The sequence below is a fragment of the Lampris incognitus genome, chromosome 4 (genome assembly GCF_029633865.1).
Source record: "Lampris incognitus isolate fLamInc1 chromosome 4, fLamInc1.hap2, whole genome shotgun sequence".
In the NCBI taxonomy this organism is placed as follows: Eukaryota; Metazoa; Chordata; class Actinopteri; order Lampriformes; family Lampridae; genus Lampris; species Lampris incognitus.
In genome coordinates, this window is record NC_079214.1 from 33,760,062 (window position 1) to 33,904,240 (window position 144,179).

At 42.8% G+C, this 144,179-nt stretch overlaps 2 protein-coding genes across 2 annotated transcripts; both read left to right on the forward strand.

Moving 5' to 3' along the window:
• Positions 1-252: 252 nt before the first annotated feature.
• LOC130111684 (guanylyl cyclase-activating protein 2-like) lies at positions 253-2,143 on the forward strand. The gene is made up of 4 exons (XM_056278944.1): positions 253-453; positions 1,054-1,203; positions 1,746-1,845; positions 2,022-2,143. The coding sequence occupies exons 1-4, from the start codon at positions 253-255 to the stop codon at positions 2,141-2,143; spliced, it is 573 nt and encodes a 190-aa protein (XP_056134919.1).
• Positions 2,144-5,353: 3,210 nt separating this feature from the next.
• Positions 5,354-99,264, forward strand: si:ch211-220f16.2 (golgin subfamily B member 1). The gene is made up of 31 exons (XM_056278663.1): positions 5,354-5,491; positions 9,510-9,569; positions 11,271-11,423; positions 21,988-22,125; positions 24,580-24,594; positions 26,580-26,690; positions 28,143-28,316; positions 33,336-33,506; positions 34,243-34,365; positions 35,437-35,550; positions 38,260-38,563; positions 40,698-40,813; positions 50,510-50,627; positions 50,967-51,058; positions 51,452-51,603; positions 57,161-57,311; positions 57,963-58,086; positions 59,064-59,197; positions 59,746-59,793; positions 60,216-60,325; positions 60,968-61,136; positions 61,238-61,342; positions 61,556-66,427; positions 73,885-73,997; positions 80,104-80,185; positions 83,237-83,383; positions 88,817-88,891; positions 90,859-90,959; positions 91,308-91,400; positions 93,467-93,569; positions 97,222-99,264. Exons 2-31 carry the CDS (start codon positions 9,525-9,527, stop codon positions 97,378-97,380), a joined length of 8,412 nt encoding a protein of 2,803 aa, XP_056134638.1. The 5' UTR covers positions 5,354-5,491; positions 9,510-9,524; the 3' UTR covers positions 97,381-99,264.
• Positions 99,265-144,179: the final 44,915 nt, after the last annotated feature.

Genomic DNA, 144,179 nt, shown 5'->3' on the forward strand with positions numbered 1-144,179 from the left:
GGATTTGTCCAACATCTATCTGGAAATAACCAACACAGGGTTAAAAATGGAGTTAAAGTATTAGTTCACTAAGTGCACTTGTCTTGGATACTTACATAGAGTGCCACTGCCAAGTGATGTAAATAGGAGAGAGCTGAAACCAACTTCAATACCAAGATTTTATTTTGTGGTTCCATTGATTTTTTTTCTTTCTTTTTTTTATCATCAGGTTTTTTGTTTGTATGTGTGTTTTTGTGTGTGTGTGTTTTCACCATGGGTCAGTCTCAGAGTGAAACAGAAAAGGAAGTGGCTCTTCAAAACATTCAGGAGCTCTACCGAAAGTTTGCAAACGAATGTCCAAGCGGCAATCTACACTTACATGAATTTAAGAGGATTTTTGGGATTAACAGCGATTCCTCAGAAGAAGAGTCTGCATACATGGAAAATGTGTTTCGGTCCTTTGACACAAATAAGGTATTTCAACAACAGCTATCATCTTTTGGGATTCAGTTAGCCTAACGAAAGAGACCACTGAAAATGATTTTGTTCTCAAAATAATGTGTAAAAAATAGAGATTTTACTCACTTTAAGGACATTTACATAAAAATTAGCCATCTTTTTGTGCTCAAGTGTCCCTAAAGACAGCGTGGAAAGGGCTGTGAATCTGTACAAATGAAAATTAAAAAAAAAAAGTGATGGGCTTTTTTCCAATTGCCTCCATCCCATTTTGGACAGCTGCTGCATGAGTCTATATATATTATCAGTTCTTGGGAGAGTCATGAAGGGTTAACAGTGAAATTTAAAAAACAATGTCTGTCTATATCTATCTATCTATCTATCTATCTATCTATCTATCTATCTATCTATCTATCTATCTATCTATCTATCTATCTATCTATCTATCTATCTATCTATCTATCTATCTATCTATCTATCTATTGAGGTGGGGGATTCGGTGGGGATATCACAGTTGACACGAAGCTCTTGGCAAAACTCACCCCCTGTATCTGCAACCAGAGAGGGATAGTGCAATGTACTCATGTATGTTGACCATTCCCTGTGTTTTCCTCTCAGGATGACAAGATAGACTTCATGGAGTATGTAGCAGCAGTGCACCTTGTTCTCCGTGGAAAACTGGAGGACAAACTAAAATGGTCTTTCAAAGTTTATGACAGGGATGGAAATGGTCGTCTGGACAGACGAGAGGTGAAACATGTGGTCAAAGTAAGTGTCTAGTTATTGCATTTACAAATTAAAAAAAGTATTAACTGAAGTCAAATCCCAGATTCAAAATAATATGTATACATGCAACATGATTTTGCTGTCACTGTTATTATGGTGACCATTTTTCAAGAACTTCATGGTTAACTATTTCTAATTATAGATCCAATTTATCTACCAGCTCCACTGGGACTTTTGATGTGTTATACATAATCATTTATCTTTCCTGATCAACAGGTTTATTAAATGCATCAAAATCATTTGAAGTGTTTACATACATCTATTTCAGTAGCAAACCAGTAAAAGGATTGACCAAGAAAAAAAATGAAAAAAATGCTTCTGTCAATTGCCTGTGTGCACTGTAATTGGTGGATTCTCAGACCATGTTTTCCAATTAAAAAAATTACAAATTCTGATTAATCTAAATGATTTATGAAAATTCACAAATAAGAAAAATCTAGCCATAAATTTTCTTTGAGCCACATACACAGCAGTTGATGTGTTGAAAATTTTAAATCCACAAGATTTATTTTGTCTCTTTGTAGATTATCCACAAATTAAAGAAGCACAGTGATCCATCTCTCAAACAGAACATTGATGATATCTGTGAAAGAATATTTGAACTAGTGGATAAAAATAAAGATGGTAAGTATTGACACACAGCATCCATGAATGCCGTACTCAAGCTATTGTAAAAATTACAGACGTTATCCATTTGTTACTTCAGCAGATTGCAGTAGAGTTCACCACCAACATTGCCATTGTCTATAGATGCAGCAACTGTTACTATGTCCAATCTATTCCTCTTGTGACTTGTTCAGGTCAGATTTCCCTGGAAGAATTCATTGAGGGGGCTGAGAAGGACCCCTGGGTTATGGATCAATTAAGACTTGACTTTCGGCCTTGTGGTTGGTTCCTGGAACAAAAGGACAAAACCTCCTGACCGCCTCCAAGCATTTCACAAGGTCTTGGATGATAGACTCTTTTCACCTTTTGTTCATCAATGACGTCAGCGTTACATACATGTTAAGTATGGGCTTTGTCTGACAACATTTGTTGACACTCATCTGGTGATGTCTGAGAGTGTTGTGGAGTCAGAGTTATTATCCAACAATGCTAACTGCATTCTGGCAGATGACCGACACTGGACTGCAAGGAGATGCAAAGGCAAATGCAAATGTGTTGGAAGATGAAGGAATTGTTTACATGTAAGTGGAAAATAAGAAGTGAAGAGGGGAGAGTCCAAGTGTAGATTATGGTGTATGTACATTTCTTGTAAACTAAGACTTTCTCATATAATGTTTCTCTTCTAATATGTAGGTGCCTGAGCACTACAGTGCATTCCCATATTGTGCGTATAAGTGTATATGTGTGCACATACAGGAACATTTATATGAGAGGTAAAACAGAAGTTGAGGGTTGTGGTTGATTGCCCACATACAAAGATTTCAATATGTTTATAGGTATGCATGTTCAAACACTGCTTCATTTGGTTTTGCATATGAATGAATGAATGAATGAATGAATTTATTTGCAAACCAAGGAAAATGTGTTAGAACTTGTTTTGTGAGCCTGTGTGCATATGTGTGCAAGCACATGCATGCTCTGTTGTATATGCAGTCTTTTTTTAATACAGGGGCATTAAGGTGACTTCTGTGCATATCTAAGCAAATAAATGTGCTTATTTGTGTGCATGTGTAAACCATGCATAAAATCCATCCTCAGGTGCACACCAATGTAGTGGATGCACAGGATTCCATGCACATATGTATATACTACATGAGTGCCCCATTCTCTCTATGTTGCCACTTGTCATGTTTATCATTCCTTTTTGTTTGCTGCCATCTGGTAGCTCTTTTGTACTGTTTTGTTTCATATCCCCAACCCACACACTCTTTAAATGTCAAAAATATTCAATAACACAAAAGTTATTCTTCAGTTAGCATCAATAAATAAGGCCACCGAGTCTTATGTCCCCTTTCAGTGGAATCATCTATTTCATAACATGTTTAATAATTGTTTAAAAATGTCTGACTGGCACAATTAAACAGAAGGAACAACTGAACTTGTCATCTTATTATCAAAAGTTATGTATGTATGTGTGTCTGTGTATGTGGGGGGGGGGGATGAGCAACTCTACCCAGACCTTTGGGACCTGACAATTATAGCAATTATAACCACAACACACCAACCTCATGCATGTACCATCATCATACATTATTATCAAATGTCCTTTAAAGGTTGTTTGCAGAAGGAATTGGTCAAGAACAATGCAAACCATTTTGAAGTTTTTTAGGACAAATGAAAATCAAAAGGCAACTAGCCAGTGCTCGGCCATCCTGATCCAACACGCTGAGGCCAGAGGAAGACACTGTTAGCTAAAGAGCATTAAAGGATAAGTTTAGTGAAATATCTATGTGGCGAAAGACTCACTTGCTTAAAAGTTAAAGAAGTAGGCTTGTGGGTGCATCTGAGCATACAATGATAGCCACTGAAAACCAGTAAAATGTGATACAAAGCAAGACTGACTGGATTAGTTTCCAGAGTGTTTGTTGTATTTTCTCATGCCTTAAAACAGGGGAACGTGTTCCTAACAGATTCCTCCTCTGTGATTATGTAAATGCTGATTTTACAATGTTGTTGACAGTCAAGATGGCCGCAGGAGCATCTCTTTATCAATCTAGGGGTATAAAAAGCTGCGAAGCTTGATGGAGGGGGAGGGGTTAGAAGCTGTGGTCTTTCATTTACTTGATAAAGTTCCTCCACTACCTTATATATAGTCACTTAGATTTCAGATCCAAAGGGATGTTTCCTTTTAATATGGATGCAGTTCCCTATGATGTTTTTGCTCCAAGCCTGATGACAGAGAAAAGAGCAGGCAGAAATAATTTAAATATATGAGATGGTTAAATGTGATGCAAGCAGATCCCCACAAGAGAGCTGTAAGTTTCTGTGACTTTGTGGCCATCCCCACAAAGAAAATGGGGGAAAAGAACGCTGGCAAGGCCACTCAGCTACAATTTAACAAGTGATGAGAACATTGATTACAAAAACAAGTTAAAAAGCAAAAAGGAAAACAAAAGGTCCAAGCAGAAAAAAGGTGCTCCCCCAAGTGAGTCTTCTGGTACAGAGAAGATGGCAGGCGGTAGTATGATTTCCTGCACAGTTTGCAGTGAAGTATATAGGAGATAAGACTCACCCAAAGGTCAGTAAAGATTGGCTAGCCTGTGCACACTGCAGAAAATGGTTTCATGGAAGCTGTGGTGAAGAGGATGGTCTGCTGCATGATGCGTTTATCTGCAGAGTATGTCATGGCACTATAAATTCATAGCCTAGGTAGCCTAAAAATGTTCAGCCATTTAGAAATTCTGGTCTCATTATTTAGGCGTTCGCCTTTGGCGAATGAAATGCATGTTTACTCATTTTGCTGCTATTTATTTTCAATCAATCAAAAATGTCTCCAATGCTTTTAATCAGTGGAAATGTTCCCAATTTTGATTCGATGAATTTGATTCACTTTTCTGTCGCTTAAAGTCAATTCATCCCTGATGTTTTGATTGTTGAATACAATGAATCAACTAAATGGATGTATGCATGCAACGTGGGTGTATTGTTAATGAATGATTTGAATAAACAACTTTGTTGAACGTTATGTACACAATTTATATGCATAGTTTTTCTCACATGCATCATGATGAGTTTTAGTTATAAAATGCTGCCCCATTTTGTCTGCAATAGTGTCCCACTCTACTTGAGAAATCTCAACTCAGTCTGAGCTTTCATCCGCATTATACTGCAACAATACTATGGATGGATAACCAACCTCGTTGCTTTTTCCCCCCAGAACATGACATTTCCTAAAAGAAAAAAAAAAACTAAACTATGGTGTGCTTTGCGAAAATTGTCGGGAGAACGCAGTTTGTAGTAAGTAGCGGCTAGTAAATGGAATAAAATCATGGCAAAAAAACAAAAACAAAAAACAGCGGCGTGTCCGTTTGTAGGTGGTGTAATGACGAATACGGGGCACCTTTAGGAGGTCTTTCTGGAAACAGGAACTACAGTTGCAGAGTTGAGCCAGTGGAGGGCAGCTTCCACTGTAGCGTTCAATTCACACACACACACACCACCACCCCCGTCTGTCCCAGCTGTCTGTTGACAAATGGACCGATGAGTACCCACTGTGTCTTTAGCAATTACGAGGACCAGAGGAATTTAAAAAAAAATGCATTGTAAAAAGGATTCGTCGAAATAGAATGATATCGGGTGGAATCTTCATGAAGTTGTGAATCGGGTAAGCGCTGAATGTAAACATAGAGTTATTAAATTAATGCTGGCAGGACGATAAAGCTAGCTATCCTCAGCACGAACGGGCTCCGGCTCAACGCTAAGCTAATTTAGCGTGCGTCTAACATTAGCAGGCTAAAGTTAGCTAACGCTAGCTGGATGTGACTGGCTTGTGCTAACAGGTTTGCCAACACCCACCCGCACCCGGACCCGCACCCGGACCCTGAGGGCCTGTTTCCCAATGTGGGACGCGTCACTTCGTGGAGACCTCCGGTTCATATAATCTCTGTTATGGGTTAAGTCGGGCAGGCAGGAAAGTAGTGTGACGTTTTCACGGAGAGACTTAACGGCCACGATTTAGCCAGTGTCAAAATGTCCTCAAACCTAATGATATGATGGGCAATTCTTAGTGCAGGTAGATCAGGTAGTCGGCTGTCGTTAATTGGTTAGCCATTATAAGTCTATTTGGTGCCTGTGTTCTGACGATTTATGCTGCCTTGTAGAAAAATGCTACCGTTTGACAGCGGTCTAACCTTAACCTCTCCTAACCACACGAAGAACCTCTAAGTAGCACTTCTCTGCAGGTAGCACATATCGACAGAACACCGGAACTTAGTCTGCAACGCATCCAAGACACTTCTCTTCCTGTTACGGCTCTCGAAAGTTCGGACGCAATTCTCTATCTCGGATACAGCCACTCGTGACTCTCTGCTTTGCTCAATAAGTCGATCCTAACCCCCTTTCCATTTGCCCTGTTTTCCACTGGCATTAAGACGCCTATTCCTCCATTTTTCTTTCGACTCCTTTCTTTCCGAACTGCAGAACGGTGAAAACGCAATAAATCATGAAAGTGAATCGGGCCTTGGAACATATCTAGGCTGCGCGTCTAATTTATTCAAGATTTAATTTATTTAATTTGCACTTTTGAAAAACCTTTTTTTGGTGACAATTATAACAATATTGCCTAGTCGACAGTGTTTATTAAGTGTTTCTCAGTCGTATTAATGAAGAACGATGATAAATCTTGGCAGCCAGACAGACACAGTGGGGCCAGAGATTTGATAAGGTTTGCGTGAGAAAACTGGTCGATTTGGCGTCGACGTCACGCGAGATGGACTAGCCCAACATGCTGAATGAGTCTGGCTGATCTGGCACCATCTCCGCATAGTCAATAAAATGACCGACCTCAATCCTGTAAACAGAGTCTTAGTCGTTTAGATTCTCTGAACATCAGTTATGAGTATAATCCAAAATGGCTGGCTATTGCTTTTGCCGAGGAATGGCATTAGATAGGGCTACATCTTGGCAAGAATTTGTTACAATTCGATATATACTGAGATGTCTCATGACATTTCAGCATTGTGATATATGGCAGTGTTTTGCCAATATTTTCTAAAAATGTCATGAAACACTTCAATGTGCATAAAATCAAGAGCAATTAAAACCTGGTGTGGCACTGGCAATACCTGCTGTTGTGGTTCTGTGCACCCTTGTTATGATACCACACCTGTTGCTTAGTGGTCTGAGATGTAAACAGCACAATGAAGCAAGAATCAATGCAATATACCAGTATCAATATTTTCTCACACCCTTAGTACTAGATAGGTTCATGTTTAGCTACTAGCAAAGAACCTGGGCTACTTGACATGGAATATAAAGAGCATTATGAATAGGTTTTGGATGAATGAATAGGTCGCTGTTATATAACCACAACCCATGCGTCACAAGTGTCATTTTGCCTAATATACAGGATAGTTTGCTGAAAACGTGTAGTCCATAGACGAGTATCTGGTAGTCTGGAAGGCTCATAAATATTTTAGTGGGGCCTCTTATCCAAGAACACAGCAAGAGCAGGGTGAAGAAGTCTCAAGTCAAGACATCTTTCCTTACTTGCAACACGATCAGTTACTGAGATGTCTACTTAACAGTGTATTCCTACTGTAGATTCTTGCAGATTCTCCATACTTCTATGGACAGTATAGCATGATTATATGTTAGTATCAAACTGTCACTAAGTCAGGCATTTAGTGTTGATTGTGAGAATTTATACAAACAGTAATCTGTGATTTGTCAGATACAATACAGAACATATGGTTCAATAAAGTGATAGGTCAGAAACATTTCAGTCAAGTGTTTAAGAAACACATTGATGTGTGCTACAGACTAGGATGACTTATTACAAGAACTATAAATTTTTTCCCTTCTCATGGAGAAATGAGCAGATCTGCTTTATTTGTCAAATGAACTGAACTCCATTGACTAGTCAAACGAGTATTTTGCTTTACTGCATGTATTCAGTCCCCATTGTTTATTCCATATGAAAAAGTACCTGTGACGTAAGTCTTTATTCCAGCCTCTATTTCCCAGCACACAAACCAGTATATGAAAAAATTAGGCTGTTTATCTAATCAACCATTTTAGTTAAATTAAAGACTTTGAAATGAAGACAGAAGTGCTCTTAATTTCAAACACTTTATTGTCCCCCATAAGAGGAATTATGTTGTGGTATGCTAAAAGACATCAAACCACTTACATTACATGCAACATAGAAAGGAAAAAGAATAATGACAATAATTTTTAGATTAAGGTGGCACTGTTGGCAATAGATGACCACTAATTGCAGTAAATAATTATTAATGATAACAACAAAAAAAGATATCATCAATTTGAGCATTAAACAATAAGACAAGAAAGAATACATCAAATGAATTGCCATCAAATATGAACATTAGAAAACTAAGAATACATAACACTGTTATTTTGTAAGCATAGAAAAATGGCTGCTGGCATACAAGAGAACTTGCCCCTGTTACTTTTCATGCAGGATTGCAAATGTGGCTGCCTGAAGGTAGAAACTCTACTGTAAAGGGGATGCATAAGGTCAGGCAAGATCTTAGTGATTTTTGTGAGAGTACAGCTTTTGCAGATGTCCCCAAGGTAGTCTGATTCACCTCCCACAATCTTATTTGCAGTATTTATAGTTCATTATAACATACTTTTGAGTGACATTTGTGTTTCTGTACTTGCACACAAGACAATGTCAAGACGCTTTCAATGAAGGATATATAAAAGAGTTTCAGAATAGAGCAGTCAACACAAAAACAGGTTAACTTCCTCATGAAATACTGTATTGACTTTTCTTGAGAAAATGCTTTGTGTGTTGCCTGCATTTGAACTTGTTGTCCATGAGGACATCAACATATTTCTATTCCTCTACTATCTGGATGGACTGTTGTTTTATGAACATGTTTAGAGGAGGGGGAAGGATTTTTTTTCTGAAATCAGTATGCATCTCTCTGGTTGTAGAGGTGTATAAGACAAGGGCTGATCCATGACACCACCTTACGAAGTCCTCTAAGACTGACCCATAATGCCCTTCCTTGTCAGATAAAAGCCTGACCAGAGTGGTATCATTTGCAAGCTTCATCAGAAGCTTGATGATTTTTTCATTTGATACTGCCCTGGGGTTTCATTTATAACCGTTGCGTACACACAAAACGGAGCCTGAAAGAGGCATACGCCACTTCCCGCGCAACATTTGTGATCTATAAAAACAAACTTGACAGGAGAATGTGCGCACCTGTACGTAAAGGCAGATGGTGAGGTTGTGAATTGAAGCCAGATTGTATAATGATGCCTGTTACACATTTAAATCCAATTCTTTTTTTTTGGGCGCATACCATTTTTGGCTTTTGTGCGCACGTACACTTTTAGTAAGAATCTTACGTAGTGTTTTATAAATTAGATCCCTGGTCTTTGACAGAATACATAATGCTGTTGTAGCAGTGAGACCAAAATATGTAAAGCTCTACATTTATGAGATTCTTTCCACCAAATGAAAGTCTTGTTCATGGTAAAAATAAGAAAATCTGGAAGAAGGGCTTTAAAACTAGCATGAAGGAATATAATAATAATAATGATGATAATAGTAATAATAATAATGATAATACATTAATTAATATGAGTAGAGTGTGCTTTGTAGATTTAGGATTACTTTTTTGACTGTTTTGGTTTTTTTGCTTTAGGCTTAAATTGAAACCATGCTGAAGTGGTTTTCCAGTGAAGATGGAGGGCCTGGCTCTGGAGTAAGTAAGAACACACTTTTGTGTGTGTGCGTGTGTGTGTGTGTGGGGGGGGGGGTTGGGGGAGTAAGTTTAAGTATGCATCATCACTTGAACGATGATTTTAACTAGTCTAGAGTAGTAATGTAGTTCTAAACTGCCGTACCCTATTTTAAGGGCAAGGGAAACAAGTGTTTACTCTGGTCGCTATCTGAGTCCCAAAGGCATTAGATAGACTGCTGAACACAGAGATTTGACAAGAAGATTCATAGCTAGCACTTTCTGTGGGGGGACCATGGCTTCACCATCCCCCATAGTTTGCACAGTACAGAGGCATATCCTCATTAGGCTCTGCTAGGAATGCTATGCCTGATTTAGCTGCTCAATTGTTTTCCATTCTTTCAGTTCAAAGCATAAGAAGCATCAATTAATGCCTGTGACTGTGAGGAAGGTTGCCATTTTACAGATTTCTCTAATTTTTAGTACATTTCTCATGAAATTCCATGAAAATTGCCATAATAAACATTCAATCATTCGGACTTTTATTATTATTTTTTTTATTATGTGATCTGCTTTAGTCACCATGCGCCTAGTCTACAGTTTTCTGTTCTGTCTCCCCTAATTCTTCATGCATTTTTTTTCTGTTAATCTCATCCTGACTCTATTCTTGGCAACAAAAAGAAGGAGTCTGACACGAGGTTGCTCATATGAATTCCTTTCCACCATTTAGCTGCTTGTTCCCTTGGATAGCCAGTTGAAATGGAATTCAATGTCAATCACTGTTCTAAGTATATATCTTTCCTGATTGTTTGTATTGGGGTGATAAATAGGTCATACACTGTCCTGTGTGTAATCCTCATGTCTTTTTCCCCTGTCTTTTATTAGGATGTGTACTCAATACACATTCCAAGTTCCTAGTATGTGCGTCTAGTATATCTTGACAGACATTAAACTTGAACTTGAATTTAAATTCTGTGTAATTCTTCCACACACTACACTAGAGGTCTGTTTGTCCTAGCCTGGCCCAAGCCTTAGGCATTAAAACTCTAGTCCTGTCCTACCCAAGCTGGACAGTTTATACAAATTCTTAGCTCGAGTCGATTGGTGTTATAAGCCTACTCATGACATTAAAACATACCTCCCACTCCTCTTTCGCTCTTATTCACATACGCACATGCCACATTGGAGTTAGACTGTAGTCTCAAAAATGCATGCCGATGACGCAGTAAAGTCAACAATGCACACAACAAATCAATTGCCAGCCAATAATCAAACTGACTAACTTTAATTATGCTCATGGCAAAAATTTGATAAATGAAGCATACCGAAAAATGGTCAGAAACCTAATCGGATAAACCAACAACAAAGCTTCAAATCAGTTTCCTAATAAAAAGGGGCATTTCACTGTAAGATGATGAACTAATGTGCACCACTGAACTTGGCACCAGAAATAACAAAATAACTAGCCATTTTCTCTTCATCTCCTCTATACTGATGCAAATGTCTAAATACATTTGCTGCTTTTTTCTAGAAGATTTCAGAAGTGTGTGTTGGTTTAAATACCGGTGAGTTGACTCACTCTATTGACTCCTCTCTCCCCGGTCTTTTTCCCTTTTCCTGCTCTCTCTCTCTTTCCTCCTTCCTCTCACCCTTTCACCCCCTCTTCTCCCTCTTACTCTCACTCTTTCTTTTTCTGTCTTCGCCTCCCCCTCCTTCTCTCTCCAGGATCCAGGCTCTCAGGTGGGTGGTGGTGGTGGAGAGGCTACCCTGGCAGAAGTTGCAGAGCGTCTGGCTCAGACTGAACAGCTGGTGGCTCAGCTGAAGGAGATGATCAGAGAGAAAGACATAACACTGCACACGAAAGATGACCAGCTCAAGGTGAGGCGAGCATCTGTAAACATGGGTGTCCGACCTGCCAGTCAAGCTGATGTTGTGACGTATAGGTTACTACTACTACTTTCGGTTGCTCCCATTAGAGGTCCCCAAAACGGATCATTCGTTTCCATCTCTTCTTGTCCTCTGCATCTTCCTCTGTCACACCAGCTACCTGCATGTCCTCCTTCACCACATCCATAAACCTTCTCTTTGACCTTCCTTTTTTCCTCTTGCCTGGCAGCTCCATCTTCAGCATCCTTCTAATATACCCAGCATCTCTCTCCCACACATGTCCAAACCATCTCAATCTTGCCTCTCTTGCTTTGTCTCCAAACCATCCAACCTGAATTGTCCCTCTAATATACTCATTCCTAATCCTGTCCTTTGTCACTCCCAATGAAAATCTTAAATGTATAGGCAACTACTAAACTAAGGAAACACCAGGCACATAGGCATTAACCATTTTTCCATCCAAATGTTGAAGTAGCTTTAAAGCAGACTTTTTAAAAGTTGGGGAAAATAAATAAATTCTGGTTGTGATAGATTTTAAATCGTCCCCTGAATACAGGTCCGATTGTTAATCCATGTCAGGAAAAGCAACATTTTTTTTCTGAAAGTCCATTTTCCAGTTTTGTTTAGGTGTCTGCTCTGTGAATCTTAATGTAATATTGATGAAACTGCAGCATAAATTCAAAGTAATTGCCACCTAACTACATTGCCATGTCAAAGCATAGTGCTAGCATCCAGGACTTCATAAAAGGGATTTGTATCTGACAAGCAAGCTGTCATAACAAGACAATGCAAAGTAGGTGTAGTCAATGACAGTAATGCTGTGAAAGTTAGGGCTGAGTGGGATTTTTTTTTTTTTAACAACCAGTCAATAAACATCATCTTTTTAACTATTAGATTCACAAGTCAATGTTCAGGAATGTGAGATAGGCAATACTTTCAAAAAGGCCTTCGGAGCAAACCGTTGCTCTGAGAAACATCAGATGAATGCTGGTGAAACCACCTTCAGCATCGTGTACCATTCTATAGCCTACATTGTGTACATTGTCATCAATTGTGGCCTTAACAAATCAACTGAAATTTCATTTAACACTAGAACTACCGAGATTTCACTCCTACCTAAAACGACCATGGGCAGTCAAAATGACTGCCGGTTTTTAAATTCTATATCTGTCAAGATAAATACCCAATTGAGATATTAATGCATTATATATGTTAGTATGTCTGTTAGGAAACGACTGACACCAAAATTAACATTTTAACAAATGTAATACCATTTTTCAAGCAATTTAAAATCGCCACTGGCCAACGCCTGTAAATACTGCAACGCCTCGGTGGTAGTCATGGTGAGTTTGAAACAGCGTCTAACCAGACATGTTGGCAGTAATCAAAAATCAAGTTGAGACTCTGCACTGGAGAACGCTAGTGTGTTTCTAGGACAGAGCAATGAACATCGTGAAGGAAATGATGCGACCAACATGTCATAAATAGTGACATGACGTGCACAATCATGCACAAATTCGGTGCGGTCATTTTGACTGCTCATGATCGTTTTAGGTAGATTGTATCATAACTTTTTTGTGCAATTGATCTAAAACTAATTTTGATACAAATATATGCAATTTTGGGAGGATTCAGGGAGTGGCAGGTCTATCTTTATTTTTTCTTACAAAGTTATTAAACTTTGAAAATCCAAAACAGTCAAAGTGACAGGCTTGGTCATTCTAGTGTGAAGGGGGTTCATAAGGGGCTTTTAATTGTTCATCTTTGGTCTTAAATGCCATTGTATTTTTATATGTTTTTGTATAGTTGACATGGTCTATGAGAAGATTGAAACCAGCAATGATCTCTCCTACTCACCAGCAGCCGCATTGTAACCAACATCAGTTAGGGATGCCCCCCGAAACCCGGTTCTAAACGGGAACCGGTTCTAAATTAGTAAAAACCGGAGCATTTTTAAGATCCGACGTTTTCGGTTCTGCTATCGGTAGTCGGTAGGTACTCGAGAAATCATGGAGTGAGATTTATACTGTGGCAATTGTGTTTTTCGAGGAATTTAAACGTCGCGAACATAATCTTGTTTGCCGTTTTCTCCATCTCTCTGTCTCTCTCTTACTGCGCGAGGGGCGGGGCTGTGCTGTGCTCCACACACTCGCTCACACACGCACAGACAGCTCTGCTCAAGTGCTCATCATGGCGGAGAGAACTAAACGTTCAAAAGTTTGGGTATATTTTTCAAAAGTCGATGACAACTATTATGTAGCTGGCTAATAACACTATGGTGTAAACAATTTCACACACGATGCAGGGACCACAACGCACACACGGCTGTTCATTTCCATGCTTTACTAGGAACTCTTCTTCTGTTGGTTACAACCCAGACAACAGCAATATAGAATACAGGTGCCACCTAGTGGTCACTGGTAGAATAGCCTCATCCATACATAACATCTCCTCCCAACTAAAATATGTTGTACATCAACAATGCAAAAATCACTTCCCGGAACAAAGATTAAGTGACAAAGGCGTAATGTTACTTCCCAAAAGTACATTCAAAACAATGTTATTTTCCGGTATACATTCAGACCCTGTATTTGTTTCCCAATATTTTTATACTCAAAGTCTCAGTCTCTTTACCAAATTATCAATGTGTTTACTCAGCAGAGTAACGTGCAGGTGGTTTAGTATGTCTCACCGGATAGCGCGAGTGTCTAACAGTCTCCGCTATCTTGGTAGGTCCAGCACCAGCTGGTTCACTGGAGTGAGGTGTCTCCGTGGGCTCGATAGCCACTGGAACTGGATTAGTGTTCTCATCAGTGTGAGATGCAGGGATACCGAGGTGACGTGTAGTACCACCAGCACTACGTTGAGGTGACATAGGGAAGCTGGTAGGAAGGTGGACTGCAGAGCTGGCAGCGTCCGCGTGTGCCTGCTCTGTTCGAGTCAACATCTGATCCACATGGCGTTTCCACACTCCCTGTGCTCCCACCTTGACCTCGTATGACACTGGTCCCGTTTGAGTCATTATAACTCCTTGTGTCCATATTTCCTCCCCCTTCCGGTAATCACGAACAAGGACAGACTCACCGACTGCAAAGTGTCTGGCCTTGGAGTGTTGTTGACGGCGTTGCTGCTGTGAGTCTTGAGAGCGATTAACAACCCCAGCCACACTGGGTTTGAGAAAGTCCAGTCGCGTGCCTAGCATGCACCTTCTGAACAGCATAGACGGCGGCTCCTTTGTCGTGGCGTGCGGGGTGTTGCGATACGTCAACAGGAATGTGTCAAGCCACTGTTGCACTGGTGCGGCGCCCCTGGAGGATTTGAGGGCGTGTTTGAAAGTCTGTACAAAGCGCTCGGCCAGGCCGTTCGTAGCAGGGTGATACGGCGCTGAGCGAATGTGCTTGACTCCATTGGCTTTCAGGAATGTGGCGAATTCCTCAGAACAGAACTGGGGTCCATTGTCGCTTACGAGAATGTGAGGAAGGCCGTGGCGACTGAAAAGGCCCCTCAGTACTGTGATGGTCTTGCTTGCTGTGGTGCTATCCATGATTTGCACCTCGGGCCATTTAGAATGAGCATCTACTACCACAAGATACATATGTCCTTCAAATGGACCAGCAAAGTCCACGTGAATCCTTTCCCAAGGACTGGAAGGCCACATCCATGGATGTAGAGGGGCAAGACTCGGTTCTCTCTGACTACGCTGGCATGAGTGGCAGGATTTGGCCTGGAGCTCGATCTGAGAGTCAATACCTGGCCACCAGACATACGACCGTGCCAAGCTTTTCATCCTCACTACCCCTGGGTGTGCTGTATGTAGCTCGTTGAGCACCCGTGGCCGTAGCTCCCACATGAGGCATCCCTGTTGGATTGTGAGGTCATTTTGACGAGTCAGGAAAACAGACAGTTCAGTATCTGTGTTTTTCGTGTTTGGAAAATGTCCAGTAGTGACCATCTCTAGTACGCGAGACAGTGTAGGGTCAGATCTAGTGTTGTTTCGCATATCAGTGGTACTGATTGGTAGTGTGTCTAACTGTGACATGTAAAACACATCTACGGTGTCTATCTTGTCATCGTGAGTGTCCGGAAGTGGCAACCTTGACAGTCCATCTGCATTAGTATGTGCTGAAGCCTTACGATACTCTATAGTGTAATCATGCGCTGACAAGAGGAGCGCCCAGCGCTGCATGCGGGCTGCGGCCATCAACGGCGTACTCCTCACTGGACTGAGAATGGAGGTCAGCGAGCGATGGTCTGTGAGTAGAGTGAACTTGTTACCATAGAGATACTGGTGAAACTTACGTATGCCAAAGACTATCCCCAGCGCCTCTCGCTCAATCTGGGCGTAGTTCTGCTCTGCTTTGCTGAGTGTTCTTGACGCATAAGCGATAGGTTTCTCTACACCATCAGGCATGACGTGAGAGAGTACAGCCCCTACCCCATAGGGCGAAGCGTCACAGGCTAGACGGAGGGGCAGCTCAGGGTTGTAGTGGGTTAGCACCTTCTGAGATACCATGAGCTCTTTCACTTTTCGGAACGCTGCCTCACAAGCTGTAGTCCACTGCCATTTCTTCCCTTTGTGCAGCAGTGCGTTCAGTGGTTGCAGGATGGTTGCCAGGTCCGGGATGAAACGTCCATAGTAGTTTATCATTCCGAGGAGCGAGCGTAGTTGGCTAACGTTGGTGGGTGCCGGTGCCTCCACAACAGCGCGTTCCTTCTCTGGCGACTTGTGGAGCCCGGCAGCATCGATGATATGACCTAGATACTCTACTGACTCCTGGAAAAACATGCACTTATCCTTTTTGACATGGAGACCATACTCCTCCAGTCTCATGAGAACGTCGTCCAGGGCTTTCAGGTGGGTCTCTTCATCTGGCCCACTAACCAGAATGTCATCGAGATAACAGTGCGTGAATGGCAATCCAACGAGCACTTGATCCATAGCCTTCTGGAACAACGCTGGTGCCGACGCAATACCGAAGGGCAAGCGGTTGTAGCAGAAAAGTCCTTTTTGTGTGGAAATAGTCAGTAGCTTCCTCGACTCCTCCACTACTTCCATCTGTAGATATGCGTTTGACAAGTCCAGTTTACTGAAGCGTTGACCTCCAGCTAGCGATGCAAAGAGATCCTCAATGCGTGGAATAGGATACTTGTCCACACAGAGTGCTTGGTTGAGGGTGACTTTGAAATCACCACAAAGTCCCACCGTGCCATCCTTCTTGTTGACAGGAACTACGGGTGTGGCCCAGTCACTATGCTCCACTGGTGAGATCACGCCAAGGTCAGTGAGGCGGGTCAGTTCAGCCTCTACTTTGGATCTCAGAGCATAGGGCACATTACGTGGTGGGCAGAATTTGGGTATGCTATCAGGTTTAAGAGTCACTCTCACCTTAATGTCTTTCATTGAACCCAACCCATCCGAGATCACAGCAGAATGCCGCTTTAGTACAGCATCTAAACTGTCTTTCTTTTCAAGTTGTACACCATACACAGTTTTTAAGTCCTTCCAGTTAAGCTTAATAGCTCTCAGCCACTCTCTACCAAATAGTGGAGCTGCATTCACTTTTACAACATACAATGGTAACTCAGCTGTTTGCTTATTCAGGTTTACTTTCACATTAATAACCCCTTCTGGTAACAAAGGTTCACCTGTATACGTCCTAAGGACTACATCAGTAGGCTGCAATGGCACCTTTTTCATTGTACTTTTATACTGTTCCCATGAAATTAAAGATACAGCAGCCCCTGTGTCTAATTCCATTTCAATTGTCTTACCAATTATTTCAGGTAACACAGATATACGTGAATATTTACCCTTACGAAACAGTGCATAACATGGCAATTTGTTATCATTGTCAGATTTAGTCCCTTCACTTGTACTTTCATTGTCACTGGCCTCCACACAATGCACTTTCTTCTTCTTGTCTCTCCCACTGTGTTTGGATGTGTTGCTTTTGCCTTTAAACTCCGGTTTCCCTTCTCTGTATTTCCTCTCTCTGCCATAGTCATTCTTGGGTTTACTTGTACACATGCGACCAATGTGACCTTTCCTGCCACATTGATGGCAGTCTCTATCTTTATACCAACAGTTATCATCACTATGATTTGTCTTTCCACACCACCTGCATTTGGCATGGGATGTTTGAGAGAGAACGGCATTTACCTTTAACGAGCCGCTCAACTGTTGTGCGTCACGCGCCACTGTTTCTGCTGAAACTGCATAAGTGACCGCTTTCTGAAAGGTCAAATTGTCCTCGGTCAACAGGCGCTTCTGAACCGTTTCACTTTTCAGTCCACAAACAAACCTGTCCCGTAGTGCATCCTCTAAGTAGCCACCAAACTCACAATGCTCGGAAAGTCCCTTTAAGCACAGCAACATACTGAGCCACCGACTCACCGTCCTCCTGATTCCTCTTGTGGAAACGGAATCTCTCTGCTATCACTATCGGTTTGGGGGCGAAATGTCCTTTCAACACCTTTACAATGTCATCATACGTCTTCTCCCCAGGCTTATCTGGAGCAATCAGACTGCGCAATAATCCATAGGTCTTTGGCCCTATCACACGCACCTTCTTAGCATCCCTGATCTCATTAGCCAGGATATAATTCTCAAAACGCTCAATATACGTTGCCCATTGTTCACCGGATTCCTCAAATGGTTCCATACCGCCAATAATTCCCGCCATGATGCGTCCTTCTGGTTCCTTTTCCCTTTCTTCTCCGCTACAACTGCGTGGATGACTTCGTCCAAAGAAGTAGAAAACTTCCCTTTTCACGGCTACTTTGGCGCCTAAAAGTTTCTACTCCACATCTCGTCGCCAATTTATATTATGTAGCTGGCTAATAACACTATGGTGTAAACAATTTCACTCACGATGCAGGGACCACAACGCACACACGGCTGTTCATTTCCATGCTTTACTAGGAACTCTTCTTCTGTTGGTTACAACCCAGACAACAGCAATATAGAATACAGGTGCCACCTAGTGGTCACTGGTAGAATAGCCTCATCCATACATAACAACAACAACGCTCGTTGCCACAAGTGCAACAAATCATTTGCCAGTAAGGGTGGCAATACAAGCAATCTGTCGAAACCTCTTTTGTCGAAACATGGTATTAATCTGCAGAAATGCGGAGTTTTCGACTGCTTTGCTCGTAGTGTTCCATCCACGTCCACTGCAGGTAAGCCGTATGAGCCATAGATACGGAGTTAGCTAGGCTAATAACGAATTATTACGAATAGGCCAATAAATAAAATATAATTGCTTAGCTAATTGTTTAGCTACAAATATATAAGCCATAGATACGGAGTTAGCTACGCTAATAGCCGGGGACACTATAAGTCAGGAGAGATCACGACTCCTGCCGGAGAAGGCAGATATGTTGATTTTTCTGCAGAAGAACTGTTAGGATAATGTTCTAGGTTCTTGTTTGTTTGAACTTCGTTAGCCTTTTGCTGTAAAAATGTATTTTTAATATTTTTTTTCTTTATCTTTATCTACTTTTATTTTTTATCTTATTTGTTGTTGTTGAATGTTGATTATAAAGTCTATAATTCAGACGCATTTAAAACATTGTTGCTGCTGAATAAATAATATTTGTTTATATTTATATAAAGTTATATAATAGAATAATAAAGCAATGTCGATTCTGTTCTTAATTAAGTGTCTTTTTTTCTTGCATAATAATAAAAAAGAACCGATAAGAGCATCGATAAAGTACCGAACCGATAAGCAGTACCGATAAGAGTAGTAGTATCGATAAAATCCTAACGATACCCATTCCTAGTGATGATGACATTTTGCAAGCCATTGAGCTCTATTGTAGTCCAAAAACTGGGTTAACCATGTTACAGAGCTGTGTCTTTGTCAACAGAACTCAACATTACAAATGACATTGGTATTGTAGTTTCCTCAGAATGTGTTCACAGACAGTCACAACAACAATTTCCCTTTCTGTGTAACCCAAGACACTGTTCGTGCTCAGGAACTTAACTGTGCGCTGATACAGTAACCAACACAGACAGGATTTACAGTACTTGCTTGATGAAATTGAAACAGTAAGTTGTGCATTTTTGTGAAACTTTCAACTTTTCATTACTGACTCTGTATGGGATGATGAACTGTTTAGTACCCAGTTGTGGAAATTACATACAATGTGATTATCAGCAGAACTTCCACTTTTTTCAAATTCCACTTTTTCCCCTCTGACCTAGTGTTATGCAGCTAGTGGGTGGAAACCATCAGAAATCCTCAATTTTGTTACTAAAAAGGGGGACAAAAACCTACTATGCAACTCTAAAACAACTAATACAATACAGCTAATGTTAACGTAGGTTATTTCTAGCATAGCATGTGGAGAAAAGCTAAACTTGATTTTCATTAAGGTTTTTACTGGAAAAGTTATGGTCAGAAATAAATGTTATGAGCTTAAAGCAAGTACACCAATGTTACTTACTCAGCAGACAATGTGCTGTCTTCAACCTGCTGGGATATTGTTACTACTGTTTTATTTTGTTTATTCAGCAAAGTAATTTTTCTGCCATGTTTTAACAAATTTATCCCACCATTGGAACCAAGGTGAATCCCTAACAGATATTTTAGATTACCCTGTGTTCATGCTTTGCACGGTTGGCTTTGTAAAAATAAGCAATGTGTAGGCTTCAAATCCACAATTTGGCAAAACATAAGATGATATATTTGGTGCTGTTTGAATAACGGGTTAATTTAATTTATCAAGGGGAGATAAACTCTACAGGTCACAGCTCACACCTTTAGAGGAACACTGCATCACCTCTAAGGTCAGTTTCTTTTAAGCACTGCCAGTGTGTACAATATGTGGGGGTAATATATCATTGTATCCCAATTACATTTCCTTAGTCAGGTTCATGATAAATAATCAATCTATCAGTCAGTCCTTCAAGCCGACATTATTTATAATATTGACGCCACTGAACATAACATCATTAATTTACAAACATTCACTCACCTGGAACTTTAAGCTTAGTGGCAGAAAGTTGAATCAGTTCATCTAGATACAACGTTTATTGAGAGAGAAACATTTCATCACTCATCTAAGGGCTCTGACACACCAGGCTGGTGGTTGGCTGTCGGCCAGTGTTGGGCTGTCGGTGAGCATCTGTGACCCTAGTTTTTGCGGTGTGTCCCACACTAGTTGGACCCCTGTCGGCAGCTTTTCGGCCAATTCAGCGTGTTGAATTGGCGGAGCACGTCATGAGAAAGATCACTCTGATTGGCTGTTCAGCTTAGCGAATCAGTGCAGAACATACATGCCAGTTGGCCGTCAGCTGTAGTCTTTGCGGTGTGTTCAAGTCTTACTTTTTGGCCCAGACAGCAGGTGACGTGAGGCGACGCAACAGCCGGCCTTCATCACTGCTTGTCAGTTTGGTGTGTCTGGGCCCTAAGTGACCTCTTCAGTCACAACTGACTGCAGGTATCCCCACCCTTATAAACAATACAGTAGCATAACGACCAAAACCAACAACCAGTTTCATATGCATATTGCCGTGACCATTAACTAGAGTTTCAATGGCAATGTGTAGTATTTACAGAAGATTTGGGAATGGTCGCAATCACAGCATTGTAAGATGGTGACAGATGTACTCTTAGTGACAGATGTACTCGTCACCATCTTACAATGCTGTGTACATGTTCATGTTTTCGGTCATCATACCACTATTGGGTGAGTATACCTGCAGTCAGTTTAGACTGAAGAGGTCACTTAGATGTGATAAAATGTTTCTCTCTCAATAAATGTTATGCCCAGATGAACTGATTTAAGCTTAGGACTTATCAGTTTCCACGCATAATTTCGCTTTGTTAAGTCTTGAAAATATTTTTCTTTTCTTTTTTTTAATAAAGAATTGGGTGCAGTTGTATTAAGAGCACAAGTTACAAGTGACCCAAAAACACAACATCCGGTTTGTCCCACTGTTACAGTATGACAGAAAAGTTGAGAAAATTGAACTTTTGATGAAAGGTTTCATCAGGAGTTGCAGCATACGGTATTAAATTGCTGGCGGAGGCAGAACTTTCTCTCACGGTCTCACTGGAAAATATTGAACCTCCAGTATTCTGTCTAACTGTCTACACGTGAATGCAGCATAAGGGGTAGGACATTGTGTCTGCTGGTAATGTTTAAAGGTTTGCTGCATTTTTTTAACAAAATCTTGGACCGCTCTTAAGTTGTGATTGCACTGTACACTTTTTGAAATGGAGTTAATCCCATGAAAGGTCAACGTAAACAACTTGTGAGATTGGTCTGGCTGATGGTGCGGATCTATTTCATTTGTATTCGGTCAGGCTCTAAGGGACACCCTGTCTATTCTGTAGGTGTCACTATTTTCTAGCTTTGTATTTTAGTTTTTTGTTTTTTTTACTGCTTTTTGTGTTTTTTACACCTCTGTCTTTACATTGTGAACACTATGAGGAACACACCGACTCAAATTTGAGTGTGTAAACCTACTCAGCCTATAAAAGTGATTGGAATTTGAAACGGGTTGGCCAATTAAACTGCTTAAGATTCTGTGTTTCAGGCAGAGAAGGAGGCATGTGAGGCCAAGCTGTCGAAGCTCCGCCTCCAGAATAAAGCAAAGGTGACCTCTCTGACTTCCCAGCTGGAGGAGCTGAAGAAACAGCAGGGAAGTCAGGGCACCCCCACCCACAGCAAGAAGGTGAGGATGACACCCCCCCCCCCAAAAAAAAAACATACACACACACACACACACACACACACACACACACACACACACACACACACACACACACACACACACACACACACACATATTGGTGGTCACTTGGAGATCGAGTATGAGTGTGCTCCTTCTGCATCTTCAGTTGGGCATAGAGGCTGATCCTGGAGCCACACATTTTGGGGCAATTTGGGCAAGGGTGTATAGGAGGGGTTGTGGTTTCGGCCTTTCTGGTAACTCGCTCCTTTCAGAGTCTGCGCTTGTTTTCAGCAGTGGAGGTCATGGTTGTAGTTCACAGCCCCCTCAAGGATAGCCAGTCTCCAGGCCTCCTTGTTTTTTGCTGCTTGTTCTCAGGTGTTAAGGTAGAATCCCAAACCTTTTGATATGGGCCTTAATGTTATCTATATATTGCTTCTTTTGTCTTCCTGGGGCACAGCGTCCTGTCACGAGCTGAGAGTAAAGGACTTGTTTTGGGAGGTGAGAGTCAGACATGCGTAGGACATGGCCAATCCATCTCAGCTGATGTTGTGCATTGGTGGCAGTTATATTAGGCATATTGGCCTTCTCAAGGATGCTGAAGTTGGTGCGCTTATCCTCCAGCTAATCTTAAGGATCTTCCTGAGTCATCACTGTTGGTATGCCTCAAGTTCCTTCAGGTGCCTGCTATATGTGGTCCATGTTTCTGATCCATACAGTAGGGTGGGCAGTACTACCACTTTGTACACTACTACTTTAGGGCTCAACCAGGCCCAGGCTTTTATCTACAAGCTTATTATTCTTCAGGCTGGAGGATTTAGATACTGTATCCATATTTGCGCTTTTACTTTAGCACTGGTTTTGCTCTTAGATGCTTGTTTAGAGAGAAGATGCACTTATGACCTCTGATGACTAGTAGTTCTCCTGATTTCCTACGTTAAATGCACTTATTGTAAGTCGCTTTGAATAAAAGTGTCGGCTAAATGACTGTAATGTTAAGTAATGTACACCAGAATTTTTGTTCTGGCCTGAGGTTGCGGTTTTCAAAAACCATTTTTCTCAATCCTGTGAAGACCCGGCTGGCACAACTGATACGATGGTGTATTTCAATGTCAATTTTGGCTTTGGAGGAGAGAGGGGCTGCCAAGATATGGGAACTGCTCCACATTTTCGAGTCTGGTGTTGCCTACAGAGATGGATTAGGGCAGAGCAGGCATATTTCTGTTGGGTAGGGGTTTGTTGAGGATATTGCTCTTTTTTATGTTAATGGCCAGGCCATGCTGCTTATATGCCTTTGCAAAGGTGTCCAGTATGCTCTTTAGTTCCTCTTCTACAAGACACTAAACTTTGTCATTGGCATACTGCAGCTCAGCGATGGATGCGGTGGTGGTTTTACTTTTAGGTCTGAATCTGTTAATGTTCAGAAGATTCCCATTAGTTTTGTACATGATTTTGACTCCCTGAGGCAGATTGGGACCCGTGAGGTGGAGGATGGTAGTAATGAAGACAGAACAGGGTTGGGGCAATGACAGCCTTGTTTAACTCTTGTGTGGAACTTGAAGGACGCTGTCTTGTTTCCATAATTACTGAATATCCTAGCTGGTGTATTGCCATGTAGTAGTCGTAGTACTCTGATATATTTGTCACGGCAGCCTATTTTTGACAGAACTAGCCAGAGGGCCTGGCGGTTTACAGAATCAAACCCTTTGGTTAAGTTTATAAAGGCCATGTTCAGTGATTGATTCTGTTCCTGGGCTTTTTATTGGAGTTGGCTTGTGGTAAAAATCATGTCCATGGTGCTTCTGTTAGGGTGAAAACTCCTCTGGGCTTCTGATAGAATTTCCTCAAATATTGGGAGGAGTCTGCTAAAAGTTCATGATAGTGTTCTTTCCACCTCTCTTTGATTGACTTGTTGTCTGTTAGCAGTGTGTGCTCATCTTTGGAGTGAAGTGGGGTTAGATGGCAGTGGCTGGGATCATATATTGATTGCTATAGTAGCGTCAAAATAGCCTCTGCTATCCCCAGAGTCTGCAAGGTGTTAGATCTCAAGGGCCGTTTTCGTCCACCACTGGTTCTCAGTTTCCTGACCCGGCTTTGGACGGCTGGCTTTACTCTTGCATGGGCAGCTCCTTTATTTTGGCTGTTGATGTCATTCTGCCAGATGGCAAAGGCTTGCTTCTTGATGTTGATTAACCATTGGATTTCCAGGTTATTCTCATCAAACCAATCTTGGTGGTTCTTCATCTTATGTCCAAGAGTGGTTTTACAGGTGCCAGTGATTGCAGTCCTGAGCATATCCCAGTGACGTTCAGTATCATCTGGTTACTGCTTGGGCATTGATGTACTGAGCATGGCCTGGAACTGTTGATGAGAGGAGGTATCAGTCAATCGCTTGAGGTTGAGCTTTGGGTGGCTCTCTTTTTCTGCAACCTTTTTCCGATGAAGATGGATAGACAGGGTGGAGCGGATAAGGTGGTAGTCAGTCCAGCAGTCATCTGCACTGGTGTTAAGTACCTCTTGTTGGTCTCTTTGACAGACGATAACGTAATAATAATAATAATAATGCATTTTATTTATATAGCACTTTTCATGGTGCTCAAAGACGCTTTACTTAAACTAGAATAAATTAAAAGCAACACACCAAAAGCATGCGACACAACATAAATCACAGATGAAAGCAAGTCTGAAGAGGTGAGTCCTGATTAATGACTTGAATGTGGACAGATCACAGCAGTAAAAACGTAAAAACGTAATCAATGAGGTGCCAAATGTTAGAACGAGTGTGCCTCCAGGTTAATTTTAAATTTGTTCTTCTGATGGAAGAGTGTATTGGTGATGGTTAGGCTGTGTTCTGAGCATGTTGTTAACAGCAGGATGTGATTGGAGTTTGTGTTTCCAACTCCTTCCTTGCCAATTATGCCTCTCCACAAGTTGTAATTTTGTCCCACTCTGGCATTGAAATCTCCAAGCAGGATTAGTTTATCCTCCTTGGGGACTTTGGTGAGACCATTGTCCAGGTTGGCATGGAAGTTCTCCTTTACCTCATCTTGTGAGTCAAGTGTTGGAACGTATGCACTGATGACAGTGACACTATGGATATCACAGGCGATAGTCGTATTGTCATCTGGTGTTCATTAATGCCCAGAGGAAGCTCAGCAAGGTGGCAAATGAGGCTGTTTTTGATGACAAAGCCAACACCATGGATCCTCGGCTTATCACCTGCTTTTCCTTTCCAGAAGAAAATGTAATCACCCTTCTCCTCTTTCAGTTGCCCTTGGTCTGCCTGTCTGGTTTCATTGAGTGTGGTAATATCAAGCCGGAATCTCCTCAGCTCTCGGGCGAAGATGGGAGTATGCTGTTCAAGTCGATTGCTGGATTGATTGTCCATGAGGGTTTGTATGTTCCATGCTCCAAAATATATGATTTTCTGTTGCTGACCACATGGTGGTGATCCATCCGGATGCGGTTGTTCAGACAGGAGGAGGTATGAGGCACAGGCTATGAATAGGGCACCTTTGGGTGCCCTATTCATAGCCTGGGGTGAGCAGAGTGGATCCTAAATAGGGCTGTTCAGTTGTGGATGCAGCAGCCGGGAAGCTCCTCTGCCTCAATCCCAGGACTTAGCGACTGACATACACCCACCGCCTGTATGCCAGGTTGTGGCTAGGGGCTGCCAGACTTCGGTGTCTTGCCCCCGTCACCTCTTCCTGATCCCCACAGGGCTTTGAACCAGGATGTGTATGGGTTAATTCCCTTGCAGGAGGACATCTGCAGATGACAGCTTTTTACATGGAGAGGCTGATGTGCCTGTAGCCACCACACAGTCCTTCGCAGGGGGTGGCCAGAGTCCAATGGTATGGAGAACGAAGATGATTGGGGATCACCCTATGTTGCAGCCTTCATCCACCTTCATTGCCATTCTGACCTGGAGACATCTTCCGCCAGTTCTACCATTGAGGTCTTTGTTGGATTCTGCTTCGTCTGGAACCTCTTCCTTGACCTATCCACCTTGGGTGACCCTACCAGGAGCCAAGCTCTGGACAGCATAGCTCTTGGGATCATTAGTATATGCAAGCTTCTCCACCACGGCAAGGTGGTGATCCAGGACAAGACATATATACACACACGCACGCACATGCATAATCCCACACAACTGTAAAATGCTCTGATGGCAGGCTTTCAGGACAGGGAAGTATTTATGTGGGTGGTGCTAAATGTTTGATTGACACCCTAACTCTATCATATTCTGTGATAACATCAGACAACCAGCAGATGGCATAGCATTCAGCTGAAATTGAACACCACGAGCTACTAGCTGCGTGGGGTGGGTCAGATGTGTCTGCCAAGCGCTTGGCTCTGTCCATGTTTAATACATCACCATCCTGCAGGTCTGCAATTAAATATGCTTACATATGCACACTTTAATTGCATAATTGCTTTTGTGCATTTCACTTTAGGCGACAGAAGGCGGTGAGCAGGCCAGCCGAGGGAAGATCGTTGTGCTAAAGAAGAAGGTGGAGGATCTGGAGCAGCATCTTGCACAAAGAGAGAAAGAACTGGAAAACAGTGTACAGTATCACCATAGTGACAGTCTCATTTACCAAACCTACTCCTATGTGCCTGTTTTTTTTTTTTGCCATCCATAAGTACAATACTCACATATGCTCAAAGAAGAGTTCCCCCTCATTTACAGATCTGTATTAAAGTCAGTGAGTCATCAAACTTCGAGGACCATTTCATAAAAAACATGGCCCATAGAACTTTATATACTCACCATAAAATTTGAGTATGGACAGCTTAAAATGTTCTATATGCATTTACATTTGGAAAGTCACAGCATTTTACTTTAGCTATTATGTACAAGCAAGTATTTATCTTGCCTTATGTTTTCCTAGTCAGCAATAGGAGTGTAAATGTCCACTTAGCAGTAATGCTTAAAATGAGTTGGCAAAGAATTATCTTCACAGAGTAAGGTGCCCTAAGTTGATAAGAAAACAGGTGTTTGAATAGCTTGTTCTCCATTGGTTTGGTTTAGGAGGGTTAATAGCCTTTTAAACTTTCTCCACCTTTTCCTCCCTAATTTGGCATGTCCAACTCCCTGCTCTCCTTGGTCCCACTATTGCACAACCTCTATAGAAATTGGGGAGGGCCAAGACTTTGACGTGCATCTTTCAATGCATGTGGCGCCCACAGACCACTTTTCACCTACCAGCTGCAGGTTTCTCTGAGGAAATGTAACATGTGCGGAGGCCCATACTGTGTATTCCAGATATACCTGCAGCTGTATAGGGGCTTGTACTAAGAATCTCAGTGTTGGGACACTTGCATGATAGTCCACTGTACCACTTGAGGGCCCAACGACTCTTCTTTCCACTGGTGTCTGTTCACATCCTGAGATGGACTGGCAGCAGTGTCGCCATGTTTATGCTGGTTTCATTCCCTTTCATACTGTTGAAAAGCATTCATTTCACTCTTTTTCTCTTGAAAGTGTCACTGGGCTTCCTTTATGTGCATTGCCAATCCCTCAGTATCATGTTGCTTGTTGACTTTCAATTAGGCTTGTGCCTAATTGATCTAAAGTCACATCGTATTTTGATAACCGCAAAAAGCATTTTTGGCCATATGCTGAACGTAATAGGCTGGAAGTGTACCACTATGAAGATAATTCACGTGTAACAACAATTCAACTACCACATCTTTGAAAAAATGCTCAATTTAATTGAAGCCCAAATTACTCTGTACACTATAATGACTAATCAACAGTAATTGATTTTCCTGTTCAATGTATTTTAGGATTTGAGCAGATGAAGTTGTTTTTTAACTTCAAAGTGATTTCTTGAGATTTGATTTGACAGCCCTATTAGGCACGTTGTTTGTTGCATGTGTTTATTATTTTAATCTAGTTGCGAAACATTACTGCTTGAACAATTATATGCATTTCTGAGGCAGGTAGCCTGGCACTATAATTTATAGGTTTGTGTTGTTGTGTGGGCGTGTGTTGAATGTTATGATGGCTCTAGAGGAGGGAGGTTGAGACACAGAGGCAACGTGGTGAGGAGATGGACTCCATGCTGGTAGAGAAGGACAGGAAGCTATCAGAGAAAGAAGCCTACATCGTCCACCTGCAGACTGCTCTTGCAGGAGATCAATCAGTTACACCTGCGCCACAGCAAACGGTCAGTCCCAAGACTGATGTGTGAACTGCATCTCACACACACATTCTTTTACTGTTAATATTTGTATGCCCAGCTTTCAAATGCACAGAATAATGGGGCCCATTCATTTAAAGGTAGAATATGTAATGGTGTGTGACAATGGCCTCTACAGTATTTTATGATGGAACCATGGGGTGTTGCTGCCTTTGTTAGCCACAACTAATATCAGGGGGAAAAAAAATAAAGTTGTCACTGACACAGTAAAAATGCTGTGTATGCAGCATTGCTTGTAAACCATCTCTTGATCTCAACCTGATAAATTCATTAGGACTGCCTACGTCGACTTTCTTTTTTGTTGCACCTATTATGTCAATTATGGTGGAACAACCTAGACCCGGCCAATAGCTCACGATATGTTGCAAGACTGCTGAAGACTGTCACAGTGATTTTAGATTTTAGGATCAGTGGTCAGTTTTAAAGGAAATGTTCTAGTTGTACACAGGGCAACCAGGAGCTAATTTTGAGGACTTCCCTCAAGAGTTGATGTCATCCCACACAAAACTGAGCCAAACCAGCACAGTGAGGGCTTCGTTCTTTTATTAAACAGTATTGTTTGAATAATCTGTGTTGCTCACATGTTTTGCAGTACAATCAAGCAACGTAAAGGTTAACACATTATATATATATATATATATATATATATATATGTGTGTGTGTGTGTGTGTATTATACATACGTGCATGCATATGTATGTATGTATGTATGTGTGTATATATATATATATCAACATAATACAAGAAAAAACATTTTAATACATTGTAGTACAGGCCTGTTTCGTGCGTCTCGCACTCATCAGCTGCTAATCTACAATGAGTGCGAGACACATGAAACAGGCCTGTGCTGCAATGTATTAAAATCTTTTTTCCTGTATCTGTGTTGATATTCTGCTCCTCATTAGTCGAGCACTCACAACACCATTGACAGTTTCGGAAAAAAACGCTCTCTATATATATATACACTACCGTTCAAAAGTTTGGGATCACATTGAAATGTCCATATTTTTGAAGGAAAAGTACTGTACTGTTCAATGAAGATAACTTTAAACTAGTCTCAACTTTAAAGAAATACACTCTATACATTGCTAATGTGGTAAATGACTATTCTAGCTGCAAATGTCTGGTTTTTGGTGCAATATCTACATAGGTGTATAGAGGCCCATTTCAAGCAACTATCACTCCAGTGCTCTAATGGTACAATGTGTTTGCTCATTGGCTCAGAAGGCTAATTGATGATTCGAAAACCCTTGTGCAATCATGTTCACACATCCGAAAACAGTTTAGCTCGTTACAGAAGCTACAAAACTGACCTTCCTTTGAGCAGATTGAGTTTCTGGAGCATCACATTTGTGGGGTCAATTAAACGCTCAAAATGGCCAGAAAAAGAGAGCTTTCATCTGAAACTCGACAGTCTATTCTTGTTCTTAGAAATGAAGGCTATTCCATGCGAGAAATTGCTAAGAAATTGAAGATTTCCTACACCGGTGTGTACTACTCCCTTCAGAGGACAGCACAAACAGGCTCTAACCAGAGTAGAAAAAGAAGTGGGGGGCCGCGTTGCACAACTGAGCAAGAAGATAAGTACATTAGAGTCTCTAGTTTGAGAAACAGACGCCTCACAGGTCCCCAACTGGCATCTTCATTAAATAGTACCCGCAAAACACCAGTGTCAACATCTACAGTGAAGAGGCGGCTGCGGGATTCTGGGCTTCAGGGCAGAGTGGCAAAGAAAAAGCCATATCTGAGACTGACCAATAAAAGAAAAAGATTAAGATGGGCAAAAGAACACAGACATTGGACAGAGGAAGACTGGAAAAAAGTGTTGTGGACGGATGAATCCAAGTTTGAGGTGTTTGGATCACAAAGAAGAACGTTTGTGAGACGCAGAACAAATGAAAAGATGCTGGAAGAATGCCTGACGCCATCTGTTAAGCATGGTGGAGGTAATGTGATGGTCTGGGGTTGCTTTGGTGCTGGTAAGGTGGGAGATTTGTACAGGGTAAAAGGGATTCTGAATAAGGAAGGCTATCACTCCATTTTGCAACGCCATGTCATACCCAGTGGACAGCGCTTGATTGGAGCCAATTTCATCCTACAACAGGACAATGACCCTAAACACACCTCCAAATTGTGCAAGAACTATTTAGAGCAGAAGCAGGCAGCTGGTATTCTATCGGTAATGGAGTGGCCAGCGCAGTCACCAGATCTGAACCCCATTGAGCTGTTGTGGGAGCAGCTTGACCGTATGGTACGCAAGAAGTGCCCATCCAACCAATCCAACTTGTGGGAGCTGCTTCTGGAAGCGTGGGGTGCAATTTCTCCAGATTACCTCAACAAATTAACAGCTAGAATGCCAAAGGTCTGCAATGCTGTAATTGCTGCAAATGGAGGATTCTTTGACGAAAGCAAAGTTTGATGTAAAAAAAATCTTATTTCAAATACAAATCATTATTTCTAACCTTGTCAATGTCTTGACTCTATTTTCTATTCATTTCACAACATATGGTGGTGAATAAGTGTGACTTTTCATGGAAAACACAAAATTGTTTGGGTGATCCCAAACTTTTGAACGGTAGTGTATATATCAAACTTTGTTAAAAGAAACTCTCAACAGTAGGGATAGTGCTCAACAAATAAGGAGCAAAATAATCCAGTTAGTCAAGTAAATTATCTATGAGACAGTACAAGCCTGTTTCATGGAATAAGCAATCATCAGCTATCAATGAAATTACTGGTGTGTCCTTCCTCGAGTAGTTTCATGACAGCTGATGATTGCTTATAGCCTGAAACAGACTTGTACTGTCTCATAGAGAATGTACTTGACTAACTGGACTATATTTATAAACTTTTAATACATAGCAGTTTTTTTCCTACATATATATATATACACACACACACACACACACACACACACACACACACACACATATATATGTGTGTTTGTGTGTGTATTTTGTGAGTCAAGTAAATTCTTTGAGACAGTACACACACACACACACACACACACACACACATATAGATATACACTACCGTTCAAAAGTTTGGGATCACCCAAACAATTTTGTGTTTTCCATGAAAAGTCACACTTATTCACCACCATATGTTGTGAAATGAATATAAAATAGAGTCAAGACATTGACAAGGTTAGAAATAATGATTTGTATTTGAAATAAGATTTTTTTTACATCAAACTTTGCTTTCGTCAAAGAATCCTCCATTTGCAGCAATTACAGCATTGCAGACCTTTGGCATTCTAGCTGTTAATTTGTTGAGGTAATCTGGAGAAATTGCACCCCACGCTTCCAGAAGCAGCTCCCACAAGTTGGATTGGTTGGATGGGCACTTCTTTGAGCAGATTGAGTTTCTGGAGCATCACATTTGTGGGGTCAATTAAACGCTCAAAATGGCCAGAAAAAGAGAACTTTCATTTGAAACTCGACAGTCTATTCTTGTTCTTAGAAATGAAGGCTATTCCATGCGAGAAATTGCTAAGAAATTGAAGATTTCCTACACCGGTGTGTACTACTCCCTTCAGAGGACAGCACAAACAGGCTCTAACCAGAGTAGAAAAAGAAGTGGGAGGCCGCGTTGCACAACTGAGCAAGAAGATAAGTACATTAGAGTCTCTAGTTTGAGAAACAGACGCCTCACAGGTCCCCAACTGGCATCTTCATTAAATAGTACCTGTTAGAGCCTGTTTGTGCTGTCCTCTGAAGGGAGTAGTACACACCGGTGTAGGAAATCTTCAATTTCTTAGCAATTTCTCGCATGGAATAGCCCTCATTTCTAAGAACAAGAATAGACTGTCGAGTTTCAGATGAAAGTTCTCTTTTTCTGGCCATTTTGAGTGTTTAATTGACCCCACAAATGTGATGCTCCAGAAACTCAATCTGCTCAAAGAAGTGCCCATCCAACCAATCCAACTTGTGGGAGCTGCTTCTGGAAGTGTGGGGTGCAATTTCTCCAGATTACCTCAACAAATTAACAGCTAGAATGCCAAAGGTCTGCAATGCTGTAATTGCTGCAAATGGAGGATTCTTTGACGAAAGCAAAGTTTGATGTAAAAAAAATCTTATTTCAAATACAAATCATTATTTCTAACCTTGTCAATGTCTTGACTCTATTTTCTATTCATTTCACAACATATGGTGGTGAATAAGTGTGACTTTTCATGGAAAACACGAAATTGTTTGGGTGATCCCAAACTTTTGAACGGTAGTGTATGTGTGTGTGTGTGTGTGTGTGTGTGTGTGTGTATGTGTGTATATATATATACACACACACACACACACACACACACACACACACACACACACACACACACACACACACACACACACACACACACACACACACTACCATAACTGACATAATAGGTGCGACAAAAAAGAGAGGTTGCTCTGGATGCAGGTGGTCCTAATTGAGTTAATCAGGTTAACACATTTCCATTTCAGGACAGCTCATTCAGTAGTTATGTGATGGGCTGAGCGGTCTTGAGCTCGTCTGCTTTTAAGGCAAGGACGCTTGTGTTCATCTGCCAAATTTGAAAAGTGGCCCCCCACACTTTTACAGCCCCTCCCCTATTCCCATTTATTCGAAGACAGACAGGTCCAGACATCTGACCAAAACAAAAAATGTAAGCAAAGTGCAGTAACCAAGTGGGGCTCATTTGCCAAGAGGCTGCTCATTGACAGCTTTAACAGTCTACCTTTAATTTCAGTCTAAATGCTTCTCTCCTTATTCTCACATCTTGCTTACTCCTTTTTAAGTATTTTACATCTCTTGGGTTAAAATAATATCAATTTTATTCATCTTTGTTTGGAAATTAAATTGTGCCGCAGTGAGCAGATCCAAAAATAGTGCAACATTTCAGACGTAAACATTGCAAAAGACACCTTTCAAACTTTACATCTCATAATGTGGGCAACAATCAATTACATATTCCAACCATTAGTTCTGAATTAGCAAATGATGAGCTTTCGTGCCGGTCCAGGTAGTGGAGGAGGGCGGGGCGCTCGAGGAGCTCCAGCTTCTGGTGCAGAGCCTGACCAGGAAGGTGGGGGAAGCTGAGGAGCGCTACAGTTTGCTCCAAGAACAGACGGACAGCCTCAAAGAGCTGCTGTCCACAGAAAAGCACCAGTACAACCAGAAGGAGAACATGTACAAGCAAAACGTACGTTGCCTCAATCGTTGCACATCAACTGTCATGCAGACTTGACGTAATTCAGATAGCATTACAATGCCAGTTTTTGTTTCAGCTTGGGAAGGCCATAAATAATGGACCCACAAATGTTTCTTGTAGTGTAACCAAATAAATTAATAGAATTCTAGAGGTTAAAAGTATAGGCTATAATTATTGTTACTGAATGGGTGTTCTAAGCCACTGGACTAACTATGAACAGACTGTGTTCAAGACTCATTGAACAAGTGGTAATGCTGATATTTCTTAATCAAAAAAGATATACTTACTGTTCTTGTTTGTCTGCCCTGATGAATTAATGCATCTTTAGCTTTATTTGGACTTGCATGTTTGTTTTGCAGTACCAAGTTATTTTTCGTTATTTCATCAAACAAGGAAAGAGTTTACCAGTAACAGACCAGATATTAACTTTACAGACTATTATGCTGTTTTTGCTTGTATTTTGGTTGCGCCAACATTTCTCATGTCAAATGGGACAAGATAAACTTGAGCCACACAAACATCAATCATTTGTTTGTTAATTTGATGGAATATTTGCCTAGAAAAATATTTTAAATGGCATCCATCGTTTCAGCTCATAACGGGTTTAGCTCTTCCTGTAATCATCCAAAACCATTGTCTGTGTTTCTTCAACACGTTAACTTTCTGACATAGACCAGACATTGTTGTTTTCTGAATATGGGTTAATATGCTTATTCTTTGATTTTAGATCCAGACATTCAAAGACATTATCCTTCAGAAAGACAACAAGCTCATGGAGGTCAACCAGATGCACGAACAGGAGCTTTTTAAGCTGGCGGCCAAATCTGATGCCAGTGCTGACTTAGAACAGGTAGCAACAACACTGAAATAGAATGCTCTTTTGCAAAGGGCCTCATTCATCAATCCTTTGTATGTACAAATTTGTTCTTACACACACGGCATTTTTTAGTCCTTAAGTTTGTCTCAGAGACCAGTGTAGAACCTGCGTAACCCCTGAATTTAGATACCAGTTGGCTAACATTGATGTTTTTGCAAACCTGGGTGATGGCTCATTGCAAGAGGTAGACAATAGCTATTAGGAAAAAGGAATCACAAATAAGCATCAGGGTTTGCTTCTGTCAGACAACTTGAGAGCTAAAAAAAAATCCCATGGGTGTGTTAAGAACAAACTTGTATGCACGAACAACTGATGAATGAGGCTCACAGAGATTTGAGTCACACTGCATTCATATGCAGAGCGATGGGATTCTGTAGTGTAACTGCAGATGAGCATTTAAATTGATTGAAAGGAAACTGAAGATAGCCTTTATTTAAAAGTAAAGGTAATACTGTGTGCAGCAGCAGTAACCATTTGAAGGTGCTATTTGTAATTTTTACCTGAGTGTTGATCTCTGTTGTTCAACATTGTGAATAACACTACAAATAATCAAGACAAGCAAACACAGGTAGAAGATATTACCTGGATTTCACAAAATTTTAGGGGGTTACGAACAGCTTCATCAATGTAGCTTCATCAAATAGGTGTGGCAATTCCCGTTCCTACATTTTATGGCCCTGCTTTTCTGAAACCCCTGGAATTTAGTGATACATAGAACAGTTGCTGATGTCTGCCATTTTCAAATGCATTCAGTAGATAACCAGCAGATATTCAGAACATTGTGAGTCATCTACTTTTTCACTCAGTACCATTCAGCAACCCATACTAATATTTACGAGTCATAATGTGCTTTAGGAAATTTGAAATAGTGCACATTGATCCTTAAAATCATGATTTGTTTTCATTAAATTCAGGTGGTATTGTTCACATGTGGTTGTTTTGGGACTGGTCTAATGTCCCTCAACGTTAGACCAGCCTGTACCCTATCTCCAATTGCTTCACTCTTAAAGTTCACCGTAAGTGCTCTCTCCTCTTCCTCATCAGCTTCTTAAGGCTCTGAAACAGAAGCTCCATGAGAAGGAAGAAGTGCTCCTTGGTAAAACCCAAGTCATCGATGTTCTCCAGGGGGAGGTGGATGGCAGAGACCAGCAGATTAAGGTACAGAGGTGGCCTCTTCTCCTTCCCTTCTCTCAGCTCGACCTGAACCATTTCTCTTCTCCAGACCAATTTGGTTCTCTGTCAAGTCAAAACACAGTATGACTCCTCAGCATTTATTTAAAAGCCTTCAAATATGTCTTTAATTTGATGATTCTATTGAAACCTTTTTTTTGTCACTGACAAAATTAGAATTATGACAATTATGTAAATATACTGATAATAGTAATTGTCCACTCTTGTAGCCTCTCCTTTTCTTCAGACTTAGAATAGTTTTTATTAGCCATGTAGGTTTGCACATACATTGAATTTGACTCTGGTGTCGTGGTTCTGTCCGTGTACTTAACATAGAATAACAACACTACAACACAACAATCTTCAGATATATAGTACACAAGGATTGACCAATACAGGCGAAATAAGAGGTGATAAAGTGCAGTGGTGCAGAGAATATATCAGAGATGCTGAAATAGATGTTAGCAGGTTACTTGCGTACATGCCTGAGGTAGATGGACATGACAGAGCATACCAGTATACGTACAATGTACAGTACAGTATATACAAAATGGTTGGATTGTTGGACAGTGTTAAGTGCTCTTTTGAATGACAGCCCGCGGAAAGAAACTTTTTATATCTGGTTGTTTTGAGGTACAGTGCTCTGTAGCGCCTGGAGGAGGAGGAGTTGGAACAGGTTATGACCACGGTGTGATGAGTCTGCAGTGATGTTGGCTTGGACATGTGTGGAGGAGAGATGATGGGTGTATTGAGAGAAGGATGCTGAATATGGAGCTGCCAGGGAAGAGGAAAAGAGGAGGTTTATGGATGTGGTGAGGGAAGACATGCAGGTGGCTGGTGTCACAGAGGAAGATACAGAAGACAGGAAGAAATGGGAACGGATGATACACTGTGGCGACCCCTAACGGGATCAGCTAATAGCTGTAGTAGTAGTAATAAAAAGTCAGTGAAATATAACTTATTTTGGCTTTGGGAACATGCTGTTAGAGCTTATGGTTTCACAAAAATAATAGGAATAGATATGCGAGTATCTTTTATAATCCAGAAATTAGTGATGACTGTCAAGGGGGTTGAATACTTTTGCAAGGCACTGTATATCCAGAGGATTGGTGCAGCCTCTCATTACTCTTTCACACCTGAAACGTCGCTGATCGGGTAGCCTGTGTATTAGACACGCCATTGTATTAACCTTTTTATTTTCATCTTGGAAACTAGTCAAGAATCCCCCCCCCCTTTTCTCCCTATTGTGTCCGGCAAATTGCCCCACTCTTCCGAGCTGTCCCGGTCGCTGCTCCACCGCCTCTGCCAATCTGGGGAGGGCTGCAGACTACCACATGTCTCCTCTGATATATGTGGAGTTGCCAGCCACTTCTTTTTACCTGACCAGTGAGGAGTTTCGCCAGGGGGACGCAGCGCGTGGGAGGATCACGCTATTCCCCCCAGTTCCCTCTCCCCCCTCAGACAGGCGCCACAACCGACCAGAGGAGGTGTTAGCGCAGCGACCGGGACACATACCCACATCCGGTTTCCCACCCGCAGACACGGCCAGTTGTATCCGTACAGGGATCTGAATCGGCAATCCCCATGTTGGTAGGCAACGGAAGAGTCAAGACTTCATTTTACAGCTGCCTTTTACTCTGTTTAAGATTTAGTTACAGATGTAGCACTACGCCTAGATGGTTCTATGTAGGGCTTAAGACGCATTTTACATCCAGCGTAGTCTTACGACCGGGTGTACGTCATAACTGGTACATCCAACCCTAGCAGCCCTCTTTTGGCATGGACACAGTGTTTAATGCTGCTTCTACTCAGCTGTCGGGCTCACACAGCAGCAGTAACAACACTACACCAAAAAGGTGGGGTATAAACAAAAATCCCACCAGCCCATACTGCCCCTAGATTTGAGAACCACCGGTTTATTGACTAATGTATCTAAGCAGTTGGAAATGTCCCTGAAATTCTTATATACTGCACATGATTGATTGTTTTGTGAATATTAAAAACGTGTTATGTGGACATTGTTTAAGGTAATACATTATTCTCTCATGTAGCTATAGATGATGTGAGTTAAAGGACGTAGGATACTTTTGGAGTTGGTAACACAATTTGGAGAAGCGTGAGATGGTGAAAACACCTGATAGTCCCTAAATGGTTGTACAAATAAACAAGTGTTTCAATTCAATCTACTGTCATCAGGATGCTGGTTTATTTTATTTGTACAACACAAAGTGCCAAACAATACAGCAAATGAAAATGTAAAAACAGAATAAAAAAGTAAAGTAGCAATTAAACACTGGTGCGATATGTTTGAGAGCTGCACTGCAGATGTCCTTTTTGTCCAGAGCAAATGTCTTAACATTACTATTAAGAATTCAATTTCAAATGAAATGTAATGTTTGCAGTAGTCATACAGTGCAGTAAAATTAAATTAAGTCTAGGCAGTAGTGTTACAGGCAGAACAGCAGGGACCACTTGAAAAAAAAATCTGCTGGACTCTACTCCGGATAGCCCCAGACCTTGTCAACTCTTAGAAACACCCCTGTATGGAAGTAGTTTATAGAGATATGTGTAATAACATCCTAAAGTCACCTGAGCTTGTAATCAAACTCATCTCCAATCTATGTTTCTCTGACTGTCTGACTATTCTTCTCTTACCTCTTTTTTCCTCAACTCCCTTTCCCATCCTCCCTGCACCAGGAGCTGACTGAGCGGCTACGTCGGCTGCAGGTGGAGCGGGAGAGCCTGGAATCCAAGCTGGAGGCAGAGAAACACGTGATGCGGGCACAGCTCCGTGACCTGCTGGAAAAACAGCAGGGAGAGGTGCGGCGCATGGCTGAGCAGCATCAGTCCCAGATGGCTCAAACCAGGCAGGAGCTCCTGGGGCAGTTAGATGAGCTGAGAAGGGTCACAGTTGCCTTGCCTCCTGTCAACCAGCAAGCAATAGGAAGTGCAGACCAAGCCACCAACTTAGCCACTGTCCAAAGGCTGGCTGAACTGGAAGGTTTGTTATCATCCAGTCTTAACATAATCAGTATTGTTAGTGAATATTCCATCTTACTCTTTCTGTATAGTAACAGCCTGAGAAATGACATTCCTCATCCATGCCTGTGCTCCCGGTAGCCAATTTATTATCATTATTATTATTTTATTATTAGTAATACTACTACTAATAATAGAGATCTCCTGATACCACTTTTTCACTTCCGATACTGATATCACGGCTTTAGCTATCTGCCGATGCCGATATCAATCCGATATTTGTTTTTACTCTTGTATAACTACTACTACTACTACTTTCAGCTGCTCCTGTTAGGAGTCGCCACAGTGCATTATCTGTTTCCATCTCTTCCTGTCCTCTGCATCTTCCTCTGTCACGCCAGCCACCTGCATGTACAAATAATAATGATGATAATAATAAAATACACGGAAGCACTTCGCTTATGATAGCCAATTACCAACCTAAAAACATCTCACTCAAATGGAGAACAAACAAATACTTCCCCAGTATATAGTCCACAACAACATTTGGTTATGAAAGACTGCCACCCTTTGTTCAAACACTACACAAAAAAAAAAAAAACAGTACTGCAGTACTTAAAGCTAACAGGTTTAAAGTCAAAACATTCAGCATTGTAAAAAAACATATACAAAACTATCCCCTACAGTGCAGCTAGTATGTGCAAATGGTGCTGTAAAACACAACTTAAATATGTATAACATTCCAAATAAATAACATAACATTAACAAACACAGTTTCAACTGACTGGTTGAAACTGTTGGATTTTTTTTCCTCTGAAATACTTCCATACCACTTACATGACTATTCCACTATTCCATGTTACACATTCTTGTACAGTAGGTGGTTGTATGTACCTTAAAGTTGTTTGCAATCTGTCAGTAAACCGAGAGAATAAGAATAAGCAGAAGACGAAGAAGAAAAAGACGAAGACGACGACGAAGAAGAAATAATATACAAGCATTTAGGCGATGGTTTAAGCTAGATTTCCCCACGGATTGTATTAGATAGGTATCGGATCAACATTTTTTTCTCCCCTCCGATAGCCGATCCAGCATTCTGGGCCAGTATCGACCCGATACCGATGCTGTGGATCGGATCAGGACGTCCCTAAGTAGTAGTAGCAGTAGTAGCAGTTTGTTTTTCAAAGACAAATGTAAATTGCAGTTAGTTGTATTTAAGTACTGATCCATGTTTATTGATTACTGATTATTTCATCGACGTTACACTACACAGATCATCCATCCTTCCATCCATTATCTGAACCGCTTATCCTGCTCTCAGGGTCGTGGGGATGCTGGAGCCTATTCCAGCAGTCATTGGGCGGCAGGCAGGGAGACACCCTGGACAAGCCGCCAGGCCCTCACAGGGCTGACATCCCCACACACACACACACACACACACACACACACACACACACACACACACACACACACACACACACATTCATTCCTAGGGATAAGTTAGTATGGCCAATTCAGCTGACTTACATGTCTTTGGACTGTGGGAGGAAACCGGAGCCCCCAGAGGAAACCCATACAGACACGGGGAGAACATGCAAACTCCACACAGAGGACGACCCGGGATAACCCACCAAGGTTGGACTACCCCAGGGCTCGAACCCAGGACCTTCTTGCTGTGAGGCAACCGTGCTAACCACTGTGCCACCGTGCCGCCCTACACAGATCAATTCTGAAAAATCTGAGCGCTAGGCTTTCCTTGTGTTTTTTGTAACAAGCCAGCCAATGTGTAATATATAGGTATACATTATTGTAACAGCTGTGATCATAAAGTGGGGTAGTAAAGAAGAATGACATGCGTGTTAGGGTTATAATATTCTGTCTGTGCCCCTGACCGAGGCATGGCAAGACGAACTGGAGTTGGTTCCCTGGTGCTGCACAGCGGCTCTTCACTGCTCCTAGCTACACAGCTAGGATGGGTTAAATGCAGAGCATAATTTCTTCATGGGTACTAATAAAGTACATCAAAATCACAAAAAAAGAAGAAAAATCTGAAGAACCAGATTCAACAGCATCTCATTTGACGGTGGTGTTGGCTGTCTGATGTTATCCTTGGCTTTCACCTTTTCATCAAGCCCTCTCTCTCTTTGTTTATCCAGTTCAAGCAAAGCAGAAAACAGAGGAGGCCAGTAAATCGGAGGCTAAGTTCTTGAAGATGAAAGCCTGGTCAAAGTCCCGAATCCGACAGCTGGAGGCGGAGCTGAGGAAAAGTCAGGTATGGAGACTTAAATATTAAGACTAACTGTTTGATGTCCTGTCAACCTGTTCAGAGATTCACAGATTCAAAGTGCTTTTACATGAAGCACTTTGAATTGCCTTGTTGCTGAAATGTGCTATACAAATAAATGTGCCTTGCCTTCCCAGATTAACTGTTTATTCAACTGCTTTTAATTCCCTATTTTGCTACTGGTGTATCATGTTACTATGCTGCGTGCCCCTTTGCCCTTGATGGTTCATGAATCCTGTGCCAGTCCCATGACACAGTTCCCAGCACACACTAATTAAAATAACTTCCTCATGTGCACATTTGAAAGATAGCAGTTAAACCCTAAAATAGTGTCTACTCAGTGAGACATGGCTGGAAGGCCTAATTCCAGCCATGTTCCCAACAGTACTGTATCAAGGTGAAGCAATCCAAGAACTGCTACAGGAAAAGCAAATGCTTCACAATGCCCACCTGAAATAGAACTCTGAGAGGAGTCAATCGGCCTTCAAGGCAATTAAAGCCAAAGTTCAGAAGGAGATTAGGGTGATGAAGGACAACTGGTAGAGCAAGAAAGCAGACGAGCTGCAGGTCTTAGAAGATTGAAATTATATGCATGGACTGTTCTCTGTGCTGAGAGCCATCTACGGCCCAAAAAGCAATTTTGGGCCGTAGATGGCTCTCAGCGCAGAATGAGCAGTCTGTTACTGCAGAGTTTTCCGCTCCCACGACATACCGGTACACATAGCCAGGAGTCCAGGTTCTCCATGGTTTACCATCTCCGCTGGTGGCGGGTGGAGGCGGCGCAGGACAGGAGGCAAAAGCGAGGCTGTAGAGCCGACATGTTGGTGAGGGTAAGGAGGCGGCCACACAAGCCGCTACTCCCTAGTATTTTCCTAACCAATGCTAGACAGTGGCATCCTGTTTATTACAGAGACCTGGCTTCATTCATTCATACCGGATACAGCTATTGAGCTAGCAGGCTGCACAATACACCGTTAGGACAGGACCAGAGACTCTGGTAAGACCAAAGGAAGGGGGGCTGTGCGTCTATGTGAACAACAACTGGTGTACCAACACAAAGACTGTAGACAGCTACTGCTCTTCGGACCTGGAGTACGTGACTGTTAAATGCAGGACCATATATCTTCCCCGGGAGTTTACTGTGGTCATGATAACTGCTGTGTATATTCCACCAGATGCTAATGCTAGCTCGGATCTTGGACATTTACATAACACCATTAGCAACAACCAGAGCTTGTATCCTGAGGCTGTTGACATCATAGCGGGGGATTTTAACCATGCTGATTTAAAAGCAGTGCTCCCTACATTCCATCAGCACATTAAGTGTGCTACTAGGGGAGCAAATACACTGGACAAGGTCTACTCCAACATCAAACAGGGCTACAGGGCTAAACCAATACCACACCTGGGCCAGTCTGACCATGTGTCCCTGTTCCCAATCACGGCATACACCCCCCTCAGGAAAAGTGCTCTTACCACAACTAAGACTGTTAAAACATGACCTGAAGGTGCCTCTCATCAGCTGCAGGACTGCTTCGAAAGAACTAACTGGGATATTTTTTAACATCAGGACCTGGAGGAGTATGCCACAACTGTCCTGTGCTATATCAAGAACTGCATTGACACTGTTACCGTGGACAAGCAAATCCGAGTTTATCCCAACCAGAAGCCCTGGATGACAAAGGAGGTCCAGAGCCTGCTGAGGGATAGAAACACTGCTTTCAGGTCTGGTGATGGGGCACAATACAGTGATGCCAGAGCCAACCTGAAAAGAGGCATCAGAGAGGTCAAGGCAGCTTACAAAATAAAATTGAGGACCACTTCAACAGCAACAACACAAGGCAGGTGTGGCAGGGGGTTCAGCACATCACCAGCTTCAAATCCGGCAACCTCACAGCTGCGAACAGAGACACCTCACTGGCAGAGAAGCTTAACATCTTCTTTGCCAGCTTCGAGGAGAAGCCACTGGAGGCAGCCACGTTCCATCCACCAGCCTACAGCAGCCTCCTCCTCACGGTGAAGGAGAATGAGGTGAGGCGCACACTGAGTGAAACCGAGGAAGGCTGCGGGTCCCGATGGTATCCCTGGACAGGTACTGAAGGAATGTGCGGACCAACTGGTGGGGGTCTTCACCAAGATCTTCAACCAGTTCCTATCCCAGTCTACCATCCCACCCTGTCTGAAGTCATCCACCATAGTCCCACTGCCAAAAATGTCCACTGTCAGCAGCCTGAATGACTACCGACCTGTGGCACTCACACCCATCATAATGAAGTGCTTTGAGAAACTGGTTCAGAGTCACATCATTTCAAGCCTCCCACCCACTTTCGACACACACCAGTTTGCCTACAGAGCAAATAGGTCCACAGAGGACGCTATAGCCACATCTCTCCACAGCGCCCTGACCCACCTAGAGCAGCAGGGGAGCTACGCCAAGCTGCTCTTTGTGGACTTCAGCTCTGCATTCAACACCATCCCCCCCCCCCCACAGAATGGTGACCAAACTGACAGAACTGGGCTTTGCTTATTCCATCTGCCTCAGGATTAAGGACTTCCTGTCTGAGCGCCCACAGAGGGTCAGAGTAGGCCCCCACATCTCCTCAGCCTCAGCACCTGCTCCCCACAGGGCTGTGTGCTGAGCCCCCTAGTCTACACCCTGTACACACAACTGCACCCCTTCTCACTCCAGCAACACCATCGTCAAGTTTGCAGACGACACTACGGTGGTGGGACTGATCTCTGGGGGGGATGAGTCTGCATACCGGGACGAGGTAGAGCGGCTGTCTGTGTGGTGCAGGGAAAATAACCTGATCCTCAACACCTCCAAGACAAAGGAGCTGATTATAGACTACAGGAGGAACAAAACGGACAGTCATCCCCTTATCATCGGCGGGGACTGTGTGGAGAGTGTCTCAGACTTCCAGTTTCTGGGCATACACATAGAGGAGGGCCTGACCTGGAGCGCTAACACCACAGCGCTGGTTAAGAAGGCACAGCAGAGACTCTACTTCCTGAGGATCCTCAGGAAGAACCACATTTCCACCTCACTGCTTGTGTCCTTGTACCACTGCTCCATAGAGAGCATACTGACCTACTGCATCTGTGTCTGGTTTGCTAGCTGCACAGTAGCAGAGAGGAAAGCACTCCATAGGGTCATCATCACCGCCCAGAAGATTATCAGATGCCCACTCCCCTCCCTGGAAGACCTATACAGTTCCCGCTGCCTCAAAAAAGCCCATGGCATCCTCAAGGACCCATCCCACCGAGGACACCATCTGTTTGAACTGCTGCCCTTGGGCAGACATTACAGGACAATAAGAGCTCGGACAAACAAACTGAAGAACAGCTTCTATCTCCGAGTCATAACCGCACTAAATGCTGCTAAGTCTTGATTCCTGACTTTTTGTGCAATATGTTGGTGCCCAGTAGAATGTAGAAATGAATGTGTGTGTGTGTTTTACGTTTTTAATTCTTTCTATACTGATCTTTACACTGATAAGAACTGCACTTTCAAATTTCGTTGTACTTGTAACAATGACAAAGTTCTATTCTATTCTATTCTAATATGATAGCACTAGTAAAAACGGCAGATGGAACTAAGCTGTGTACTGACTTGAAAGAGATCACAGAAAGATGGAAAGAACACTTCTGCACCCTCTCGAATCAAGAAGGATCAGCAGATCCAAATGCATGCCAGTGGCTTACAAGAAGGCCAACAAGAGAAGACCTCTGTGAGCCGATCACAATGGCTGAAGTAGAGAAAACACTTAAAGACATCAGAAGTGGGAAGGCACCAGGACAAGATGGCATCCCATCAGACATCCTGAAGCATAGCAGCTCAATACTTAAGTCAGAGCTACTAAAGCTCTATAATACCTGCTGGCATAACCTATGCCTTCCTCAAGACTTCAAAGATGCTTTGATTGTGACCATCTACAAGAAGAAGGGGGAACAGAGCGATTTTGGAAACCACCGTGGGATCTCACTTCTGTCGACTGCTGGAAAGCTCCTGGCTAAGATCATCCTGAACCGGATAAAGATCCTTTCAGAAGAAGTGTTGCCTGAAAGTGAATGTGATTTCAGATCTGGTAGATCCACTACAGACATGATCTTCATCCTGAGACAACTCCAAGAGAAAGTGACCGAACAGCACCAGCCACTTAACATTGTTTTTGTGGACTTTTCAAAAACGTTTGATACTGTTGATAGAGCGACACTGTGGCAAGTGCTAGAGACTTATGGTTGTCCCCAGAAACTGATCAGCATCATCAGACTTTTCCACAATGATATGACAGGGAAAGTCTCAATTGGAGGAAACGCCAGCGATGCTTACAACATCAAGCATGGAATGAAGCAGCGATATGTGCTTGCACTGACCCTATTCACATTATATCTTGCTGCAGTCCTAGAAACAATGTCAGCTAACTTGAGAGGTGGCTTGTACATCAGGACCTGAACAGAAGGAGACCTCTGCAATCTTGTTAGACTCAAGGCGTCTACCAAAACAAGAGAACTCTGTGTTCGAGAGCTTCTCTATGCAGATGACTCAGCTCTGGTTGCCAATGATCCTGGAGAAATGCAAGAACTAGTAGGCCGCTTCCCTTGAGCGGCTACCCTCTTTGGACTGAAGATCAACATCTCCAAAACAGAGCTTCTGTACCAGCCTCGCCCTCACAAAAGCCCCGAAGAAGGTCAGCCCAGTATTTTGGTTAATGGAGGAACTCTGAAGACCACTGAGTGCTTTACCTATATGGGCAGTGCTGTGACAGATACAAACTCCTCTGACTTGGAAGTGGACAGAAGAATCCAAGTGGCCACAAAAGAGTGTGGTGCCCTCCATAAACGACTTTGGTCTCACCATGACATCAGGCTGACAACAAAGATGGCCCACAGGTGTGCTTGACGAGCTTAAACTGCATCACAGTCATCATCGTTTTGATGGACTGCCGAAGAAGAGTTGGTACTATAGATAATTTGTCTAAATCAATGATTGACAGGATTACACATTGAGATGCGGAATTTAAAAACCTCTTCAGTTCTGACCTCATAACGAGGTCAGAATGAGGCCGTTACGGCTCTAGTGCCGTGTGTTGTGTACAACTACCCTCTTGTATACAAACCTAGGGTTTGTTTTTATGGGAGGGGGTGTTACGGCCCTTGTGCCGTGTGTCTGTAATTTTCCCTCTCCAGGTAATGCCCCGCCTCCTGTGGAACTGCTGATTGAGCCCAGGTGACCCCAATTGCTCATCAGCTGGGTATATACCTTGGAGAGAGACACTCTCCAGGGCCAGTGGGCCATTGTTGGCAGCCTGCGTGAGCGAGAGCTGGCCAGTGGGCCACTGTTGTCAACCAGAGAGTGAGCTCTTGTGTCAAGACTCTATATTCCTTGAGAAGGAGAGTGAAACCTGTGTTAGTGTTCTTGTTTCTTTGTTTCTTTTTGGTCTGATCTGAGTTTCTTTTGTTATCTAAGCCTGGTTAGTTAAGAGCCAGCATTTTTAGCTGCCTTTTTTATTCTATATTTTGACTTGGGGTTCATTTTTGTTAATAAATCTGTTTGTTTTTACACCTGGTTCCGCCTCCCACCTTTCTTATTCCCCCAGGACACTTTTCTTTTCTTTGTTACTTCCTCTCATCCCCTGGACCTTTAATGGGGAACGTAACAATTGGGGGCAGGGTCCGCGATGGTGTAGCGGTCTAAGCATCGGCTTTGTGTCAATGCAGTTGCCCACTGGGGACCGAGGTTGGTGCCCCAGTCTCGTCAGATCTGACTATGGCCGGATCGAGTCCGGCCATAGTCAGAAGCAGCAATAATTGGTAATGCTGTCTTCGGGAGGGGGGCGGAGTGGCTTGTGTTCATCACATGAATGTGTCTCTGTGTGTGTCAGAACAAGCAGCGGTTCGGCCTGGATTCGCCTTGCCACTTTTGTGACAAGGCGTCTCCTTCGAGACTGCCGGCCAGAGAGATGCAGTTGGCGAACGCATGCAGTACGAGGCCGGGTGTTTGAACTAACATAGGGATCGATTGACCACTAAATTGAGGGAAAAAGGGAAAAATCAGAAATAAATAAATTTATTGAACAGTTGGGGGCTCGTCCGGTATAATTTTCTTTTTGAATAAGACAGTTCGGAGGTGGAGTCCTTGTGTGTGTTAATTGTTGCTGTGTGCAGCTTGTCTCTGGTGGCGAGCGTGGTGAGTATTGTAATTCGTTTGGTGTCTCAGACAGCTTCCCTGGTTAGAATAGGGGAGTGTCCAGCTGGGCTGTGATCAGTCTTTCCATCTCTTTTGTTATTTTGCCTTTTTTGTTTTAGGGGTAATCCTGAGCGGGGACAACGTTCCCTGGTGGGGGTAGGCATTTCGGGGCTCAGGCCACCGAAGTTCAGCCTTTAAAGCCACCCCGAGCCCGGCACGCTCCGAGAAGACAGATAGGTGCTAAGTTCTAACCAAGCAGGAACTGGGGAAGTTTGTTTGTACGGCTAACTATACGTTTATTTTCGGCTTGCTGTAATTTGCTACCGGTGGACGTCATTTTTAAAATTGTGAGGTCCAGTGGCTGTAGTGGAGGCTAATTAAAATTCAGCCCACACGTGTTTGTTCTCTTAGCTATGGCTACTTTTGAGTCACGTGTGTCTATTCCTGGTTCTACGCTGGCTGCACAGTTAAAAGTCCGTCTTGATTGCCTCCCGTTGGAAAGGGAGGAAAGGGAAAGAGAGAGAATTCCAGCTTTGCAGGGAGTTGGAGTTGAAGAAATTGGAGGCTTCACATGTCAGGCTTCAGATGTCAGTACCCCTCCTCCAAAACCTAAAGTGGAGAAACGGTGTTTTTTCTACCGTGGGTTTGGACATTTGGTTGCCAATTGTAAGGCCTTAAAACGTAAGCAGCAGAACCGCAGTTGTAGGTCGGTCGTGTCTCAGGTGAGAGAGAATAGGGAGGACCTAAACCAGCCCCAGAAGCAGGAGGTGAGAATTGCATACCTCGAGTCTGCCGTCGCTTACCTCACACGCCAGTGTCATGCAACACAAGTTGAGGTGGAGAAATTTTGTTTGGAGCTGGCGAATCAAAAGAGGAAAGAGCTGGAGCAGCTGAAGATTGTCCGTGCAGAACTCAAAGAAGCCCAGAAGTCCCAGCGGGAGATGAAGCTGCTGCTTGGTATGTACTGCTCAGCACCCAAGGAGCAGAGGGACAAAGTCCAGCTCATGGCAGCTGAGAGGACCAAGGCAGAGGAGCTGAGGCAGAGGCTGAAGGACCTGGAAGAGGGGGATCAAAGGGAAGGCAAGAAGATGGCTGATGAAGAGGCCCTGAGGAAGATTCGCTCTGTAGAGGAGCAGGTCGACATCCTCAACAAGAAGCTTTCAATAGCGAAACAACAGGAGGATGCCTTGCTAAGGGAGATGGGTGTGACAGGCCAGGCATTTGAGGACATGCAAGAGCAAAACATCCGACTGATGCAGCAGCTCGGGGAGAAGAACGAAGCCAACTTCAAACGGAGTGAAGAGGATTACCCTCTTGAATGCCAACTTAGGGTTTGTATTTATGGGAGGGGGTGTTACAGCCCCAGTGCTGTGTGTTATGTGTGCAATTACCCTCGTGAATACAAACCTAGGGTTTGTATTTATGGGAGTGGGTGTTACGGCCCTAGTGCCGTGTGTTGTGTACAACTACCCTCTTGTATACAAACCTAGGGTTTGTTTTTATGGGAGGGGGTGTTACGGTCCTAGTGCCGCGTGTCTGTAATTTTCCCTCTCCAGGTAATGCCCCGCGTCCTGTGGAACTGCTGATTGAGCCCAGGTGACCCCAATTGCTCATCAGCTGGGTATATACCTTGGAGAGAGACACCCAATGGCCAGTGGGCCATTGTTGGCAGCCAGCGTGAGAGAGAGCTGGCCAGTGGGCCATTGTTGGCAGCCAGCGTGAGAGAGAGACGGCCAGTGGGCCATTGTTGTCAACCAGAGAGCGAGCTCTTGTGTCAAGACTGTACTCTTTGAAAAGGAGGATGAAACCTGTGTTAGTGTTCTTTTTTCTTTGTTTCTTTCTTTTTGGTCTGATCTGAGTTTGTTTTGTTATCTAAGCTTGGTTAATTGAGAGCCAGCGTTTTTAGTTGCCTTTTTTATTCTATATTTTGACTTGGGGTTAATTTTTGTTAATAAATCTGTTTGTTTTTACACCTGGTTCTGCTTCCCACCTTTCTTATTCCCCTGTAACACTTTTCTTTTCTTTGTTGCTTCCCTTCATCCCCTGGACCTTTAACAGGGAACGTAACAGAGGCTAAATCAGACCTTTGTACTTCAAGAAGTACAAAGGTCTGATTTTCAAGAGATATAGGGACAATGAAGAGTTGTGTTAGCTGTTAAAGTTTTACTTATCTCCAAACATTTCTAATTAATTTTTTTTTCATTGTCCTTTATATGACACTGAGTGAATATCTGGGTTGTTGTTGTTGTGTGTGTGTGTGTGTGTGTGTGTGTGTGTGTGTGTGTGTGTGTGTGTGTGTGTGTGTGTGTATATATATAGCGTTTTTTTTGTTTTGTTTTTTTTCCGGAATACATCAATGGTGTAGATAAAAGTTCTCAACAAATGAGGAGTGGATTTTTTTTCCTACATCTATAATAATAAACTTAAATAGCACTTTTCTTAACACTCAAAGTCGCTTTAGAATAAACAGGGGTGAAACAAGACAACAGATAAACATAACAGACATACAGGGGTGGTTGGGAAGGGGGGGTCTACGAGAGGGAGAAGCAGCAGCCACATGCGACGCCAGCAGTACTCTCTGACTTAAACAGATACAAAAGGGCAAGAAAAACAAAAAACAGCAGCACACACATTAATTTTTTATAGGGGTTTACTCCCGTAGCCTATTTCTCTCCTGAGGTATCCACCAGGCAGTGGCACTATTTAACTATATATATTTTAACCATATATATATATATATATATATATATATATATATATATATATGGGGGGGTTCTTTTTTTCTTATATATTTTTTTCCTTTCGTAAAGTATAGTAGCTGAATTAACTTAAGAGTAGGTGAGAAGGGGTAAGAATAAGTGTATACTTCCTCCTACTCCTTTTCAAACATGTAACAAATAATCTGATATATATTGAGATTTGTTCCCTGAGTTTGATGTGTGGATTTGTTGATCACTTCAGATTATTGGCAATGGATTATCTGTATGTTATATTCTGCTTATTTACATGTTCGAAATAAATCATTTATTCATCCATTCATCCATTCATTCAGTCACAAACTCATAGCATGACATACACGGAATCTAACTACATTAAGACGTGATTATCCATTAACTGTAAGTGATATACCATAGAGGACATCAGGCTAAGCCCTTGTAAATTTAGTGGCCCACCTCACAAGCAGTATCATTTACTAACCTTCCTAAACCAGCTTTTTTAGTTGATTGAATATGTGAGAGCAGGCATGTCATTGGGGATGTCAAGTCGGTACCTTCCCTAGCTGATTTCGTTTTTAGTTAGGAACATGACACCTCAATAGGAAATTCAATACTTCAAAGACTTATTTAAATTGGACTTGTAGTGAAAATATTAAGCATTCTGAGGTTCAGATCTCTACGTGTTTAGCAGAAAACAATCATGGATGCCAGGAAGAAAAGATGATTTAATTTAGAAATATGGGCCTTTGGTTTTCCTTTTTGCAACACCCCATGTAGGCTGGAGGTGCTCCTCCTGACCTGATAGCCCTGCAGAGCCGCATCACCGAACTGGAGGAGGAGCGAGAGGAGAGCCTCTGGAAGCTGGAGCAGTATGAAGAACTCAAAGCTAAAAATGGTATGGGGACTCAATGGGAAAGGCTGCTGCTATGTTATAGCCTGCTGCAATACTAAATTAGCTCTTAGCCACAGTTACTTTACCACATTTACTTACCCACTTGTAGTCACTTTCCTCTTACCCGCTATGCAACTTATTTAGTGCATTAAACTTTTCTTTCTGTCTGTCTGCCTAATCTATCTAACATGCTTAAATTGTACATTGGAATCTGTTGTTTTCAAAATCTGAGAGTTGGCAATCAAAACCTTTAAACTGAAGTTATATTTAAAAGATAATTGGTCACTTTTGATTAAAAGCAATGTGTTTTTCTGGGATTTATGTGCTGGTTTGTACTACTAGATGTCCTGGAGGCCAAGCTGGTGGTGTATGAAGAGCAACAGAGGACACTGCAGGCTGACCTGGAGCAGTTCACTAAGAGAGCAGCCTCTCAGGTCAGAACCAAAATCCTTTCAGATCCAGTTTGTTAGTACTTATTGGCGAAAGTATAGAACATATTTGTTTCATTCAGTGACGATTGAAGTTAAGAAATTACATTAGTAAGCATTTGAATTGCATTTTATCATTTAATTTTACTGACGTTAAGAAAATAGAAAGAATGTAGATTTGTTATGTCGATAAAGGAACCATGCTAACCACAATCCCTAGGATGTGAGGAAACTAGATACTTTTATACAACTGAAGCAAAGTCTTGAACTTAAGTCTGTATCCTCCTGTCTTTTGAGAGTAGTTTGGCTACCTTCCTCTTGTAAATGAATGGTCAATGAGATGCCAAACTACAAATTATTCTTTGAACCCCTGCCTTCAAAACTCCATCGTGGGTACAGGCCAGTGAGTGTGGGAGCGCTGAGGATACCCAGAGCCAAGTGTTAGAGTGGCAAGAGATGGTGGCTGAGGCGGTGAGCGCCAGGGACCAGGCCAGGGAGGAGAAAGTGGCCATGGAGCTCCGCATCGGTCACATGGAGGAGGAGAGAGAGGGTAAGTCCACTGCTAGAGGCTGACAAACACATTTCACACTTTATATTATTTAGCTGGAAATCAGCTGTTCAAGTGGCCCATCACAATCAGGTAGAATAAGCAAGCAAACAAAATGTTATTTGTATAGCACTTTTAAAAACACCCAGTTACAAAGGGCTTTACACTCACTACACAAAATACGAATAAATACATAAAATAAATTGAATGAATATAAGACATGGCATAGGGAGTAGCAGACCAAGACCATGAACAGACCATGAACCAAAACAGAAGGCAGGGGTAGGAATCTACAGTGCAGCCGGAAAGTATTCACACCCCTTCACTTTCCCCACATTTTGTTATGTTACAGCCTTATTCCAAAATGGATTAAATTCCTTTTTTTTCTCATCAATCTACACACAATACCCCATAATGACAAAGTACAAACGGTTTTGTAGAAATTTTTGCAAATTTCTTAAAAATAAAAAACTGAAAATTGCATGTACATAAGTATTCACACCATTTGCTATGACACTCGAAATTGAGCTCAGGTTCATCCTGTTTCCACTGATCATCCTTGAGCTGTTTCTATATCTTGATTGGAGTCCACCCATAGTAAATTCAATTGATTGGACATGATTTGGAATGACACACACCTGTCTATATAAGGTCTTACTGTTGACAGTGCATGTCAGAGCAGAAACCAAGCCATGAAGTCAAAGGAATTGTCTGTGAACCTCCGAGACAGGATTGTATCGAGGCACAGATCTGGGGAAGGGTACAAAAAAATTTCTACAGCTTTGAAGGTCCCGAAGAGCACAATGGTCTCCATCATTCGTAAATGGAAGACGTTTGGATCCACCATGACTCTTCCTAGAGCTGGCCGCCCAGCCAAACTGAGCAATCGGGGGAGAAGGGCCTTGGTCAGGGAGGTGACCAAGAACCCGATGGTCACTCTGAAAGAGCTCCAGCGTTCCTCTGTGGAGATGGGAGAACCTTCCAGAAGGACAACCATCTCTGCAGCACTCCACCAATCAGGCCTTTATGTTAGAGTGGCCAGACGAAAGCCTCTGCTCAGTAAAAGGCACATGACAGCCCACTTGGAGTTTGCCGGAAAGCACCTAAAAGACTCTCAGACCATGACAAACAAGATTCTCTGGTCTGATGAAACCAAGATTGAACTCTTTGGCCTGAATGCCAAACGTCACATCTGGAGGAAACCAGGCACCTCTCATCACCTTGCTAATACCATCCCTACAGTGAAGCATGGTGTTGGCAGCATCATGCTGTGGGGATGTTTTTCAGCGGCAGGAACTGGGAGACTAGTCAGGATCGAGGGAAAGATGAATGGAGCAAAGTACAGAGAGATCCTTGATGAAAACCTGCTCCAGAGCGCTCAGGACCTCAGACTGGGGCGAAGGTTTACCTTTCAACACGACAACGACCCTAAGCACACAGCCAAGACAACAAAGGAGTGGCTTCGGGACATGTCTGTGAATGTCCTTGAGTGGCCCAGCCAGAGCCCAGACTTGAACCCCCTTGAACATCTCTGGAAAGACCTGAAAATAGCTGTGCAGCGACGCTCCCCATCTAACTTTATAGAGCTCAAGAGGATCTGCAGAGAAGAATGGGAGAAATACTCCAAATATAGGTGTGCCAGGCTTGTAGCTTCATACCCAAGAAGACTTGAGGCTGTAATCGCTGCCAAGGGTGCCTCAACCAAGTACTGAGTAAAGGGTGTGAATACTTATGCACATTCAATATTTCAGTTTTTTATTTTTAATACATTTGCAAAAATTTCTACAAAACCTTTTTCATTTTGTCATTATGGGGTATTGTGTGTAGATTGATGAGAAAAAAATGAATTTAATCCATTTTGGAATAAGGCTGTAACATAACAAAATGTGGGGAAAGTGAAGGGGTGTGAATACTTTCCGGATGCATTGTATAAAAAGGCTTGCCTGAAAAGATGGGTTTTTAGAAGCTGCTTAAAGTACACCAAGTATCAGAGGCTGAATTCAAATAAACAACAAAAAATATCACCAAGGTATCACAACACAGACTAGTAGTCAAAGACGTAGTCAAAAACTTTGTGGTATAGTAATTTGGGGGTAAGGGAGTGGATATCGGGCACCGCAGCTGGTCCTAATCCTAGTGATGCCAGCCCCCACTTTCCACCCAACCCAAGACCCTATATCTGTGGACGGTCAGAGGCCTTCCCAAATGTTAGCAGCACACATGCACTTTCTTTTTCTTGTCTACATTATCCAAATAATTGGAGCCTAATTCGTATTATCCAAATTCATAACAAACAGCCATGAGATGCTCTCATTTCATGAGTCAAATTTCTATTTACTTCATTATTCCATTTTGTTTTTTCTGAATGAATCCTTTTCCATTTTGATGCCCGAGTTGTAGATTGCAGTTAATTCAAAGTAAGGCTCTGTTTTGTTCATGGTTATTTTTATTTATTTCTTGAAGACAGAGAAAACCAAGAATCACTCTTTTTATATTTCATATGTTCTTGTTTAAGCATGACTATTATTATTTTCTTTTTACCCCCTCCCTGCCGTTTCCAACCTCGTCTATGCCGAGTATTGGGTTGGCCCTGTGCTGCCTCCCCTATCCAGCCCCTGCTCCAGGGATGGGGGCAGCCATGCAGAACAGTTTCCCATCAGTTTTGTGCATGCAGGCTTCTCCTTGTCCCCAGTGCAGGATCCTGCTCACTGTACTGTCTTAAGTTTACTCGAATCCCCTTTGCTTTGTCTGGGTAAACTTAAGGCAGTACAGTGGCAGCCTGTGTGTTAGACCCACCATTTTGTTTCTCTTTTTCCTCTTACCTTTTCTGTTGTTGTTCTCCCCCTTCATAATTTTTCCACTCTCACATTTTTTCTTTCCTTCCTAAAATTGCTACCGCCCTTTCTTTGATTCCTTTGTTCCCACATAGGAGCTAGTGTTTTCGAAACATAATACACCAGATTTATTAGCACTGTTGGGTCTCTGTGGTAGTGGGATTGCTAGAACTTTACTAACCCCGGGGAGTTGACAAGATTTGTAAGCAATCCAAAGTAACCATAATGAATATTAAGTGACAGTGCAGGAGGCAACATGGTTTTATTGAGTTTGAGTCATGATTAGCATTGTCAGTTATGACGTAACACACCCATTTGCCTCTCTAAAAGCATTGTGTTGAGGTTGCTGTTGCTCATAATTGCTACTTGATGCAGACCTTTTCAAATATTGCAGTATCTCTTGGTTACACAATTTCACATAGATTCAGTCAGGGCATTGAATACTTTGAGTTAAAGATAATGAAAATAATAATTTGTCCCGTTAACTGAATTAATGTTATAACAAAACCATTTCGATTTGAATTATTTGGAATATAGTATCATTGTTAAGAGATAACTGTTTTGACGAGATCATTATTACATTAAAAAAAGATAAAAATCACCATGATGATATAAGTAATTATTAGAAGAAAGTATGTTGATGATCTCACTTGATAAAAAGGTAACAAACAATGCTTTGGATTTCTGTGCATGCATTTACTTGGTCTCTCAATCCTACCGCATGTCTGGCTTGCTCTCTATTCCCAAGTGGCATTCACGGACACCAACAGAGGAAAACTCCCACAGGATACAAAAAGGATTCCATTTGCAGGGAACCATAGCTGAAGTCTAAACTGTTTGGCCTATTAAATGCTACCCGTGTCAGTCCTCTTCCCACACCCTGCATGTTTCATTCTCTCTGTTGTCGTCAGTGTAGCTTAGCTTCATGTTGTGCACATTGTGTTAAAGATGCAAAGTTAGGTGTTATTTTTCCTTTTTTTTCCCCCCTCTTCTCAATAAGGAAAGCCACACTGAGATTTAAAACTGTCTCTCTAAGATGTGTCTTGGACAAGACAGACAGTAAAAGCAGTAAAATAAAATCAAAAAGAAAAGAGATTGGGTGGAAAAAAACAACTGGTGGAGCTGAATTTATTAAACTGGTGTAACTGAACTAATTAAAACGGCTATATCTCAAAATCTTATATCTTGTGAGGAAATCATTCCTTTTAATTTATTGAAATATGCTGGATAATTAAATATGGGGTGGCACAGTGGTTAGTGTGGTCGCCTCACAGCAAGAAGGTCCTGGGTGCGAGCCCCGGGATAGTCCAACCTTGGGGGTCATCCCAGGTTGTCCTCTGTGTGGAGTTTACATGTTCTCCCCATGTCTGCGTGGGTTTCCTCTGGGTGCTCCGGTTTTCTCTCCAAAGACATGTAGGTCAGGTGAATCGGTCGTACTAAATGTCCCTGTGTGTGTGCGTGCATGCGTGCATGCGTGCATGCGTGAGTGAGTGAGATGGCCTGTCCAGGGTGTCTCCCTGCCTGCCACCCAATGACTGCTAGGCTCCAGTATCCCTGTGACCCTGAGAGTGGGATAAGCGGTTTGGCTAATGGATGGATGGATAGATTTTTCAAAAAACAAAAAAACTACCCTTTTGAAGGGTTCTAAAAACTTTTAATGTGGCCAGCTACATCTAGGAGTAAAAAATCCTGTGAACATAAGCAGTAGCCTTCAATTAGGGAACACACTTTCTAAATCTTCTGCAATGCTTGTTATGGTGCATGTTTTAAATGCTCTTCATCACCCTGTTGCTCTAATGATGTCAACAGTGTATGATTGACTCTCTTGAATGCAACCTTTCGCTGACTCAAGCCCTGATCTTGTTTGGTTTACTGCATTGACCACTGCACATCATGAACCTAACTCAACGAAATCCCTCCCTCTTCTCCCTTACCCTTCACTTTGAGCTGCACCCTCCTCCATCACCTTCCACTTCAATTTCTGCCTGTTATCACAAAACAGATGGGAACATGTTTTGTTGAGGATGTCTTTGCTTGATCAGTCTGGCATTGCCCTGCTTGCACCCCATACTTCTAAGATACACTGTAAAATTCCGAAATCCAAATATGAGAACTGTTTTTATACCTGCCTGTTTCAAACTAAAGAACTGTGAATTCTTTCTGACCATTCAAAAACTGTTAATTGTATGCTTTAAATGTGACTTTGAGCCATGAAAATTAGCTCTCCCCTTCTTCACACAGCTTTCTCCTTGTGTCCCATGTATTTGAATGCAGACTGTTTTTTTCCTTGGCTGTAAAAATAAGTGTGCATGGCTTTCACCAGAACTATTTGTTTGGAAAGGCTTAACCTGTTTACTCATAAATACAAAAGCCACATATTTTGTATGTTCAGCAATGCACATGCATTTGGAGGGCTTTTTTTGTCTCTTCTTTTACTCGACGTTCTTTCCGTTTCTCACCTTCCTTTTAGTCTGTCCCCTCTCTTGTTCAAATCGGGGATTTTCCCTGTTACTTGAATCATTGGTTTGTCAGTTTCTCTATAGTGTTGAGAAAGTTCTTTCCTGTCTGCCCCTCTCTTCACCACGACCAATACCACTTGTCCCTTCTCTCTCACATCCTCCATCTCTTTAATTCTCTCTTCGAGCAAATCGTCTTCCTCCACCATTTCTACACCCATAAATACATTTATGACCCAACCCAACTTTGCCCCTTTCCCTGTGGCACAAAACTGATTGAGGATGACTGGTTCTTTCCTGGCTGCTCCGATCCAGCGCTGGCCAGCCGGCAGCAGGAGTTGGAGGAGGAGTTGGCGCAGGCCCAGGGGCTCAGCCAACACAGGGCCAAGAAGCAGGCAGTTCCAGCCCAACGCACCCTACAGGTAGGTGGACAGGCTAACAGCACTCCGGTTCTACTAACACTCTACCAATATGGGAAATTGAACTCTCTTCTTTTTCTTTTTTTGTAAAGATTAGGCTTGTGCCAGTGGTCTAATTTGCTGGCAGGATTCAGTAATAGGTAAATGACGCTGGTGTTTAACTCGATATCAAATTAAGTCATTGAAAACTTTACATGCATATTCTGTTTCAGTTCTGACTTTCATTAATTAGGTTAAACATGTTAATAGTGGCAACAATGTGCCTTCTATGCAGATCACTGATCAATGACAGTATAGAAGAATTAGTGTCACTGGTAAGCCAAATGCTCTTGCTTATTGGTATCCAGTAACCTTGCGTTTTTAATTGCAGTCCCATGTGAGGAGAGGTGTTCCCAAACTTTGAGTGATTAGGCCTGTATAATATGATGGGGGAAGGATATGCAATGCACATTAAGTGGCCAAGCAGGTAACTGGCTCAGAATAGGGAAGAGATTCTTGAGAGGCTAGTGGCAATAGTCAGTGCTTCCACTTATATTCGGCATCTCAAATTTGAAGGGTTTTTCACACTGTAATCAAAGAATTGTGTATATGCTATATTTATAACTTAGTACAGTTCTGCTTCAATTGAGTTTGCCCCACCCACCACCCTAACAGGAAGACTTTGAGTTTGATGAGCAGCCACCATTCCAGGACCCCTGCAGTGCCTCAGAAAGCACCACCCCAATGGAGGGGGAGAACATGGGAGGTTGGTGGCCCGAGTACAGTACCCCTGACACAGGTGTGAGACCCACTAGGCAGTTTATACTAGCATGCACATGGTCATCCACGCACCATTTTGGGAAACTTCAGTTGTCCTTGGGTTGATATTTGGTTTACATTTGTCAACACAAAACTTGCTGCTTGTTTTTATCATGTGTGGGATTGTGGCTGTTTTCTTTAAAAACCTGTTTGCATTATTTGGTTTAGCTTGCGCTGGCCACTATTTTTGGGGTATTTCCCCGGGTTGGGTTCACCAGTTCATATACAATAGCAAGCTAAATTAAGCTAACCTCAAGTTCATTTGGAAAACACTTACGTTTGGAGTAATTGGTATATTCTACAATCCAGTCATACACACCCATTGTGTTGGTCTGTGATTTCATTAAGTTTGAAACATCATGCCTGGACACGTGCATGCTGGTTGAGCTGACTAGTATTTGGCTTTGTCAGGTCTAGTCCAAACTGAATACACTGAACTCTTGTCAGCTCATATAAATATAGGTGGAGAAATACACTCATCTGTGGTAAGTGTTTGGTTTTGTTGTTTTAATGTTTGCATGTGCTGGTATTTTACTTTTACTCTCCTCATCTCGCCTTTGTGTTGTCACAGTGGTTGTCTCGTAAAGAGGTGGTGGTTATGGAATAATAAAACCAAAAAACCCAATGACAAGAAATTAAAGAACAAAATATGAAAAAAAACCCAGAAAATACACTTTTCCAGATGAAAATCATTGGGGCTGCTGAGGTTTTTTGGTTGTTTCCTTTAACCCTTAGAGCATGGGAATACTTTATTTCATTGTGTTTTATTCACCCATCTTGCTTAAAATCAGTTGTTTTCCATACAGTTTTTGTCCTGCATCAAGCATTTCACCTATACTTTCCTCAATTTCCATGTATCAATTATTAGCAAGTGAAGTTGTAGAACCATAGATGTTCACGATTGACTTTCCTTTTTGCTGCAATGCTATGCTCCGTCCCCTGGCCCTCATCCTGCAGGTGGTTTGCGGTCAGTTGTTGATGAACTTGAGCTTGAGAGGAATCAACTGCAAGAGCAGATACTGGTTCTTGAGGAGCGCTGTCATGACCTAGAGGATAGACTACAGCTGCAGGCTCGGATCGAAGCACTGCAGGTAAGCCATACAGGATCAGGGACAGGATTCAATTTGATACCTGTCCTGCTCGTCAAATCTATTGTGTGTCTTTGAAAACTGTAACTGTAGTCTTGTCTTGGTGGACAGTTTCCCCAGTGGTATAGGGTATTAAAGCAACACCTGTTGCTTTAAAGTGTAACCCAGTTTTAAAGTATAATTCAAGCAGAGGTGTTGCCAAATGTGATAGTGGAGAATTTTGATGCACAGTGATGAAGGCCAACATCCCTTCTAGTGGCAAAAAAGGTCATAAACCAGTTATCAATGGTGTATAAAAGGCACTAACACTAGTGTAAAAATGGTACTACTGTGACTTGTCTATGTAATTATTCAGTAGACTAGAGCCTGTGTATATACATATGTGTAGAACTATTTTTCTCTCATGTTTTTGACTCATTTCATTTAACTCATTTCATTTAACATGTTTTTCTGTGATTGTGAGTGGTTCAGATTGCCAGATTTGGTTATGGAATGAAATGCATGTTTCCCCTATGAGGATTAGGATTTTGTAACAAACCCCTCTAACACAGGTGACGTTTGATGTAGATGAAGTTCGTCGGCCATATTGGGTCTCTCAGGTGTGTTTGTGTGTGTGCGCTGGAGAGGGCACCTCTGGCGGTGAAGGCTAATGGTTTGGCGTGCTTGTTTAATCCTAAATTACATCATTGGATACAATGATAAAATGAGCAACTGCATTGTTCTGCCACAAATTCACTGGGTGTTGTAAATTGTTCGTCTGCTGAACTGTGTAACCATTACAAATGGAGCACATGAAAAGTACATTGAATTTTACTAGGCCATGGGGAAAAACGCTCGCCTGGTGACGCTTATTATTGTTAGTAGTAGTAGTAGTAGTAGGAGTAGTAGTAGTATGGCTCTTTTTATGCTGTTTTTTATGATGCCTACTTGAACCCTGTGCAGTGAGAATAATTTTCTCCAATGCTTTTGGTGTTTAAAAATCTCGTTTGATTCTTCTTTCACTCTTTCACTGCCACTGCAGAATGAATCAGAGAGACTACAAGCCCAGCTTACCAGCCTCCGAAGTCAGCAGAGCAGAGATGCAGAGAAACACCAGCTACTGGTTACCAGTCTTAATGAACAGCTTAAAGGGTAAGCTTATTATTCAATAGTGAAGGTGACTTTTAAATAGATTTTTATATGCCATTAATGTTACTGTTTATTTCTACATGTTCAACTGTCAAGAAATATGTTATTTTAAATGTTATTTTTAAATTCATATGGCATATGCAAAAAATTCTACCTTACAAACTCCTGGTCAAGATATACCTTTGACTGCATTGATATATAGTGTGATTTTTACTTAAGGAATCCATTGGAAAGCGGAGCAACATATTTTATTAGGATTAAAAATTGGCCTGTTTTGAGATGTATATCCATCCCAGCCATTCAAAAATGCAACTATATTTAGACTGATTGTTTTAATTAACTTTGTTTTGACCATGTAGGACACACTTCGTCTGTTTATTTTGTATTTTTTTTTACAGTTAAGTTAACTGCCATTTCTCCAGCCGGTTACATCTTGGAACATTTTTCACCCACATGCATACAGAAGACAAGACATAGAAGAAAAAAAAACACTAGGCCTTGATGAGTTAAGATGCTATCCCACAGACTCTAGTAGCAACTGTTATTTTAAAAGATGGATGGTAAAAAATAATTTTGGCAAAACCACACTTTTGGGAAGAACATTAAAAATATTTTCTAAATTTCCCCTGCTTTTTTTTTTTTTAGGCTGACTGACACACAAGAGTGCCTGGAAAGCTCCCTTATTGAGAAGGAGAATACGTTAGCCAAGACCTCTGAGAAATTGGAGCTCATCAGCAACCTCCGCGAGACTCTTAACGAAAAGGATGTCCAGTACAAAGATGTGTCTGACAAACTCCTTCAAGCTGAACACAATGTAAGACTTCTGGCCCAGTGTTGTATTCATCAAGGATTAATTACTGTCCATAATTCAGTAAGAGAATGTGGCATGATCAATTGTGTTTTTTCTTTCCCCAGCTCATGGAAGTATCCAAGAAATGTGGTAACTTTGAGAAACTGTGCTCTGAATTGAAAGCAGAGGTTATGGACCTCACACAGAAACTCAATGTGTTGAAAGAAAAGGTGGGTTTTTAAGATAAGGATTTTTTTCCCCATGCATTACACACAAATTGATACAGAAATAAAGTTAGTTACAATTAATACCCATATTATTGTTGCAACAATTTGCCGCATAATCACCTTCTGTATGTTATTTTGATATTAATGTTAGGATCTTATGATTCATATAGTTTTAAAAACCTCAGTAGCATTAATTTCTCTCCCTCAAATTTGTAGACACAAAAACAAGAGGTCATCATAGAAACTCTACAAGCTGATCTTGACCAGACAAATGATGAGCTTGATAAACTGAACACCACCCACTTAGAAGAGCGGGCCCAGCTCATTCACGAACTTCAAAGCTGTGAGCGAGAGATTGATGGTCTCAAAGACACCCTGCTGGACAAGGAGAAGGAGATAGCCACCCTCTCTGGGAACATGGCAGAGTACACGGAGCAGATAACAGTGCTGAAACAGGAGATCAGACTCAAAGAGGATGACCTTGTTCGTCTTGAAAGTGCATTGAGTAAAGTAGAACGAGAGGCCAAGATCATCAGGGACTCTCAAAATTCTGACCAGCAAGTTCTCAATAACAAGATCACAGAGTTGGTGGAGAAGCTCAAGGACATGGAGACTGAGTTATGCAAGGCCAGAGAGGAAAGAGAATCTAAACTGGTTGAGGTGGTACACTTAACAAAGCAGGCTGAGGAGGATAAGAAAAGCATTCAGGACCTTGAGGGAGAAATCCAGAAACAGGCTCTGAGTCATCATAATCACCTCTCTGAATGTGAAACACATATTTCCTCTCTGAAGGAACAGATGACATTTGCCATCCATAAACTTCAGCAGGAGTCTGAAGGACTCAGCCTAGAGCTCAAGGACAGAAATACTAGGAATGAGAATCTCCAGCAACTGCTACAGGATAAAGAACAGAGCTATGAAAAAGAACTGAAATCCTTCAAGGAAGAACAGAATAGGCTTCTTGGAGAGGTGACAAAATATAATCATGATGTGAAGTCCCTGAACAAGCAGCTAGAGGAACAAGTGCAGAGTCGTGAACTCATACAAAAGGCAATGCAAGAAAAACAAGAAACTATAGCATCATTAGAAGACCAACTGAAAGCCTCAGAGAAAGCTTTTGAGGAGGAGAGACAGAAATTCAGCAGTGAATTGCAAGCCCGGGACTCGGAATATGAGAAGTTAGGGGAAGAGCTTAAAACTAAATCAGACAATATAGAGAAAGTCAAGAACCTTTTGAAAAACACCAGAAATGAAAAACGGCAACTGGAAAGAAACCTTAAACAATTGACTGAGGAGCTTGAAACACAGAAACAGAATGCAGATCAACTTAATGAAAAAGTCACAGCTTCTCTTCAACTTGACAGAAACCTAGAGCTTCAAGTAAGTTACCTTACAAAGGAGAATGAGAGGCTTCAACTGGAGGTGACTAAAAGTACAAAATCTATTTCAGCTCTTACAGCTGAGAAGGAAATCCTGCACACCAAAATATCAGTCTCTGAAGCACAGCATTCAGAAAATAGTAAAGTTATTGAAGGGCTACAAAGAGAAAAAGAAGAACTTAATGTTAGAACTGAGGAACTACATAGAGTCATAGAGCAAAGCAAACAGTCCATCTCAGAAACTTTGCTGGAGAAAATGAATGAATGTAGTCATCTAAACCAATTACTCAGGGACAGAGAGGAGAAGGAGGGACAATTCCAGGAAAAAGTCCAAAGTATGATGTCTCAGGTTGATGAACTCCAGCGTAACATAGAAGCAAAAGAACGCATAATTATTGATCTGAGAGCAAAAATGGTGGCCCAGGAAAGCCAGCAAGTGCAATTTCAGGAAAAATTGTCATTACTTCAGGAACAGGAGAATGCCTTAAAATCTGGGCTTATGGAGAAAAATGTTATGTTGACACAGAAACAGGAGGAGTATAACGCTTTACAGAATGAAAATGAAGAGCACAACGATATGATTGCAAAGCAACAAGCTGAGGCTGAGTTGCTTCATGGAGACTGTTTACAACTCCACCAGCAAATTGGAGAGAAAGAGGAAATGATCAAAGATGTAACACAGCAATGTCAAAAATATAAAGATCAGCTAAATGAGAAGAATGAGATGGTTTTGTCGCTCAGCAGCCAACTTAGTATCATTCAGAACAATGCCATCAAGCTTGAATCAGAAAAAGCAGACATGAGAATAGATTTGGACAGCAGTATCACTGAAAATGTCAAAATGAAACAGGAGCTAGAGCAGAAACAAGCAGAATTGATGACTTTACATAACCAAATCCAGTCACTGACTGAGAAAAATCACCAACTTGGAGCATCCCATGAAATCAGGGAGAAAGAGCTAGCTCAGCAAAAAAAGGTTGGATCTGACATTGATGAGAAACTTAAAGCAGCTCTTGAACAAAACATAAGCTTTAGCCTTAAAATTGAAAGCCTAACGGAGTATAGTCAGGTATTAGAGAAAGACTTGAACCAGAAGGTTCAGTCCATTTCCAAACTTACCAGCGAGAGAAATTTACTTCAAGAGAAATTTTCACAGCTTGAAAAACAACATTCAGATGATCAGGAAATAATCAGAGGCCTGCTGAAAAACAAGGAGGAGCTTACTTTGGCAGCAGATGAATTGAACAAAGTGCTTGAGCTAAGCAAGCAGTCAAATTCAGAAAGTTTGCTGGAGAAAACAACAGAATGTCATAATTTATCAAAGACATTAAGAGAGAGGGAAGAACAAGCTGCAACTTTACATGAGCAAGTTGACAGCTTGAAAATGCAGGTTAATGAACTCAACATTCTCATAAATGAGAAAGAAAAGACTGTGTCAGAACATTTTGCCCACAAAGAAGCCCAGCAAGCCCAACTGGTTCAACTTCAAGATACCTTATCTCTTCTTCAGGAACAGGGGTCTGTTCTTAAGTCAGTGCTTATGGAGAAAGACACTCTATTAAATCAGAGAGCTGAAGACTGTAGCTCCTATCAGAATGAAGTCATGCTACAGAAAGACCTCATATCCAAGATGGGAGGTGAGGCTGAGTTACTTAGGGAAGAGAACCTGGAGCTGCGCAGGCAGGTAGATGATAAAGAGCAAAACCTAAGAGACATAAGACTTAATTTTCACAACCATAAAGAGGAGCTGAATAAACGCAATGAGTCAGTGATATCACTCAGCAGTCAGCTCGGTACCATGAATGAGAACACTGCAAAGATGGAGGTGGAAATCAGTGGCTTAAAGTCTGCACTAGAGAAACTTGCCACTGAAAACCGCCAGTTGATACAGAAAGTGGATCAGAAAAAAGTTGAGGTTGTTGATCTTAAAGACGATATTCAAGTGCTGAAAGAGCAGAATATGAGAATAAAATCTGAATTGGAAAAATCAGTGATGGAGCAGTCCAAGCTACTTGAAGAAATAGCAGAGCTCAAAAAAACAGTCTCTAATAAGGACAACAAGATGTCTGATTTGTCAGAACAACTGAAAGCAGCATGCTTATCAAAGGAAAGCCTTTGTTTGGCAGTGCAAGAAAAAGAACACTCTCTTAAACAGCAGGAAATGGTCGTCCAGCAATTACAGGCACAATTTCTGGAGGTTGAGGGTCAGACAAGCCAACGACAAGGGGTTATCATGGAGCTACAGACTAAGGTACAAACTCTTCAAAAATCTCTACAGGATAAAGATGCACTATTGCAACAGACTGAGAAGGAGCTTAGCTTTATTCAAGAGAAATTTACTTCAGAAATACAGAATTTCAGAAGTGATCTTGATTCAAATTCAGAAATAATATCAGGGTTGCAGAGTGAATTGAGTAATGCAGCCAAAAAGAACACAGAGCTTAGCTGTAAAATAGATGAGCAAGAGATCCAGCTGAAACAGAATGTTGACTATAATATCAACGTGGGAACACAAGTTTCAGAACTTAAAGAGTCCATGGTAAAATTAAGAGGTCAGAATGCCATCCTAAATTCAGAATGTTCCACATTGAAAGAGACTTTGAAGCAAAAAGAGCAGTTTATTTTTGAATTTCAGAATACCTCATCAGCCAACATTGAAAATCTTAATTCGAAACTGGGATCCAAAGAGGCAGAGTGCATGAGCTTGAAAGAGCAGCTTTCACACCTTCAAGAGTCTGTAACGAAGCTTAACAATACTTTCCAAGAAAATATGTCTGAAGTGGCAAATCTGAAAGAAGCCTTGGAGGAAAAAGAAACCACTCTGTTGGACCGTTCAAAGTCCCTTCAGGAAATGCAGATAAAAGCAGATGAAGCTGTTCTTTTTAAAGCCCATTTCATGGAGAGCACAGAATTGGCATCACAGCTACAGATTCAGATTCAGTCACTTTCTACAGAGTCTGAAAACCTCAACAGGTCATTGGGGGAGAAGCAAAGTGCCTTCAGCAACCTCCAGGAGAAATATGCAACCCACTTAGAGGAACTGCAAGATGTTAGAAAGCAACTGTCTGAAAGTACCGATAAGGTTTCACATCTTACTAAGCTCCTGAGTGATGGTAAAAGTGCACTTCAGGAAGCAGAGGACACTATAGAGACGTTGCGAAACGAGCTACATCTTATCCAAGGGGAACTTCAGAAAACTCAAGAAGTTAATTCCAGTCTTTTGAAGCAAAAGGAAGAAGCCTTTGCCACCCATCAGACTAGCATGACATCATTTACAGTGGAAATAGAAAGACTAAAGTCACAACATCTTCAAGTTGTGGCCCAGATGAATGTCCTAACAGAAAACCTGGAGCAGAGGGAGATGGCCCTTCATGCAATTAACAGTCAGTACACAGCCCAAGCCAAAAATACGGCTCATCTGGTGTCAGAAATGCAGAAACTTGAGGAACAAAATAAGAGGCTAAATGAAGAGATTAGTTTGTCAAAGGAAGAACATTCAAAGCAACTTAATGAAGTCAATAATGAAAAAACAAACTTACAACGGGAGCTTAAAAGGCTTGGTGTAGAGAAGGATGACCTGGAAAGAAGACTTGATCATCAGATCCGGGCAACACAAGAAGAGCTACATCTTCAAGTCCAGCAGCAGTCCAGCAGCATGAGCGAAATTGTGGAGAAAGTGATGTCTGAAAAGGAGAGCCTTCAAGCTGAGGTTAGTGTCAAAAGTGAAGAAATCTCAGGATTGAAAGCTAACATTATAAAGATAGAGCAAATTCTTCAAGATTCTGAAAAAGAGTGGCTGTTAGTTCTAGATAGAGAATCACAAGAAAAAAATATTCTTGTGGAAGAGTTGAAAAGTGTTGAAAATGAGATGAAATCAAAAGATTTTAAAGTTAATGCATTGAAGCAAGACCTAGACAGTTTACATGAAAAGTTAGCAGAGGCAGCTTCTGCCATAAAGCTGGGTTCTGATCAGCTTAAGGCAAAAGAGTTGGAGGCATTAGCATCTAGAGTCCAACTTGAAAAGATACTCGCATCAGTTCAAGAAAAAGATACTGAAAATGATGATTTGCGACAGGCATTACAAACTATGGAGAAAAAGCTACAAAAGCTTAATGTCAGCAAAAAAGGTTATGTAAATGATTTGTCGATTTTATCGCAAACCATGTCTGGCAGATTAGATGCAATTAATGAAGAAAAGTCTTCTTTGCAGGAAACAGTGAAACATTTGCAAGAAAGTCATCATTCTGAGTTAGATTCCTTAAGAAGTGAATTAGAAAAAGCTTTAGAGCAATTACAGAAGACAGAATTTTCCCTTAATGAGGGAGAGAAGAGCCGTCTTGACCAGCATCAACAGATCACTCTAATGCAAGAAAAAATCGAGGCTCTTCATGTTCAGCTCCACACTGAATCAGAGAAAGCAGAAGGAGCATTTGCCAAGCAGTCTTCTTTGCATGATGAATCAGAAGTAAAAGATCAGCAAATCAAATGTATGAGTACTCAGATAGGTCAGCAGAAAGACTTACTTGCCGGACTCAGTCAGAAATTAAGGGACAAGGACACATCCATTGCCCAAGTCATTGACTCTGCTTCTAATGAACGAATGAAACTTGCTGAAGAAAATAGTGGTCTATTGGCACAAATGGAAAGCATGAAGCAATTACACAGGAGCTCTATGAAAAGACTTGAGGATACTTGCCAGGAATTAAAACAACGCATTTCAAACTCTCAAAGTGAAATTAAAACTAAGAATTCAGAGAATGGTGAGCTGGTTAAAGAAAATTGTAATCTTAAAGTTGAATTGACCAAGGTATGCAAAGAAAAAGACACACTGAAGAAGAAACTTCAAGCTGCTCTCATTGTGAGAAAAGATATGTTAAAAAAGATTGAGGAATATGAAAATCAAAAAGGAGTGTGTGTGAATACTGAGATACCTATTTTACAGAAGAGGTTAGAAGATGTAACATCTGAAGCTGAAACTACAACAAAAACTTTGGAGGAAAGCATTTCCCTGCTTAAGAAGAAAATTATCGAGAAAGATGAAGAGAATCTTAACCAAGAACGAGAGAAAATAGGTCTTGTAGAACGTTTAGAGATGGATAAACAAATTTTGCAAGCCACACTAAATGAGAAAGAGGTATGTTTGGCAGAAATAAAGCATATGCTTGATGACAAAATCTCATTTGTTCTGCATCTGCAGTCAAGTATCTCTGAGAAAGAGGATGCTTTTGAATGCCAAAGGCTTGATTTGATGCAGAAATTAGAAGCACTTCAACATGAAATGACAAAAATGGAAGTTGTTTCACCAGACAAATCTGTCTCCACTGCTCCAGCTGTTGACTTTGAAAATGAACTTGCACAGGTAAAACAAGAAAAGGCAATGCTACAGAAAAAGGCCCAGGCTGCGTTGCTGGCACGTAAAGAAACGTTGAAGAAATCTCAAGAAAATGAAAAGAAGCTTGTTCAGGAACTATCTGAGTTGAAAGATGACTACAAAGCTCTCTTGGAACAACATTGCCAGCAGACCAATGAGCTTAATGCTGTACAGTTGAAGTTTGACCAGAAATCCAAGGAGTTAGAGGATAGCCGTGTAGATTCTTTGTCTCACCTAGATGAGTTGGATACTCTTAGACAGCTTGTTGAAGAGAGGGATAAAGCTGTACAAGATCTGAAAATGTGTCTGGCTGAGAAAGAAAGTCAAAACCACTTCCTTCCAAACGTACAAACAGAGCTTGAAACTTTAAAGTCTAAATTGGATACCATGTCTTCTGAGATAACAAGTAAAGATGAAGCTCTCACAGTGTTGGAGCAGACATCACAAGCATTGAATTCAAAACTTAAATTGGTTGAGAATGATTGTAATGCAGCTCATACAAAGATCAAAGAGAAAACAGAACACCTTGAAAAATGCCAACATGCGATTGAGATGGTCGAAGTAAAGAGCCAACAAGAAAAGCAGACTTTAGTGAATGACAATTTGGTTTTGCAAAGTCAGTTACACAGTGCTCAGGCTGCTGTGGAGGAACTTAAGAATAATTTAGATGCATATTGCTATGAGAAGTGTCAGATTTTAATTGCAGAACAGAAAGATCTTCTGAAGCAAAGAGATCAACTGAAAATTGAACTTGACACTGCACATGCCTCAGCTTCCCAGAAATCTTCAGAAATTCAAAGAATTCAGAATATGCTCGAAGTAATACAGCAGCAACTCAATGAGGAAAAGGAGGCTTTTAGTAAGGAGCTTGAAAAAGCAAGTCAACAACATTGTATTGAAAAGGAAAGTAACAAGTTTCATATGGAATTCCTACAGCAAGAAAAAGAAAATGCTTTCAAATATGTTGATAAACTAAAGGAGGAAATTGCCATCCTGACTAATCAGGTAGAAGAAGCTGAAGTTAATGAGCAGCTTAATCAGAAGTTACTTTGCATGCATGAGAAATTCCTTAAACACGAAGACACCAGCAAAGAGAAGGACCAATCTGAAAATCTGGAGGCAAAACTAAGGGAGCGAGAGGAAGCCTTGTTAATTTCTCAGGCTCTGGTTTCAGAGAAGGATGAACTTATTGTTACCATTGAACAACAACTACAGCGGCAAATTCACTTGCATGAAATTGCTATGGAGAAGATGAGAACCAAAGTTAATGAGCTTCAGCAGAAGACTCAAGAAGATTGCACTAAAACGAATGAACAGGACAACCAAAGCAAAACAGCTCTATTAACCAGGAAGCTTCAAGCAGCCTTAATATCTAGGAAAGAACTCATGAAGGAAAACACTACACTCAAAGAAGAATTGGAAACATTATCAATGAAACTTAAGGATAAAGAGGCTGAGACTTTGACCTTGGAATTGTCAGAGTCCGATTTAAAACGACAAAATGTGGATCTGGAAAGATCTCTGTCATCCCTTAGCAAGGAGAAGGACAAGCTTGTTACAGAGGTCAATCGCATCCTTAACGATAACCATAATCTGTCTGCAGCATGTGAAAGCCTCAAACTAACCATTGAAAATATTACTCAACAAAAGCAAGCATTTTCATGCCAGCTTGAATCGCTTAAGGACTCTCAAACAGAGGAGTTGTCAGAGTGGAAGTCAAAACACTCAGAGCTAAAGCAAGAGTATGAGTCCCTGTTACAGGCATATGAAAACCTTAGTGGTGAAATGAGCAAATTGCGGAAGCTTTTGGAGGGGGCAAAAAGAGAAAGGCAGGAAGCCCTCTGTAAAATGTACAAACATGTAACTGAAAAGGAGGACCTGGAAAAGCATGCTAGCGAGATTGAGGAAGAACATGTCAGAATCAAAGAGAAGATGAGGAAGTTTGCAAAAGCAAAGCAGCAGAGGATTGAAGAGCTGGAAGAAGAGAATCTGAAAATTAGAAATGAATTGACTGAGTTCGATGAAAAACAGAAAATTGTCGTTGACGAACTGAATGTTAAAAATCAACAAATGGAACTCCAGATTAGCTACCTTAAAGAGTCATCGGAAGAAATCAGAGTGAAGCTTATAGAGAGTCAGGCCGACAATGAAAAAATGGCAGAAAATCTAAAAGAGACTAGCTGTTTGTTAGAGAAGTTCCAGTTTGAATCAAAAGCATGTGAAAATAACCTGCAAGTTAAACTCAATGAAGCACTCAATTTAAATAATTCACTGACTGTTCAAATGGAGACCCAGAAAACAGAACTTGGTGCCCAACAGCAAATCAATGACTTGTTGCAAAAGGAAAAACAAAATCTGTCAGCAAGAATTGACCAACAGCAGAATGATCACGAAATGCAGTTGGAAGAGAAAGAGAATGTCCTTAAAGAGCTCCAAGGTGTTATAAACAAGCATACCCAAGAGACAATTAGCTCAAATGAGAAGATAAAGATCTCGGAGGATGACAAATCTCTTCTGCAAGAGGAACTTGAAAATGTTCAAGAAATTTCAGATAAAGTGAAAAATGAAAATGAGTATTTGGAAACAGTGTTACTTAAAAACTCAGAAAGAATTGATGAATTGACCGAGTCTGTCAATGTTTTGCAAGCCCAAAATGCACAGCTCTCCACACAGCTGACAGCCAATAAGGAGAAGGCAACACAGGTTTTTAAAGAAAAAGAGGAACAGCAATTGAGATTAGTTAAAGAATTTGAGGAGAAACTCAGAATGGTTAAGAGAGGCAATGAGGGGTCCAAGAATGCAAAGAAGGAACTGCAAGAACTGCTTAAAGAGAAACACTACGAAATAAATCAGCTGCAGCAAAACTGTATCAAATACCAGGAACTGGTCCTAGATTTGGAAAAGTCCTGCAAGACATCACAATCTACCTGTGAACACCTGGAAAAAGAACTGAAGAACGTTTCAGAGAAGGTATTGACTTTAGAAGCAACAGACAAAGAACTCAAAGATGAGCTGATTAAATACAAGAATCTCCTTCAAGAGGCAAATGATCACATTGTGAGTATTCAATCGGAAAAAGATCAACTGGCTATGGAAATATCAGAGACAAGTAAAAAGTCTGAACATTGTGTTACTGAGGGAACTGTTCTGCCAGACAATGCAGATTATAAACAGAATGTGTATTTAGAGAACCAGATTGTTCTGCAGAAACAGATGGATGAACTACAGCATTTAAAAGAAGAGGAAAGTCGATTAGTTATTGAACTAAGACAACAAATAGAATCCAAAGATCTACAGATTACCTCCCTAAAGAGAGAAGCTGAAACCAACACTGCAAAGCTGTCTGCTCTTTCCTCCACTCCTCATGGGACAGATGCTACAAAACAATGGAATGATTTATTCCAAAAGACATTGAATGAGAAGGACAGACAGCTTCTAGAGCAGGGTTTTGTAATCAAAAGGTTCCTTGAAGATATGCGGGTGAAAGAGAAGGAGTTGAATGACCTACGGGTAACAAAATCAAGACTGGAAAGGACACTCAATGAATATTCAGTTGCTGCTGCTGCCCAGCATAGACAGTTGTTTGTAATGGGTGTCAGCAACACTGAACTCGGTGAAACAGTGGAGATTATGGATGTGCAGATAAAGGAACTGAGGGCTCAAATTGAAAGAATGGAGCAAGGTAAAAGCACACTGAACAGGAAGCTTGCTGACAGGGAAGATGTTAATTCCCAAATGCAGCTTCATATGCAGCAGCTTGAAAAGATTAACTCTAATGTAGAGGCACAGTTACTGCTGGTGCAATCGGACAAAGACACATTTCAAGCTGACTTTGAGAAGCAGGAAGCCATTTCTCTGCAATTGAAAATGCTATTACAGAACAAGAACGCTGAGATATCCTCTTTGCTGTCCTCTAGAGATGGGCAGATGTCAGGCTATCTGGAACAACTGCAAGCTAATCATCGTGCCCAAGTAGCAGGCTATGAGGACAGGCTGACGTCTTTGTATTCTGAAAGGGAAAAAGCTGACAAAGAATTGAGGAGGCTAGAGACAAAGGTCAAAAGTCTACAAGTTAAGGTGGAAAAATCGTTTCAGGAAAAGGAGCAAATGGCAGGTAAGATGGAGTCATTCAAGAACTCTATGGTCTCTTTACAGACTGAGAGGGAGCGATTAATGTCAGAATTCAGAATGCTTGAAACAAAGAGTCAGCTAGGGTTGAAAGGCAGAGAGGGCTCAGCAGAAGGAGAACTTGGTGCAACTAAAGGTTTTAAACATGAAATAAGGAAACTGCTGCATCAGATGGATGATCTCAACTCAGAAAATGCCATGCTTAGGGCCCAACTGGTTCGGTACAGAGAGGACTTGAATCAAGTCTTGTCACTGAAGGACAACCAGCTTAAAGTACTGCTTAAAAAGCAGCAAGATACGATCAAAAACCTTGAAAACCAAAAGAATTTTTCAGAAAAACAACAAAGGGAGTCCCTCTTGGAACTCCAGAAACAGGAGGAGGTGAGCAATACCTTAAAAGCAGAGACATCTAAACTTAAAACTCAGGTGATAAAACTGAAGGCTGACTTGGCGGCACTGCAAAAGGAGCGAGCAGAGACAAATGAAGGCAGAGTGATTGTTGACTTGCAGGAGGCTGTGGTGGCCAAAGCCACAGAATGTAACACTCTCCAGCAAAAGCTCTCTGCTCAGAAAATCTCAACTGATGAACTGAAGGACAAACTGAAGCTTCTGGAAAGTGAAACAGATAGACAGCTGACAGATGCTGAGGATAAATACAATAGCAAGTTGGACACCTTTGAGAGGAAGGTGGAACTGATGAGGAATGAGTGTGAGACAGCAGATCGAAGAGTGACTGAGCTGGCAAGAGATCTCTTGCAAACAGAGCAACTGTTATCTGAAGCAAAGGGCCAAAGCAAAGACATGAAGGCTCAGAATGAATCCCTAGGAAAAGCCATGGCCACTTTGCAGAATGACCGTGACCAGCTCATTGAAGACTTCAAGATCCTGCAGAACAGATATGACACGGAACTTCAAGAGACTCAAGCAGCCTTGATGAAGGTCAAGCACCAACTCCAGGAAGCCACCTCAGAGGTGACCATGTTAGCTAAAGAGAAGGATTTTCTTATTTATAAATTGGAAGCCTTGGAGAGTAAGGATACAGAGTCCAGTTTGAGCAAATTGGTGGATGAACTATCTAAGACTTTGTCAGAAAAGGAAAGGCAGCTGAATCACATCACTGTAGAGAATGAAACCTACAGCAAGCAGGTGTTGGCCTTCTCCAGATCCATGGCGAGCCTGCAGAATGACCGGGACAGGCTGATGGATGAGCTGTCAGCAGCCAAAAAAGTGGTCGAATCCAGGCAAGAGTCAGGTCAAGGGTTGTTTACCTCTACGCATAAGGAAGAGTCAGCTGGCAGCCATATTGATGCCTCCCAGAGGGAGAGAGATGGGCTGGTAAGTCACCAGCTGAGGCTTAATGTTTGGTTGTGTTTACTCCTCCTTTGGCTGTGGATCATTTGCTGACAGCATGCAGGGTCTAGCCAGAAAGCTCTTTCTCCTCTGGCTGCTGCTTTGACTTGCACGTTTTTGTTTGAAACATTTGATTTGAGCCAAATTGTTTTGCTTGTTTTTTTTTTGATTTCTTTATTTTTTTTTTGATTTTTTTTTTTGTCATTGGCATGCAAGAATACTCATGTCAGTGAAATGCCCTGTTTGATATCTTATGAATAAGTGACAGTGCCACAGCAGTTGATGCCTTTTTCTACCATTGCTTTTCTGTTTTTCAGGAAATTGGGCAGAATTCGAATGAACTTCAGAAAGCATTACAAGATGCAGAAGCCTACAGGCTGCAAACCGAGAAAAAGATCAGCAGCTACCAGGAAGAACTAGCTGATCTCAGGTAAAACACGATTACCAGCTAGTGGGAATGACATGGAGATATTTTATGTTTGTTGGTGTTTGATCAGATTTTCTTTTCTAAGCAAAGTATTATGTTTGTTGGCTTTTGAAATGCATTGAAATGTTTTGTTTGGATGGTGATGTCTGAAGTTATGCTTAAAATCCTGTTTTTATCAAATGAAATCATTTGAAATGAAATTACATCAATTCCGTTTCCACACTTGCCTTGCATGTAAACAGATTACAGACAATGGACATAAAGCATGATCGGAATTACTTAAAAAAGGCATGATCGTGGGTGCCAAGAGATTGGTGTTGAACATCACAAAGACCAGAGTTGTTGGGTTTCTCAAAGGCAGCAGTCTCAAGGTGTACACTGAATAGACCAGAACACAAAACACATCATCAAAAAGTTTTCTATGTGGGAGGCAGCCTTTGGTATATGAACTTGAACAAGTAATTGCCAATTTACAGTATGACAGTTAATATCACAATAGAATTGTGTGGTATAACAACCAATTTTGGAACACGATGCATCACACTCTCACCTGTGTGGGGTATAACAGCAGACAAGCAAGCAGGGTACCTCTCCTGTCTGTGGTAAAGTCCCAAAGGCATGTGCAGGGGGTTAAAAAAAAGATCTGCGCTGGACTGTAAATTAATAGATAAAGGTTTTCAAATTTGATGAATCCTAGTTGCAGTTGCACAACCACAATGGTAGACTCAGGGTGGGACATAAATAACATGAGCCAATGGACCATCATGCATTGTTACAACTTTATAGGGTCCAATAATACCTGTAGATCGACGCCTTGATTCCAGAGCATACCTGAACATTGTAGCAGATTAGGTTCATCCATTTATGGCCATCATCTGCCCCGAAGGGGATGGGTACTTTCAAGAAGGTAATGCTCCCTGTTATAGTGCAAGGATCATCTGGCAGTTGTTTGAGGAACATTCAGGTGAAATATTGTTAGTGACTTGGCCACCAACACCCCTCTGATAGTTATCCCTTTGAAAATCTATGGGATGAACTTGAACACAGCATCCATGGAAGGAAACATCCACTTTTGTGCCAAGCACAAATGTCTGCATGATCAGCTTTAACATCAACGCTACAGGACCCTTGTTGAGACATGTACCAATGTTACAGAGACAAAGGTGGTGCAATGCGATACTTAACAGGGGTTTCTATTTTTTGGTCACTGAGTGTATATAATTGTTATGTATCGAGTGGGTTTGACAATTCAGATTTGCCAAGATTTAATTAAGATTTGAAAAAAAAAAAACAAGTTCACTCATCAGTCTTGAAATATAACCAACTGGTGAAAGGGTGGGCCATGTATGCTTGTGGTGTAGCCTGCATCCAATACACAGTTAGGATCTTAATCAGTTAATTTTTGTTTATATAAAACATTTCATAGAAAAAAGTGCAATGTAATAGATAAAACAGGAAAACAGGTTAATGGCAAAAAAAGGCATGATTTCCTCTATACATAGAACAAGAGAGCTTGCAGGCATTAACTTTTGAGGTCGTTCAGTTGTCTGACAGCTGGAATTTCCATGGGGTAACCAAGATGGAACATTGCGTGTCCTTAGGATGACTAAAGACAAGCTGTTGACACATAGTAGTATTAGCAAATTATATTCAACATCAGATCTGGGAGTTATTCAAAAATGTTTTTATTACTTTCTCATTTGCAAGACAGAACATATTTGCCCAGTGTCTCAAAAAACAGTTGCTGCTACTCCATGTTTGCTCAGCTTTTAGTGGCAAGTTTGTGATGATTATCGATCGTAGCCATTTCAACTTCTGGGTTTTTGTTGGCTTGCATTTCATTTCACGTCCCAATCTTACATTACCACTTAAATAAACAAATTGCAAACTCAAACATGCTGCTTTACCAACAAAAAGTTTGAGTTCTACTTTTGAAAGTGTGCTTTTCATATACAGTGCATCCGGAAAGTATTCACACCCCTTCACTTTCCCTATATTTTGTTATGTTACAGCCTTATTCCAAAATGGATTAAATTCCTTTTTTTCTCATCAATCTACACACAATACCCCATAATGACAAAGTGAAAAAGGTTTTGTAGAAATTTTTGCAAATTTATTAAAAATAAAAAACTGAAATATTGCATGTACATAAGTATTCACACCCTTTACTCAGTACTTGGTTGAGGCACTCTTGGCAGCGATTACAGCCTCAAGTCTTCTTGGGTATGAAGCTATAAGCTTGGCACACCTATATTTGGGGTATTTCTCCCATTCTTCTCTGCAGATCCTCTCGAGCTCTGTAAGGTTAGATGGGGAGCGTCGCTGCACAGCTATTTTCAGGTCTTTCCAGAGATGTTCAATGGGGTTCAAATCTGGGCTCTGGCTGGGCCACTCAAGGACATTCACAGACATGTCCCGAAGCCACTCCTTCGTTGTCTTGGCTGTGTGCTTAGGGTCGTTGTCGTGTTGAAAGGTAAACCTTCGCCCCAGTCTGAGGTCCTGAGTGCTCTGGAGCAGGTTTTCATCAAGGATCTCTCTGTACTTTTCGCCATTCATCTTTCCCTCGATCCTGACTAGTCTCCTAGTTCCTGCCGCTGAAAAACATCCCCACAGCATGATGCTGCCACCACCATGTTTCACTGTAGGGATGGTATTAGCAAGGTGATGAGAGGTGCCTGGTTTCCTCCAGACGTGACGTTTGGCATTCAGGCCAAAGAGTTCAATCTTGGTTTCATCAGACCAGAGAGTCTTGTTTCTCATGGTCTGAGAGTCCTTTAGGTGCTTTCTGGCAAACTCCAAGCGGGCTGTCATGTGCTTTTTACTGAGCAGAGGCTTCCGTCTGGCCACTCTACCATAAAGGCCTGATTGGTGGAGTGCTGCACAGATGGTTGTCCTTCTGGAAGGTTCTCCCATCTCCACAGAGGAACGCTGGAGCTCTGTCAGAGTGACCATCGGGTTCTTGGTCACCTCCCTGACCAAGACCCTTCTCCCTCGATTGCTCAGTTTGGCTGGGCGGCCAGCTCTAGGAAGAGTCCTGGTGGATCCAAACTTCTTCCATTTACGAATGATGGAGACCACTGTGCTCTTCAGGACCTTCAAAACTGTAGACATTTTTTTGTACCCTTCCCCAGATCTGTGCCTCGATACAATCCTGTCTCAGAGGTCCACAGACAATTCCTTTGACTTCATGGCTTGGGTTTCTGCTCTGACATGCACTGTCAACAGTGGGACCTTATATAGACAAGTGTGTGCCTTTAAAAATCATGTCCAATCAATTGAATTTACTACGGGTGGACTCCAATCAAGATGTAGAAACATCTCAAGGATGATCAGTGGAAACAGGATGAACCTGAGCTCAATTTTGAGTTTCATAGCAAAGAGTGTGAATACTTATGTACATGCAATATTTCAGTTTTTTATTTTTAAGAAATTTGCAAAAATTTCTACAAAACCTTTTTCGCTTTGTCATTATGGGGTTATTGGTGTAGATTGATGAGAAAAAAAAGGAATTTAATCCATTTTGGAATAAGGCTGTAACATAACAAAATGTGGGGAAAGTGAAGGGGTGTGAATACTTTCCGGATGCACTGTACATCTTGTATTAGCCTTTACTTTGTTGCTTGATTCTATTACAAAACACCTGAGCAACACAATTCAAAAACACTGTTTATTATAGTAAATTAAGGGTGGGTGATATATTGAATATACTCGGTGTATTGTTGCTTGTTGATAGGGCCCAAATACATTTCTGATGCTCTGCTATGCTATGAACCATACAGACCTCTCAGATCATCTGGGACAGGTCTGCTTTCTGTCCACAAAGTCAAAACTAAAGATAGAGAGGCAGCTTTCAGTTTTTATGCATCACATATCTGAAACAAACTCCCAGAAAACACCAGGGGTCTTATTTATAACCATTGCGTACGCACAAAAGCCTGAAAGAGGCATACATTTGTGATCTATAAAAGCGAACTTGACAGAATGTGCGCACCTGTATGTAAATGCAGATGGTGAGGTGGTGAATTGAAGCCAGATTGTATAATGACGCCTCTCACACATTTAAGTCCTGTTTTTTTTTTTTTTTTTTTTTGGCCTTTGTGCGCACGTACACTTTTAGTAAAGATCCTACGCACTGTTTTATAAGTGAGACCCCTGATCTGTTGCAACTCTCGGTTCTTTTAAATCAAGGCTGAAGACTTTCCTATTTGCCACTGCATTTTATTAAATCAAATTTAAAGCTTGTGATTATCATCTTACACTACACTGTAACATTTTACTCTCCCGTTTTATTTGTTGTAGCTTATTTTTTTCCTATCTTTTTATTTGTAGTTAAATGTCTTTTTATTTAATTACGTTGCTTTTATAGTTTGTCTTAATGCCTTTTATGTTTATGCAAAGCACTTTGAATTGTTGCTGAAATGTGCTATACAAATAAATTTGCCTTGCCTTGTTCTATGTAGGATGTAGTAAATTACTATATCGCCGACATTGAGTACAAATTGTCTCGTAATTTTTTTAAGCGGCCGGCATGAGACTCACTTTGGCATTTCACTTCTCTTGCTCTCTCCTATGGCTCTCTCCCTATCACAGACACAAAAAGAAAAGAAAAAAAACTCATATGCATAGATCACACACACTCGCCTGCCCATCCAGACCACTCTCATGGGCGAGTGTGTGTGACATATATAGGTGAGGCATTTGTTTTTGTATCGGGAGGGAATGGGGAATGAGCCTGGAGAGCGAAAGAAGTGAAGCGCTAAAACAAGTTTATACATGTTGAGTTCAGTAACGGTAATAGAAGATGGAGGCAGACGAATTGGTTCCGAAAAGAAACGGCGCTGGATTTGTTGCTTTGAGCTCTATTTTTCCCACAACGCAAGCACAACTGTTGCCGTGGGCTGTGCGTCACAAATTGTGATGACTCACTCAATCAAGGAATGACCTGATAGGGACGTTTTGTCGGGATTTTAGTCAGACGTACTCGCAACTGATATATGGACTCACAGAGGACAACAAATAATGACAACAAATAGCTCCATGTGTCTGGATGGTTTTGTGCTTGATAAGGATCTTTGTGGAGCTGGAGCTCTATAGAACTGGGCTACAGTATATGGACCTACATGGTACCATTATTTATTTTCATTTAACAGCTGTTAAAAGCCTGTTTGCCATCGCCTGGTTTGAATAAATGCTGTCTTATTGAATTTAACTTGGTTATGATTTGCGCCTTTTTGCATGCACATTTAAAATTGTTCCAGTAGAAACCACTAATGAATATAAACAATTGTTTTAATGCTGACATATGTTGCACGGACTACTAGAATCATCATACTGGTATGATTGTATGCATCAAAGGCTGAAATTGAGCATTTATGAATTGCTTTTAGAGGAGATTTCAGAATGTTGAGATATTTATCATGTATCATGATATAGCCTAGAAATATCGCAATATTATTTATAGGCCATATTGCCCTGCCCTATAATAAATCAAAGAAAATAGCCCTCACTGTGATGAGGGCTGATAGAGATGATAGACTCATCTGCTTAGGGACAACCTGAAAATGAGCTCATGGTTTCCCCATATACAACAAGAAATATTCCTTAAAATCGACCCCTGGCTTGTTTTTGTGAGCATTCAAACGGTGAATAACAAGCCCTGGTTAAGGTAGGGGCCTAAGTATGTGTTTATGGCTGTTTCATCCTTTTCTCTAGGTAAAGATTTCTCATTAAAACCAGGGAAATTGCAAATGACCTGCCCATAACTTGGTGCGAATCACAAATGTTAGGTTGGCAAATCACATCTACTAACAACCTGCTTATACTTAGCGTAATAATGTGTCTTGAGTAAACCTGGTGGCTATCAGATTTAGTCAAACCACATAGTGATTTGACTAAACCACTTCTGGCAGTGGCTTGAGCAATTGGATGTAAATCCTCTGATCTCCTTACACTTGGACTTTTATGTGGTTTGACTAAATGTAATAGCTATCAAAAGCTATATGTGAATGTCAGGTGGGTCTGTTGTATAGTGTCCATAATGCAGGAATGGATTACTGTTGTAGCTAATTGAAACATTAGTATTAACATTGCCATTATTTCTCTTTTATAGGTCTGACAGAAATAGACTGCTCAGTGAAGCCCTAAAGATGAAAGAGCAGGTGGCAGAAAGGAAAGATGGACAACCAGTTAAAGTAAGATTACATCTCTGAAAACTTTGCTTTGATGTAAGATCTTAAAGCTTAAAATGTCTGGCTTGTGATTTGCAAGTGTTTTAACTGTGCTTTTAAAAATTAACATTATATGCCGTGAGTTGTGTGATAATGGCAGTAATGATAATGATCACAATTGTAATAATCTCTGTTTATGTAGCACATAATTTCAAAGTGCTGAACACTCACTTGAAACAAAGCAAAAGAGAACGATAAAAGATAAAAACAACTAAGTACAAAAATAAATTCCCTGCCACATGGGAAGGCACGTGTACTGTAAATATACAGTGCATCCGGAAAGTATTCACAACCCTTCACTTTCCCCACATTTTGTTATGTTATAGCCTTATTCCAAAATGGATTAAATTCCTTTTTTTTCTAATCAATCTAAGCACAATACCCCATAATGACAAAGTGAAACAAGTTTTGTAGAAATTTTTGCAAATTTATTAAAAATAAAAAACTGAAAATTGCATGTACATAAGTATTCACACCATTTGCTATGACACTCAAAATTGAGCTCAGGTTCATCCTGTTTCCACTGATCATCCTTGAGATGTTTCTACATCTTGATTGGAGTCCACCTGTAGTAAATTCAATTGATTGGACATGATTTGGAAAGGCACACACCTGTCTATATAAGGTCCCACTGTTGACAGTGCATGTCAGAGCAGAAACCAAGCCATGAAGTCAAAGGAATTGTCTGTGGACCTCTGAGACAGGATTGTATCGAGGCACAGATCTGGGGAAGGGTACAAAAAAATGTCTACAGCTTTGAAGGTCCCAAAGAGCACAGTGGTCTCCATCATTCATAAATGGAAGAAGTTTGGATCCACCAGGACTCTTCCTAGAGCTGGCCGCCCAGCCAAACTGAGCAATCGAGGGAGAAGGGCCTTGGTCGGGGAGGTGACCAAGAACCCGATGGTCACTCTGACAGAGCTCCAGCGTTCCTCTGTGGAGATGGGAGAACCTTCCAGAAGGACAACCATCTCTGCAGCACTCCACCAATCAGGCCTTTATGGTAGAGTGGCCAGACAGAAGCCTCTGCTCAGTAAAAGGCACATGACAGCCCGCTTGGAGTTTGCCAGAAAGCACCTAAAGGACTCTCAGACCATGAGAAACAAGATTTTCTGGTCTGATGAAACCAAGATTGAACTCTTTGGCCTGAATGCCAAACGTCACATCTGGAGGAAACCAGGCACCTCTCATCACCTTGCGAACACCATCCCTACAGTGAAGCATGGTGGTGGCAGCATCATGCTGTGGGGATGTTCTTCAGCGGCAGGAACTGGGAGACTAGTTAGGATCGAGGGAAAGATGAATGGAGCAAAGTGCAGAGAGATCCTTGATGAAAACCTGCTCCAGAGCCCTCCCGACCTCAGACTGGGGCGAAGGTTTGCCTTTCTTTTTTTTAATTAAATTTATTTCTGATTTTTCCCTTTTTTCTCCCAATTTAGTGGCCAATCGGTCCCTATTTTAGTTCAAACACCCACCCTCGTACTGCATGCGTTCGCCAACTGCATCTCTCCGGCCGGCAGTCTCAAAGGAGACGCCTCGCCACTTTCGTGACAAGGCAAATCCAGGCCGAACCACTGTTTTTCTGACACACACAGAGACACGTTCATGTGACGAACACAAGCCGACTCCACCTCCCTCCCGATGACAGGGTTGCCAATTATTGCTGCTTCATCAAGTCCGGCCATAGTCGGATCTGACCAGATCGGGGCGCAAACCCTGATCCCCAGTGGGCAACTGCATCGACACAAAGCCGATGCTTAGACCGCTACACCACCGCGGACCCGAAGGTTTACCTTTCAACATGACAACGACCCTAAGCACACAGCCAAGACAACGAAGGAGTGGCTTCGGGACAAGCCTGTGAATGTCCTTGAGTGGCCCAGCCAGAGCCCAGAGTTGAACCCCATTGAACATCTCTGGAAAGACCTGAAAATAGCTGTGCAGCGATGCTCCCCATCTAACCTTACAAAACTCGAGAGGATCTGCAGAGAAGAATGGGAGAAATACCCCAAATATAGGTGTGCCAAGCTTGTAGCTTCATACCCAAGAAGACTTGAGGCTGTAATCGCTGCCAAGGGTGCCTCAACCAAGTACTGAGTAAAGGGTGTGAATACTTATGTACATGCAATATTTCATTTTGTTATTTTTAATAAATTTGCAAAAATTTCTACAAAGCCTTTTTCACTTTGTCATCATGGGGTATTGTATGTAGATTGATGAGAAAAAAAATGAATTTAATCCATTTTGGAATAAGGCTGTAACAAAACAAAATGTGGGGAAAGTGAAGGGGTGTGAATACTTTCCAGATGCACTGTATAACTAAACAAAAGCCTTGTGTCTGCCTCCGCTAGACACTTGTACCAGTAGAACAGTGTTTTCTTTTGGATTTTGATGAATAGTTGTCAGCATCATCGGTGATTTGTAAAGAAACCCAAATATTAACTGTGGATTCCTGTTTTGCAAGCTACAATCATTTGGGCGCGTTATAATTACAAGTCATACCATTAAGTTCCCTTATTCCCTGGTTGAGTTGTGTGTCTGTGGATTGTCTTCATTATATGGTAAGTACCTGCTAAAGTGAAACAAATTGTAGTAAACTGTCAGAGTATACTCCGTCCTTTTCTGAGAAGGGAAGTTCTGATAAATCCCCCCCTTTTTTTAACCTACTTAGAATCTGTTTTACTCTTGTGCAAGTTTGAATGTAAAAGGGGTTTGATTTGGTTGGTCTCTCACAGGAAATATATAGTATGCAACAATGTTAAGTTAAATATCTAGTTGGATTAATTAAAGTAAGTACAGAAATTTAATAATACATGCCTTCTAAACAGAACCCCCCCCCCCAAAAAAAGATGGATTTTTTTTTTAGTTAGCTGTTCAAAACACAACAATGAGAGAAAGGCAAGGTGGTGATTGCTGGGGTTTTTTTGTTTTTGTTTTGTTTTGTTTTTGCTTTGTTTTTTTTTTGTTTTTGTTTTTTTTCATTTAATTGTGTGTGCATTTAATTGTGTTTGACAGGAGGCTGTGGCTCTAGTTGGTCAGGGTGGATGGGAGCAGATTGTGAACCAGCTCCAAACAGAGAGGATCCAGATGCACAGAGACCTCCAGCAGTGTCTCTACGAGATTCAGCAGAGAGACCAGCACAACCAGCAGCTCAACACCGAGGTATAAAATACCCCACGTCAACACAAGTACACACAGACACTTGCCTAAACATATCCTCACGATTAGGCTGTCAGGTATGTGTACAAAAGATACTCATACAGTCATCACCAGTCAATGTTACTGACCCAAATTCCCAACATTCTTATTGTCAGAATATTTGCGAAGATTTTTGTCTGAATGAATTTTAGACCGCATAATATTACATAGCTGGTTGATATATGAATGATTCCAGTGCATCAAGCAGAGTTCAAATACTTAACACCCCAAAGCTAATTTACAGCCCTGATTCTGCCATTTTAATAGTAAATCATTCGAAGAATCAACTCTACCTTGTGATTGGAAAGAGACACATATCAGTGCAGTTTTCAAAAAAGGAAACAAGTCACTAGCAGGAAATTACAGGCCAGTTAGTCTGACATCTGTAGTATGTAAGACAATGGAAAAACTAATCAAGACATATACTGTTGACCATAGGAAGTCTAATAGGAAACAGCAGATGGTGGTAAATGAGGCCAATTCAGAATGGAAACTGGTGACCTCTGGAGTTCCACAAGGTTCTGTGTTGGGCCCTGTACTCTTTGTTGTCTATATACATGATTTACTAAGTGGGATACAATCTGATTCATACCTTATTGCGGACGATACAAAAATATTTATGATAATAAGAACACTGATACAGCCCATGTTCAAGCAGACCTCCATAGCATGAGTAACTGGTGTGATTGGTGGCTACTGAAATTAAATCCAGACAAATGCAAACATTTACACATTGGGAAAACACATGCCAACTGGGTTAACTACAAAGTTGGAGACTTGATGGGTCAGCAAGTGGAAGAGGAAAAGGACATAGGTGTCATGGTCGATAGTTCAACTGAATTTCACACGCACATTTCTGAAAAAATTAAAAAAGCAAACCCTATGCTGGCGATAATTAGAAGAACTTTTCTAAATTTGTGTATGGAAATAGTTTTACCATTATATACAGTGCATCCGGAAAGTATTCACACCCCGTCACTTTCCCTATATTTTGTTATGTCACAGCCTTATTCCAAAATGGATTAAATTCCTTTTTTTTCTCATCAATCTACATACAATACCCTATAATGACAAAGCGAAAAAGGTTTTGTAGAATTTTTTGCAAATTTATTAAAAATAAAAAACTGAAATATTGCATGTACATAAGTATTCACACCCTTTACTCAGTACTTGGTTGAGGCACCCTTGGCAGCGATTACAGCCTCAAGTCTTCTTGGGTATGAAGCTACAAGCTTGGCACACCTATATTTGGGGTATTTCACCCATTCTTCTCTGCAGATCCTCTCGAGCTCTGTAAGGTTAGATGGGGAGCGTCGCTGCACAGCTATTTTCAGGTCTTTCCAGAGATGTTCAATGGGGTTCAAGTTTGGGCTCTGACTGGGCCACTCAAGGACATTCACAGACATGTCCCAAAGCTCGTTGTCTTGGCTGTGTGCTTAGGGTCGTTGTCCTGTTGAAAGGTAAACCTTCGCCCCAGTCTGAGGTCCTGAGCGCTCTGGAGCAGGTTTTCATCAAGGATCTCTCTGTTCTTTGCTCCATTCATCTTTCCCTCGATCCTGACTAGTCTCCCAGTTCCTGCCGCTGAAAAACATCCCCACAGCATGATGCTGCCACCACCATGCTTCACTGTAGGGATGGTATTAGCAAGGTGATGAGAGGTGCCTGGTTTCCTCTAGACGTGACATTTGGCATTCAGGCCAAAGAGTTCAATCTTGGTTTCATCAGACCAGAGAATCTTGTTTCTCATGGTCTGAGAGTCCTTTAGGTGCTTTCTGGCAAACTCCAAGTGGGCCGTCATGTGCCTTTTACTGAGCAGAGGCTTCCGTCTGGCCACTCTACCATAAAGGCCTGATTGGTGGAGTGCTGCACAGATGGTTGTCCTTCTGGAAGGTTCTCCCACTCCACAGAGGAACGCTGCAGCTCTGTCAGAGTGACCATCGGGTTCTTGGTCACCGCCGACCAAGGCCCTTCTCCCCCAATTGCTCAGTTTGGCTGGGCGGCCAGCTCTAGGAAGAGTCCTGGTGGATCCAAACTTCTTCCATTTACAAATGATGGAGACCACTGTGCTCTTTGGGACCTTCAAAGCTGTAGAAATGTTTTTGTACCCTTCCCCAGATCTGTGCCTTGATACAATCCTGTCTCGGAGGTCCACAGACAATTCCTTTGACTTCATGGCTTGGTTTCTGCTCTGACATGCACTGTCAACAGTGGGACCTTATATAGACAGGTGTGTGCCTTTCCAAATCATGTCCAATCAATTGAATTTACTACAGGTGGACTCCAATCAAGATGTAGAAACATCTCAAGGATGATCAGTGGAAACAGGATGAACCTGAGCTCAATTTTGAGTGTCATAGCAAAGGGTGTGAATACTTATGTACATTAAATATTTCAGTTTTTTATTTTTAATAAATTTGCAAAAATGTCTACAAAACTTGTTTCACTTTGCCATTATGGGGTATTGTGTGTAGATTGATGAGAAAAAAAAGGAATTTAATCCATTTTGGAATAAGGTTGTAACATAACAAAATGTAGGAAAAGTGAAGAGGTGTGAATACTTTCCGGATGCACTGTAAATCCTTGTTGCGATCTCATCTTGAATTTGCAAGCTCAGTCTGGTGTCCTTATAAAGTAAAATATACAGAAAAAATTGAGAAGGTTCAGACAAGAGGTACAAAACTAATCCCAGGTCTGAAAGAGATGTCATTTGAAGAGAGATTAAGAAATGTACAACTACCAACTCTAGTATACAGGAGGCATAGAGGAGACATAATTGAAGTCTATAAGTTTGTTCACAAAATATATGATTTCACAGCTGAGCCTGTTATCTATTCTTGTAATAATAGGTATGAGTTAAGAGGGAACTTTTTAAAACTATTCCCACTAAAGTGTCACTCTGAAAAGAGAAAAAAAACTTCTTCACAATTTGTGCTGTAAGAGCATGGAACGAACTTCCATAAAATACGTTAGATAATTTTTGGTCAACAAAGGACTTTTTAAACAATTATAAAGCTGAGTTGTGAGTATTGTGTGACTGTGCTTATTTTTGAGACTAATGTATTTGTGAGACTATTTTATTTATATGATTTGTGGTTATTTGTGAAATTATTGTGATTTTAATAACTATATTGTTCTTTTTGTATGGTTTCTTGTTTTAATTTGTTGAGTCTGGTGTAGAGGATTTGTATCCTGTGCCAGAAAATTTTAGTAAACATTTTTTTAAGTTGTCACATTTAATAATTGTATTCTACCCTCATAAAGATTATATTAGATTTTACAGTGCTTGTCAGTCACTTTGCAGTCAGCGATAGCTCCACCTGGTTTGTTTTAGGAATAGTGTGGAGCCAAACTATCTCACCATCACACCTGCAGTGAAAGTAAATGATGTCCGTATCTGAAGCTCAGGGGAAATAATGCTTAGCTTGAGAATGAATATAATTATGCCATTCAAAACTAATATACAAACCCCAATTCCAATGAAGTTGGGACGTTGTGTAAACATAAATAAAAACAGAATACAATGATTTGCAAATCCTTTTCGACCTATATTCAATTGAATAGACTACAAAGACAAGATATTTAATGTTCAAACTGATAAACTTTGTTTTTTTGCAAATATTCACTCATTTTGAATCTGATGCCTGCAACACATTCCAAAAAGGCTGGGACAGGGGCATGTTCACCACTGTGTTACATCACCTTTCCTTTTAACAAAACTCAATAAGTGTTTGGGAACTGAGGACACTAATTGCTGAAGTTTTGTAGGTGGAATTCTTTCCCATTCTTGCTTGATGTACAACTTCAGTTGCTCAACAGTCCGGGGTCTCCATTGTCGTATTTTGCGCTTCATAATGCGCCACACATTTTCAATGGGAGACAGGTCTGGACTGCAGGCAAGCCGGTCTAGTACCCACACTCTTTTACTACGAAGCCACGCTGTTGTAACACGTGCAGATTGTGGCTTGGATTGTCTTGCTGAAATAAGCAGGGACATTCCTGAAAAAGACGTCGCTTGGATGGCAGCATATGTTGCTCCAAAACCTGTATGTACCTTTCAGCATTAATGGTGCCTTCACAGATGTGCAAGTTACCCATGCCATGGGCACTAACACACCCCTATACCATCACACATACTGGCTTTTGAACTTTGCGCTGATAACAATCTGGATGGTCCTTTTCCTCTTTAGCCCAGAGGACACGACATCCATGATTCCCAAAAACTATTTGAAATGTGGACTCACCAGACCACAGCACACTTTTCCACTTTGCATCAGTCCATCTCAGATGAGCTCGGGCCCAGAGAAGACGGCAGCGTTTCTGGGTGTTGTTGATATATGGCTTTCGCTTTGCATGGTAGAGTTTTAACTTGCACTTGTAGATGTAGCGACGAACTGTGTTAACTGACGATGGTTTTCCGAAGTGTTTCTGAGCCCACGTGGTAATATCCTTTACAGAATGTAGATTTTTAATGCAGTGCCGCCTGAGGGATCGAAGGTCACGGGCATTCAATGTTGGTTTTCGGCCTTGCCGCTGACGTGCAGAGATTTCTCTGGATTCTCTGAATCTTTTGATGATATTATGGACTGTAGAGGACGAAATCCCCAAATTCCTTGCAATTGTAAGTTGAGAAACGTTGTTCTTAAACTGTCGGACTATTTGCTCACGCAGTTGTTCACAAAGTGGTGAACCTCGCCCCATCCTTGCTTGTGAACGGCTGAGCCTTTCGGGGATGCTCCTTTTATACCCAGTCGTGACACTCAACTGTTTCCAATTAACCTGTTCACCTGTGGAATGTTCCAAACAGGTGTTTTTTGAGCATTCCTCAACTTTCCCAGTCTTTTGTTGCCCCTGTCCCAGCTTCTTTGGAACGTGTTGCAGGCATCAAATTCAAAATGAGCGAATATTTGTTTAGTTTAACAGTTTGAACATTAAATATCTTGTCTTTGTAGTGTATTCAATTGAATATAGGTCAAAAAGGATTTGCAAATCATTGTATTCTGTTTTTATTCACGTTTTACACAACGTCCCAACTTCATTGGAATTGGGGTTTGTATAACAAGTGTATGTGTAGTAATAAACAGAATCCGATGTCTCTTTTTATAAGTTCCTGGCTCCAAGAATTTTTGAATAGCTTTATTTCCCCATTGCCAAGGCAAAGACTATTGACAAATTAATTGGCACAAACATTAAGTCACAAAATAGTAAATTAAGGTGAGACATGCAAGATGAAAAATTTCAAGGATATTTCAAATGAAAAGGGGAATGGATAAAATGGGCTGTTTATAGAGTCAGAATGTTCTTCATCACCATGTTCTCTATGATTTCCCCTTGGGGATCAGTATGAACATAAATGTACCTTTCAAACTCACCTACCTCAATCTCTTTGGGTCTACCCAGCTGAGGGCAGTCTCCCAGACCCTGAGGGACACCCAGAACCGCTGCTTTTGGTTAGAGAGTCAAGGCCAGGCAATGGTAAATAAACTCATGATGAGTGTTTTTGTTATTTGGTGTGTGTGTGTGTGTGTGTGTGTGTGCATGCGCTTGTGTGTGTGTTTGCGCGCGCGCATGTGTGCGTGTGTGTGTGAGTGTGTGGCATGCATGCAGATATTAAGTTATTCTGTCATCATCCATATTTACATTTAAAAAGATTATTTTTTTTACAAAAAGTAAAAGTAACCTTTTGGGGGGCATATACCTGACCCCTCCCCTCCATGATACCTTCATGTCAGGTACAATTTGATCCACTTTAGTGTCATGCTGACAATGCCCAGGTCCATCAGTGTAGGATCAGTTAATTAACGTGTCAGATGCAGCAGATAGGTCAGAGAGAATGAGAACTGATGACTTGGAGGCAGTTGTGACTGATTGAAATGCTTCAGTAACGGCAAGACGAGCAGTTTTAGTGGAGTAACCACTCTTAAACCCAGACAGACTTGAATTTTAGTAAGTTATGTATGTAGGTGTATAGTTTGTGTTATTCTAGTATGTGTGGGAGGGAAAGGAAAAGAGTTTATTGCAAACTTCTTATTCAAGAGTTTTGGTAAGAAATTATCTCACTTAAAACTACTGGCTGGTACCATAATTGTGGACTAAAGGAGGGAATAGATTTAAGGGAACATGTTGTGGGATGGTTTCAGAGGAAAAGTTATAAGACTTCATAATTGTGATGTAATGGAAGTCTCAGGACCAGAATTAGTGGGAAGTGGAACAACAGGAAGCAGGAACAAAGTAAGTAAAGTCGTTCAGACTGAAGATGGAGGTTGGGGTAGTTGAGGAGGAAAAATAATTTAGAGAATAACTTGCGGGGGCTAGAGTCACCCAAAGCCTTGTGCTGGTAACAGGAAGCAGGAACAAAGTAAGTAAAGTCGTTCAGACTGAAGATCAAGGTTGGGGTAGTTGAGGAGGAAAAATAATTTAGTGAACAACTTGCGGGGGCTAGAGTCACCCAAAGCCTTGTGCTGGTAATAGATTGTTTTGAGCAAGATAGCATGTGTAGAGAAAGAGGATAGGAGTGATCAAGTAACAAATCAGATTATTACTCAGGATTTGCGCCATGTTCTGTCATCTTTCAGAGTAGCATTGAATCGTGGGCAGGGAGATGCGACTTGAGCCCATTTAACAGTGAGTGGGCAGAATAATGGATAAAGTGGGAATAATGTAGATGTTAAACTATAGAGTTGTGCAGTTGCAGTGTGAATATATCACACTGTACAACTACAACTCAGCCGATTTGAACTAAGGTCCAAAACAAGCCCTTTTTTTAATCTATGTATAATACATACAATGAAAAAGAAAATGTTGGCCTAGATGGCTGAAATGGATGAAACAAGGTTTTGCATAAAGATTAAATTCCAACAGCTATAGAGGCATATCCTGTTTTGCCTTTCTTTCCACAATGAAGAACTTCATTATGATTGAGACGGTGGCTGTGTTTTCATTAAACTAGTTTTATTCAAATTTCAAAACTGTAAATAAGCTAAAAGGAAACAAAATATTGAAAAAGTCAACACATTGCCAGAAATGTTTTAAATTTGCTTGAGATAGAACAGAGTGATAGAGAGAGAATGTAATAAAAGGTGATGGAAACATATTTCTTCATCAGAAACGGGACGCTTAACATTTTTTAATTTTTCCCCTCATTTTTTTTTTATAGTTCTCTGCACCGACTGTGTAATTGCTTAAAACCTGTTCAATGAATTACTTTTGTTTGTTTTGGTGTTTCGTTTTTTTTTTTTTCATTTATTTATTGAACTTTTTCACATTTTCAAAAACTTGCTCTAAATTCTCTTACCATTTGGATGGATGCATGGTTTGTGACTGGTGAGGCTGGTCACACAGCCCATTAAGGTGCACTGATTTATCCAGATCTTGAAAAGAGAATTTGAAGTAGTCTGATGACCTCATCGAAGGGAGGATTTTTGTAATTTTTTCTTCCCTAGCAGGGGTCAGCGTGTGCTGAGGTGGCACCTGGGGCCCCCCAGGAGAGAAGCAGTCACTCTGTCACAATTGAAACCAGTGAGGCCAGTCAGCTCCAAGACAGGTGAAAAGACCAACCCCTCTTATGTGTGCATTTGTTTATGGTTGTGCATGAGAGAGAAAGAGAGACTATAAAAAGTACACAAGGGACTCTAAAAGAGTGCACAAGGGTCACATATGTATGTTTACTTTGTACCAGACCTTGTGTGTGTGCTATGTAACAGACCTTCACACACAAGGGACACATACATATGTGTCCCTTATGTGTGCAAAGGCAGGTGCATGTACAACATGAGTATGTTTGTTTATTTCTTGTGTGTGTGTATGTGTGTGTGTGGACTGGTTTTTATGTATCTCTGTGTGTGTGTGTCCGCGTCTGATGTATGTTTGTTTCTTGTCTGTTTGTGTTCAGGCTGTTTGAGTTGGAGCAGAGCCTGAGAGAGGAGAGAACAAGACGGGAGGTGGCTGAAGAGGCTCTGCGTGTCACTGAGGAGAGGGCCAAGAGGTCAGACCCAGGAGCTACCTCATACACACACACATATAATGCCCATAAAAAGTATTCATCCTCCTTGGACTTTTTCATATTTTATGGTATTTAATAGGCTATTAAGATGCTGATCAAAAGAAAAATACTTGAAAACAAATTTACAAATGTATTAAAAAAATCCATTACAAATCTCAAATACGAAATAATTGAATGCATTGAATTGATTTGAATTCACCCCCTTCAAGTCAACATTTAACACTAGAATGACCAAGACGGTCATTACGCCCATTTTGGATTTTCAAAGTTTAATAAGTTTGTGAAAAAAAAAGATACAGACCTGCCATTCCCTGAATGCACCTAAAATTGCATATATTTGCATTAAAATGAGTTTTAGATCAATTGCACACAAAAAAAGTTATGATAAGATCTACCTAAAACCACCATGACCGGTCAAAATGACCGCACGTAATTTGCGTGTGATCATGCACGTCATGTCACTATTTATGACATGTGTTGGTCGCATCATTTCATTCACGAAATTCATTGCTCTGTCCTAGAAACACTAACGTTCTCCATTGCAGAGAAATAATCCAAACTTGATCTCTGATTATTGCCAACATGTCTGGTTACAGGCGCCATTTCAGACGCACCATGACTACCACCGAGGCGTTGCAGTATTTACAGACAGCGGCGATTTTAAATTGTTTGAAAAATAGTATTAAAGTTGTTAAAATGTTAATTTTGCTGTCAGTCATTTCTTAACAGACATGCTAACATATTCAATGCATTAATATCTCAGTTGGGTATTTATCTTGACAGAATTTAGAGTTTGAAAACCGGCAGTCATTTTTTTTTTTTTTTATTTATTTCTGATTTTTCCCTTTTTTCTCCCAATTTAGTGGCCAATCGATCCCTATTTTAATTCAAACACCCACCCTCGTATTGCATGCGTTCGCCAACTGCATCTCTCCGGCCGGCAGTCTCGAAGGAAAGCGCCTCCCCACTTTCGTGACAAGGCGAATCCAAGCCGAACCACTGTTTTTCCGACACACACAGAGACGCATTCACATGACGAACACAAGCCGACTCCGCCCCCCTCCCGAAGACAGCGTTGCCAATGATTGCTGCTTCATCGAGTCCGGCCATAGTCGGATCTGACGAGACCGGGGCGCGAACCCCAGTCCCCAGTGGGTAACTGCATCGACACCAAGCCGATGCTTAGACCGCTACACCACCGCGGACGCCACCGGCAGTCATTTTGACCGCCCATGGTCGTTCTAGTAGTTTTTAAGTTCCGGTCGTTGTTTGGGACTGTTTCAATATTTATTTTCAGTTCTTTTTTTACATTTAACGTTTTATAGGCCTTGTTACGTTTGTTAGATTAGCAATATGTGTTTTCCATTTTGTATTTCAGGAAATATTTTCACTTCTTCAGTTTTGCTATTCAAGTTTGGCCATGTCTCTCTGAGGTTTAAATTGTTTAAAAATAGGATTATAGTTGTTAAAAAGTTAATTTTGGTGTCAGTCGTTTCCTAACAGACATACTAACACATACAATGCATTGATATCTCAACTGGGTATTTATCTTGACAGAATATAGAGTTTAAAAACCGGCCATCATTTTGACCATTCATGGTCATTTTAGGTAGGAGTGAAATCCCGGTCGTTCTAGTGTTAATAGAGCCAGCTCTGGCACCAGTTACAGCCTTGAGTCTATTTGAATAGGTCTACATCAGCTTTGCACATCTGGACACTGCACATTGTGTGCCTGTTTCAAAACTGTTCAAACTCTGTCATGTTGTATGAGGACCTTGAGTGAAAAGCAGTTTCCATGTCCTAGCACAAATTCTCAAATGGATTGATGTGCGGACTCTGACAATATAACATTAAACAGTCCAGCGAGTTGAATACAGAAGCTATACACTACACTACACACACACACACCCACCCCTTTCTGGTTAACAAATAACTGATAAAGCTTTCTATGTCCACTACTGGCCACTGGTTATATTGATTGATGTACATTTATTTTATCTAAACACAAAATTCGTCCTGATGTCTGTTTTTTGCTGTGGTGTTTCCAGCCCATCCCGTTCCAGCCAGAGGGACTACAGTATCCAGTTAGAAACTGAGGAAGAGTGGGAGACCGTAATTCTCAACCCCAGTGAGCCCCTACTCACACGCAAGGTATGGACTAAAGGTTTATTCATTTATTTTTTTATATCCATTTATATTTTAAGTCACAATCCTGATATTTTACATGCAAATCAATATTCTTTTTGATATGTTATTTAGTTGGCATATCTAACTCAAAAGCTAATACAACAATATCAAGATATTCCATACTTTTGAAGCTGTTCATATTAATATTTACTGTCGGGTAGGAAAAATTCAATTGTTGTCTAGTGATTTACATAAATATAGTGCTTTTCTAATACTCAAAGTCGCTTTACAATACATCTTCACCATAGCAGCGAAATGCAAAAGAAAAAGGCAAGTAGGGCTGCATCTAACGGTTATTTTGATAATCTACTAATCTGAAGATTATCAGAACGATTAATCAATTAATTGTCTTTTAGCTTGAGATGCTGGTTGTAGTAAGCATGTGCTGTCAATTAACAAAATAATGACAAAGAAGCCCACATAAATGGAGGAAAGCCTAGCAGGGCTTTAGGGAGTTTGGCTTTCATGATGAATGAAATGTCCCAACAAGACCATGTTGTTGATACATTTTGGAGAAGAATGTGTTTGAATAATAAAAATATTAAAACAGTGATTTATACGAAAATAATTATCACCTACACCACCAGTATCAACCAACATTAGGCAGTCCATTGTTAAAATGTGTTCATGATTATTTTCTTTTGTCTAAATAAAGGAGAGCTCTTTTGTTTGTAAATTACTGTCCCCATTTACTTCCTACTTCTGACTGCTCTGAGGGTCCTTTTTTTTTTTTGCCGTTTTTTCCCTCTTTTTCTCCCCAATTGTATCCGGCCAATTACCCCACTCTTCCAAGCCATCCCAGTCCCTGCCCCACCTCTTCTGCTGGTCCAGGGAAGGCTGCAGACTACCTCATGCCTCCTTTGATACGCGTGGAGTCACCAGTTGCTTCTTTTCACCTGACAGTGAGGATTTTCACCAGGGGGATATAGATTGTGGGACGATCATGCTATTCCCCCCAGTCCCCCCCCCCAAACAGGCTCCCCGACCAACCAGAGGAGGTGCTAGTGCAGCGACCAGGACACATACCCACATCCGGCTTGCCACCCGCAAACACGGCCAATTGTGTCTGTAGGGACACCTGATCAAGCCGGAGGTAACATGGGGATTCAAACCAGCAATCCCCACATTGGAAGGCAATGGAATAGACCGCTCTACTACCCGGACGCCAAAGAGACTGCGCATTTATAATTTGGAACTGAGAAATGCAAGGCGGTCTTACTTCTCTGACATCATTGCCAAAAACAATAATAATGTACATGCCTTGTTTGCTACTGTCGACAGGATAACAAGCCCCCCCCCCCCCCCCGTCAGCCTCTGAATTTCTATCTACCAGGGCCTGCAATGAATTTGGCTCCTTCTTTAATGACAAAATTCAGAAAATTAGACAAGCAGCCAGTGCCTCCATTCTAGGTATGGGGCATGTGTTGTCCCTAAGTCCACCTAAAATTAATTCAAATAGTGTGTCACAGTTTGATCCCATCAACCATAAACACTTGGGAGAAATTATACAACATTTGAAATCGTTCTCCTGCTGCCTTGATATTCTGCCAACAGGCTTTTTCAAAAATGTTTCTAATTGCATATCCTCAGATGTTGTACAAATTGTCAACACATCTCTTCTCTCAGGTCTCTTACCACAGGCCCTGAAAATTGCACTCATCAAGCCACTCGTAAAATAGAATAATCTATTCTAGACAATTCACTATTAAGCAGTTATAGGCCCGTATCAAACCTCACATTTCTAAGTAAAATAATTGAAAAAGCTGTTTTCCAGCAGCTCAACTTTGTTGGCACTAAACAACAGTTTCGATGTCTTCCAGTCAGGATTTTGACCACACCCGCAGCACTGAAACTGTTCTTGTTAAGGTCTTTAATGACATCCACTTAAACACAGACAGTGGCAGAATCTCAGTCCTGGTATTATTGGATCTCAGTGCTGCTTTTGACACAGTTGTCTATTACATATTTCTAGACCGATTGGAAAATGGGATGAGACTTTCTGGCACAGCACTAAACTGGTTTGAATCCTACTTAAAGGACAGGGACTGCGTTGTGTCTATAGGTAATTACAAATCTGAGCATACAGAAAGGACCTGTGGAGTTCCCCAAGGCTCCATTCTGGGGCCACTTATGTTTAACATCTATATGCTCCCACTAGTCCAGATTATGGAAAACAACAAAATATATTACCATAATTATGCAGACAACACACAGATTTACATAACCATATCACCAGCTATCAATCCCATACAAGCACTGAGTAAGTGCATTGAACAAATCAATTTGGAAGCCAAGGAAGAATGATTAAACGTTAGCACTCAGCTACAATCGGTAATGTTAAAAACCACTAACCAAGCCAGAAATCTTGGTGTAGTCATGGACTCAGACCTGAATTTAGATAGCCACATTATTACAAAGTCAGCCAACTCTCACCTGAAGAATATATCAAGAATTAAAGGATTTAGGTCTCAGCAGGATTTGGAAAACCTTTTCCATGTATTTATCTTCAGTCGACTCAACTACTGTAACGGTGTCTTTGCTTGTCTTTCTAAAAAATCAATCAAACAACTGCAGCTGATTCAGAACGCTGCTGTTCGAGTCCTTGCCAAGACCAAAAGAGTGGATCACATCACTCCAGTCCTGAGGTCACTAGACTGAGGCTTCTTGTCTGTCAAAGAATTTATTTTAAAACTCCACTCTTGGTTTTTAAAGCACTGAATGGTTTAGGGCCAATATACGTACATTTCTGATCTACTGCTACACTATGAACCATCCAGATCACTCAGATCATCATCTAGAACAGGTCTGCTTTCTGTCCCCAGCATTAAAACTAAACATGGAGAGGCATCTCTCAGTTTTTGTGCACCACATAACTTGAAAAAACTCCTGGAAAACTGCAGGTCTGCTACAACTCCGTTATTTTAAATCTAAGCTGAAGACTCTCCTCTTTGCCGCTGCCTTTTATTAAATAAAACTTGAAGCTTTTGGTTATCATCTTATACTGCACTGTAAATTTTACTCTTTTTATTTGTTTTTAAATGTCTTTTTATTGCCTTATGTTGCTTCTCTTAATGCCTTTTATGTTTTATGTAAAGCACTTTGAATTGCCTTGATGCTGAAATGTGCTATATAAATAAATGTGCCTTGCCTTGCGTTGCCTTACCTTAGCTTGATATGAGTTGGTCAAGTCAAGTCAAGTTTATTTATATAGCACATTTAAAACAACCACAGTTGAACCAAAGTTCTGCACAAGCTTAAAATACAATATAAAATAAGTGACACATATGAATAGAAAAATATATGTGAAGAAAACATAATATAAAAGAATATAAAATGTAATATAAAATATAAATTATATATATATATATATAAATATAATATAGATAATATAAATATATATAAATATGTAATATAAAGAATATAAAATGTAAATGAGCTGGTGGGCAATGTGAATGCTCTCGAGTACAACAAAAGGATTGTTACATCACAATTACATCATATTCTGTGTATGAAAATGGCCTATGGGTCTTTGTTTTCTAGTCATATACTAGTGACTGATCCTTTTTTTTCTTTTTTTTTTCCATTCCCTTGGTTATTTGGTACATGTGGTTCTCAGGTGAAAGGTGGGATGCTGATGTGCCGACGATGGTTCCGAGGGAGAAGCCTTTACTGCTCCAAGCTGATAACAACACGCGCCCGATCCCGATACTTCTTCCTGGCCTACTTGCTCACACTGCATGTATTAGTCCTTATGTGCCTCACTGGCGCCCTCTAAGCAGGGGCACGGTGGGCAATTCACTATTTGGGTTAAATTTTCAAACTCTTGATAGATTATCCTCAAAAACGTTCTTTATTTTTTTTTCACTGTTGCTTATTAAAAGATTAAGCAAGATAAAAACTTGCCATCTCAAAGAAAGGCCTGATTTCTGAGATCTTGCCCTGTATAGGGTGAGAACCAACAATTTCCTGATTAGATTCAGATCAAATTCTGCCATTGCTATAATTTAGAAGGTCAACATAACTACCATAGCTTTCTCAGAGCAGTGTTTTGGATAGTTTGGTTTAGATAACAACTCTGAAGTTCAGTTCACAAAATCCTTAAATGTAAAACGCCTTAAACATATTGAAAGCCTGCTCTTAGCTGCTCTCCAGTTAGTTCTTGATGAAAAGCTGCTGTTAGATTCCATAATCTTCTGAACTTATTGATTCTGCCCATGTGGTGTTATCTGATTGGTATAAAGAAAAAGAAAAAAAATGTTTGATACAATGACTCAAGCAGGAGTTGGAAGTTAGAAGTTAGATTTATACCTTTTAAGAAAGCCCAAGAAGGCACTGAAAGCCATATTCACTCTTAATTAATACTACTGTTTAAGCTGCTCTTATTTTTTTCTTAATCTTCCTGCCTCGTCCCCCCCCCCCCACACACACACACACATCTCTGAGGTGAAGGCAGACATGCACAATGCTACTCTACTCCCACACCAAATCCACTGAATGCTCAAACCTCAATATACAAGTGTTGGTCTCTTTCTGTACTGGCTTTGCCATGACTGCCTTTCTTGCCTCCATACCTCACTCATAATCCTGATGCTGAGTTGAAACTATGCACTGAAATTTACAGCTCTTTATAAATATAATCATCTCTAATCAGTTCATTAGCACTGCATTTCCACCCCCTCCCCTACTGTCTTCAACCCTTTAACATGTATAGCCAAAGGGTATTCAGGAATTGCATTCTGTATTTTGACAGTCTGAATAAGTGCTCTCATGACCCTAAAAGATGTGGGACACAGTGGTTGTTAATGCCCTGAAAATGTATTCTGATATCATGGTGTGCCATTGAAAAATGTCTGCAAAAAAAGCCAGAGGATGTAAAAGTATGTATTTGTTGGATGGTATCCGGTATGTAAGCCTGCATCCACAGAGGTAATACCGTACAGTATATACGTGTTTATTTATGTAGATATTTATGTTTTTCTATCCCCTCTGCTCTATTGGTCAGTTGTTGTACATTTAAACTTGATTGTTTTGGAAATCACCATATGATTATAGAAAGCAAATTTTCACAAATGGCATCAACGAACCTGCCAAACACTTGGTGTGAATCGGCAAAAAGACATGGCTCTTGAACCAACTTTTTTTTTTCTATACTGGGGAAAACACATTGAGTTGCTTAATATGTGACCAAGTTCTTATGTTTTTTTTTTTTTGTTTTTTTTTTTTACCTTGTTGCAATCAAAGATAAATTGAGTTTATTTTAGTGAAAGATGACTGAGATGCATAATTGTGTTTATCACATCAAGGTGAAAATGATAGTTTCAGATTGGGCTATTTTTTTTTTTTTTTGGCTTGCTCATTGATCCAATTTTGCGAAAATATTTTGGCTGCTGTTAAGGTTGCGGTACCCTTGTCCTAATGTTCTGTATATAAGAGTGATTAATGGGCATAAAATGAACGGGATCTATTTATAAAAAGATAACTACTGAAAGATGCTAAGATGTCATATTTTCTATACCTACTCTATTTTTTAAAGAGTTAAGGAATAGTGATACATTAGCCCTTTATCATTAGGCCTAATTGTGTGCAATACTGTGTAGACAAGGACTTCTTCAGATGAGTTCATGCCATCCTGAAAGAGTTTTAATAAAGCAACCTGATTCCCCCCCCCCCCCTGTTATTGTGGTTAATTTGTCTCAATTACGTTTTTGATACAGAAATATTAGGCATTGCCATTACTCCATGATGGGATAATCAACTGAATGGGGGAGAACTCAAAATTAATTTATTGTCTTTACTCAGGATCACTGGAACTATCCCAGTATACACTGGGCAGCAGGTCAGCAGACCGCCACAGGCCCCACACACCAGGCACGTAGGCAGGTAGGTGGTTTTCGTGTCTGAACCCCCCCCCCCCGAAACCCCACGGCCCGTCTGAAATGGCACCAATAATTATTTAGTTATCGTTTTGATTATTTGTCACCGCCCCTCTAGCCTACTCATACGCTGCATCTATCGTGACTGACAGGCGTTAAACCTGTCAGTTAATTTGTTTCCAAACATGATGTATCTTATTGGTCTGTTTCATAAAACAAATAAAATCACAGGCTTTTGATTGGCTCAGGGGTCTGACGAGTCAGCTAAGCAACCTGCCACTGGTTATGCTAGCTAAATGGTCGATCTATAGTTTGCTTTTCAAAAGCAATGGAGCCGCCGAAAGCTACCTGTAAATCAGGCAAGAGCAGTAAAGTTAATATTCGTAAAATCAGTGATTTTTTTGTTTCAACGTGTCCCGACTCAAAAAAGAAAAAAAAAGAACATTACAGATGATCTGGTCACTAACGTTACCGATTTTCCGGAGCAAGTGTTAGCAGACCCACTGCCCTCCTCCTCGGAAACGGAGCCAGAGTTAGCAGACCTGCCCGCCGTCCTCTACCTCGGAAACGTTTTCACACGACTTTGTGGATTATATTGGTGGGAAAATATCAGACGAACAGAGAAGAGAAATATACTCACTGGACTGGACGGCCAATATCGGACAAACATTCCCTACAAAACTAGGAGGTAAACTACGTTTCCAACGTCATTGGATTGACCAGTTTAGCTGGCTAGCTAGTATACTCAACAAGGTCCGACGGTTGTTTTTGTAAGCACTGTGTTGCGTTTGCAGTCAAGCATGTGGGCAAGGGAGGGCACAGAAAAGCTGGCAAGCTAATTAATGTCCACTTCTCAGACTGGAAACATGCTTTAGAGACGTTCAAAGACCATGCACAAAAGGCATATCACAAGGATGCATGTTTGAAAGCGGACAATTTCCAAATGGTTCTCAACAATAAAATGGATGCAATTTCACTGAGGCTAGATTCTGAGAGAAAAAAGCGAGTCCAAGAAATCAGAGAAAAACTCAAAAGCATCATTGCAACGTTGATTTTTTGCGGTCGCCAAGAACTCGCCCTGAGAGGTGATATTGATTCAGGACCAGTGACATTGAATGAGCCAACTCACAGTGACGGAAATTTCAGGGCTTTACTCAGGTTTAGGGCTACATCTGGCGACACAGTACTGTTACAACACTTGAGTAAATGTGCAGCAAACGCTAGCTACTGCAGTCCTGATGTACAAAATGAAATAATCAGCATAATTGGAGATGTGATAACAAACAAACTGGTGCAGAAAGTAAACTCCGCGCAGTGTTTCGCTGTGTTGGCAGATGAAATGAAAGATGTTTCAGGGCGGGAGCAGCTTTTTGTCTGTGTCAGATACGTGAACCAGCATGACAGCCAATATAGCATCAGAGAGGATTTTTTGTCCTTTGTTGATATCGAGAAGTTAACCGGGGAGGCAATTGCCAATTCAATCGAAAGTCAGTTAACAAATGCAGGCGTTGATTTACAGTTTTTACGTGGCCAGGGATACGACGGCGCATCTGCCATGAGTGTCCGTTTACATGGTCCCCAAGCTAAAATCAAAGAGAAGCACAAGCAAGCAGTTTATGTGCACTGGGCCAGCCACAGTTTGAATTTGGTCCTAAACAAGTGTTGCACTGTACAAATGGTGCGAAATTGCTTTGGAATTGTCTCGGAAATCTGCACTTTTTTCCATGATTCGGCTTTGCGGTCTGCCAGTCTGCGACACGAGACGGAGCGTCTTTTACCCGACTGCAAGAAAACGCGACTGACGAAGTTGTGTGAAACGAGATGGGTCGAACGCCACGACGCAATATTTACATTCAACGAGCTTTTAGACCCTGTGCGATCCAGCCTGCAGAAAATCAGTGAAACCTTCACAGGAGACACATCTGTCAAAGCTACTCAGCTCTTTAATTCAATTGACAATGCAGAATTCATGCTGTCCATGAATGTGAGTGAGAAGATGCTTGCAAAAACCTACCACCTGTCCACCTTCCTTCAGAAGGAAAATTGTGACTTGGTGAGTTGCGTTTCAGCTGCTGATGCTGTTATTAAGCAGGTAGATGAGCTGAGGGCTAACACTGAGATGGAGTTCAGGCAGATTTTCCAAAAGACCTCTTCCCAAGCAGCCAAGTATGGGGTTGAATTTCGACCACGAAGAGGCATGGACTGCAATGAGGATCCATTGAAGGCCTGTGAAAATCACTACCGGCAAAAGCTTTTCATAGTCATGCTTGACTTTTATTCATCACAGATGAAGGAACGCTTCAGCAAACACAGAAATGTGATCTCCAACCTCTGCTCCTTACTGCCATCTAAGGTCAGCATGCTGAACGACAGCTCAGCTCAAGCGCTCTCCAACCTGTATCCTGATGAAGTGTCACCGCATCTGGAAGTTGTGAAGTCAGAAATTGACACCTGGCGGGATACATGGAAAGATGCAACTTATGTTCCACGAAATGCCATTGAGGCATTAAATGCCTGTAACAGTGAGTTGTTTCCAAGCATCTTCAAGCTTCTCCGCGTTTTGACCACGCTTCCTGTCACCAGTGCCCATGTCGAGAGAAGCTTTTCCCGTCTGGGAAGGATCAAGGACAAAATGCGCAGTACAATGACGGAAAGACGGCTTAATGGACTGACATTGCTCTCGGAGCACAGAGACATTGTGGTGACGCCGGAAGAGGTACTGGACATCTTTTGCAGACAAAAAAGACGATTGTACCTGCTTTTATAAGGTAAGACCCACTTTTATTTATTAATGCATTGATGATTATCTCTGGGCCATTAATACGTTGACATTTACCGTACGGTTGGGTATTAGGCTATAGTATACAGTGTGGGAATTTTATTTACCGGTAGCTTTCGGCAGTGTTGCCCGACCCCCCCCCCCCAAAACATGTTTCTGGCTACGGGCCTGCCACACACATACTTAAATTCCTATTCATATCTATGGTTTATTATTAAGTCTTCGATTCAGCAAACACGCACATCTTTCGACTGGGGAAAGAACTTAAGCGAACATGCAAACTTCACATTGAAGAACCAGGATCGAACAAAGGTTAATTTGATCAGATTATCGTGTAGATATATTGGTAACTAAGATGCAATAGGCACAGTATATTTTGTCAATGTTGCACGGGTACCTAAACACTTTTTTTTATTCAGAAAGCAGTTTGATGTACTACTGGACATTGTGTTTTTCTGTCAGGATCAATAAAGACTTCACTCACCTCCGGATCAGTAACTGGAGCTCCATACAGTCACAGTGACTTAAACCATAATAACGAGCAGGAGCGAACCATGGGTAAGCAATACTTAGTTTAACCCAAGTGTATGCTGCTTTGATTAACCAGAGAGAGTGCGTGCATATTGAAGCATTATGGCTGCATGTTCACGCAATGTTTGCTGGTACATGTAAGTGCGGGACAGGCTCTGAACAGGGAAAGACCATTTTCTCTTGTAAATAAAGAGTTACACTAAAGCGGTTCAAGTTTTAATAGACTAGTGATTCAGTTCTTACTGGATCTGCATATTCTGAGCAGCGAAATGGCCTTTTAATTCAATATGGCGTTTCATGGATATAAAATTTATGCATCTGAAATGCATTCAAACTGACCATGTGGTTACTCAAAGATCAGGCTTAATGAAGTATCTGTTACGGGTCTAGATAGATCGATGCCATCGGCTATCCACTAGTTTACCTTAGATACACATGACCCGCGCTCAGGAACATGTGACAACACTTTGATTATACTTGGCTGCACTGAGCAACTCGTGTGTGTGTCATTCTTTATAAGATAGCCTACCGAAACATGGTGCCAGAAGTCGGAGAACTTATTTCTTATTTTACTAGCTCGCATGTTTAAGTTTGTAGGCCTGAGTAGGTCACATGTCGGAGGATTCCGATTCAGAGCAAAGTACTTCTGCTGAAGACGTTGTCACAGAGGAGCTAACGCTAGCATTACCGGCGCCGATAGCATCACATACAATGGCAGCTAACGTGAATATTCCACCACCGTCCCCGATGAGCTTCACAGGCGATTGGAGTGTCAATTGGGACATTTTTCGGGCCGAATATGAAGACTACGTCCTCGTCACGGGCATACTTGGCAAGGACAAGAAAATACAAGCGGCTACTCTAAGGAGTGTGATGGGAAGTGAATGCAGGCATATTTACCGCCACAATCTGAACCTCTCAGAAGATGATCAAGGGGATCCTAACGCCATACTGAGAGAGTTGGGGAAATACTTCAAGCCAGCAAAAAACACAATATACGAGAGGTACATTTTCGGGAGTTGCAAGCAGGAGGAAGGAGAATCGTTTGATACCTTTGTGACGAGACAGAGAGAGGGCAGCAACCTGTGAGTATGGACAGTTGAAAGATGAAATGATCCGTGATAAGATAGTCCTGGGAGTTGCAAGCGAGGCCGTTAGGCGCAGGCTGTTGAGAGAGAAGGATTTGAACATGGTCACAGCTATTGACATGTGTCGCGCAGCAGAGCAAACTGACATCCGTATGAGAGCAATGGAGTTTGCAACAACACCGCAGCCGGAGGCAGTGCATGCCGTTGCTAGGCAACCCAGACAAAACCAATGGAAACAGAGCAATCCACCCAGAACAGCAGGAGATGCAGGCAATTGCAAATATTGTGGCAGCTCGCATTCAAGGGGCAGAGAGCATCGCCCGGCCTTCGGGAAACAATGTAGGTCATGTGGGACACTTAATCACTTTTCTAAAGTGTGCTTAAAGAGCAAAAAGGGGCATGCTGAGGGCAAGGTAAACTGTGTGGAATACACAGAAGAACCCCCAGAGCATAGTAATGATGCAGATGATCTGTACATGTTTGAGTCAATCGGCGCAGTGCACACCAAAGGAAAGAAGTGGTTTGTGACTCTGAAACTCCACGACAAGCCACAACAATGTCAGCTGGACTCTGGAGCCACCTGCAATGTAATGGGCTTTCAAGACAAGAAAAGGCTGGCCCCAAACACACCTCTCCGCCCGAGTGACACCAGACTGAAGCTGTATTCGGGGGAAACACTGAGCTCTATGGGCACCTTTGAGACTGACTGTACTGTGAGAGGCCAAACACACAAGCTCTCATTCGAAATAGTGAGGACCAGCCAACATCCTCTTCTATCAGGCTCCACCTGTGAACGCTTAGGGCTCATGCATTTCACAATTCCAGAGGGTGTGCTCAAAATGGAACACACACAACCAGGAGCCCTAACTAAAGAACAGCTTATCAACAGATACAGTGACGTGTTCAACTCCCCTGTGGAATCCGTGCCTGGGGAGGTCCATTTTGACCTTGATCCTAGTGTTGCTGCAGTACAGAGTGCCCCTCGCAATGTCCCAATCGCAATGAAAGCAGCAGTCAAAGCCCAGCTGGACAAGTACGAAGCTGACGGCCACCTTGCGCCTGTCACAGATCCTACAGATTGGATCAGCAACATGGTGATTGTTAAAAAACCGGAGAAGCTGAGAATATGCATTGACCCTAAACCATTGAACAAAGCCCTAAAGCGCTCTCACTACATCATGCCTACCTTGGAGGACATTTTGTATAAATTGCCAAAGGCCAGAGTCTTCACGTTAGTGGACGCTCGGGATGCATTCCTGCAATGCAAACTGGACTATGAGAGTAGCCTCATGACCACGTTCTGGACCCCCTGGGGGAGGAAGCGGTGGCTCAAGTTACCATTTGGAGTATCGGTGGCGCCCGAGATATATCAGCGCAAGCAGCACGAGCTCCTCGCCGGTCTGACGGGCGTTGAGCCCATTGCAGACGATATCCTGGTCGTCGGCTGCGGGGACACAGACAAGGAGGCTGGGGACGACCACGACGTCAAGCTTGCGGCGTTGATGGAACGCTGCCGCGAGGTCAAGCTTCGCCTCGGCCTGAAGAAGTTGCAGTTCAAGGTGGCTGAGGTGCAGTTTCATGGCCACATTCTCTCATCTGCTGGACTGAAGCCCGATCCAGAGAAGGTGAGAGCCATTATTGACATGCCGAACCCAACAGATGCCAAGGGCGTGCAGCGTCTCATTGGCTTCGCTAACTATTTAGCCAAGTTCATGCCTCATCTATCTACTGTCTGCGAGCCGTTGCGATGCCTGTTGGACAAGGACACACCCTGGCACTGGCTGCCTAAGCACGAGGCGGCGGTTCATGAGCTTAAGGCGCTGGCGACAGCCATGCCAGTCCTGCGCTACTATGATGTAACTAAGCCAATCGCAATCCAGAGCGACGCCAGCCAGAGCGGTCTCGGATCTTGTCTCATGCAGGAAGGTCAGCCCATCGCATTTGCCTCGAGGGCTCTTACCCCCACCGAAAAAAACTATGCTCAAATTGAGGAGTGTCTCAGTATCGTCTTCGCCTGCCAGAGGTTTCACCATTACCTATATGGCCGCGACCCAATCACAGCAGAGACGGACCATAAGCCTCTGATCTCTATTTTCAGCAAGCCACTTCTCAATGCGCCCAAGAGACTCCAGAGCATGCTCATGACTCTGCAGAACTACGACCTGAGGGTAATCTACAAACCAGGCCCAGAGATGTTCATAAGCGACACGCTCAGCAGAGCTACGGCTGGATGCTCCGGCAGAGGGACTGCATATCAGCGACACGCTATCTGCTCTCTGCAACAAGAGCAGGAAGACATACAGCACGTGAACCAGGCAGAGTACCTGAATGTGACTAACCAGCGGCTGGAACAGATCAGACGACACACCGACAGAGATGAATGCTTACAGGCACTGAAGAACACTGTTCTCGTGGGCTGGCCAGATGTAAAGGAGGAAGCGCCCTTCATCGCTAGGGAATACTGGCCCTTCAGGGATGAAATCAGTGTGCAGAATGGAGTTCTGTTCCGGGGGCAAAAAGTCATCATCCCAAAGTCACTCCGCCCAGAAATGTTGACGCGCATACATTCAAGTCACATAGGGGGTGATGCATGCTACCGACACGCTCAAGAGACATTGTACTGGCCCAACATGCAGTCAGAGATAAAGGACTTTGTAAGCAGCTGCTCGACCTGCAATGTGTACGCCCACAATCAGCAAAAGGAGACCATGCTCTCTCACGAAGTACCAACCAGGCCATGGCAGGTCTTGAGCATGGACCTATTCAGCTTCAGACAGAAAGACTATCTCCTAATAGTCGACCACTATTCCGATTTTTGGGAGATTGAGCTTCTACCCGACATGTCTGCAGAGACGGTCATCAAGCGATGTAAGGCACAGTTCGCCCGACATGGTCAGCCAGAGAAGGTTATTACAGACAACGGCCCTCAGTTCACAGCTCAGTTCACACGGTTCGCTACTGAGTGGGAATTTGAGCACACGTGACCTCCTCTCCCAGACACCCGAAAGCGAATGGCAAGGCCGAGTCGGCCGTGAAGATTGTAAAAAATCTTCAGCGTAAGGCCGCGCATGATGGTGAAGACCCCTGGAAAGCCGTGCTTCACTGGAGGAATACACCTACGGAAAACATGGGCAGCAGCCCAGCACAACGCCTCATGTCCCGCCGGTTGAAGACGTCCATCCCGGCGGCAAGCAAGCTCCTGGAACCAGCTGTTGTCGTGGGCATCACTGAAAAGCTGCGCCACAGGAAGCAACTCGCCAAATCCTTCTATGACAGATCTGCCCGTGAATTGCCGGTACTTGAAATTGGGGAAGTCGTACGGATGAAGCCCCTGCCAGGTGATAACACTGGCCGCTGGAGAGTCGGAACTTGTCTCCGCAGGGTTGCGCCGAGGTCTTATCTTGTGGACATTAATGGCTCCCTGTACCGTCGTAACAGGATCGATCTCAGAGTGGCTGAGCCAGCTGCACGAGCCGCGCACGATCCTGTTGAACCCGCTGCGGCACACACACCGGACGGGGATCCAGCTACAGAAACTGTCATTGAGACCCCTCAGGCTGTGTTCGAGCCGAGCCCAATCAGGTCCATGCCCAAGGCGCCATCTACTCCTGTTGGCGCTCCGCGTTCGGATGGACACACTTACACAAGGGTTGGACGGCTGTCTAAACCTCCACTGAAACTCACTATGTAATCTGAATAATGTTGATGGTTGCTAAGTGGGAGAGAGGGGTAAAAGAGGAGAAATGTTATTATACGCTACTGTGGTTATTACACTGGTATGGGATATGAAGAGATTTACTGCTGTTGCACTGTTATTGATTGTTCGTATATGAAAGTAATTTTATTTTGCACTAACTTCATGTGTATGTGTTTATACTTGGAAAAGGAGGATGTTACGGGTCTAGATAGATCGATGCCATCGGCTATCCACTAGTTTACCTTAGATACACATGACCCGCGCTCAGGAACATGTGACAACACTTTGATTATACTTGGCTGCACTGAGCAACTCGTGTGTGTGTCATTCTTTATAAGATAGCCTACCGAAACAGTATCCAGTAACCGCTTTGTTTTGTTTTGTTTTTGTTTGTTTTTGTTTTTGTTTTTTTTACTTGTACAGGATGCATGAGATGTCATAAGAAGTTGTGACTTGGGATTCCGAAACGAGATGCCACTGGAGGCGGTTCTTGAGCCTCAGTTGTACTCCAAATTTTCAGCAATTGTCTCGATTGTTTATTGGGTCATTGCTCCAATGCATTTCAATGAAGCATGCCATGTTAGAAGAACAGAGTAACGATGTTCTTTTGTGAAGAAAAATTGTGTAAACAAAAACAGTTGATGTCATGGTCTGCAGTTTCATACCTTCAATTCTTACCATGAGCACCTCTTGGCTAGTTACATTTCCACAATTTTTCATTTGCAGATCTAAAATTTCTTTGATGATTTTAATTTCTTTATCTCGTTTTAATTTTGCTAATAATTTGCCTTTCTTAATAGCAACCTTTCGAATTTCATATTTCACTAATTCCCAAAAATAGCCATAAGTACCTATAGCATGATGCCAATACTTATCAATAATACTGTTAATTTCCAATTTAAGGTCTTAATTTTTCAGTAAAGAGTTAAGTTTCCAATAGCCTGTGCCATATTTCTGTGTATGAGTATCTTTAGATCAAGTTTAATAAGGATCCCTTTATGATCTGTTAAAATAGCCGGTTCTATCAAAACATCTATAACCATATTGTAACCATCACGGATGAATAGGCTCGGTAGCCCTTGGCTAACGGGTCGGACCCTTTAGTCGACTGGTTAACGTTGTCGCCCGCGGTGCAGGAGATATATAAGGGTTCGCGTTCCGGCTGTGGCGACGGTCCCGGGCTGCCCCCTTGAATTCGCTGCAATACCCGTTAGCCAAGGGCTACCGAGCCTATTCATTGGTGTCAGAAGTGTGTGATGCCCTTTGGTCTCTGCAATGCCCCCGCCACGTTCGAGAGACTAATGGAGAGGGTGCTGGCTCACATTACCCGCAACCGGTGCGTGGTTTACCTTGACGACCTACTGGTTCATGCCTCTGACTTCGAGCTGTACCTAGAGAACCTCCGTCACGTCTTCCAAGCCATTCGGGGGGCGGGCCTGCGCCTGCACCCCAAGAAATGCAACCTCCTTCAACGTGAGGTTGAAGTTTTTGGGGGCAGAGGGCGTGGCTCCTGATCCTACTAAGGTGGAGGCGGTCGAGAAATGGCTAGTTCCGCGAAACGTCAGCGAGGTGCGCAGCTTCACGCGGCTCGTCTCCTACTACCGACGTTTTGTCCGCAACTTTGCCTCCATTGCCAGTCCCCTACACCGTCTCACCGAGAAGGGACGGGAGTTCAACTGTGACGACAACTGGGCAGCTGCCTTTGCCCAGCTCCACACCGCCTTGATCACTGCACCCTTCCTGGCCCTTCCTGATCCTAAGTGTCGCTTTATCGTGGACACAGACGCCAGCTATGTGGGGCTGGGGGCCGTCCTGTCTCAGGAGGTTGCTGGGGGAGAGAGAGTGGTGGCCTACTACAGTCATGTCTTGAGCCGCCCCGAACGCAATTACTGCGTTACACGATGCGAGCTCCTGGCGGTGGTCTCGGCGTTCGATCATTTTCGCCCCCATCTCTATGGCCAGGCCTTTCTCCTGCGGACGGATCATGCGGCCCTGATCTGGCTGCTCAGCTTTAAGGAGCCCGAAGGCCAGGTGGCTAAGTGGATTGAGGAGCTGCAGAGTTACGATTTCGAGACCCAGCACCGAGCCGGGCGCCTGCACAGCAATGTAGATGCCCTCTCCCGTCGTCCCTGCAAGGACTGCATACAGTGAGCGCCAAGAGGAGCGAGACAGACAATCCTCCAAGTGTCCACCACGCGGCAGGTTGAGCCAGAGGAGGCGTGCTGATGGCAGTGGACAAGCAGGAGTGGCAAGCAGCGCAGGATAGTGATCAGTGGGTCGACGCCAAGGCATGCCCCCACTAGCAAGCTGTCTCTGCCATGTCGTTGGAGACCAAGGCCTACTTTTCCCACTGGGCCACCTTGGCCCGGCGTGATGGACTGTTGTACCGGGTCTGGCAGGCGCCGGGCTGGGGAAGAAATGTGTGGCAGTTACTGGTGCCCAAGGACTGGCGCCAGCGAGTGCTACGGGCGGCCCACGGCTCGGTGGGGGCAGGTCGCTATGGGGGGTGGCCAAGAAGCTGAACAAACTGCGCCAACTGGGCCGGAAGCAGGCACGACACTGGACTTTTTGTGCACTGTTGTGATGCCTGCACCGCCAAGAAAGGACCAACCAGAGGCTACCATGCCCCTCTACAACAATACCAGGTGGGGGGTGTAATGATCTGTGCCCTCTGGCTATGTTAACTTATAACATTAATAAAGCAAGGACGACTTCTCTCGTGCTGGGTGTTTATTCACCGACCGGATTCCCACTGACGTTGTTACGTACATCACGTGACTTTGTTGTGGCGCTACGGAAAGCCGTAAGGGACATTAGCAAATCAAATATTACTAGCAAATATTACATCTCCCTTTTTCTGAAAAGTGCTGCTTTCTCTGCAGAGATACAGACCACGTTGAGCACGTTTATAAGCGAATACAATCTTAATAAGAAAGAACATGAAAGTGGAACTCTTATATAACTGGACTGCAACAAAGTAGTGTAAAACATTTCCTTCACTGTCTAAATGTGACACCGTAATAACATTTCATCTTTTTTTTTTCATTTCATTACTGGTAACTGCAAACAGCAGGTAGGTACACAAGGTAAGTGAACGCTGTAAATATTTCTTTTCAAAACATAGCAGGTATAGTACAGGTTGGTGTAAAATTCTCTCTTTTTTTTTAACATTCATAAGTCAAGGATTTGTCTTGGTTTGATCGTGCGACCTGACCTCGTGGTGTAACCAGGCTGTGTGTCTGGTTGTCACTGATTGTTCGTGTCTGGAGGTTCAGCATGCTCTTGCTGATGGGCTTGTGTGTTGTTGTTAGCGCTGGTAACAGTCTGCTGTGAAGTGTGTGTGTGTGTAGTGTGAGTGTTCACTCTGCTTTGTCGCAGGTGTTGACGGTTGCGTTGGTAGATCTGACCTTCTTTGGTTTGGATGTGGTAGCTCCTGTCTGTGTTCGCTGGTCTTTCCACAGTTGCAGGTCTCCAGGATCCATCCTCCTGCCGGAAGCGGATTGGTGTGCCTGCGGGCAGGTGGGGCAGAGGTTTGGCTGTTCGGTTGTAGTATGCCTGCTGGCGCTGTTGACATACCTCTCTCCTTTTGCGAACATCCTCCTGACTGGCGATCTGTGGCTGCAGGTGTTTTGCTGTTGATGGGAGAATGGACCGCAGCCTCCGACTCATCAGTAGCTGTGCCGGTGATTTCAGGTTGTCCACCGGTGTGTTGCGATACTCCAGTAAGCTCATGTAGGGGTCTTTGTTCTCAGCTTTGGCTTTGTCCATGATGCGTTTGGCCGTCTGGACAGTCTTCTCGGAGAGGCCGTTGCTCTGTGGGTAGTGGGGGCTTGTGGTGGTGTGTGAGAAACCCCATGTCTGTGAGAAGTTGCGGAACTCACCAGAGCTGTAGCACGGACCGTTGTCGCTGATGATAGTTTCGGGGATTCCGTGTCGAGCCATTGCTGCTTTCAGCTTCATGATGACGGCAGATGAAGTGCAGCTGTAAAGTCTCTCTAGCTCGAAGAATCTGGAGTAGTAGTCCACAGTGACTATGAAGTCCTGTGAGTTCCATGTGAATAGGTCTGTGCCTATCACTTGCCACGGCCGCTCGGGTATGGCGTGTGATATCATTAGTTCCTTTGCATTTGCGCTGCACCGTTCTTGGCATATGCTGCAGTCTGCTACCGCATCCTCAATCTGTTTCCCCATGCCAGGCCAGAACAGTAAGTCTCTTGCTCGGCATTTGCTTTTTTCCACGCCAAGGTGGCTGGCATGGATGCGCTGTATCATGTCCTTGCAAAGCTTTTGGGGGACAATGATTCTCTCACCTTTGAACAGGATACCGTCCATTTCTGAGATTTCTGCTCTGTGGTTCCAGTATTCCTGGATGCTGGGCGGGCACTTTTTCTTTGTGTCTGGCCAGCCAGTGAGTGTGGCTCGTCTGAGTGCGGTGAGCTGTGGATCTTGCGCTGTTTCCTGCTTGATTTCTGTGAGTCTTGTGTCGCTCACAGGGATGTTGCTGAGGACTGTGTGCACTTGGGCCTCCATCCCTTCCTGTAGGTCACTGTCGTGGTGTTCTATTGACTTGCGTGACAGTGTGTCGGCCACCGGTATGTCCTTACCGGGGCGGTGGATGATTTGGATGTCGTATTTTTGGAGCGCCAGGATCATCCGTTGCAGCCGGGGTGGTGCTGCTGCCAGTGGCTTTTTTAGTATTGCCTCCAGAGGCTTGTGGTCTGACTCCACAATCACTTTTCGTCCGTACATGTACTCGTGGAACCTCTTGCAGCCGAAGACCACAGCGTAGAGCTCCCTCCCTTTCTGTGTGTAGTTTTCTTCAGTGCTGTTGAGTGACTTGGACGCATAGGCAATTGGTTTGCCATCTTGGAGCATGACAGCCCCAAGGCCACTTTTGGATGCATCCACTTGGAGTCGCAGCTCTTTCTGCGGGTCGAAATATGAGAGTACTGGACCTGGGTGCTGTGTAATGAGATTCTTCATCTCTTGGAACGCCTTGTCGTGGACTGCATCCCACACAAACTCACTGTCCTGTTTCAGAAGCTGTCTGAGGGGTGAGTTTATCTGTGAGAGGTGTGGAGCGAATCTGGCGAGGTAGTTGATCATGCCGAGGACTGTCTCCAGCTCTGCTTTGTTCTGTGGGGGTTGCATGTCCTTGACCGCCTTCACCTTGTGTGGGTCTGGTTTGATGCCTTCGTGTGAGAGCGTGTGGCCGAAATAGCGTACCTCGGACACGCATATGTGACACTTGTCGGGGTTGAGCCTCACCCCTCGCTCCCTTGTGCGCTTCAGCATCGCTCTGAGACGCTGGTCATGTTCCTCTTTAGTCTTGCCGAACACTAGTATGTCGTCCACTATGGCCGTCACACCGTCCAATCCTTCATATGTTTCATCCACGCGTCTCTGGAACTCGTCTTGAGCGGACACGATTCCGAATGGCAGTCTGAGGAAACGATACCTGCCAAACACTGTGTTAAATGTCGTCAACATTGAGGATTCAGTGCTCCGTTTGATGGCCCAATAGCCTGACCGCGCGTCTAACACGCTAAAGTACTCAGCTCCAGCGAGCTTTGTGGTGGCGTCCTCCACCGTGGGGAGGGGGTAGTGAGGTCGTTGTATCACTTTGTTAAGAGCTCTGGGGTCTAAACACACTCTAAGTTTGCCTGTCTTTGGCTTCTCAACAATGACGAGTGCGTTCACCCATTCTGTGGGTTCTGTTACCTTACAGATTATGCCGCCTTTCTCCATGCTGTCAAGCTCGTCCCTCAGTTTGCTGCATAGGGCGATGGGGATTCTGCGTGGCGGGCAGACGACCGGCGTTGCATCTGGTGTGACGCGGAAGGTGCACTCGCCTGGGAACTCTCCTATTCCCTGGAAAACATCTGCATACTCATCCATTATGCTCTGTGATGTGACATTGTTTTCCTCGCTCACAGCCATCACTATTTTTACCAAGTTCAGGTCACGGCATGGTTTCATTGCCATGACTGGTGGGGCGTTTATGTCAATGACGTAAAAGTCCAGCATCATTGCATTGTCTCTGTACTTACATTTGAGTTTGCATGTGCCTTTCACGCTCAGCGCGCCTCCTCCATATTCAGTGAGTCTGTGTATTGCTGGTTTCAGTGTCACATTTTTGAACAGCGCCTGGAACAGGTTGGTGGGAATAGTATTGGCCTGTGCCCCAGTGTCTAGTTTAAACTTTACCTTCTGTGGAGGTGTGCCAATTCCAACCTCTACGTAAGCCTGCTCGTTGCTTTTTCCGTTGTTCTCTATTGAGATGCAGTCTATGTACAGCTCTGTCTGTTCTCCCACAGCGGTGCTCTCCACTGTAATGTTGTCGAAGTACAGTTCTTCCTGCTCTCTGTCAGTGGTGTACTCTTCTGGGTTCTCTCCGACGGCATGTACTGTGCCGCGGTAGTACTTTGTCTGTCCCTGGGAGCTAGACTTGCATACTTTAGCAAAATGATTGAGCTTCTTGCATTTAATGCATTGTTTACCCTTAGCTGCGCAAGTGGCTTTAGCGCCGTGTAGCCCTCCACAATAGCTACACGCCCTGGCGGCGGTGCTAACGTTACCTTCCCTTTGTCTGAAGTTAGCGTTAGCTGCTTTGGGTGCGTTCGGTTTGTAAGTCTTTCTGCCTATTGCGTGCACCGTTTCATGTGTGCTGCCCTGGCCCATAAACTTTAGCTGTTGCTTTGCTAGCTCGTGTGAGCGGGCTACATCTATGGCTTTTTCTAGCGTTAGCTCAGCTCCCTGGCTAAGTAGCTTTTCTCTCACTCTGGGTGAGTTGGTGGCAAACACGATGCAGTCCCTGACCATCTCGTCGGCATTTGGGTAGCCACAGTCTTTGACTAGGAGCTTTAGCTCAGTTACAAATTGTTCGAAGGATTCACTCTCTCCCTGCATCTTTTCATGAAATTTATATCTGGCATAAATCGGGTTTGCTTTGGGGGTGATGTACTCAGTGTACTTATCGTAGTACGTTTCTAGCTTCTTGGCCTGTTCTCCGCTGAGTGTCCAAGTGTTGTGCACATCGCGCCCTTTTTCCCCTATCCAGAGCAGGAGGTAGCTGCATTTCTCCTCTTCGTTCTTCCCGCGCAGGGGGCCCTTGAACATTAGCTCCGTTGTTTGTCGAAATCGTCTCCATGCTTCAGGTAAGTTCGCCGATTCCCAGTCCATCCGTGGAGCTGGAACGCCGTAATGGGTATTTAAACTCCGCTACTCTGACACCATGTAATGATCTGTGCCCTCTGGCTATGTTAACTTATAACATTAATAAAGCAAGGACGACTTCTCTCGTGCTGGGTGTTTATTCACCGACCGGATTCCCACTGACGTTGTTACGTACATCACGTGACTTTGTTGTGGCGCTACGGAAAGCCGTAAGGGACATTAGCAAATCAAATATTACTAGCAAATATTACAGGGGGCCCCCTGGAGTGGTTCGGTTTGGATCTCCTTGACCTATTTCCCACCACAGACAACGGAAACCGCTACGTCCTTGTGGCCATTGACTACTTTACCAAATAACCTGAGGCGTATGCGGTCCCAGACCAGAGCGCTGCCACTACAGCCGAGCGGCTGGTGTGTGAGATGTTCTGTCAATTCGGTGCGTCCGAAGAAATACACAGCGATCAGGGGCGGAACTTCGAGGCACGGGTGTTCGCTGAGGTGTGTCAACGCGTGGGGGTGAAGAAGACTAACAACGCCCCTCCACCCCCAGAGCGACGGACTGGTGGAGAGGTTCAATCGTACGCTCACAACACAACTTGCTATTGTAACCTCATGGCACCTGCGAGACTGGGACTGTCATCTACCCCTGGTCCTGTGGGAGTACCGGTTGGCAGTACAAGAAAGTACTGGGTGTACACCGGCCGCGCTCATGTTTGGGAGAGAACTGCGGACCCCTGTGGACTTAGCCTTTGGCACGCCCCCTAGCACTGACCTTCCCAAGATACCCGGCTTCGAGTACCTGCGGGACCTCCAACAACGTCTGGCCGAGGCACACGAGCTTGCTCGGCAGCATCAGGAACAAGCAGGTGCGAAACAAAAGCGGGCGTATGACGCTCGTTGTCAGAGCCGCTCCTTCACCCCGGGAGCGAAGGTGTGGGTCTTCAACCCAACTCGGAAGAGAGGAGTCTCCCCCAAGCTCGCCAGTGGGTGGGGCCCTGTGAGGTGTTGGAGCAGCTTTCGGATGTTGTGTACTGGGTGAAACTGTGTCCGGGGGCGGGTGGTAGTTCTGCATCGGGACTGTTTGGCATCTTACCGCCCTTTGGCTGAAGAACCTGCAGATCAGTTTAGCCCACCCGGGACGGTCCCTCCTACACCCACAAGCCCTACCAACCGGACGGACAGTGGGGAGAACAGGGACACGTGCCTCCGCGGCGGCGTAGACGGCTTCCCCTTGCTGTAGGGACTTTGATGTCGGCTGAGGACAGGCGACACACTGGAGGGGGTAATACAGCGAATTCAGGGGGGGGCAGCCCGGAACCACCGCCACAGCCGGGACGCGAACTCGTATCTCCCACACCGCGGGCGACAACGTTAACCAATCGACTAATGGGTCCGAACCGTTAGCCAAGGGCTAACGAGCCTATTCATCCGTGATCGTTACAATATTAACAAGGTCATCGGAAATGAGCCAGAAATCAATACGTGATTGTAAGGAGAAATTCTTATTACACCATGTATACATTTTTTTTAGGGTTTTTATTTCTCCTAATATCTATGAGATCCATTCTTAAACATGTATGCTTGAGTTCGCAGTCAGTGGTTGTATTGTTTGGAGGCCATCGATATATATTTTCATCAAAAACACTTTTAAAATTACCTCCCCATATTACTTTGGCCAAGGGGTAAATCGAATAGAGATGGCAGACTTTTGACTCAATATCTTGAAACAATGCCAAATTACTAAACTTAGTGTTAGTGGCATAAATATTAATCAAAATAAATTGGCTGTGATTTATATCAACAACTAAATTAATCTATCTCCCAGACATGTCCTTTTCACTGTGCAATATCTGACCTCTAAATTTATCCTGTAAAATGGCGACCCCTGCTGAACTATTACTGCCATTGGAAAACCACGTCTCATGTCTGACAGTCGGTAACAAAGCCTGATGGTTATTTATAATTCCTTCCTCCTAACATACATTGTCTACCTCTTGCAACAAGCAATCACCCAGGCCTGCAAAGACATCGGTGTTAGCCAATCGGTGTCTAAATTCAGGGGTTACCCAGGTTCTACACTGGTCTCTGAGACAAACTTCAGGGCTTAAAAATCCCATGGGTGTGTACGCACAAATCTGCCCATAGTAACGCTGGATACATGAGGTCCCAGGTGACTTCACCGATACATTTTTTTTCTCTTTGGTTGAAGGGTTGCTAATCAGTGAATTCACCTGGTGTGGAGTCCGGCTGGAATGAAAACCTGCATTACACATGGCTCTCCGTGGCACATGGTTGGCCATCCCTGGCCTAGACTCACAACCCTCTAGTCATCACACATCCCACATACAAGACGAACAACGCACCATACACACTACACATCATTTTTGTTTTTCCTTGTTTAATTTTAACAAATCCGCCCTGCCGGCGGTTAAAGATGCCGCTGCCTCTTTTGGTTCCGCTCCGGCCGTTGCCATGACAGGCAGTGGCATTACAGTAATTTAGGTTGAGGTAAATTAAGACAAGACACTCTTCTTTAGTACTTTTGTGATTGATTTTGTAAATGGTTGACCATATTATGATAGTTTTAGGCTGTATATTGTAAGAAAATATATATATATAGTACAAACAAAGCTATTTTCAATAAGATACTAAGGCGCTATTAAGTGCCTTTACTATTAAGGCAGCTCCACTGCCCATATTGCCACCAACACCAGGTTGAATGATTGTGTTGTATAAATAGCACTTATGACGCATTAACGGTGTTTTGTTTTGTTTTTGCTAGATGTACAGCATGAATATGACCACTAGAGGTCAGTGTACACATATAATATGGCAGTGAGGCGTGTGGTCCCCTTAAAAAAAACAAGATTTTACTCAGTGGGATAATTGAGTAAAATCAGAGTTCCGTGCAATTCTCCTACATGTCCAGAGGAAAGCTACAAACAAAGTATGCAGGGCAGAATTAGGCCAATACCCACTAATGCAAAAAGAGCAATTAACTTTTGGACACATCTAAAACTAAGTGACCCCCTCTCGTATCATCAAGAGCTGAATAGTAATAGGAACCCCCTTACCCAACTGGTCCTGAAGCTGAGAGCCCAAACCTGCTCTATTAACACACCTCAGGGACAGAACACATCACCAATCAGACCCAATCAAATTACAAAACAGTTAAAACAAAACTACAACACCTATTGGAAAACACCGAAAAGTGCAGTGCTATCTGGCCCTGAATCGACAGTACACCATAGCAGATTATTTGAGCAATGGTGACTGATCAACAACTAAAAAGAACCTTGACAAAGTACAGGCTGAGTGAGCCCAGCCTTGCTATTGAAAAGGGGAGACACAGGAAAACCTGCAGAGCAAATGCTGTGCTGTCACTGCAGCCTCAGTGAGCCTGAAACAGAGCTACACTTCCTCACCACTTGTGGAAAATATAAACATCTTAGGGAAACACATTTTAAACAATTCCAACTAATAACAAAAGGTTTTCTTAAGCTATCAAATGAAGAAAAACTAGCAGTCCTACTAGAGGAAGACCCCAAAAGCTGTAAGTTACCAAGTAGTGTGTATTGCTGCCTGCCATAAAGTGAGGGAAAAGTGAGTGACAGTCGTCTGACACACATTGTTGCTGTTATATTCAATAACAGTATATTGTTTTGTTTTGTACTGTTTCTTTGCTGTTCTGTTTGTTTTCAATATTTTCCAGTTGATGTTTAGCTTTTTTCAATTTCTAAACCCTTGCTTTGGCAATATGTACGTCGTTACATCATGCCAATAAAGTCATTTGAATTTGTATTAATACTAAAACCAAAGCAAGATAGTCTCAGAGCTGACTGCGATTGGACCGCGCAGCCTACTAAGATATTGTCTGTTTATTTTCCTAGATAAATTATTTCTCCCACATGATCACAGTTGAGTATTACCTAATATCCATAAAATATGTGTATGTGTGTGCGCGTGCACACGTGCACATGCAATTAAGAGGAAAAGACAAGCAGGGAGACAGATAGGAGGGATAGAAGAGACTGAGGATGAGCAATAGAAGCAACAACAAAAAAGGGGGGATGGTTAAGAGCAGCCATGTGTTAATCTGTGTTTAACGACTCGCTCTCATTTTTCAGTTTCCACCACACTTTTTTTTTTTTATTCTGCGCGTTTCACTATAAAAGCCTCTTGGCCATTGATCAGAGAGGAACGACATCACTTGTCTTCACGCACTTCATTGTTCAAGAGCCTGAAAACCCCTCCATTTCTGTAACAGCATTTAGAGAAAGTCAAACTGGGAAATGTGTAATGTGACATTGCTCTGTTATGGTTCTGGGAGAGAATGGCATCCTCAAAGCTAACGTTTGTATACACCAGAGTACATTTGAAACTCCGAGTCTAAATGCTGTGTGGCTCTTATAGCCTATGTTGGTTTGCAAACTATTTCTTTTTTTGGTGGATGAGTCGGCATGCAGTGAATTTGTACCACTGAATTTCATCTGTCTTAAGCAATGAATTTTTTATTTAACCTCCATTAAACCAGGAAATCCCCTTGAGATTAAATTCTTTCATCAAGAGAGACCTGGCTGAGAAATGGCGGCACCGTGAACAGTCTCAGACAAACATTGGTGAGATATCGTGTGGTAGGTTAACTGTTCTATATTGGATATTTTGGTTTTCCTGAAGCATCATATCCCAAAAGAAATACCAGCAGGGGTTGCTGAGTGTCACTAACCGAAACCGGGTGGATGCCTCCCAGCCTCCTCCAATCCCCAGATTTCTGCATTCATAAACACAGGGACTGGGTGTTTTTGTGGTTGTTTGACCTCGTGCACCCCCAAAGGACTGGCTCATACTCAGTCTTCAGCAAACTATGCAGCAATTACGGCAGATGATATCTTCTGGAAGGGCTTATAAAGAGGCAAATGATAGCAAACATACTGTGTCACGGTTAGCTTTATTTACAATTCTGTCTTGTTCATTTCATTTCTTCTTATTCACATCACTGATCACTGGAAGTCAGGATTCAAGTTGAATTAAACATATAACCATTAAGATGGATAAGAACAAAATAAACAGTCCATACAATAATGCAAAATATATGGTGGGGTTAAGAAATAGAGGGAAAACAGTGTTGAGGGCAGCTAGCTGCCACCACCTGCCAGTTGTTCATCTGTCAACCCAAACAGAGAACTGTGGAGCTCATCCTCTCTTACGGAGGTAGCCATGAACTACATTTGAAATAAATTTGATCAGTCCCTCTTGGTCCCTGGGTAGAATACACCCAGACATATGCCTAATAAAAGGAGGTGTCTTGCTAAGAACCTGTGTCATGGTTTTGTCATTGCTGCAGCTGTCTCTAACTGAGCAAGTACTCTCATTGGTGACCCACTTGCCTCCAATGGGGGAGAGAAAGGTAGAGTGAGACGGGGGGTGGGGTGGGGAGAAAGAGCGAAAGAAAAAGGTTGAGTGAGACAGAGATAGAGAGGGAGAGAGAGCGGGAGGGAGAGAAAGAGAGTGAGAGGAAAGGTTGAGTGAGACAGAGAGAGCAAGCAAAAGAGAGAGAGAGAGGTGAAAACATCTGGGGGACCAGCATGATTAATGTGTTTCTGGGAGAGAGAGTTGAGTAAGGACATCAGTGATGTGCGGTGGCATGAAGAGTGGAAGTAGGCCAACACTGAGGTGTGTTCTCAACATAAATGAGCCCTCCACTTATTAATCTTTGTAATTAACTACCCCACCTGCCCCCTTTTGATGTAATGACTCCTAAAACTCAGCCACATTTCATTAGAATGCTATAAAACAATGCCAGAAATGAATTCACAGAATTTCCAAATTATATCAAGTGAACTTGCAAAGTTTTCCTCAACAGTTGGGGAGAGGGAGCTGCCATCTGCCTTTTCAGATGAGGCATAAACATTCAAGAAATCTGTTCAAATTGCTGCTTAACGACTCTTTCCTAACTTTTTAGCAGGTTTCCAGCCCTCTCCTCCATCCCACTCTGAAAGTAATTAACTTTCAGCACTCCACCGCAGAAGAGGTGATCAGTGTGTAAATGGAAACACTTATAATATTTGTGGTTCTGGCGCTCGCACATTTCTTAGCAGGTGAAATGTTCCATTAGCCGTCTACTGCTTGCTCCGGCCGTTCCCTCATCCTTGAAATCAGTCAGGCGTTTTTCTAGCAGATTGTAAAACAGGCCTAATAATCAATTTTCCTTTACAAAAGTGGACCAGTATTCACTCTTTCATGCTTTTTTCAGAAATAATATAAAGAAAAGAAAGAAAACCACTTTATTTTTGTCATTGCACGGCTGTTTTAGTTACAGTGAAATGTGTTCTCTGCATTTAACCCATCCTATTGTATAGGAGCAGTGTTGCAGCTGCAGCACCGGGAACCAACTCCAGTTCTTCTTTCCATTGCCTTGGCCAGGGGCACAGGCAGGAGGAGTATTAACCCTAACATGCATGTCTTTTTGATGGTGGGAGGAAACTGGAGCACCCAGACGCAGACGCGGGGAGAACATGCAAACTCCACACAGAAAGGACCTTGGTTGGCCTGGGATTCGAACCCAGGACCTTCTTGCTGTGAGGCAACAGTGCTAACCACTGGGCCACCGTGCTGCATTATATATAAACACTTTATATATAAACAAAGATGGTAAAGAAAAATAATTTCTGTGTGTGTGTGTACTTGCATTGGTAGAGGCATTACAAGACCATTACTTGTCTTTTTGATACAACACAGTTTTCACTTTGCTCTGATCCCCTTTATAGACCTACATTTTTTTTCAGCATGCCCTATATAATGTCCCACTTTGCAATTAGGTCTGCCGCTGGTGTGCTGAAGTATAGGGAGGGACAGCAAGATGGAGATTCCTTCCCTACTGCAGACTCTCACGCATGCTCATGTTAGTACATGTATTGTCTCTACACATGTGTGGGTATATCCATGTGTGAGCACGTGGTCGCACACAAGCACACGTGTATGTGGTCCATTTGCATGTGTTTATGTATATATATACACTACCGTTCAAAAGTTTGGGATCACCCAAACAATTTTGTGTTTTCCATGAAAAGTCACACTTATTCACCACCATATGTTGTGAAATGAATAGAAAATAGAGTCAAGACATTGACAAGGTTAGAAATAATGATTTGTATTTGAAATAAGATTTTTTTTACATCAAACTTTGCTTTCGTCAAAGAATCCTCCATTTGCAGCAATTACAGCATTGCAGACCTTTGGCATTCTAGCTGTTAATTTGTTGAGGTAATCTGGAGAAATTGCACCCCACTCTTCCAGAAGCAGCTCCCACAAGTTGGATTGGTTGGATGGGCACTTCTTTGAGCAGATTGAGTTTCTGGAGCATCACATTTGTGGGGTCAATTAAACGCTCAAAATGGCCAGAAAAAGAGAACTTTCATCTGAAACTCGACAGTCTATTCTTGTTCTTAGAAATGAAGGCTATTCCATGCGAGAAATTGCTAAGAAATTGAAGATTTCCTACACCGGTGTGTACTACTCCCTTCAGAGGACAGCACAAACAGGCTCTAACCAGAGTAGAAAAAGAAGTGGGAGGCCGCGTTGCACAACTGAGCAAGAAGATAAGTACATTAGAGTCTCTAGTTTGAGAAACAGACGCCTCACAGGTCCCCAACTGGCATCTTCATTAAATAGTACCTGTTAGAGCCTGTTTGTGCTGTCCTCTGAAGGGAGTAGTACACACCGGTGTAGGAAATCTTCAATTTCTTAGCAATTTCTCGCATGGAATAGCCTTCATTTCTAAGAACAAGAATAGACTGTCGAGTTTCAGATGAAAGTTCTCTTTTTCTGGCCATTTTGAGCGTTTAATTGACCCCACAAATGTGATGCTCCAGAAACTCAATCTGCTCAAAGAAGTGCCCATCCAACCAATCCAACTTGTGGGAGCTGCTTCTGGAAGCGTGGGGTGCAATTTCTCCAGATTACCTCAACAAATTAACAGCTAGAATGCCAAAGGTCTGCAATGCTGTAATTGCTGCAAATGGAGGATTCTTTGACGAAAGCAAAGTTTGATGTAAAAAAAATCTTATTTCAAATACAAATCATTATTTCTAACCTTGTCAATGTCTTGACTCTATTTTCTATTCATTTCACAACATATGGTGGTGAATAAGTGTGACTTTTCATGGAAAACACAAAATTGTTTGGGTGATCCCAAACTTTTGAACGGTAGTGTATATACACACACATGTTGGTGTGTGTGTGTGTGTGTGTGTGTGTGTGTGTCTTTACTTGTACTTGAATGTTTTTATATATGTGTAAATGTCTGTGGAGTGGTCCAGGGCTGTGGGAGTCAATATTCCACTCTGCTCTTCTTTCACTATGTATTTAGACAGTTTCTTCTTCTTCTTTTTTTCTTTTTTTTTCCAATCTTCTTCATTTTCTGTATATTCATTTTACATAACAGAGTCTAAAAAGCATCCTTGGGCATTCTTATTTTTAACAAGTCAAAGCTACCTTGATAGAATAAAATGCAGCAGAAAAAAAATCCATCCATCTGTCCTGCACTCATCCACTTGGCTCCTCTGAGCTCTTCAACTTGGCCACATTGCCTCCTTGTCTTTGGTCATCTGTATGCCTAGGTCCTTTCTTGATGTACACAATGATGCTCTTCTTGCACACTCTATGTGCCACCGTTACCCGTCTGACTATCGCACCCTCAGTGGAAACAGACTAGTATAGTTTCAGCATCATTGCTGGCGATTCAGTATAACCCACTGAACACAATGGGAATGGTTCATTTGTTACCATGGCAACCGGGTCTTCCCTGGTGACCAGCATGAGACCCTGACTTGGTCTCTCAAGCATACATAATGCAGGATGTCCAGATCACATATTTGTTTGTCCCATCTGGGTACTTTAAAATGCAGTGCTGAATGTGAAGTAATAGTGTAGTAATAGTGAGATAAAACCCTTCACAGAGGTAGACTTAATTAGCTTCTCTTTATCAGCAATTTGCAAATTTTATAAACAGGCTCATTTTTCCCACAAATCTAATCTGATTTCCTTTGTTGTGTATTCTTTTTACTTTATATCATCTTGTTTTGTGTCTTGTGTGTTTAAGGCGAGCAGCTCACCAAGTGAGGGTAACCTTGTTTGGCAAATGAAAGCAAATTCCACATCTTATTCTGACCAGTGATTTGGAGGACAGCGCACAGAATTTTGTGTGTTTTACTGATATGTATAACAACGTAAATCTACTTTGTACTTTGATTCTTCTATCCTCTGCCTCTTGATGATCTTAAAAGATGCACTTACACTAATGAAAATGACATGACATGACATGACATGACACAACATGACATGCACTCTTCACTATGACACGATCACTATGTGGTGTTCTGTGATGCCAGTTGGTAACACTCGAATTATCTGCTATTTGCTGATTCCCTTGTAAATCACTTTGGATGAAAGCATCTGCCAAATGAGCAAATGTCAGTTGGTGTCTGTCAAATGTGCAAATGTAAATATATACATTGCAATGAGTTACATGATTAACATTAATTACAGTGATTTACTATTTCTGCCCACTGTTTGAGCAGTTCTGAGTCCAGGCATGTTTCTTTCTGCATGTACGTGTGAAGGAGTGTTTGTGGCGTGGCATTAGTGACAAGTTAGGCTGCATTTTTCCTGTTGACTTGTCAAGTCTCTTTAGGTTTTATCGATTGCCAAGTAAGTTTGCACATGCAGGGAACTTGAATTGGTATGAGGCACACTTAAAAAGAAGAAAGAAGAAAGAAAGCCATTTTATTTTGTCATTGTACAGTTGTTTGGTTACAATGAAATTTGTCTTCTGCATTTAACCCATCCTACTGTATAGGAGCAGTGGGCGGCTGCAGCACCTGGGGACCAACTCCAGTTCTTCTTTCCATTGCCTTGGTCAGGGGCACAGGCGGGAGTATTAACCCTAACATGCATGTATTTTTGCTGGTGGGAGGAAACCGGAGCACCTGGAGGAAACCCACGCAGGCACGGGGAGTACATGCAAACATGCAAAAAAGGACCCAACACGGTATGGTAAGCTCTGAAATCTAAAAGCATATAAGAATATCTAGAATAAGGTATATAAAAATCTAATAGCACCGACATATTTTATCTATTTTATTTCATTTACTTATTTTGTTTTATTTTGCATATGTTATGCAAAATATGCAAAATAAAACCCTTGCCTAGCTAGATACATAAACAGATTTGTCTAGCTAGGCAAGGGAGTAAAGGAATGTAGGGCATATAATGGAGTTGTTTTTTTTAAAATTTTAATTCATTCAGAGCAAAAAAAGGAAATCGATCAAGTTCACAAATACAAAAAAAAATCTGGAGCAAGTGGAGTATTCATGCACAAACTAAGCTTGGTGGCTAAATAGGCAAAGTAGTCATGCAACATTTTTAAAAAAAATTATGAATCTTCTGATTCATTACCATCTTATTAATATACTGCATTTCTACACTCACGCGTTTCAGTCCTATCTCAACCCTGACTTCCTGCATCTCTGCCAACATGCACATGGCAACAGCAGAGCCGACACACGAGGGGGGGGGGGGCAGAGAGGGCTGGACTGTCTTCGTCCTCATGCCGTACTGTTCTCTGTTCTACTGTAACTCCCTTATGAAAATTAGTTGTTTACCGATAGCAGGGACTCATTCATTCAGTGTTCTGGCCTTGCCCCCCTTCATACATCACATAACTATACCTGCATGGAAATGAGGTAGAATAGGGTCCATTCCCCTTCTTACTTTTAAACTGAGCACTCAAAAAACAAACCAAAAATAGAAATTGTTCTAAGAATTTAGAACGTAATACCTTTGCTGCCGGACATCTTACCACCTTGATACTGCATGTTGCCGGTTGACAGACTGCAAACCAAGTAAAAACCAGCCTTACATTTACCTCACCATGGTTCCCTGTTTCTCAGCAATGCATTCTGAAGTGCTACATACATAATGTGCTGTTGAGCTCCCGAAAGAGCTGGAGAGATGAAGATGCTGCTGCTGAAGTTTTCATGAAGGCCTGCATCTGGGAAAGGTTGCCGTAAATGGCTTTGCTGTAAGGAAGACATGAAACTCAAAGAACAGAACAGAACAAGACCAAATAATGGGGATGTGGCCTTGGTTCAACTTTTAGTTAAACCCTCTCTCTCTCTCTCTCTCTCTCTCTCTCTCTCTCTCTCTCTCTCTCTCTCTCTCTCTCTCTCTCTCTCTCTCTCTCTGCACTGCATGCGGGAAGGTTGGGTGCGTCAGCGTGAGTGAGGGCTGAATGAGCTTGAGTGTGGTTTTTCTACTGCTTTCACTTTTCTTGTCTTTTCCTTTCTTCTCTACATGGTAAGGTGAGAGAAGTTTAATTTTACTTCGTCGCTGGTTGTTGGAAAGTGACTGGATTAGCTGGTCGGTGTTTGGTGGTGTGCAATATGGCGTCCCTCCCTGGTGAGGGCTCGGCTCCTCTGTCTATCAGACACGGGGTTAGAGTCGTGGTCGACTTGCGGTACACTGTGGAACAGGTTCTCCTGGCTGCAGGAGAAAAGTCGGCTATGAGAACATCACCTACGGCTCTCGGATGAATAAAGCCGTGGTGGCTTTTCTCCGAGAGGAGCGTTTAGTCCACCTGTTAGTTGAGAGAGGCCTGGTGCTGGACGATCTGTTTTTAGCCGTCTCGCCATTGTTTGTGCCGTCGACACGTGTTACCGTGTCAGGCGTACCTCCGTTTATCCCGCACGAGCTCCTTGAAAAAGAACTGAGTCGTTTCGGAAAGTTTGCGAGCGGCTTCAGAACAGTCCGTCTGGGTTGTGACGACGCCAGACTGCAGCATGTTAACTCCCTGCGGAGACAGGCCTTCATGTATTTAAATGATCCCTCAGAACATCTACAAGTGTCATGTAAAGTCAAGTACGAACACGGCTTCTACACTTTGTACGCAAGTTCTGGCAGCATGAAATGCTTTGAGTGCGGCGAAACGTTCATCCTGCCCGCACAGGGAGCCCACAAGGGCCAGCAGTTCAGGCGAGCCACAGACTGGAGGCGCCGCTGAGGGCGGTAGCCCGCAAGCAGCGCAGCAGGCGGCAGGAGATACCGCAACCGGTGATCCGCAACCTGGTAAGGAGGGAAATGTAACGACTGAGCAGGACAGCAATGCTGTAAATGACGGTAATCTGAGTGGTACTGAAGCACAGGATGTGGATGTATGCAGAGACGGGGGACAGACAGAACCAGTGAGTGACAGTCACCCAGCTGAGGCTGAGAGTCAGGTCCCTGCAGGTGAGTCACACTGTGAAAACGCTGGAATTGAAGATGAGGACATGTTAGAGGATGATAGCCTATCTCAGTTTACTGATGTTGTGTCACAAGGTGATCAGCAGTCATACTCATTGAAGGAGATTAATGATTTCCTTGACGAAACCTATGGCAGACAGTCTGTGGAAGTATCGGATTTCTTCTCAGATTTGGACAGGTTTGTTAACTCTGTTATGAAAATTAGAAAAACAGCTTGATATGAAGAGCTCAGTAAACAGAAGAGATTTCGTCTAAAGAAGATTCTGACAAAACAGGAAAGAAAGGCGAGGAAAGGTTCCTTTAAATGTTCAAAACTGAAATATAGGTGATACACAAAAGGTGTTTTTTTTCTCTTGGAAAGATTTCACTGTCTCATCCTTTTTCTCTCTTCTTTTAATGGACAGTTTACGAGTAGGGAGTCTAAATATTATTGGAGGGCAGGATAGAGTTAAGCGAGGTGTGGTAGCTGAGCTGAGTAGAGCTAAGAACATAGATGTGCTCTTCCTACAGGAAGCACACAGCTCTGTAGACAACGAGATAGAGTGGGGAATGAGTTGGGCAGGCCAGGTTTTTTAAGCCATGGTACCATCTTTAGTGCAGGTGTAGCTGTTCTTTTCTCGCAGCGCCTTCTTTTAACAAATGTTTTGACATGTGAAGTGGAGCAGGGCAGAATCCAAGTAGTTCAGGCAACAATCCGAGAAATACCTTTTGTGTTTATAAATGTGTATGCTTATAATACAGGCACTGATCACTTGAGACTGTTTAGCAAACTGAGGGATAAACTTAAACAATTTAATAGTGGCTCAATCATAGTGGTGGGAGGAGACTGAAATTGCACTACACACCCTACGGTTGACAGAAACTCAGAAGAACCCCATCCACCGTCAGCTTCTTTTCTGTCCACTGTGGTCACAGAAAAAGACCTTACGGATGTTTGGAGGACACTTAATCCAACAGCTAGGCAGTACACATGGGTAAAAGCTGTCGAGGGTAGTGTGAGGGCAGCCAGGCTGGATAGGATTTACCTCAATCAAACATACAGCAACAGGTTGATTAAGTCCACGATATCACCCATGGGATTTTCAGATCACCATTTAGTAGTGGCAGATTTTTCCTTACAAGTTCAATTTCGACACTGTTCCTACTGGTACTATGATGTGCGACTAACGCATGATAAAGCCTTCTGTCAGTTCTTCTCTGCCTTCTGGAGTCATTGGAGGCTGAGGAAGAAAGATTTTGAGAGCTTAGCTTGATGGTGGGAGGTAGGAAAAACACAAATTAGGATTTTATGTCAGCAATACAAACAACACACTCTCGGTGTGGAGAAAATCTATCTTGACGAATTAGAAAGAGAAATTAGGATATTAGAAGACGAAGTAATTATTGGACATGATGGCAACAGGAGCACTTGGGAAAGTAGGAGGAAGGCTTTAGGTAGGTTCCTACATGAGAGAGCAAAGGGTGCTTTAATCAGAACCCGAATTGCCACCATCAAAGACATAGATGCTCCAACTTCTTTTTTCTTTAAACTTGAGAAAAAATTCGAAAGAACAGTGTGATGATGCGTCTCAAACTTCCCAGTGGGGCAATAACAACTGATCCATCAGAGATGAGGAAGTTGGCCATAGACTTTTACAGCAGCCTGTTCAGTGCGGAGACCTGTGACTCTGACTGTATGGGGGAGATACTGGAGGGACTGCCTCAGCTGGGTGAAACACAGGTGACTTTGCTGGAGTCCCTCATCTCCTTTGATGAGATGTCTGCGGCGGTTCAGCAGCTCAGCTGTGGCAAAGCCTCCGGAGTTGATGGACTTCCTTCAGGGTTCTACAAGACGTTCTGGACTCTAATTGGACGAGACTTACACGATGTTTTTAAAGAATGTTTGAACTCTGGAACTCTACCTTTGAGTTGTAGAAGGGCTGTCCCGACACTGCTACCAAAAAAGGGAGATCTTGGCCTACTGAAAAACTGGAGGCCAGTTTCATTGTTATGTACTGATTATAAGATAATTGCAAATTGTCTTTCAAATAGACTCAAACAGTGTATGGATACAGTTGTACATTAGAGCCAGACGTACTGTGTTCCTGACCATACAATTAAGGATAATATTTTTTGATATGGGACATTATTGTCATATCTAAGCTCCAGGAGCTGGATGTTGGCCTGCTTTCCTTAGATCAAGAGAAGGCTTTTGACAGGATTGATCATTGCTATCTGTTCAAAACACTTGAAGGTTTTGGTTTTGGGGATAAATTTATTAACTGGATCAAGTTGTTGTATTCCGGAGCCAGTGTTCTGTTGAAGGTAGGAGGTGGACTCAGCTGACCTGTCTCTGTTAAGAGAGGTATAAGACAGGGTTGTCCCTTATCTGGAATGCTGTACTCCCTGGCCATTGAACCACTTTTATTTAAACTCAGGCAGGGGCTGCCAGGACTAACCTTTTCAGGGAACATCACCACTGCAGTTAGCTTATCAGCACACGCTGACGATGTCACGGTTTTCATAACAACTCAAAACGATGTACAACTTCTCAAGCAGAAATTGGCCTTATACGAACAAGCTTCCTCTGCAAAAGTCAACTGGACAAAATCTGAGGGTCTCTTGCTGGGGGAGTGGAACAATAGAGAAAAGCCGACATTACCAGCTGGGCTGCAGTGGACTACAGAAGGGATAAAATGCCTAGGTGTCTTTCTAGGCAGTGACCGCTTTCCGAGCAAAAACTGGGAGGGTTTGATTGAAAATGTCAGTGCCCGATTGTCTAGATGGACTTGGATCTAGCCTCAGTTGTCCTATAGGGGGAGAGTCTTGATTGTTAACAACTTGATTGCCGCGATGTTCTGGCACCGGTTTACAGTTGTAGAACCTCTGAACATGCTCATACGGGAAGTACAGAAGACGCTGGTGGACTTCTTCTGGGGAGGCTTTCACTGGACCAAGTCTGCTGTACTGTTCCTACCAGTGCTAGAAGGAGGCCAGGGCCTGATTGACCCCCGCAGTCGTATCATGGCTTTTCGCCTTCACACTGTGCAGCACCTTTTATACCATGACCAGCGACTTTGGAGTGAAACAGCATCTGTGTTGCTTCGGAGGGTTATGAACCAGAACTATGACAAGCACTTGTTCCTTCTGGACCTGGCTGGCATGAATTTCACGACAACACCCTTCTATCAATCTGTCATCCGCGCTTGGGGAACGGTCTTACGCACCAACAGAGACTACTCCTAGCTCTATGGCAGTGTAGGGGAGGAACCACTGTTCCATAACCCACTGATACGCTGCAGGATGCTCAGCTCCGTAAATGTACAGAGATCCCTCATTAGAGCTGAACTTACGAAGTTAGTGTGTCTCAGATCAGGAGGACAGTGGAAGACGGCTGGCATTTTGAGCAAAGAGACTGGCTTTAAATATCTTCGTTTGATGGAGAGGTTGTTGGGGGAAGTGATCAGTGCACTTCCTGGCTTCTTCAGAGAGACACTAGGAGCAGATTGTGGAGAGGATCAGCCAGCTATGCGGCCTGTTTTTCCATCTTTGTCAGTCCGTGCAGCAGTGGAGGAGCAGGAAGAAGTGAAGGGAGCCATTCTATCCTTCAAAACACCAGAACTACATGACTTCTTAAGTACATCACAGAAGGCCTTGTACACAGTTACTGTAAAGGTTCTCAACAGAACATCACTAGTCGGCGTGCAGGAGTCGAGGTGGTTGAGTGTGTTGGCACCAGCCTCATCCCCCAGGGGCGGCTGGAGGTCCCTGTACAAACCCCCCATAGAGAAACGCACTGCGGATCTGCAGTGGAGGGTGGTACATGGGGCTGTGGCTACGAACAGACATATGGCACACATTGATCCTAGGGCAGGGAGTCACTGCTCTTTCTGTAATGATGAGGAAACCGTACAGCAGTTATGGCTCAGATGTCCCAGGTTGGGCCCTCTTTTCTCTGTACTGCCGCAGTGGTTCAGAGGTTTAGGAGAGGTTCTTGCAGACAGCCTGTTTGTCTTTGGTCCGAGGTACACGGCAACACAGTGCAGATGTGTCACCTTGGTTAATTTTCTGATAGGTCAGGCGAAAACGAGCATTTGGCTTAGCAGATGGAACAAAATGAAAGGCACAGGGTCCACAGATGCCATGCTCACGTTCAGGGGTCTAGTGGCTGCTCGGCTGAAAATTGAGTTCATGTTTTTCAAACTTAGTTCAAACTTGGAAGGATTTATTTCTATGTGGGGACATGGGGATGTGCTGTGCCCAGTGGACGACCAAGTGCTTCTAATTTCTGAAAAAATAGGGGAAGGTCTGTATCCTTTTGTTTTTACTGTGTATGGCAATTGTTGTGTTTTTCCACGATGTATATGAGTATTTGTGTTAATGTTATCTTGATGTGACTGAAGATTTGGAACATTAAAGGCTCGGTTAAAGGTCTCTCTCTCTCTCTGAGCGGAAGTGCGAGTGAGCGTGCGGAGCAGACTCCCAAGAGCGGTTGTAAGCGTTTATCTATCTTTTTTGCTATTTTTTCCTTGCAAATATTGCACATAGTGTTTTGTAGGGTTACTGGTTTGGTTTGTGTATATAAGGAGGTGTCAAGAGGTCTTGTGTCTGTACGTGTTTGCGGTCGACCAGCGTGCTAAACGCCGGTATGGAGTTTACCAAACTCACCAGGGAACATGGGCTTAAAGTGTCGCCCAGTTCCCCTTGTTGGGTGGAGGACTGTGCTTTGTCAGTCGGAGAGGTTGTGGATCACAGCAGCGTTAAATCTGCTGCTAGGATGAACGGCGCTGTGGTGATTTTTGTCGACACTGTAGCCAAAGCAAACAAAGTGGTCGAAGCGGGCATTGTTGTTAATGACAGCTTCGTGTCGGTGTCTCCGCTCACCACGCCGTCGACAAGACTCACCATTTCAAACATCCCGCCGTTCATCTCCGATGAATTTTTCTCAAGAGAGCTGTCGAGATATGGAAAAGTAGTTTCGTCGATCAGGAAACTGTCGTCTGGCTGCAAATCGCTGCTGGTGCGACATGTAGTTTCACACAGACAACAGGTTCAAATGATCCTGAACAAAAAAGACCAAGACTTGGATGTAGCTTTTAGGGTGAAGGTAGATGATTTTGACTATGTCATCTTTGTAAACTCTGGGACCTTGAAGTGTTTTGGCTGTGGAGGAGAGGGTCATTTGTTTCGGGCATGTCCAAAGAAACACTCCTCTGAAGACAAAGCGCAGCGTGAAGGAGAGAGAGGAAATAAACAGGGTGAGACCAGGCAGAACGGTGAAGCGACAACGGAAAAGGGACAGAGTCCAGACCACACTGACAAAACGGAACCACCCAAACCGAGTGGAAAGTCTACAAAGGAAAACGTAAATGTTGAGAAGGAATCACGAAGTGAGCAGGCAGTGGCATCAAACACTACAGGTGGAGTTGCAGAAGGTGTAATGTTGAGCAGCGATGAGGATTTGGTGGAGGATGACAAAGTCTGTAGTTTTCCTGTACTAAAGAGAAAGCAGTCGGCTAAAACGAGTGGCTCTCAAGCCATAAGAGGAGCATTGATAAGGGAGAGAAGCAGGCAGTATGAGGAACAACTGTCTGAGGTTGAGTTGGGTATGGAGGAAGAGGAGGATGACGGGGACTGTGGTATAGACAGCCAGGTACCTGTATTAAAGGAAAAACAGCACGAGGTACAAATGTCGGGAGATGAGTCTAAGGAGGAAGGTGGTGGTGTAGACAGCCAGCCTCACACTTCCTCCCAGTTGTCAGGGGCAACGAATCAAGAGTACTATGATGCCTGCCGAATCGAGATTTTCTTGCAAAAAAAATGTTTTTTTTTGAGAAATGTCAAAATTGAGGACTTTTTTTGCCGACAAAGAACTGTTTATGCACTCTGTTAAATCTCAGATGAGAAAAAAAGAAGAATGGGGCTACACTGATCAGGGGATGTACAGGTTGAGGAAAATGGTTCTGAAGCTCACAGGGACTGATGATGTGCTGTGGAGACCTCTCATGAGTGTTATTTTAAAGAAGGTAAAGGGTTTGGGTCTAGGCGCTTCTTTGATGCATGACCTGCCACCTTTCTGTCAAGGATCGTTTAATGCTTGGACTCTATTCAAATGGTGCAGACTGGAGCCTACAGCATCTCTGTTTTGACTTCTGGAAGAACCCCTAATCCATAGGGCCAGACTGGACATTCAGGATGACAGCAAACCAGGTCTCAACCGGAGGTTATGCTCAGCTGGAACTGTTAAGTTGAAGCACATTGTGGATGCTGCAGGTCCAATGCTTCTTGACACAGAGGCAACGGCTTCACTGCTGGGCTTGAGGTCAAGCAGACACATCAGAGACGTTCTGAATGCATGGCTTAGAAGACTCACCAGGGAGGAATTGGACATGCTGCATGACTATGCCACTGGGACCGAGACTCCTGATAATGGAGATCCGTTCCCTGAGTTGGGCCTTCAAATGGACCAGACTGGTCTAACGAGACCTTTGCCGGTCCCAAATTTGGCTACTAAAATGGACCTTTATATGTTAGATAGAACGGTCTTGTACAAATGTTGTGTTGTTGCCATGAACAAGAAAACACTGATGGAGAGAAAGGACACTGTATGGAGAACAAGGCTAAAAGTGGCAGATGATTGTAAGCCAGTGTGGAGGGTGCTGTATAAAGCCCCGCTGAACAAAAGGTCAGGTGACTTGCACTGGAGGATCCTGCAGGGAGCGCTGGCAGTCAACAGTTTCATCTCTAAGATTGACCCAACTGTTTCTGTTAAGTGTCCTTTCTGTCAGTCGCCAGAGACAATTTTTCATTGTTTCATGGAATGTGAAAGACTTCAGGTGCTCTTCGAAGCTCTACAGATCATATTCTCACACTGTCATGAACGATGGAATGAAACTGGTTTTATCTTTGGTGCTGGGTACAAGAGGAAGGATGCCGAAAAGTGGCAACTGTTAAATTCTGTAGTGGGGCAAGCTAAATTTTCGATTTATAGAAGCAGGAAAAGTCTGATTAATAATGGTTCAGAGGAAGATTTACTTCCGTTGTTCATTGCAAGAGTGAAGGCGAGAGTCCGAGTGGACTTCAGCTTCTTTCCCTTAATGAACAACTTGGATGAAGTTATTTCACGGTGGTGTTTCACTAAAGCCATTTGTTCAGTCAATGAGAGGCAACTGGTATTCCATTCTGTCTTTGCATAATATTTCTTTTGACCCTTTGGGAGTATGTGACTTGGACCACTGTTCTAAAAAAAAGTAAAGAAAAAAGACTTTTTTAGGCGGCTTAATGCGAAGGAGTTGCTGGTGTTGATGTTGTGAAATGGATGTGTCTTTGTTGGTTTTTTTGTTTTTTGTAAATTAAAGAGTTTTTTAAAATTCAAATTCTGTCTCTCTCTTTCTCTCTCTCTCTCTCTCTCTCTCCAAGCACATGTTCATTCTGGGGTTTAAATATAAACAAACTGTAAAAGAAAAATGTCAACTAATGAACTTTATCTTGGGACAAGCAAAAATGGCTATTTATGTAAGCAGAAAGAGGAAGATCGGCAACTCAGTAGGCATTGATGTAAAATTGTTGTTTACTAGAGTGGTGAAAGCCAGGATGATGATTGATTTCAATTATTACAGAGAAATGAAAGCTATCGAGCAATTCAGTGTTATCTGGGCCCATGGTGAGGTGCTGTGCTCAGTAAAAGACAACCAACTTGTTTTTTTTTTCTGGAGCATTGATGTGATTTATTTATTCTTAAATATCTATCTATTTGCTTGTGTTTTGATTATGATAGTATTTTTTTAAATAAAAGTTACTTTTAAAAATCAAAATCTCTCCCTCTCTCACTCTACCTTTTTCTCTCGCTCTTTCTCTGTCTCACGCTACCTTTTTCTCTCGTTCTTTCTCTCCCCCCTCGCTCTTTCTCTCTCTCACTCGCTCGCTCGCTGTCTCTCTGCCTCGAACTTTAGTAATGTCTGTTTTTTCTGAAATAGTCCTTAAAATCTTCCTATCATAGGTGTACTGTTCTCCATCTCTGCCTTTAAAACCATATGACCGGTAAAAAAAACCCAAAAACAAAACAAAAAAACAAAAAAAAACAACAACCTGCAAAGTAGTTAATAACCACAACAGGTAAGTGTGTGAAGTTTGGAGCTGTACAATACGAACACTTGGGTGTGAGGAATGTTCGTATCAATTTTATTTAACTTAGATAAGCAACTCATAAGCCTGGTGCTCTGGTCAAAGTCTGTTCTTTCTTTTATTCAACTCAGGCTTCCAGCCTTCCCCTACTGAGACACACACACACACACACACACATATATCACATCCCGCTTGCTACAGTAAGCTTTATAGCGCCGGATGTTTTCGGAGTCTTGACATTTTTAGGGGAGTGCAGGTGGATGGCTTGACCCGAAGACTTGTTAGATAGGGCAGCTTTTCTTAAGAATAACCTTTTGAGGTAACGGGTGATCTTGGTCTTGAAAGGAGCGGTAATGAATCCCAGAGGAAAATGTTCCATTGGTGCCTGTGTTGAGATGCTGTGGCAATCCTTCCAGCCCTTACACACTTCCACAGTGGCCAGTTCCTTGATGGAGGTTAGCTTGTAGACACTGCTCTCTGGTACAGATAGCAGACTGCGGTTTGTGGTGTGAACCAGAGGAGGTAAACTAGTAACATACCGTGATGCCAGGGACTTCACATGAAACATGGCATAAAAACACACCTCGGAAGTTGCGTCCACCATTTCTGTCAGACATCAAGGTTTAAAAAAGCAATGTGATGTGAGAATGTGTCTATTGCCAAGAAAACTTTGACCCATGCATATCCACATTTTGGGGACAATGAGAATCACAACTCCAATTGGCAATGTAAGGAAATCCAGCATGCGTTCAGGGACCGTGCAGACTTCTAAGCTCATTGTAATATATTCTCTATACTATCTGGATGTATCTTATACTGCTAATATATCCATAACAGTGATTTGAGCCGGAGACCCATTTCCAACGTCTGGTCCTCTTTATTGTAACTCTCCGACTGCCGCAGCAGCCAACATCCGGGGTATATTAGAGCCTAGCTTAACCACCACTAGGTAGCGCTGTTGGTCTACTAATGATTATCATTCAGCTAAGCAATTAGGATCAGTATACTACACTCCTCCCCCTTAAACTATGAAGTTCCCCTAATAAAATATCATCACTCTAAAACATGCTGATATGGCAATTACTTTCAACATCTTTTACTTGGTCATTACTGGTTACACAACCCACTTCGACCCACATGTGCCCATTTACATATCAGTCTCAGGAACTCTCTTTCACATTTTTTTCTGAACCGGAGTTGAACAATTTAGTCTCTCAGGAACTCTTTTATTCAGGAACTCGGCTGATCTTACAGAGACAGTCGTTTTGGAGGTGCCTTCTCTCTCTGAGGGTACCGGTGCTCAACCCCCTCAGGGGAAGTGGATGCTCGGTGAGGAGGCGACACGGCCTTGCCCACCGAACCTCGTAAGGGTGTTGCAAGCTCCGGAGCCTGCATCCTTGGAACGGGTGTATCTTCAGGTGAGTACGGGCTAGCACCTACGGCTCCAGGTGTGCCTTTCCCCCCCAAATCCGCAACTGCAGGGTTGCTGATACCCATCTGGTCATCCTGAAACTGAAATGCCTCAGGAGGACTGGAGGGTCGGTCGAACAGCAGATGGTCAATGTGGACTGAACGTCGGTTCACTCCATTCCACACCAGGTAGGTGACTGGTCCGAGTCTCTTTTCCACTGTCCCTTTCGTCCACCTCTCCTTTCCTCCACGGAAGTTTCGGATCAGTACTGAGTCCCCCTCTGACAGATGTCTCAGCTTCGACGCGGGTTGGTCATGATAGTCCTTCTGCTTTCGTTGTTTGGCCCCCACCACTCGAGCGAGGTCTGGCTTCAGCAGGCTGAACCTGGTCCTAGGCTGACGTTTGAGGAACAGTTCTGCTGGTGTGCAACCTGTAATGCTGTGTGGTGTGGTCCTGTATGACAACAGGAAGTTGGCGAGCCTGTGTTTCACTGTAATAGTGACGTTTTGTTTCTTTTCATCGAGCAGCTGTTTCAGAAGTGAAGCTTTCACCGTCTGGACTGCTCTCTGCGGCACCATTAGAAGCAGGATGGTAAGCTGGCACCAAGGTCTGCTTAATGCCGTTGCTTTTCAGGAATGTTTTGTACTCCAGCGAGGTGAATTGTGGACCGTTGTCCGAGACGATCTCCTCAGGAAGACCGTAGGACGAAAAGATGCTCCGCAGCACTTCGATCGTTTTGGCGGCGGTAGTTGTTGCCATGGGGATCACCTCAAGCCATTTTGAATGACTGTCTACTAACACTAGGAAGTGTTGCTGATCCTTCTCTGCAAAGTCAATATGTAGCCTCTGCCACGCTCTCGTAGGCCACTGCCAGCAATGTAGTGGTGCTACTGCTGGTAGTTTCCTCACACTCTGACAAGCATCACATTGCTGCACTGCACGTTCGATATCACTGTCCAACTGATGCCACCATAAATAGTCCCTCTCCAAACTTTTCATCCTGCACCCTCCGGGGTGCCCTTGGTGTAGGTCGTACAGTAGTTGTTCTTTGTGTGCTGGTGGGATGATAATTCAAATTCCCCACAGAATGCATCCTTGTTCCACAGACAGTTCATTCCTTCGGTTGAAGTACGGTTTCAGTGTGTCATCGTTGATGTAACTCGGCCATCCAGACCGGGTCAGTTCCAGTACCTTGCATAGGACTGGGTCCTTGAGAGTGCTCTGTGCAATCTCTGTAGCCTGCACGGGTAACTCATCTACTAATGAGAAATAAAAGATGCTGTTCTCCTCCGCTGTGTTGTCCTTTTCTTTCCCCGGCAGTCTAGATAACACATCCGCATTTGCATTGTCCGCTGACATGCTGTACTCTATACTGTAGTCATAAGCCATAAGCCTCAGTGCCCATCTCTGGATACGCAAAGTGGCTAGTGTAGGGATTTCTGACTTGGGTCCTCAGATGGCAAGGAGGGGTTTGTGGTCAGTTATTAAACTGAATTTGCGGCCATAGAGATATTTATGAAATTTGGTCACGCCAAATATTATGGCCAACGCCTCCTTCTCTATCTGACTATATTTACTCTCTGCCTCTGTCAACGTACGTGACACAAAGGCGATTGGTTTCTCGTCCCCATTTTCCATTATGTGCGACATTACCGCACCTATCCCATAAGGGGATGCGTCACAAGCTAATCTCAGTGGTTTCTGCGTGTCGTAGTGTACTACTACTGAGCTTTTCACTAACTGTTCTTTGGCAGCCTTGAATGCTGCTGCACTCTCTGGTGTCCATTTCCATTCGACGTCCTTCTTCAGGAGTTGATGTAGTGGCTGCAATACGGTCGACAGATCTTTCATGAAACGGCCATAATAGTTTAACAGTCCTAGGAATGACCGTAGCTCTGTGACGTTTGTGGGCTGGGGTGCATTTACGATGGCGGCAACCTTTGTCTCTGTGGGGTGAAGTCCCTCTTTATCTATCAGATGCCCCAGGTACTCTACTTTCTCCTGCATGAAGTCACATTTTGCTCTTTTCACTCTTACCCCGTAGCTCTCCAGTTGGCTCAAAACCTCATCTAGGTTCCTCAGGTGCTCCTCTTTTGTTCTGCCTGTGACTAGTATGTCATCGAGGAAGTAGGTCACATGCTCTAAGCCTTGTAGTATCTGGTCCATCACATTCTGGAACATAGAAGGTGCACTCGACACTCCATATGAAAGTCTGTGATAAACATACAGTCCTTTGTGGGTATTTATTGTTAAATACTTCTCTGAGTCCTTCTCTAACTCAAGCTGTTGGTAGGCATGTGAGAGATCTAATTTGCTAAAGAGAGTGCCCCCGGCCAGTGTGGCGAAGAGATCCTCGGCGTTCGGTAGTGGATAGGTCTCTTCTTCCACACTCTGATTAACCGTGACTTTATAGTCTCCACAGATACGAATTGACTTGTCTGTTTTGGGTACAACTACTATCGGGGCAGCCCACTGACTATGGTCTATCTTCGAGATAATACCAGCTTTTTCTAGCCTATCTAGCTCTTTTTCAACTGCGTCTTTTAGTGCGTATGGCACTGGTCTTGCCTTTCTGAAGACAGGTTTTGTATCTGGCTTCACTTTGATATTTGACTTAAATTCACGAATAGTGCCAGGCTCCTCAGCAAATACTGCTTTGTGTCTCTGTAACACTGCCTCTACATCTGTGTTATCACTGCCCCCTGCTGGTGTAACTGAGAATATGCTTGCCCAGTCTAGTTTAAAATTGGTCGGCCAGTTACGGCCAAGGGGGGCTGGTCTGTCACCTTTCACAATCACAAGAGGTAAATCTCCACTCTGGTTGTCATATTTCGCATTGACAGTCACTTGGCCCATCAAGGGAATGTTCTCACCGGAAAAGGTTGACAGACGCACTTTACTTTCTTTCAGTGGCAGGTGTGAGAGATGTTCCTTGTACACTATCTGAGATACCAGGGTTACGGCAGCTCCTGTGTCAAGCTGCATGTCTACAGGGTTTCCTTCTAACTTAATATTGACCTTAATGTCCTTTTTTTCCATTACCAACTGTATTCGTGGAGTACACTGTATTCATCGGATACGCACCAAACAGTTCATCCTCATTTCCATCTCCTCTCTCACTTGGACTGTGGTCTTCAGCCACATACTGTGTATGTCCCTGTCTATTTTTAGTTTTACACATTCTTGCTATGTGCCCTACCTTGGAACACTTGTGGCATGTCTCGGTTTTATACCTACATACTTGAGCTGCATGGTTGTTACCTCCACATCGGTAACAGGGTTGGTGCGTTTCTGTTCTCTGTGGTCTAGAGTTATCACTGGTAGGTTGCTTACTTTTCCACTCGCTGGTGGATGACTTGCTTCTCCACGCACCCTTGCTTGTTCTCTTCTTGTCTATCTTATTCACAGTTGCAGCTCCGCTTGGTTTGCTGGCAAACTCCAGCGTATTCTTTGACGCCATTTCCATAGATAAGGCCAGCTCACATGCTTTTGCAAAAGTCAGATTGTGTTCTGCGAGCAACTTTCTCTGAATAGCCTCCACCTTTAAACCACTAACAAATCGGTCTCTCAGTGCTTCATTTAAATGCTGACCGAATTCACAATGTGTGGACAGGTGCTTTAAAGCAACCACATAATCAGACACTGACTCATTTTCTAGTTGGTTTCTTTTCTGAAATCTAAAACGTTCAGCTATGATTAGTGGCTTGGGTTTATAATGGGATTCTAGTTTCCCGCTCAGTACTGCATACGTGAGGCTACTCGGTTTTTCTGGTATGCAGAGGTTCTTTAGTAGGCCATAGGCTTCTGCGCCTATCACAGACAGGAAAACATTGACCTTTTTACCATCCTCAACTTCATTAACGATCATCCACTGCTCCAATCTTTCAAGGTACGACTCAAAGTCCTCCTTACCTTCCTTGTATTCAGCAATATTGCCGATGAAATGCGCCATGCTTGTGCTTGGCTTGGCTAGCTAGTCTTTTCTTGCTAGCTGGCTGTAAGCTAGCTTGTAGCGTCACGTTGCTTCGTCCGCTTTTATTAACTACTGGGATTACCTTCTCACATTAAAGGTATCCCATCCGTCGTCGCCACTGTAATATATTCTCTATATTATCTGGATGTATCTTATACTGCTAATATATCCATAACAGTGATTTGAGCCGGAGACCCATTTCCAACGTCTGGTCCTCTTTATTGTAACTCTCCGACTGCCGCAGCAGTCAACATCCGGGGTATATGAGAGCCTAGCTTAACCACCACTAGGTAGCGCTGTTGGTCTACTAATGATTATCATTCAGCTAAGCAATTAGGATCAGTGTACTACACTCATGATGATCACTGGCTTAGAATGAGCCCATTTCAATTTCCAAGAGCTGTCACCTTGGAACTGTGTGCTGAATTGGGGACAGCTTTGGAAGGAAAAACCCCAAAGAACCACTCTTTACTGGTTCCTTTGTAAGTCCAAGGGAACTGGCTGACTGGTCAGATACTTCTCAAATAGGGCGTCCGGGTAGCGTGGCTGTCTATTCTGTTGCCTACAAACACAGGGATCGTTGGATCGAACCCCCGTGTTACCTCCGGCTTGGTTGGGTGTCCCTACAGACACAATTGGCCATGTCTGTGGGTGGGAAGCTGGAGGTGAATGTGTCCTGGTTGCTGCACTAGCGCCTCCTCTGGTCAGTTGGGGTGCCTGTTGGGGGGGGGGGCTAGGGGGAATAGAGTGTGATCCTCACACGTGCCACGTGTGAGGATCGACTCAATCTGTGTTCAGCCGGGGAGGGGAACTGTCGACCCGGACTGCGGATGTTATCGAGCGGTGGAAAGAACACTTTGAGGAGCTCTTGAACCCGGCTAGCACGTCCTCAGTGGAGGAGGTAGAGTCTGAAGACTCAGGAAAGCCCCACCCATATCCCTGGCAGAGGTCTCTGTGGTAGTTAAAAAGCTCCTCGGTGGCAAGGCGCCGGTTGTGGATGACATTCGACCTGAGATGCTGAAGGCTCTGGACATTGTTGGACTGGTTTTGTTGACACACTTCTTCAGTGCCGCGTGGAGGTCGGGGACAGTACTTGTGGAGTCGCAGACTGGGGTGGTGGTTCCCATATTTAAAAAGGGAGGCCGAATGGTGTGCTCCAATTATCTGGGCATTTGCTCAGCCTCCCTGGGAAAGTCTACTCTAGGGTGCTGGAAAGGAGACTCCGACCGATTGTCGAACCTCGGATCCAGGAGGAACAATGCGGATTCCGTCCTGGCCATGGAACAACGGACCAACTCTTTACCCTTGCGGGAGTGCTGAGGGGGGCATGGGAGTTTGACCAGCCAGTCTACATGTGTTTTGTGGACTTGGAGAAGGCTTACGACCGTGTACCCCGGGGCACTCTGTGGGGGGTACGGCGGGAGTATGGGGCAGTTGCTACAAGTCAAGTCAAGTCAAGTGAATTTTATTTGTATAGCCCAATATCACAAATTATATATTTGCCTCATCCGGTCCGCATTCTCGGCAAGAATTCAAATACGTTGTCGGTGGGTGTCTGACTCCGCCAAGGTTGTCCCTTGTCTCCAATTCTGTTTGTGATATTCATGGACAGGATCTCAAGGCACAGCCAAGGTGAGGAGTGTGTCCGTTTTGGGAACCTCGGAATTGCATCTCTGCTCTTCGCAGATGATGTGATTTTGTTGGCTTCATCAGAACGCGACCTTCAGCGCGCACTGGGGCGGTTTGCAGCTGAGTGTGAGATGGCTGGGATTAGAATCAGCACCTCCAAGCCCGAGGCCATGGTTCTCTACCGGAAAATGGTGGAGTGCTTCCTCTGGGTTGGGGATGAGTTGTTGCCTCAAGTGAAGGAGTGTATCTCGGGGTCTTGTTCACGAGTGAGGGTAGGATGGAGTGGGAAATTGACAGGCGGATTGGACCGTTGTGGTGGCAATGCTCTCAATTTACCAGCCAATCTTCGTTCCAACCCTCACCTATGGTCATGAGCTTTGGGTAGTGACCAAAAGGGTGAGATCGCGGATACAAGCGGCTGAAATGAGTTTCCTCCGTAGGGTGTCTGGGCAAAGCCTTAGAGATAGGTGAGGAGCTCGGACATCCGGAGGGAGCTCGGAGTAGAGCCGCTGCTCCTTCGCGTCTAAAGAAGCCAGTTGAGGTGGTTCGGGCATCTGATTAGGATGCCTCCTGGGCGCCTTCCTTTGGATGTTTACCGGGCATGGCCAACTGGGAGGAGACCCCGGGGTAGACCCAGGACTCACTGGAGGGACTACATCTCCAATCTGGCCTGGGAATGCCCTGGAATCCCCCAGGAGGAGCTGGAGGATGTTGCTGGGGAGAGAGACGTCTGGAGTGCTCTACTTAGCTTGCTGCCACCGCGACCCTCCTACCCCGGAGAAGCGGCTGAAGATAAATGAATGCATGAATATATAAATAAAAAATCTGTGACTCACCATTGGCACCTTCATCATCAAATGTGTCAGAGTCCCCTTCACGTGTAGGAAAAAAAAACACCACTGATAATGGGTTTTCTCCAATTATGGTAGCAATGTTCACACTAAAGAGTGTGTCAGGTGCGCCTTCTGCCCAGCCTGTGGCTGCTGCTGCACAGTGAAGTGTGTTGTCTTTTTTCTTTCTTTTTTTTGCTCTATTTTTACACTTACCATTTTTGTTTTCTCGTCAATTGTGTGGATTCAGCTGGCTGCTTTTGTCAACTTATGTTCCTTTTTATTGTTTATTTTTGCAGAGACAGTGCACAATTAAAAAGTAATTGTACAAGGGTTTGCTAGCAGCTTATTTACATGTTGTCCCTTTGCATGTCCCTTTGCAACATGCATTTTACATGTTGTCCCTTTGCAACTGAGGTGGAAAACTCGGCTTCAGAAAGTAGAAGTATTAACCATGTATTTGCTTCACCCATGGACTAAACCAGCTGATTTCACTAATTAGTTCTCCTACCCTGCTGAAGTGTTGTGCTAATTAGGATCAGCTGGTTTAGTGCATGGGTGGAGCAAATACATGGTTAGTACTTCTACTTTCTGAAGCGAAGTTTTCCACCTCTGCTTTGCAACATGCATCATTCATTCATTCATTCATTCATCTTCAGCCGCTTCTCCGGGGTCGGGTCGCGGTGGCAGCAAGCTAAGTCGGGCACCCAAGACGTCCCTCTCCCCAGCAACACCCTCCAGCTCCTCCTGAGGGATCCCAGTACGTTTCCAGGCCAGATTGGAGCTCCTCACCCTATCTCTAAGGCTGGGCCCAGACACGGAGGAAACTCATTTCAGCCGCTTGTATCCACGAGCTCACCCTTTCGGTCACTGACCATAGGTGAGAGTTGGAACGAAGATTGACTGGTAAATTGGGAGCTTTGCCTTCCGGCTGAGCTCCTTCTTCACCACAACGGTCCGGTACAACGTCCGCATTACTGCTGATGCTGCAACAATCCGCCTGTCAATCTCCCGCTCCATCCTACCCTCACTCGTGAACAAGACCCTCTTTTTTTGGGGGGGGGGATTCTCCCCAGTTGAATCCAGCCAATTACCTAGCTCTTCTGAGCCGTCCCGGTTGTTGCTCCGGGCCCTCTGCCGATCCGGAGAGGGCTGCAGACTACCACACGTCTCCTCCGATACAT

Coding starts and splice junctions, on each gene's coding strand:
- LOC130111684 (XM_056278944.1), top strand. CDS start 253: ATGGGTCAGTCTCAGAGTGAAACAGAAAAGGAAGTGGCTCTTCAAAAC. Junction 1,204..1,745: donor AGGTGAAACATGTGGTCAAA/GTAAGTGTCTAG, acceptor GTCTCTTTGTAG/ATTATCCACAAATTAAAGAA. Junction 1,846..2,021: donor AGTGGATAAAAATAAAGATG/GTAAGTATTGAC, acceptor TGACTTGTTCAG/GTCAGATTTCCCTGGAAGAA.
- si:ch211-220f16.2 (XM_056278663.1), top strand. CDS start 9,525: ATGCTGAAGTGGTTTTCCAGTGAAGATGGAGGGCCTGGCTCTGGA. Junction 50,628..50,966: donor AGAACTCAAAGCTAAAAATG/GTATGGGGACTC, acceptor TTGTACTACTAG/ATGTCCTGGAGGCCAAGCTG. Junction 66,428..73,884: donor AGGAGAGCCTTCAAGCTGAG/GTTAGTGTCAAA, acceptor TCTGTTTTTCAG/GAAATTGGGCAGAATTCGAA.